Source organism: Oryctolagus cuniculus, chromosome 5 (assembly GCF_051225735.1).
Source record: "Oryctolagus cuniculus isolate XC-2025 breed Fujian yellow rabbit chromosome 5, ASM5122573v1, whole genome shotgun sequence".
NCBI classification, from domain to species: Eukaryota; Metazoa; Chordata; class Mammalia; order Lagomorpha; family Leporidae; genus Oryctolagus; species Oryctolagus cuniculus.
Genome location: NC_142871.1, coordinates 116276385 through 116420563, shown reverse-complemented (window position 1 = coordinate 116420563; position 144179 = coordinate 116276385). Strand labels below are relative to the sequence as shown.

Genomic DNA, 144179 nt, shown 5'->3' with positions numbered 1-144179 from the left:
AATTTAGAGGAGCAGCAGAAAGGGGGAGAAGATTTACTGTGTGGAACCAGCTGTAGGGTGAGCACCACGACTTAAAACAATTTGCAGTGTTTGTAGAAAAGGTTTGTTGATCTGAGTGGCAAGTTTCTTAGGAAATGGGATCTGTAGCAAGGGCTCCTTTTGCATCAAGGGCACAGAAAATGGAATTGGTGTGGATACACAATCCAATGCCTCGGCAAATTTCTGTTCTACTTATTCCTCCCAGAGCAACTGACACCACAGAACGACCAAGAGATGGAACGAGAGGAAGGCTGTCCACGAGGACTCGGGCTGCTTCCTTGTCCTTCACCTTTGTGTAGAGCAACAAGAAGGCAGAGCTGCCACTAACACGCTGTGCAATTGAGACTTCGTTTCCTGCCACTAAGCTCTCCTAGTATCTGTTCTTCAGTGTCCTCAATTCTCCCTACCTTTGCAGAGCTGACTCCCATTTTAGGATTGTGCCAGGATTTAAGCTGGGAATGTCAGCTTGCAGAGGGCAAAGCAGTGAAGCTAATAAGCTCGCCAATTCTGCTCCTCGCAGACAGCCTCGCTTGTGAAGGAGAAGGCATTATTTTTAGAATTCCTTACTGGCTCTTGCCCTGTACCCTGCGGGATTAACTCCTTGTGTCTCGCTTGTGCTTCACCCGTATTCCTCCTGCAGTCACTCCTGAGAAGTGCACGCTTGCCACCTAGACCCACATCAGGTATTTGAAAAATGTCCCCAAATCTGCCTCTGCCTCTGCCTCGGCTCTTGCCTTCCACTCTGCTTTAAATTCATCCACAGTCAGTTTCCAGGCTAGTTAGGAGGGGAGAGCATCATGCAATAAGCCTTGAATAATCTTTTTTTTTTTTTAAGATTTATTTGTTTGAAAGGCAGAGTTACAGAAAGACAGAGGCAGAGGCAGAGAAAGGTCTTTTGTCTGATGGTTCACTCCTCAAATGGCTGCAATGGCCAGAGCTGGGCTTGATCCTTTTCTTATGTCACAAATTACAGAGGCTGGGGTAAAAGGATGAGGGAAGTGCACAGGTCAGCTTTGGGGGCATTTAAGGCCTTTGTGGTCTTTAATGGAATGGGCAGAGGGCGTCACTGCTAACTTACAAATCTACAAAATAGAGATGTAGCTTCATCCCGTGATTCCTTATGTGAAATTACCCTAGACTAATCTTAAAAAAATAAAATTCCAGGGGCATAGAGGGAGGTTAGATAAAGTATATCAAAATACAATCACAGGGACTGGTGTCATGTGTAGTGTGTTAAGCTACCACCTGTGATAATGGCATCCCCTATAAGCACCAGTGTGGGTTCCAGCTACTCCATTTCTTTTCTTTTTTCTTTTTTAATTTATTTGAAAAACAAGAGTTACAGAGAGGTAGATACAGAGAAAGAGGTCTTTCATCGGCTGGTTCACTCCCCAGATGGCTGCAATGGCCAGAGCTGCACCAATCCAAAGCCAGGAGCCAGGAGCTTCTTCCAGGTCTCCCACATGGTGCAGGGGCCCAAGGACTTAGGCCATCTTCCACTGCTTTTCCAGGCCATAGCAGAGAGCTGGATCAGAAGAGGAGCAGCTGGGTCTTGAACTGCTGCCCATATTGGATGCTGGTGCTGCAGGCCAGGCCTTTAACCCTCAGCTGCTCCATTTCTGATCCAGCTCCCTGCTAACATGCCTGAGAAGACAACAGATGATGGCCCCAGTACTTGGGTCCCTGCCAACTCATGTAGGAGACCTAGATGGAGTTCCAGGATTCTGGCTTTTGGCCTAGCTCAGTCCCAGCAGTTCTGGCAATTTGGGACGTGAACCAGTGATTGGAAGATCTCTCTTTCAAATAAATAAATAAATAGTTTTTTTTTTTTAAATACAGTTGCATAGGAGGAACAGATTCTAATGTTTATTGAACAGTAGGGTGACTATAACAACCATTTGACATATTTCATAAAGATATATTTCATAAAAGAGAAGGGCTTTGAGCTTCTCAACACAAATAAATAACTGTTTAAGAAGATGGAAATGCTAATTACCTTGATTTGATCGTTATACATTGTATATTTATATTGTATTTTTTGGAAAGCTTTTATTTAATAAATATAAATTTCATAGGTACAGCTTTTGGAATTACTTGTATTATGCTACCCCATAAATACGTACAATTATGTGAATTTTTAAGTAAAAAAGAATCACAGAAAAATATAATTTTTTTCAATGAGTTCATAACCTCTGAACATCTTCCAGATAAATATTTTAAAACATAACCAGCACAGAAATAGATTTATTTGGGGCATTTTTGTGCCTAAAACAATAGAAATATTTTATGGGGGTTGTGGAGAATTCCTCATGTTGATTTATCTGATAAAATGTATTATTTGTTTTAAAAAATGTTGAATATGGGGTGGGCATTTGTCTCAGGAGCATGAGTCGCCACTTGGAGTTCCTGCATCCCATCTTGGAGAGCCTCATTCTAGTCCCAGCTACTCTGCTTCTGATCCAGCTTCTTGCTAATGTGCATCCGCAATGCAGCAAATAATGGCTCAAGTAATTGGGTCTTTGCCACCTACATGGAAGACCCACACTGAGTTCCTGGCTCTAGGCTTCAGCCTGGCCTGGCCCTGGGTGTAGCAGACATTAGAGGAATAAACCTGAATATGGATGATCTCTCTCTTTCTGATTCTCTGCCTTTAAAATAAGATGTAAATCAGTTTTTTAAAAAAAACACACATAGATGTGAATATAGGGATGGGTAAAGGAGCCATAAAAGAAGTTTGATGCTTAAGAAGGGGCCTAAATTGTGGTGTGGCAGGTTAAGCCACTGCATGGGATGCTGGCATCCCATGTGGGTGCCAGTTCAAGTCTTGGCTGCTCCACTTCCAATCTGGTTCCCTGCATTTGTGCCTGGGAAGGTGGTGGAAGATGGTCCAAGTACTTGGGCCACTGCCGTCCAATTAGGAGACCCAGATGGAGTTGCAGGCTCCTGGCTTTGGCCTAGCCCAGCCCTGACTGTTGCAGCCATTTGTGGAGTGAACCAATGGAATGAAGATCTTTCTGACTGTCTCTCCCTCTCTCTGTAACCCTGCTTTCCAAATAAATAAATCTTACCCCCAAAAATCTTAAATGTGTCTGAATTTTTAATGAAAAATGGATATATTTGGTGAAACCATCTTAATTGTGTGGTATATATTTTAACGTATTGAGTCTGGTCAAGGCAATTCATGAGATGATAGTAATTAAAATTTTAAATGAGCATATCTTATCCTTTAGTTCCATAAAGCTGGTTTTAAAATTTTATTTAGTTTAAATGAAAGGGGGGGGGGGGTCTCCCATGTGCTGGTTCATTCCTCCGATGTCCACAGCAGCCAAGGCTGGATCAACATGAAACCAGGATCCACGGACTCAGTGTGGGTCTTCCATGTGGGTGGCAGGGACGTAACCACTCAAGCCATCACTTGCTGCTTCCTAGGGTGTGCATCAGTTGGAATCTGCAACTGGAAGTGGAGCTGGGACTTGAAAACAGGCACTCTAATACGTGTTGTGGGCACCCCAGGTGACATCTTTAGTGCTGTGCCAAACACCTGCCACGTGATGCAGGTTTTAAATAAAATCTGCATCTGACAAAGAATCTTTACTATTCATTCTCTTCAAAGTTCCAAGTATTTAGCCACAGAAGGAATTTCTCAGTTTCTCTTGTATGGCTCATGCAAATAAATATTGGCATCTAAAAGCTAAAGAACCCAGTTGCAAACTCTGAAATACAAATGACTTCATGTAAAGGCACAAATGCCTGGGAAGAGGGAAGCAAAGAGTGTCAATTATTTCCTGTGGTCAGCAAAAAGTTGCCTTGTGTACTGTTTTAAGGGCACATGTTGACATGGCAGTTGTCAAGACCTTCATGAGAAAAAGTTTAAAGAAGCCAATGTGAAATACTCCAATGAAACATCAGTGTGAGACCTGGAGACAGATTAAAATGGCAATCCACGTTTGCCATCTCTTTTATTTGCTGTCTTCCCTACCCAGCACTTCTGCTCAGATGTAGAGAAGGAAATACTCATTGAGAATCCTAGTGTGCTATGTGAGTGAATAGGCTGTTGCAATAGTGCATGATAGCATGCACTGGTTCTTTAGTCTTAAATACTTTCCACAGTCCTTTACCAAGCTTAAGGCCTGTCCAAACAAGATTAAATGTGCACACACACACACAGAAATATGAGCCTCCTCACTCCTCCTCCAGTGAGCTCCAAATAAATCCCCTCTGCTTGAAATTATTCCTTTGGTGGCTCCCACGGCCCTCAAGATTTAGTCTGATCTCCAGGCAAACAGGCACAGCCTTCTGTGAGCTGGTCCTCCACCCTCTGCTCCCATCCAACTCCTCACTCCACCCCCACCCTCTGTCATGTTAAGTCTGAAGTCCTTGACTGTGCCTCTTTCCAAACCTTCATTTTTCCTGATCCATGTCTGCCTAACTCTACCCTTCCCTATACTTTGTTCAGAACCTACCTCCTCCTGAAAAGATTCTGGCATTATCTCCTTATGCCAGTTAAGATTGGTACCTCACCAGGTGCAGCTCATGCTCCTGGCAGTGTGTGACACCCAGTGGAAACCTTTCATCTTTTCCTAGTTACTCTTTCTTTTATTGAAGCACAAAACCTGCCACATAGCAAGTGTTCAATGTATCTTGCGTGAATGGATTGTTAATCAGAGTTTGTTTCTAACCTTGCTTCTTGCGCACGTTAGCTTACTCACTTATGGGCCAGAGTGGGTGAGGACAAATAAATCTTAAACAGTTTGGTTGACCAAGCATATTTTCCTGGTAGTGATTTGGCAACCTGAAAATTGAAGCAATGGTTACTGAACAGACTGCCAATTTGGATTCTGATGATCTGCTGTGGATCATTTACTTAAACCTATGAACACTTTAAATTATTTTTCTGGGTATAACAGCAAAGCAGTTAACCCAAAATAGTGAAAATCACATTTATTGTGGATATATGCTAACTATCCTTTATTTTTCGGTTTCAAGTGCTAAAATTGCAACCCCCAAATTTACCTACTTTCCCTTTCACACACACACACACACACACACACACACCCCTCACCAGATTTAGTCTTTATTAGAGTCTTTCATATAAATTTAATCATTTATGATATTTCCAAAGTTGCAATGAGTCTTGGCAGGGAAAGCTATGGAAAATGGTGACAGAGACCCACTTAGTCAGCATCTGCGGCTCCTTCTGACCTCTGCAGCACAAACTTAGAAACTAAGAGTGAAAATCACCCAAGAAGCAAGACTGCTGGGAAATTCCCATTGCGCGAGTCATGCGGGTCTGCGTCAGGTAAGGTTAGTCCTGTGAGTCAGCGGGAGAGAGAAGAGAGTTATTTTAGAAAGGGCCTCTCAGGAAGCTTATTATACTCCCTTGGAAGGAATGAGTTCAGTGCACTCTTGTCCTGGAAATTAGGAGTCCCTAATTTCTGTTGACACAGGAAAAAATTTACTCTGATAATTTCTTATGTAATTTATTGGAGGGTGACAAAAGTGGTTGAAATATTAACTGGAATGCTGGCCTGTTTTGGTAAACACCCAATAAATTGTAAGGGTGGAGCTTAAAAGTCTAATTAGACAATCTTACAAATAAATAGCTCAATATTAAACATAACTGGTAATTTCAGATGAACATGAGGAACTTTAGACCATTTTACCTAAAGCAATTCTGTGATCCAGAAAAATAATTCTTAGGTTTGGCATAGAATCTGTTCCCACAATGTGTAATGAGAAAGAGTATTGAAGCAAGAACTTTTTTTTTTTAATTTCTTTTTTTAACTTTTATTTAATGAATATAAATTTCCAAAGTACAGAATATCGATTACAATGGCTTCCCCCCCATAACGTCCCTCCAACCTGCAACCCTTCCCTTATCCACTCCCTCTCCCCTTCCATTCACATCAAGATTCACTTTCGATTCTCTTTATATACAGAAGATCAGTTTAGCATACATTAAGTAAAGATTTCAACAGTTTGTGAAGCAAGAACTTGAAGACTCAGTTTGAGTCTCAGTTTTGTCTTTGTGACCATACCTAAGTCACTTCAACGTGAACTTGATTTTCCACACCTACAAAATTAACTGGGTTGAATTTTAAGTGCCCTATTGCTCTTACTCTCCATATTGAATTACTCCATGCCCAGATAAAGGAAGCTGAATATATTTGGTGACACAAACTATCATTGAAACAAAGAGCCTTCCCTCATCTAATATGGAGGAGGAGTTTTTTCATATCTGCTGCTGCTTTCCACCTTGGGAAGTGCAGATGAATTTCAATCAGAGCCACCAGCTGATTGATCACCTACAGCCTGCTCTGGGTTTGTTGACTGGGAGGCTTTTGGAGGCAGCTGGGTCCTTTCATCTTGACTGGTAAAATGGAAGAGCAGTCAGATGTGACAACACTTACATAACCCAACCTCAGCAAGCAAAGTAGGGTGAGTGGACAGTGCTTCTAGGGAAAGACTCATTGCCCAGGACAAAGGGAGGTTCTTTCTGTGCGGAGAGCCCAAGGCCTCTCACCGGGTCTCCACCTACCTTCCCGACTCTTTTGCTTTTTCCCACACCTTCTCCCAGTCTGTATTTCCTTTCAAACTTGTATAGCTGACCCCTTAATGGCCACTGGGGTGGGGAACCTCCAGTCCATGGGCTACATAAGGCCCAGAAAATCATGTGGTCTGGTCCTGCCAGGGCAACCACAGGCAGGACTCAAAATTCAGTAAATCTATAGCAGGTTAATGTTTAAGTTGAACATTTTGTATGGCCTGCAAATGGTGTTATAAATAAACAAATAACCCTTGGCAGAAAAAAAGGCCCCCCACTCCTGGAAGATAGAAGATAATGTACCTAAATCATCCACTACCGCCAGTCCCCTTCTGTATACATGCCCTTGTTGCCAGAACACAGATTTTGGTCCAAGGGTGCCCCCAGTGCTGTGTAACTGAGAGGAAGTTTCCTAAGTCTCAGCCCCAGGAGGAAACCCTGAGAATTCTAACCATCACTGTGCTCCTATTCTCCCATTCACTCATCAGTGACTGCTTTACATGTGGCCATGGACTGCAATTCCATCCCATAAGGTACAGTCAGTTGAGAGGCTTCGGGATAGCACACGATCATGCCTGAAAGAGAGGCCTGGAAAGCTGCAACCACCTTTGAAGATGAGATCAGTTGACAGGCTGAGTGAGCTCAGCTGAGCAGAGAAAGCGAATCACCTGGGTCTTTGGGGCTGTCTCTGGGCTGCTTAATTCATCAGCACTGAAACCTCCCCATCTTTGAGTTTTGCTATGTGAGATTATGGTAGTTTTCTTATTGTTTGAATGAGGAGCCCAAATCGTCCTAATATAACTCATGCTGGCACACAGCAGCGGCAATGAGGACGCCTCATTGAGAACTGCATGGACCTGGTATCAAATCTCAGTTCCTCCACTAAGAAGTCATTGCTGAGGGATAAATAACATCAGCATTGAATGTTTAAAACACAGGAGTTGGAGCCGGTGTTGTGGTCCAGTGAGCTAAGCTGCAGCCTGCAATGCCAGCATCCTATATCAGAGCACAGGTTCTAGTCCTGGCTGTTCCACTTCTGATCTGGCTCCCTGCTAAGGTGCCTGGGAAAGCAACAGAGGATGGCACAAGTATGTGGGAGCCCATGTGGGAGACCAGGTAGAGTTCTAGGATCCTGGCTTTGGCCTGGACCAGCACACAGCCATTGTGGCCATCCAGAAAGTGAACCAGCAAATGAAAGATTCTCTCTCTCTTTCTCTCTCTCTTTCATCACTACTCCCTTCAAGTAAATAAATATTTAAAACATACACACACACACACACACACACACAGTAATTTCCTCCTGATCTATCAGGGACACACCAAGATTCCCAGTGGATAGCTGAAACCAAGAATTGTATGGAACCATGTATATACTATGGTTTTCCTTGAGAATATATACTTATGATGTTTAATCTGTAAATTAGGCATAGTAAATGATTAACAACACCTAATAATAAATTACAACAATTATAATAATATACAGGTCATAATAAGTTAAAATGTGAGTTGCTTATTTCTTGAACTTTCCATGTAATATTTTGGACCATGGTTACTTGTGGTTAACTGAAACTGTAGAAAGAAAAACCATGGATAAAGGGTCAGTACTGTAAGCATGCGCATGTATTATATTTCCATTTCTGTGGGTTACAAAATTGGTAGTGGCTTGGATGGGCAGTTCTGGCTTAGACTCTCTCCTCTCACGAGTTTGCAGGCAGGTGTCTGCTGTCATCCCAAGGCTTTATGAGGACTGGTGGATCCGATCCAAGATGGCTCATTCACATGGCTGACAAATTGGTGCTGGCTGCGCTGGGAGGTTTCAGGTCCTCTCTCCACATGGGCTTCTCCACAGGGCTTCATGAGCATCCTCTGTCTTAAAATATAGGTTTTGTTATTATTACTTAGGTATGGTAAGGCCAACAGATTAGGAGATGACTGCCAATGAAAAGAGTTTATTATATTCACATTCCCAAGAGGAAGGGGCATGGCACATCCCAGGGGACCCAGGAGGGAGCAACAGGGTGTGTCAGGAGGCAGAGGGGTAGGGGGAAATGTGGGTAAGAGCTTTTATTGTGGTTTCTATGGGAAGGAATGAGTAAGGGAGGTGGTAACCAGGCTTGCCATTGGCTGGTTTGAACGATCTCAACAGGCTCTGGGCAATGGGCTGGCCCCAGTTGTCTAGTACTTGGCCCCAGGGTGACTAGAGCAGAAGGTAGATGGTGGTGGTGAGGGAGGTGGCCTCTGGATTGGTTGGTTTGCAGCTGGAAAGGGCCCTCACAGAACGATTGCTCACTATCTCTAGGGATTGACTAGCCCTAAGAGGAGCAGTCCCTCCAGGGTTAGCAAGGTCTCAGTTGTAAAAGCACCAGAATAAAAAATAAAAGACATGATTAATACGTCCTCATGATATAGTTCTGACTTTGCCCAGAGTAAAAAATCCAAGAAAGCAGTAAAGAAGCAGCAATTACGATCTGGATTTAGAAGTCACATACCGGGGCTGGCACCATGGCGCAGTAGGTTAATCCTCTGCCTGCACTTCCGCCACATGGGCGCTGGTTCTAGCCCCGGCTGCTCCTCTTCCAATCCAGCTCTCTGCTATGCCCTGGGAAAGCAGTGGAAGATGACCCTACGTCCTTGAGCTCCTGTACCTGCATAGGAGACCGGGAAAAAGCACCTGGCTCCTGGCTTCGGATGGGCACAGTTCTGGCTGTTGCGTCTATTTGGAGAGTGAACCAACAGAAGGAAGACCTATCTCTCTGTCTCTCTCTGACTGTAACTCTACCTCTCAAATAAGTAAATAAATAAAAAAAAAAGTTACATACCATCCCTTCTGGCAGTACTCTACACAGACTACATAAGGGTGTGGAAACTAAGAGGTGAGGCTCACTGGGGACCATCTTGGAGGCTGGGAAGTTCCATTTGGTGGATTTCTTAACCTCTGTGTATCAGTTTCTTTACCTGAAAAACATGGCAATACTATTGGGTTAGTCAGACACAATGTTCTGTTGCAACCAACAGAAAATGACTCTGGCTTGCCTGGGTAAACAGCAGCTTCTGGAAGAATTTTAGGCAATTCACACAATAAAGAGGAAGGCTGTCTAAATCAGGTGCAGAGGCCGCGCAGAAACCAAGGGAAGCCAGGGAGCAAGAAAAATCACGCAAGGTGAAAGCTGCAGGATTGTTCTGGTAAGGAAATTGATGTTGACTTTACCTCCACTGGACAGCAGGTGTTGTTGCAGAGCTAAACTCTCAGCACCACCTCTGCTGCTGAGTTACCGACACGTGCCTCTGGGCCCTGAAGCCTCCACAGAACCCAGGAATAGGAAGAGGATCAGGTACCTTATGCTTCCAAGAGTCTAACAAATGTCCACTACATATAGTGGCCTTCTAGGACTCTCATGAGGATTTAACAAAAGTGTGTGAGCACCCTCTTTGGAAAATGAATGCGTATTAACCATTGGCTATTTCAGAGAAAACAGTCACCTAGGGATGGAATAGTTTGGAGATCACATGTTGGGAATGGGATCCTCGTACATCCTGAAGCATTCTCATAACATTGCCAGACACCATGGTCATTTAAAACTACAACCTCCCCAATCTTTTTTTTTTTAAAGATTTATTTATTTACTTGAGAGAGAGGGAGAGTTACAGAGAGAGAGAGAGAGACAGAGAGACAGAGAGAGAGAGAGAGACAGAGAGACAGAGAGACAGAGAGACAGAGAGAGAAGTCTTCCATTCACTGGTTCAAATGGCCGCAATGGCTGGAGCTGAGCAGATCCAAAGCCATGAACCAGGAGCTTCTTCCCTGTCTTCTACTTGGGTGCAGAAGCCCAAACACTTGGACCATCTTCCATTGCTTTCCCAGGCCATCAGCAGGGAGCTGAATCATAAATGGAGCAGCTGGGATTCGAACCAGCGCCTATATGAAATGCCAGAGCCACAGGCAGATGCTTAACCTACTATGCCACACTATTGGCCCCATCCCCAGTCTTGTAAATGCATGTGCAAACTCTTAGATTGCAGAGATATAAACAAGTCTTATTTATACTCTGGTTTAGTTGCTTTATGACCAGAGTTGGAGGCAACTCACAGGGAAGTATCTCAGAAAAACTAAAGGGAAACCTTCCCATAAAAATTGCAATGTCCCTTGGTACTCTACATGAACCAGGATCAACCACACCCTTTGAGTGCTGGCAGCTCCCACTTGCATCTTTACTATCTTCACTTCTATATCTGTGAGACTTTGAAGACACAGCAGGACACTTCCTCCCACAGAAACCATGCTTTGTTAGCTGTGGATATGGGCCTTGTTGCCCAAACTCAACTATTTGTTTTTTAATATATTTAAATTTTTTTTCCATTCTTATTTGAGAGGGAGGCAGACAGAAAGAGGGAAGAAGAGAGCTTTTCCATCTATTGGTTCACTCTCCAAATGCCTGCATTGCCAGGGCTGGGCCAGGCTAAAGCCAGGAACCTGGAACTTGGGTTTGAAACCTATTTATTTGTTTATTTGAGAGGCAGAAAGACAGAGAGCTCCCCTCTGCTAGTTCACTCCTCAGAATGGCCAAGACTGGGCCAGAGCCAAAGCTGAGAGCCAGAAACTCAACTCAAGTCTCCAGTGTAGATGGCACAAACCCAATAACCCAATAACTTGAGCCTTTCCCAAGTGCTCATTAGTAGGAAGCTGGAATCAGGAACTGGAGACAGGAATTGAACTCAGGCACTCCAATATATGTTGCAGGTATCATAACCAGTATCTTAACTGCTAGGCTAAGTGCCCACCCCTGCCTTGGGTTTAAATTCACTGAAGGTTGACAGGTGTGACCTAGGTCAAACATTCAGAAACTCAAGTGTATTCAAGGACCACCAGGAGGACTTGCTGAAACACGTCACTGGGCCTGACCTCTGGAGTCCATATTCAGTAAAGTTTGTGATGAAGCCTCAGGATGTGCACTTCTAGTAAGTTCCTTGGTGGTATGGAGACTTCTGGTCTGGGGGCTACACTTTGAGATCCATTGAATTTGGTGACTTGGCAAAAACTTGGCCACAGGAACTTAACTGCAGGGCAGTTTGTTTCTCACATGCTCTGAAAGAGCCTAGAGGCTGCCTCAAGAATGGCAAATGACTTCCTGTCATCAGGTGCCTACGCTCTTGCAAACTAGTGCCCTGCCTTTCTTGGTAAATGGCCTTTGCCCTCATGGTCACAAGATGGCTGCTGGACCTCCACATGGGGCCTCTGCACTGTGGGCAGGAAGAAGAAAGATGAAGAAACGCATGTGTGAACTTTTCTGAGAGCGTCTCCGCAGACTTCTGTTCCCATCTCATTGGCCAGAATCATGTCACACGACCACACCTAACTTCAAAGGAGTCTGAGAAATTGAGTACATTTAGCTTTGCACTCACTGACTCAACTAAAGTGGGTTCTGCTAATGAGGAAGCAAGAGAGAACGGCTGATAACCGATGGCTCTGTGCCGGCACTCACCTGCTCAACTCCCAGAGGATCCCACACTGCACGATCAGGTCAAGTGCACTCACAGTGCTAAGCAAACCACACAGAAAAGAAAAGACATGGAAGGACTGTCCACACCAGCCTTTCTTGCTGCGTGTATATGGGTGTTACATGAAAAGGGCAAACTCTGGCTTAGTACGTGTTTCTCTATTACAGAATTCCCAAGAAGTTTTATTAAGCTTGGGTGTACAACTTCCCAAGGCAGGGATAACCATGCTGCATTCCCCAAGCTTATCTGAGCACAGAAGCCGATTAAACATGTTCCTGGAGTTTGTCACTGAACTAAGTTCTCCAGGACTTTCTGCAGGAAGCCTCAGCATATAATATGTCAACTCTAGGAATGTCTCAGAGCTCCAAAACAAAGAAAAAAAAACAAGTTGTTCTACTTTTTAATTTTGGTTCTGAAGGGGAAGGAAGTGATAAATAGAGCACATGGTGGTCAAGGCCTACATGTGGTACTCGTCTTTTGTCTTCCATCTAGTAACTGTGTGAACTTGACAAGCCCATTGGCCTCTCTGGAGTGTCCTGTTCTTATTTATAAAATGTGATCTATAAGCAGTCACAAGGCACATGCTAACAAATAGCTCCTGGAAAAGTCAAGCAGGGATATCTGGAAAGATCTTTGCTAATGGAAGATAAGGGAAATGAAACATTTAAGATGAAATCAAGAATACTTTCTAGAGGAGAAAAAGACACATTCATGAATATGAAGAATGGAAAAATATGGATTTCATTCATTTCTTCTGTGCAGTAATAAATGACCACAAACTTGGTGGTTTAAAAAGACAATGACAGGCCGGTGTCGTGGCTCACTAGGCTAATCCTCCGCCTGTTTTGCCAGCACCCCGGATTCTAGTCCTGGTCAGGGTGCCGGTTCTATCCCGGTTGCCCCTCTTCCAGTCCAGCTCTCTGCTGTGGCCCAGGAAGGCAGTGGAGGATGGCCCAAGTGCTTGGGCCCTGCACCCACATGGGAGACCAGGAGGTAGCACCTGGCTTCTGGCTTTGGATCGGCGCAGCATGCCTGCCTTAGTGACCATTTCAGGGGTGAACCAACCTTTCTCTTCTCTCTCTCTCTCTCACTGTCTAAACTCTGCCTGTCCAAAAAAAGAATAAAAAAGACAATGACAGATGTGTTATCTTAAGAACTCTGGAAGTCAGAAGTCCAACTGGAGTCTCATTGGTCTCAAACCATTGCAATGTCTCAAACCTGAGTCTCATTGATCTCAAATTCATTGGCTGCACTCTGTTCTGGGGACCCCAGGGGAGAATCTCCAGCTCTTTCCAGTTTCTAGAGGCAGCCCACATTCCTTGGCTACTGGACCCCTTCCTGCATCTTCACAGCCAACAATAGTTGTTTGTCTGCAACCTGTCTTCCATGGTCACATCCAGCTCTGACACATCTGGGAAAGGGTCTCTTCCCACCCTTTAAAAAAAGATTTCTATTAGAAATGCAGAGTAATTAGAGAGAGAGAGGGAGATGCACACACACACACACACACACAGAGACAGAGACAGAGACAGAGAATCTTTCTTCTGCTGGTTCATTCTCCAGATGGCCACAACAGCCAGCACTGGGCCAGGCTGAAGACAGGAGCCAGGGGCTTCATCCAGGTCTCCCATGTGTGTGGCAGGGGCCCAAGTACTTTGGGTCCTCTTCCACTGCTTTCCCAGGCTATTAGCAGGGAGCCGGATCAGAAGTGGAGCAGCTGGGACATGAACCAGTGCCCATATGGGATGCCCGCATTGCAGGAGGTAGCTTAATGCACTATGCCACAATGCCAACCCCAAGGTTCTCCCTTTGTAAAGACCCATGGGGTTACATTGGGTTCCCCTGCATAATCCGGGATACTCTCCCTGTCTTGTCACATCTACACAGTCCTCTCCACTATGCAAGGAATTGTATTTACAAATTTTGGGAACGGAGGTGGAGGCGACAGCAAAGCGAGAGGCGGTGTCGATGCTGGGGGGGGGGTGGGAGGAGAGGAGGGAGTGTGAGAGTGAGTGAGTGGCTGAGTGGGTTTACCCCACGAGGCAGTGAGAGGCCCGGGGCCTACTTCAAAGGAGTGGGGTTACAGCACCTGCCACCAACAGTCTCCTCCCAGTCCCTGGGCCAGGCCCTGCAGCCGTGGTGGCGGCAGCTCAGTTGTAAGGAGGTCAGGAAGTGAGTGTCCGGCCCCACCATGGAGGTCATGGACGTGGACCTGGACCTCGAGCTGATGCCCAGCTGGCTGGGCAACACCAACAGGGACTGTTCATCTCCGAGTTCCAGAGGCTGCGGCTTCTTCCTGGAAATGACCACCTGGAACCTGCAAGCAGCAATTGAAGCCTATTATGACTTTGAAAGCCCAAGTATCAGTGTGCCCTCCATGTCCTTTGTCGAAGATGTCACCATAGGAGCAGGGGAGTCAATTCCTCCTGATACTCAGTTTATAAAAACAGGGGAATCCAGAATCCTGGGGCAGAGGCCTGGCCTCCCGGGGTTTATCTCAAGTATGTGGGGGGAGACCAATCTGGACACGTGAACATGGTGACAGTGAGATCGCTAGAGCGCCAAGAGACTGCAGATGTCAGCGGCCAGGTGTGCAGCCCCAAGCAGACAGGAATGTATCAGGGAGAGTGGGGACAAGCACTGCTACAGGGCTCTACTATGGCGATGTCATCTGGGTGATACTCAGGGTGGAGGTGGGTGGACTTTTAGGAGTAACACAGCAGCTGTCATCTTTTGAAACAGAGTTCAACACACAGCCGCATTGCAAGGTAGAAGGAAGCTCCAACCCATTTGCCTCTCCCCAAAGGAGCCAACAAATCAAATGAGAACAACTTAAAAGACCCTGGGTGTTCCGAGTTCGACTCGATCAGCAAAAACACTTGACCAAACCGAGCAAAATCAGAATAGACTCTGTAAATCTCTCCCCCAGCAGTCACGCGAACAACTTAATAGTAGTGACTTACAGTCAGGGGCCCCACGGGCCTTCCCCCTTCAGCCAGTCTTAAACGGGCATCAGCAAGAAGAAAAAATAACAAAAGACAGAAGGCCTGACTTTGGAGGATTGCAGACCATGTAGCACAGATCCCTGGCTGTGCCCCTCATCCTGGAAGAAGAGGAGGAAGCAGAACAGACCAATTTTGAGTAAACGCAGTATGCATGTGTGAGTGAAACCATGCAGCCACTTTGAGTTTTGTTCATTAGGTGTCAGCCCAACAAGTCATTAGGTCACCCAGGAAGGAGAAAAGTGTTTAAAGGGGGGGTGTGTGTGCCATCTTTCTAAACAAAAATTATTTTGCCTACAGAGAGGTTGTAGTTTTGAGCACCTGTTAATTTTTCCCCTTTCCCACTTTTATTTTTTAAATAAGGGATAACGTACTCTTCATAGAATAGTGCTTGCTCTGGATATGTGCAGGGTGAAAACCGTGTCGCATGTTTGGGACTGCAGAGTCGATCCCGATTGAGCGTGGCTGCCATGCCGCGTGGCTCCGGAAGTCTGACCCCTTCTGTTTCTCATGGCATCCGCCAATGAGTTATCACCCTTCCTCCTCCTTCTCTTTAAACTTCTGTAATTTACACCTTTGACATTTGTATTCAGCAACCCTGAGGCGTGTTAGCATCAGAACCTCTCTGAAGCCCAGACTCCCCTGTGTGGCCAGCAGAGGAAGCCTCAAGGACAGCTCTTGGGTGGCGTGGGGTTGCTGAGGCTGAGAGGCGTCCTTCTGCACACACTTGCAACAGTTCAGATGGATTTCTTTCCATGTTTCTCTTGGCAGAGCTGTGCTGCCCTGCCTACTGCTCTTCTGGGCTCTTCACACAGTGGCTCCCCACTCACTCTGGGAAGAGGGCCCCTGTGCTGTCCATGCGCGGGCTACGTGCACGCACTTGGTGTCGGTGCAGCTCACCAGCAGGTGTCCCGTGGTTCTCTGTTGTCACACAACTCCTTTCCCTGTGTCCCCTCCAGTTAGCCTGTTAGTGAAGGCTGAGCTGATAGAAGCACGGAAACACAGCCCCAGGTGGGGACTATGTCACAGATGGGCCTCAGTCACTGCCTACTTGATCTTGGAAACCACATTTAGGTGGAAATTAGAGGACCTCCCTGCCCCTGCAGCCCACCCCTGCAGGATGCTCAGTTGTTGGAGAGGAGCTGGGCATGGGCAGCCCCTCTGGAGCCGAGGCTGCTGTGGCTGCTGCTCTCTCCGGGGCTGGCGGCCTCACTGACCCCTGTGGCTTCCAAGCGGGTTGAGCTGTGGCTCTCTCCAGGAAGCTTGAGCCAGGCTAGAACAGCTGTCTGCCAAAGATACAAGAATATGCAAAGTCCCTCACCCCCTCCTTTGAGTCTTGGTTTGAGAGTTGGAAACGTATTTAGGGTGTATCTGCAGGTCACCTGCTTATTACCACACCCCCATCCAGACCGAGGGGTGTGAGACTAGCAGGGAGATCAGGTAATGATGGCTGCAAGGGGTCGTAGAGCCTGGGTGTGGACGAGGGTCTGCTTGCTTGCCTGTCTCTGGGTGTCCGAGTTCCAAAAAATGTGTGGTGTTTGCTCCTCCTCATTCTCTTCTGAGACTATTTTTTAAAGATTTATTTATTTATTTATTTGAAAGTCAGAGTTACACAGAGAGGAGAGCAGAGAGAAAGGTCTTCCATCCGATGGTTCACTCCTCAATTGGCCGTAATGGCTGGAGCTGCGCCAATCGGAAGCCAGGAGCCAGGAGCCAGTGTCGCTCCCCGTCTTCGTGGAAGAACGACACAGGACCCTGCGCTGTTCTTTCGTCTGCTCGGCCCTCCCCGGGTTTGCTGCTGGTTCTTCCCGGGTTGGCTCCCGACACTTCCACCTCCGTGGAAGGGCGGTTCCCCCTGCCACATTCCCCACTTCCGCAGGGGAGCGGCACACCGCCGGCCGGCTCTCTCGGGGGTTGCACAGGTGTTCCTTCAGATAGATGTTCCTGGTGCATGTTGTCGCTCTCCTCCTTTATAGTCCTCTTCCACCAATCCCAACTCTGCTACCCACACGCCGAGTACACTGCTCTCCTCCAATCAGGAGCAGGTCCCACAGTTTATTGGTTGAACTGGAGGCAGCTGTGTAGAAGCTGTTTCCCTTCTCAGCGCCATATTGTGGGAAAGCAGATGCATAGAATAAGTCTTAATTCCAGTAACTTAGTCTAGTCCGAGTTGCTCCCAGTTGCTCCCCACAGCCAGGAGCTTCTTCTGGGTCTCCCACGCAGGTGCAGGGGTCCAGGGACTTGGGCCATCTTCTACTGCTTTCCCAGGCCATAGCAGAAAGCTGGATTGGAAGAAGAGCAGCCGGGACTAGAACCGATGCCCATATGGGATGCTGGCACTGCAGGCCAGGGCTTTAACCTGCTGTGCCACAGCGCCAACCCCAAGACTGTTTTTTTTTTTTAAAGTTTAATTGTGGAAGAAAAAGCTTGTATGAATCTCCCCCTTCATCTTCATACATCTGTCAGAAAGGCAAAGAGGGAATATCCACCCACGAGGGCAGTACAGCTGGGTCTGGGGCTAGAGGAGGGCTTCCCTGGAGCACCTGCTTTCTATGTACTCGTGAGGGCCCCCTCCCTAGCAGAGCAGAGGGAGCCCCTGTTGGTGCTCATGCCCTGGGGCTCAGCATGGCTTTTTGTCTGAGAGCCCTCTTAGGCCCAGCCGCTGCTGCTGCTGGTGCCAATCTTCTGAGACATTGCCACTCGGGAGCCCACGCGTGCCCAGCCATCCTTCCCTCTTGATAACCTTGAAGCAGCACATCATTTAGCTGCCCCTGGCAGGATCGTGGGGGGTTTCACAGCCCCTGCTTTCCTGGGTTCCCATCTGACCCACACAAGGTGCCCCTCGATTTGCCACCAGGACCTTCGTTGTCCACCTGCCAGAGTGGGGTCCTGCTGCTCCTCCTGCTTGTAGGCTACCTCACCTGGTAAGTTAAGTGTCCCACATTCCTTGGCTTCCTTCCCAAGGTCAAGCCGTTTTTGTGTACATCCTTGGAAAAGTGGGTTCTGCAGAGAGCCAGAGCAAGTGCAAGCCGTGGCGTGGGGCAGAAGAGGGTACGTGACTTCCCCAGGCCCAGGAAGGCCTCAATACCGGTCATTGTCTTCCCCTCACTGGTGTGGGTTCTGAGCAATGCCTAGGGCCCCTCTCCTCCCCTGCCTGGAGGGTCGGTAGAGGCTGCCTCTCAGCCGCAGTAGTCCTGCTCCTCTTAGAGTCTTTCCCAAGTGGCGGCCACCTCTGGACAGGAGCACGATGTGTGGCGTCCAGGAAGTGAGGCAGGCCCATCCTTAGGTCATCAGGTCTGAGGCCAGATGGGGAGGCGGAGGGACTCTGGCTTGGGAGGAACCCGGCTGTGTGCATGGAGTGAGCTGTTTGTGCTGTGTGGGTTGTGTGCACAGGTGCATGCCTTTTTTTTTCTTTTTCCCACAGGAACAATTGAATTTGGGGCATTTTTCTACCAGAAACAGCCAGCCTTCTCCCACTGGCTGTCACCTAAAGCCCATCAAAGTCACATCCAGCCTAGAGAGAACCTTAGTCACCAACTCCATTGGTGTGGCCTGAAGATGGCCCAGGTGGGAAGTGGGCGTGAGAACAAAGAGATCCCCGAATTCACGGTGAGCCCCAGCAGGAGAGCATGGTAGGGCGGTGAGGGCTCGGACACACACACTGGCTCCCCTCCCTGCCCTGCGTTTCCCGTCCCTCGTTTCCTGGATGAATGGGGAGCAGCAGTGGTTGCCCCTTCCAGGACAGTGGTGTGTGGAGCACACAAGCTGGGTGGGTGTTTGTGGCAGGGCCTCATGGTGCCTCGGATGAGAAGATGAGGAGGTTTTTCCTTACTGTATAAATGAATATTTGTGTGATTGAATTAACATACACACACATTTCTGGGAATGAGGACGTGGAGGTTTTGGGATGGATGGCATTGTTCTGTTTACCCTATGGATAAAGTCTAAAGAACTATTGATGGTGTTGAGAAACCAGAAGATGTCACAAAAGTTGAAATAATTAGGCTTCAGATGGGAAGCAAGATGCACAAAGAGATAGAAGGGTTGACTTTTTAATTTTTTTAATTTTTTTTCAAGTATCACAATGTTTATTGATAGATACAAGTATATAAAATCAGGGCATGAACATGACTTGTTAAATTAAGTAGACTTATTTTCAATACTATAATAAGAGGGACCAATTGAAATTCTCACCATTTGTTTCACACCCACAAAAACCACTTCAAGGGCATTAACGATCTCTCAAAACTGATCAGTTTTGTGCAAGTAAACCATGTTTCTTTTAAAAAGACTTGTGCACTTGCCCAGGCTCAAGGATATTAAAATCCAGCACATAAAGCCTATGACTAGAGGTAGAAATACAGGCAATATACTATTACGGCAACAACCATCAATTACAGTTAAGAATTTTTCTGTAACAACCAAATGGATAATCAAATATTGCAACAACTCAAGTATTACTGAGCAAAGTGCATTTCTACAGTATTCAGTGTTGCTATTCAGGTTTTTTAGCTAACTTAAAACAGCCTATGGTAACTGGCAGCAAAGAAGAGAACAGATACATTACAAGAACAAAAATAGGACACCACTAGTCAACAGCGTTAGGAACATCTTAATCTTTAGTGAAAGGGAGCAAAGAGCAAATGTTTAGTTTGGGGATGTCTTTTTCTGTTTCATAACAAACAAAACAGAACTCAGCGCCTAAAACCGCACACTTTGAAAGGTAAGAATGTATTACCATGAACTACATTGGCCCTTCGGGGCCTCACTTGACTTTCAGGGATAGGAGGTACAAGGCAAAGCCACAGGAATGGCCTGAGGTCATCTCAGAACCCAGACAATGTTTTAAAGAACTTAATGTGAACTTGGAGACTTAAAGAACTTATTGTGAACTCAGAGAGGCGAGGGCAGCCTCATCTATGTTCAGCGGCTTCAGGGATGTGGAGCAAAAAGGAACATGACATCTACAGCTAGGATAAGAGTAGATTCAATATTAGAGATGGGGACGCATCAACCCCAAGCATCAATAAAAAGTGAGAGCCAGATCCAGGAACAGGGATGCAAGTGAAGGGCTTGCAGCAGGGATCTCTCCGTTTGGGCTCTGTTGGCATCTGGACGAGAGGATTCTCTGTTGTGTGGGTCCGTCCTGTGCAATGGAGGAAGGCTAGCAGCATCCTTGGACTGCACCCATCAGATGTCAATAGCTACCCTTTCCCAGTTAGTTACAACCAAAAATGTCCCCAGGCATTGTCAAATAGCCAGGGCTGGGGAGAGAGTTGAGAACCACTGGTATAAGACTGAAAGGAGCAGGCAAGGGGAAGCAGCAAACCAGAAGGTGGAGCCCACGAGCCTGGAGAGATTCTCGGACAACAAGGATGCAAGGAGTTTTCCATGGTCTTTTGCTGGAGCTGGCCAGCTGGCAGGGAGCCACCAAGAGTGTTCCAACTGGTTTGCATGTTGGTCTCTAACTTGGCCAAGACAGGCTCTCGGTCAGGAGAACTCAAGTAAAATTTGTTCAGGGACTGCTCTCTGGCTGCTATCCATTTGTTATGAAAGCATTGTTTTTTTTTTTTTTTTTTTTTTTTTTTTTTTTTACAGGCAGAGTGGACAGTGAGAGAGAGAGAGACAGAGAGAAAGGTCTTCCTTTGCCGTTGGTTCACCCTCCAATGGCTGCTGCGGCCAGCGCGCTGCAGCCGGCACACCGCGCTGATCCGATGGTAGGAGCCAGGTACTTATCCTGGTCTCCCATGGGGTGCAGGGCCCAAGGACTTGGGCCATCCTCCACTGCACTCCCTGGCCACAGCAGAGAGCTGGCCTGGAAGAGGGGCAACCAGGACAGAATCCGGCGCCCCGACCGGGACTAGAACCCGGTGTGCCGGCGCCACAAGGCGGAGGATTAGCCTAGTGAGCCACGGCGCTGGCCGAAAACATTGGTCTTAAATGGCGATTCATCGAGCATTTGCAGTATATCTTACATGGTCATTCCGGGTCATCTAGGTTAACTGCCTGTCCTCTTGACCTCTGATTAGTGAGGAGGGAGCAAAGGAGGACACTGGCGCGACTTGGATGTAAGCAGGGCCCCTTCCAGCCAACACAGATGCTTTTTTGTGAATTAGAAAAGACGCGCCCTTGGGTGGATGAATGAGGAAAGAACATCTCCCTAGGGGCGAGTCATGAACAGAGCTAGAACTGATGATGCTTTATGTTCATGCCTGGCGGGGAACACAGTACCACAGGTCAGTCCCACATAACACAGGGAGCCCCTGCAGAGTCCCTGTGGGGCCTTGTCCACATACTGCAGAGGTGTATAAACCTTGGGAAGCAAATGTGGGACATGGGAGCCCCTGGCTGTGACAGCTTCCAAAGTTTGTCTTAAGAAAAAAAATATTTATTTATGTTTGAAAGGCAGAGCGACAGAAAGAGGGAGCGACAGAGACGAACAGAGATCTTCCATCTGCTGGTCCAAAGCCAGGAGCCTGAAATTTGATTTGGGTCTCCCACATGGGTGGCAAGGACTCAAATTTTTTGTTTTTAAGTTTTAAGCTTTTTATTCAGTGAGAGAAATGCATAGGAGGGTGAGGGCTCCATCTAAAAGAGAGAGGGAAATCTAGATTCATACTGAGCACCAGGAGCCAGCCAAGTGGAGGAACATACAGGCCAGAAAGCATGGGGCCGGTGGCCTGAAGGCCACACACCCTGGAAGTGCAGGGCATCAAGTGGATCCAGGGCAAAAGGAAAAAGGCCAGGCCCACTGTGTTCCAGGCCTTTAATCCACTTCCAAAGGGGAGTGGTTAATTGGTCTGATTGGCAGGTTGCGGCACAGATGTGGTCCGGTAGGGGAATGAGGTCACACAGTGGGCATGGTGAAGGCGTGGTGTTCCACTTGATCAATTTTATCCTGCATGCTTTCGACAACATTCCCCTTTCAGAGACTCCATTCCCTTAGTCCCAAGGGCTGTTGAAGGGCATAGAATCATCTTACCTCCTATAGCTGCTTCCTGCTTATAAGGGGCGAGTGCAGGCCCTGCCTGTCCTGGGTCTGGAAGTCTCATCTAACAAATTCGCTTTGTGAGCTGGAGCGGTCTTGATCACTCCAGCTGTGTGTCTGTGTCCCTTGCACAGGGACTCAAGTATTTTAGCCATCATCATCATCACCTGCTGCCTCCCAGGGTGTGCTTAGCAAAAAGCTGGAATTAGATTCAAACCCTGGCACTCCAAACAGCATCTTAACCACTGCACCAAATGCCTGCCTCTGGTGCTAACCTTTCTTACCAGCCAAGTTACAATTTTAATACTTGAGCAACACATGGTAAAAAGAAAAAAAAAAGACAAGCAATTCCAAAGGAATGAGTGGAAAGTGATTTAAGAATATGCTATGTGAAGAAAAAGCCAGTGGACAAATCAGGAGAGGCGGGCCCAGTTAGCTCTGTGCATTCGGCTGGACAAGCCTATTCGTTATACATGTAGGACCCAGGCAGTGAAAGTGGGGTGCAGCAATAAGCAAGAGCTCTGTGCATTTGCAAGTGAGGGCCCACCCCTAAAATCCTTCTTAAGTTTCAAACTCTGATGACTCCAGGCTGCTAAGTGCCCTGATTCAGGCGATGCCATTCCCTAAAGTAAACCATGACCGCCTATGTGAATTCCTCTGCCCTGGCTGTTGCAGAAAGAACTTCTTTGATGACTAGAAATGTTAACCTTTTCCCTAGATGGGCCAGATATCACCCTGCCAAGGGAAAAAGGAGGAGACCTAAATCAGGAAAACGTTCATTAAGTGCAGGTGTCTCTGCATGCTGTAGACGTAGACCTTGAATCACACTCAGACCAGCCCATACATGTGCAGAGCCTGGGATGGGAGAGGCGGCATGGAGGCCTGGGCACCCAGTGTACAATGTTTGAGCTTTGCTCCTTCCTTGTCCTTTGGAAAATAAGTTTTCACTTATTTTGAAAGTGGGGGGAAAATGAAATGTTTTGTTGTTGTTGTTGTTGTTGTTGTTGTTTTTAAGATTTGAAAGGCAAAGTTAGAGAGGCAAAGGCTGAGAGAGGTCTTCCATCCACTGATTCACTCCCTAGGTGGCCACAACAGCTGGAGCTGCGTCGATCCAAAGCCAGGAGCCAGGAGCTTCCTCCAGGTATGCCACATAGGTGCAGGGGTTCAAGGACTTGGGCCATCTTCCACTGCTTTCCCAGGCCATAGCAGAGAGCTGGATCGGAGGTGGAGCAGCTGGGACTCAAACTGGTGCCCACATGGGATGCTGGCACTGCAGGCAGCAGCTTTACCCATTACGCTGCAGTGCCAGCCCCTGTGTTTTTCCAATTTGAATGACAGTTGGCAAACATAAAAAGAAATGACTGGACTTCATTATTACTGCACATCTCTGAATGTCCTGCTGGTAGGCTGACACATTTGAATAAGTAATAAAATGAAGGTATACACAACACATGTATTATATATTTATCCATACATAAGTACTTCCGGTTTTCATTTCAGAAAAATCACTAATTCTATTGTTATAAACACTATTTTCACATACTTCATGTTTTATTGACAGTAATGTCAGCAATCTAATTGATTATCTTCCTTGAATCTTAGTTTTGTTTTCTTTTTTAAAGATTTATTTTTTATTTGAAAGTCAGAGTTACACAGAGAGAGGAGAGGCAGAGAGAGAGAGGTCTTCTATCTGATGGTTCACTCCCTGATTGGCTGCAGTGGCCAGAGTTGCAGCGATCCGAAGCCAGGAACCAGGAGCTTCTTCCAAGTCTCCCATGAGGGTGCAGGGGCCCAAGGACTTGGGCCATCTTCTACTGCTTTCCCAGGCCACAGCAGAGAGCCGATGGGAAGTGGAACAGCTGGGTCTCAAACTGGTGCCCACATGGGATGCCAGCCTCAGGCCAGGGCGTTAACCCGCTGCACCACAGCACCGGCCCCAGTTTTGTTTTCTAAAATTTCCATTTAAAGAAGCAAACATTTGGCACAGCAGTTAAGATGACTTTTGGGACACCCACATTCCCATAATTGAGTGCCTGGGTTCATGTCCTGTCTCTGCCCTGGATTGCAGCTTCTTGCTAATAAGGCAGCAACTGATGAGTCAAGTACTTGCATTCCTGCCACCACATGGGAGAGCTGGATTTAATTCAGGCTCCTGGATCCTGGCTTCAGCCTGACCCAGTGCCTGTGATTGGAGGCATTTGGGGAGTGAACAAGTGCATCAGATGCTAGAGAGGCAAGAAAGAAATGAGAGCTTCTGAAGGACCACGGTTCCTGCCAACACCAGATTTCCTGCCTTCCAGAACTGTGACAGAATAGATTTGTTGCATTAAGTTTGTAGTAATTTGTTGTGGCAGTCCTGGGAAACCAGGGCTAATTACAGACAATTATTACTAATGGTGAACAGTTCCTAGGCTTGATTCTATGCCAGGTGTTCTGGTAAGTCCCTTTTCAAGCATTATCTCATTTAAATCTCACAACCATCTCATGAAACAGGAGCTATCATTAATTCCAATTTACAAGTGCAGAAACCACGCACACTAGTCAGGCTTCCTTCACTAGACGCTGCTTATGAAGGAAAAAAGTTCTGCTGTGACTCTCAGTGTCGGAAGTTCGCAGCCTAAAATCAGGTGGTCCGATCTGTTGGACATGTGATGAGGGTGGTGAATGACAATGGCAGAGCAGGTACACAGGAGGAATCACATGGTGAGCCAGGAAACAGGGGGAGAGGCTGGGCCCCACTCAGGCTGACATAACCAACCCCTCTGTGAGACGTATTTTCTGAGGGCACACCTGCAGAGACCTAAGGACCTCCCACTAGGCCCACCTACTAGGTACCATAATTGAGTCAAGTGTCTTCCCTCTCAGTATCATTAATTTATGATTTAAGGATTCAGTGTCTGCAAGAGCCAAATCATAGTCAAACTGCTGCATTTATGTTCAAGCAGATCAAATAGCTTGTCCAAGGTCACATGGTTAGCAAATGTGGAAGCCAGGCCATCGTTGTGGCACAGCAGGTAAAGCTGCCGCCAGTGATGCTGGCATCCTTTACGGGCTGGTTCATGTCTTGGCTACTCCAGTTTAGATCCAGATCCCTGCCAATGGCCTGGGGAAAGCAGTAGAAGATGGCCCAAGTACTTGGACCCCTGCCACTCATGTTGGAGACCTGGAAAAAGCTCCTGGCTCTGGGGAGTGGAACAGTGGATAAAAGATCTCTCTCTCTGTCTCTCTCTCTCTCTGTCTCTCTCTTCCTCCCTGCTTCTCTCTCTCTATGCAACTCTTTCAAATAAATGAATAAAATGTCCATTCTGGAATTGGAACCCAGGTCTAGTTCACTCCAAAGATTACTTTCTTTTTTTATTTTTAAAGGAGTTTTTTTTTTTTTTTAATTTGCAAGGTAGAGTTACAGAGAGAGAGAGAGAGAGGGAAAGATGGAAAGAGATAGAGAGATCTTCCATCCACCGGCTCACTCCCCCAGGTGGCCACAATAGCTGGGACTGGGTCAGACCAAAGCCAGGAGCCAGGAGCTTCTTCTGGGTCTTCCACATGGGTGCAGGGCCCAAGGACTTGGGCCATTTTACTCTGCTGCTTTCCCAGGAGCATTAGCAGGGAGTTGAATCGGAAGTGGAGCAGCTGGGATATGAACCAGTGCTCATATAGAACATTAGTGCTGCAGGCAGAAGCTTAATGCATTGCGCCACAGCACCAGGCCCACAAAATCCACTTTCTTTTTTTTTATTTTTTAAATTTTTATTTATTTTTTTCAACACACACTGCAGCCTCCCTGCCTTGTCACAGATCCCACTGTCACAGGCAAAAACCCTCCATGTTGTGGTTTCTAACTCTCTGGTACATGTTCCTTGTCTCTCTGCTTCAAGAGGTGTCAGTTCTTTAATCACATTCTCTCCAACCCTCAGCTCCTTACCACCACCTTAGAGGTGAGACGTGGATCAGAATCAACCACTCTTCTAGCTCAGGAGATTAGGAGAAAACTGCCCACTATGAAGAAACATTTTGGTTCAATGTGGTCACGCACAGGTCTTCGCATTTATCCAGTCCTCTGGGCCACTCCGGTTTATTTGCAGATCTACCAAGATGAATCAGAAATCTGGGGAAACTGTGTGTCCTTGGAGAAGGACAACTGTCAGGATGGATTTTTTTTTTTGTTAGTTTCTTTTCTCCAATTTTGAATTCGTGTGAAGACTATCTCATTGTCCCAGGAGAAACAAAAGTTGTTTTCTTAAGACCTGAAATATGTTCTCTGAGCTCCTTAAACTATCAGAACTTCAACCCTGGCTCTGGGGACAGCACGCTTTAGGGAGTAACATTTCTTTCCTTCTCTAGTTCAGGAGTCTTTCGGATGCTGGAAGGAATTGTTCTTCATCTGCTAGCAGGTCCAAAGGTAGTGTGTGCTTGTGTGTGTGTGTATGTGTGTGTGCAAGGCACACTAGGGTCTAGATCAGGTGAATGCTTTCATCTTTTTAATACTTTTTTTTTTTCCAACAAAGCCTATATCCCATTTTACAGGTGGAAACATTGAGTCTTAGTGAATCTTAATGATTTTTTTTCCAAGATAATTCAACTAGACTAATTACCAATGCCATGCTAGTCGTCTCAAGAAACATTCCATTTAGTGGAAACGAGAGCTGTTATACAATGAATTTGGAGGCTAATTTTAAAGCAAGTCATGATCCCTCCTGCTGCTCTGACCCAAATACATATGAGACAGACTCAAAGTTGTACACACAAAATAGCAAAATCAGTCGAGGGACTCTATGAGGATGGCTTGGTTGATTACGGGAATGTAAGCCTCATTTTCTAGTCACTGCAAGGCTTCATCAGCAGGGATGCACGTAGTGACCAGTTAGCCACTGCCCGGGAGGCTGGAAGGAAGGGAGCCTGAGTCCAGAGCCAGCCTGGGTCTGACCGTGGGTCAGCTGCTCTCCCTGTATCCAGGTGTCCAGAGCAGCAGAGATACTAATCCAACTGCTCTCCCCAAGATGCTTTCGTGCGGTGCTCACAAACCACTGCTGATGGAGGTTTGATGCCGTGACCCAGAGTGCTCTGATGGGAGGGGACACACACCAGGTTGCTGATCGGAGGAGTGTTAGTGCTGAGAGACATCACCAGCCTGCACAAAAGGAAACTTCACTCCCGGTTTCACTTTTCTGAACCCCCTTCATTCTGTTTGGGGTGACTTCACCATCACTGGGGCTGGGCTTGGGGAGCTTTCCTCCTCTCTCATTTCTCCCAACCCAAAACTGCTCCCAAGAAATCATTAGACAAGTTCATTTGCATCATGGAGAACAGATGAGGAGGTATAGCCGCATTCAGCAAGCATTTGCATGTGAAGCCTGGAAGCTAAGGTTCTGGGTCGCTGAGCCAGTTCCGGAGTCAGGGATAGTGGGTAAGAGAGGTGGGCACTTCCCCCCGCAGGACAGGCATCTTCCAGAAAGGAAGGCAGAAGTCATTACAGTAAGGGACCCAGGGAGCCATGAAAAAGGCAATAGAAACCAAGGAGGTGGAGAGCAGAGCATTGTGGCTGAAAAGCTCATTGGAAGTTAGTGACTTTGTCTCTCCTGTAAGACAGTCAAGAAATTAAGTGGGGACTGGCGCTGCGGTGCAGCAGAATACGCTGCCACTTGCGACACTGGCATCCTCTATCAGAACACCAATTTGAATTCCAGCTGCTCTGTTTCCCCTCTAGCTCCCTGCTAAAACACCCGGAAAAGCAGCAAATGACAGTCCAAGTGTTTGGGTCCCTGTCATCCACAAGGGAGATCTGGCTGGAGTTCCAGGCTTCTGGCTTCAGTCTGGCCCAGTTCTGGCTGTTGCAGCCAGTTGAGGAATGAACCACAGTCGGAAGGTCTCTTTTTCCCCCTCTCTCTGTGTCACTCTGCCTTTCAAATAAATAAACATGAATCTTAAAAAAAGTAAGTGTGGTGGGCCGGTGCTGTGGCATAGTAGGTTAACCCTTTGCCTGTAGCACTGGCATCCCAAATGGGCACTGGTTTGTGTCCCAGCTGTTCCTCTTCTGATCCAGCTCCTTGCTATGGCCTGGGAAATCAGTGAAAGATGACCCAAGTGCTTGGGTCCCTGCACCCACATGGGAGACCCAGAAGAAGCTCCAGGCTCCTGGCTTTGGATCAGCTCAGTTCCAGCCACTGTGGCCATTTGGGGAGCAAACCAAAAGACAGAAGACCTTTCTTTCATATCTCCCTCTCTCTGTCTGTAACTCTGTCTCACAAATAAAGAAATAATTTTTTTAAAAAGTGCTTCATATAAAAAAGGTAAGTGTGTATACACATGCATTTATACTTGTATTCATTCATATGAAAATATAATTACTAAAGTTTCAGGTTTCAAAGGCATAGCTGGGAACAAGATAGAAATGGAACTTTCAGACTAGTGGGTGAGGCTAACAATGAGAAAATAATTTCATGTGGCTATTAAGTCCTTTAAAGAACAAAACAAGGAGAAAAGAGTGATTGAGCTGCATGCCGTGGTTAGAGGCTTCCTACATGGGGGCAACAGATTAAAAAAATACAAGTATAAGGCACACCTACATTTGCATTTTACATATGAGTGCTTTTTTAGCATATGTGTGTCCCATGCAATATTTGGGACACACAAGTACTAAATGATTCTTCGTTGATCTGACATTCAACAATATCTGGATGCTCTGAATTCTCTCTTGTAACTAAGGGTGTATTCCAGGAGACAGAATGGGAAGTGCCACGATTCCCAGCTTTCCCACGAGCCTGGCTGGTTCAGGAAGAAGCCTCACATGGCTGGCATCAAGAGGGCAGGAGGGACAGGGGTGGAGATGGCAGGGGAGGTGGGTGGGGCCAGATCATGCAGGGTGCCAGGCCAGTGTGAAGAGTTTGCACCTTATTCTGATCTTTGGAGACCTCAGCATTGCAGATTATATTTCTATGAATATTGCACTTCTGTGTTGTATTTTCCAAAGAGGCTCCACTGACGTTGCTTTAAGATCAAACATTAGGATGGGAGAGAGTGGTGTACCCTGCACTGAAGAAAATGGGTGGCATCTCCCCTAATGCACCTGACCTCTCTCCTCTCCTTCCACTCCATTTACTATGGTCTTCAGCTTTCCTAATATCATTTCAGCAGACCACAGACAGGAATGTAAACTTTTACTGGGAGAAGAAACCTATAGCATTAAGCTCTTACTAGTGTGTTAATGACTAGTAGAGCAAGGGGAGAGCATGTAGTACAGGGCAAAGCAGGATAAGAATTAAACAGGGAAATGTCAGGGCCGGCGCTGTGGTGCAGCAGGTAAAGCTGCCACCTGCAGTGCCGGCATCCCATATGGGGGCCAGTTTGAGACCCGGCTGCTCCTCTTCCGATCCAGCTCTCTGCTATGGCCCTGGAAAGCAGTAGAAGATGGCCCAAATCCTTGGGCCCCTGCACCCGCATGGGAGACTGGGAAAAAGCTCCTGCTCCTGGCTTTGGATCGGCACAGCTTGAGCTGTTGCGGCCAACTGGGGTGTGAACCAGCAGATGGAAGACCCCTCTCTTCCTCTCTTTTCTCTCTCTGTGTGTAACTCTGACTTTCAAATAAATAAATAAATCTTAAAAAAAAAAAAAAGAAAAAAACAGAGAAATGTGACAGTGCTAACGTTAAGCACGGACAGCTTGGCCAGTTTTCCTACCTGGGACCCCAAGGCTGATAGTGCTTGCAGAGTGGAACTGAAATCCAGTTCTTTATGTCAAGACGGCCATAAAGCTCTCCTGGGACCAGGCTGGCTGGGAACTGAGGCTGCCAGATGGCGGAGACGTCCAGACACTGAGCCGTGAGGCCCACACTGTGCTGTGGAGGAGTCTGAGCTTGCATCCGGGCCACAGACCTCGGGGGCTCCCATTTCCTGCTTCCTCCGTCCTCTGCCTCAGGCGGCACGAGTGACTCACTGCTCGTGTCCAGCAGTTTGCTCCTTGCAGGGATTTGTCTTTTGAACCAGTCTCCTCTGGGGGCTTTCTAGTACAAGATAATGTGTCAAAAAAAAAAAAAAAAAAAAAAAAAAAAAAAAAAAAAAAGTCTTGTCTGCATTTCTGTGCGAATGGCCCAAACTTACTTTCCTTGCAATGTGGGAGTTTTCAGACCCAACAGTCACCTTGTCAGGTAAACAGAAGGTGGCCACTGCTCTCCCATTTTAGATGAAGCCACTGAGAACTGACTTGGCAGAGGCTGTGAGGACAGTAAGAGGCAGTGCATGAACTTGACCTCTGGATTGAGTCTTCTTTAACACATTGGGGTTGTCAATTCAGTGGAGACATATTTAACAATCTGTTCAGGATTATATAGTTATGTGCCTCCCTCTAAAATCAAAATTTTTTAATATAAAGCCAGGATTTTGAAAACAAGAGCAGTATCTACAAGAGGAAAGAGCTTTTCTTCCATTTTTAAAAAAGATTTATTTTATTTATTTGAAAGGTAGAGTAACAGTGAGAGGGAGGGAAGGAGGGAGAGAGGTCTTCCATCTGCTGTTTGACGCCCCAAATGGCCACAATGACCGGGGTTGAGCCAGGCCAAAGCCAGGAGCCAGGAACTTCATCAGGATCTTCCACGTGCGTGCAGGGGCCCAAGCACTTGAGCCAACCTCCGCTGCTTTCCCAGGCACATTAGCAAGTAGCTGGATCACAAGTGGAGAAGCCAGGACTTGAACTGGCACCCATATGGGATGCTGTTTCTGCAGGCCAGGGCTTTAACCCTCTGTGCCACAGTGTCAGCCCCCAGCTCCCTGTTAATATTCCAGAGAAAGCAGAGGATAAATCCACAGGGAAGATCAATGGAGTTATGGGCTCTTGGCTACTACCTGGTCCAGCACTAACCATTGTGGGCATTTAGGGAATGAATCAAAAGACAGAAGATCTCTTTCTCTCTTTGTCTTTCCTCTCTGTGTAATGCTGCCTTTCAAAAAAAAAAAACTTAAAAAAAGAGAAATATTGAAGAGATTAGAAAAACAACAAAGGGATAATAAGGATCACCTATCACCTTCCCACCCAGATACAGTTGCTGTGATACTTGATACGCATTCTTCTTTGTCATACACTGATTTAGATACTGCAAAAATACATGAAAAACGGAATTAAAAAGCTATGTTTGTTTACTTTGATGCAAGAAATTTTTGAAATCCATGCACACTTGTATTATTAGCTTTATTTTTTACTTATTAAAGATTTATTTGAAAGGCAGAGCATCAGAGAGAAAGGAACACTCACCCACAGTACACAAATTTTTGCATCACAGCAGTTTGATTAGCAATAGGCAAAATGTGGAAAGAATTCAATTGCTTGTCAGTAGATGAATTTAAATAAATTATGATCTATCCATTCAAAGGAATACTACTCAGCCATAAAACTATTAATATACACAACATAGATGAATGTCAAAATCATTACAGTGAGTGAAAGAAGTCTAAAAAAAGAGTTCATCTTATATGATTCTATTTGTGTAAAGTTCTAGAAAATGCAAACTAAGCTTTATCAATAGGAAGTAGATCAGTGGCTACCTGGGGACGGGAATATGGAATGGTAGGATGGAGTAAGTCCTAGGGGAATTACAAGAGAGAATCAGGAAACTTTTAGGGGGCTGGCTTTATTATCTTTATTTTTAGAAAAAGATTTTGTTTATTTGAAAGGTGGAGTTACAGGGAGAGAGAGAGAGAGAGAGAGAGAGAGAGAGAGAGCGCGAGAGAGAATCTTCCATCTGCTGGTTTACTTCCCAGATGGTCACAACATCTAGCACTGGGCCAGGCAGAAGCCAGGAGCCAGGAGTTTCACCTGGGTCTACCATGTTGGTGGCAGGAACTCAAACACTCGGGCCATCTTCTGAGGCTTTCCCCAGGCCATTAGCAGGGAGCTGGATCGTAAGTGGAGCAGCCAGCACATGAATCGGTGCCCACGTGAGATTTCTGTATCACAAGTGGTAGCTTTACCCCTTACACCACTGGCCCCTAGCCTCATCAGTTTTAAAATTAGAAAAGGGGCTGGTGTTGTGGCATAGCAGTTAAAGCTGCCGCCTGCAATGCCAGCGTCACTATGGGCGCTGTTGTGTGTCCCTGCTACTCAACTTCTGATCCAGCTCCCTGCTAATGGCCTGTGAAAAGTGGGAGACCTGGACGAAGTGGCAATCTGGGGAGTGAACCAGTGGATGGAAGATCTCTCTCTGTCTCTTCTTTTCTCCCTGTAACTCTTTTAAATAAATAAATGAAACTTTAAAAAAAGTTAGAAAAAATATAGTACAAACTGGTTGACAAAACTTGGCTTTTCATTGAATAGTTCCAGAACCACTTTCTCCCAACATTAAATTTCCAACATAGCATGTGTGATCATAGTATGATGTCTAACGTATGAAGGATGCATCTGTTTACAAAACCTATTGATATTCTGAAGTTATGACTATTTTTATTTACTTTTATTTTTATTTTTTTATTTTTTGACAGGCAGAGTGGACAGTGAGAGAGAGAGACAGAGAGAAAGGTCTTCCTTTGCCGTTGGTTCACCCTCCAATGGCCGCCGCGGCCGGCACACTGCACTGATCTGATGGCAGGAGCCGGGTACTTATCCTGGTCTCCCATGGGGTGCAGGGCCCAAGGACTTGGGCCATCCTCCACTGCACTCCCTGGCCACAGCAGAGAGCTGGCCTGGAAGAGGGGCAACCGGGACAGAATCCGGCGCCCTGACTGGGACCCGGTGTGCCGGCGCCGCAAGGCAGAGGATTAGCCTAGTGAGCCGAGGTGCTGGCCGTTATGACTATTTTTTAAAAAACGGTAAATGATGCTACAATGAGCATGCATGGTCTTATAAAAATTTAGTGATGTTTTTACCCAGAGATTTGTTGAGATCTTGAGAAAAAACTGAAGATGGAGAAAAGGCAGAGAAAGTTGATAGTGATGAGCTCAATGTTTATCTGCCGTTTGGAGAAGGAAGAGAGGCAGGGCCACCAATTTCAAATGTCTCCTCTGTAAAGGTCATTTCCTCCCTCTGTGCTCTTAGTTCTATTCATTCCTCATCCCCTCTGCATCTCCTTCTCTCTACAACCCACCTCCACTGCCCCTTCAGCAACAATTCTCTGCCCTCTTCATCACCTTGCAACCCAACTTCCTTGTCTCACCAGCTGCTGAAGAATGTTTTTTGTGTCTCTACTTAGCACCTGGAACATTATTTCTAAGGTCACCAAATGAGGGATCCTCATCACAGTAGCTGAGATTCTGTCCATGAAATGCTGTGACAAATCACTGCACTGTTTTGCCGGCCCATGTGTGTAGTGCAGCTACAGATGAGAAGTGGTCATGGGAGCGGGCGCTGTGACATAGCAGGTAAAGCTGCTACCTGCAGTTGCCAGCATTCATATGGGCACTGGTTCAAGACCCGGCTGCTCCACTTCCAATCCAGCTTTCTGCTATGGTCTGGGAAAGCAGTAGAAGATGGCCCCTGCACCTGCACGGGAGACTTGGAAGAAGCTCCGGGCTCCTGGCTTAGGATCCACACAGCTCCAGCCTTTGCAGCCATCTGGGGAGTGAACCACCAGATGGAAGACCTCTCCACTCACCCCCACCTCTTTGCCTCTGCCTATCTGTAACTCTGCCTTTCATATAAATAAATAAATCTTTAAAAAAAAATAACGCACCTCTCAGCACTTAAAAAAAAAGTGGTCACGAACTTGATCACTAACAGTGATCTGACATGAGTGTCCCCCCACTCTTATCACATGCTGTTTGTTAGTTCTGGAAACAGATAAAGACGAGTCAACACATCAAAGAAGGCTGAACACTCTGCCTTTGGGGAATAAATGTCTCATTTGTTGCAGTGTTCTAAAAATAGTTGCCAACATTGGCCTTCACCTTCACAATTATTTTTGTCTTCAGTCTAAAACTGAATGGCACAGAGCAGCAGAATTTATGCGAGTTCACTGGAGAACAGAAGGCTCATTAATTCTGAGCACTGGTAGGATCTGGCTTTCTTCATCATATGCTCCATTCTGACACACACTGGGGCCCGCTTTTCTAAGACGATTAAGATGTCGTATTGACAAGCCAGGGCTGTTAAAGACACAGAGCCCTTCACACGTGAGACAAGGTCACAGCTTCCACAAGGGAGCATGGGGGTGACACTCACCCTAATCATATCAGGTTCATTCATTCACAAATTCATTTATTCGAATATTTAAGATTCTCCTTCTGTGCCCGGCAAGAGACAAGGCCCTTGCCTTCCAGGAGGGTGGCAAATAAATAAATATATAACACAATGAAAATGTTGCAAAGAAAAATAAAGCTAAGTAAGAGATCAGTGAGTGTGTGGTTAGGGGTGGGTAGGGTCTGATGCTTTACATTTGGTACTTAGACAAGGCCTCTGGGCAGGTGTAACTTAAGGGCAGCAACAGGCCATGCAAATATTGGAAGAAGGATGACTAAGGTCTTAAGACGGAAGCAGTACAGGGTGAGTAGGGGTGAATGTGGTGAGAGAGGGCCAGGAAAGCGTTGAGTGTGGCCAAGGTCAGCTCCAGGAGAGCTTGCAAGGTGAGGAGTGAGGCTGAGGATTTTATTCCGTGAAGCAACTGTCTGGAGGTGGTCCTGAGGCACAGGGGGCCTTAGTCCTGCTCTACCATGCCCTACCCAGACAGCTAATCCAATACAGACTCCCACTGCCCTGAGCCCTGCAGCCACCACTTTGGTTTCCCAGTAAGTTGGAAACAAAGTTAGGGATTCTGGGAAGAACCACTGGGTTCCATAACATGGCCCCTGAGGACGCCAGGCCCAGCGTCCTGAAGGTCCCATAGTTCCAGCAAGTTGTTCTGATGGCCTGCATCTAGCAAAAGCAGTTGAGGCTTATTCCTGCTGTGTCCCCAGCAGGGTTTCACGACCGAATGTAGCCATTAACTCGCACGTGGAGCATCACTCCTCCTGGGCTCTCCTGCAGATCGTGGTATTTAACTATATTTTTTCCAATCCAACAGAACTGTGCTGACGTTTAGGTTAGGCTTCTTGACAAGGTCATGAGGTTGAGGGTGGGACTCAAACTCAAGATCTAGTTGGCTGAAAATTCTGTTTTTCCCACTGAGCACCACACTAACATTCCTCAAATTTAGACAGCCCTCTGTATCAACAGGGTCTGTATCTGTGGGTTACGAATTCAGGCATGGGCTGGCAATATTTGAAAAAATTTGCCTCTGTACCGAACATGTGTAGACTGTTTTGTCTTTCCTAAACAATATAGTTTGCCAAAGATTTTCATAGCATTTACATTGTACTTGGTACTATAAGTGATCTAAAGAAATTTAAAGTGTATGGAGGTTGTGTGTAGGTTACATGCAAATCTATGTAATTTTATATAAATGGCTTGAGCACTGGTGAATTTTTGCATCTGCAGGGGTCCTAGAACCAATTCTCCATGGATACTGAGGGAACACCTATATTTCCATTCATCAAAAACATGTATTGAACCTCTGCTATGTTTGGTGCTGGCACATTACCAGAGATGCAGAGACAAATCAAAGACAGTTCCAGCTCTCAAGTGTCTAGGAATCAAGTGGCCATCTAGACTCTATATGATAGTTCCCAGCATAGAGTGAGATTATAAGGTGCAGGCTCCCCTACTCTCCCCCCAACCCACATACTATTTTAGGCTTTTTGAAATGGAAGTTTGCTTTTTTTGTCATTAAGCAATTTTGCCAGGCGCCTGGCAGGACACGATGTGACTGTTATCGTCTGTGCACCTGTGATAGCCATACATGAAACTCACCTGTTGATCCATCTGTCTCCAACTGACACTGGTACTTAAAGATAGATCCTTAATTGTCACTTCAAAAAAATCTTCAAAGGGGGCCAGTGTTGTGGCCCAGCATGTTTTTTTAATAGAAAGCTTTTATTTAATAAATTTCATAAGTACAACTTTTGAATTATAGACGTTCTTCCTCCCATAACATCCCCAAACCATCTCACCTCCTACTCTTTCTCCCATCCCATTCTTCATTAAGGTTCATTTTTAATTATCTTTATATACAGAAGATCAACTCTATACTAAGTGAAGACTTTAACAGTTTGTACCCACACAGACATACAAAGTATAAAGTACTGTTTGAAGACTAGTTTTACTGTTAATTCTCATAGTACAACTCATTAAGGACAGAGGACCTGCATGGGGAACAAGTGCACACAGTGACTCCTGTTGATTAACAATTAACACTCTTATTTATGACGTCAGTGATCACCCAAGGCTCTTGTCATGAGCTGCCAAGGCTATGGAAGCCTCTTGAGTCCACAACTCTGACATTATTTAGACAAGGTGTCCCAGCATATTAATCTATGTCCTGCAACACTAGCATCTCATATGGGCACTGGTTTGAGTCCTGGCTTCTGTACTTCCCATCAAATCCTGTTAATGTGCCTTGGAAAGCAGAAGATGGCCCTGAAAGTCCTTGGGCCCCTGCACCCAAATGGGAGACCCCGATGGAGTTCCAGGCACCTGGCTTTAGCCTGGCTCAGTTCCAGTCATTGCAGCCATTTGGGAAGCAAACCAGTAGATGGAAGATTGCTCTCTCTCTCCCTCTCTCTGTAACTTTGCCTTTAAAACAAATAATAGTTAAATATTTTTTAAAAAAATCTTCAATGTATGACACTATGCTGCAGGACTAAAATGGAAAGTTGTCATGTGGAAGATGGCCCACCACATGGGAGCAATGCAACTGAGAACTGTCAGAGTGCTGGGCATGGCTGACTCATGCGTGAAGGACTATTATTCAGGTGGAGAGAAGACAGCTCTATCAGAAGCTTCCAGATGGCTTTCTAGACTTGTGAAACCTCCAATGAAATAAACTACTGATTTATAAATACATAGTTTATGTATTTGTTTATATGTAACTACCTATATATCTATATGTGTACATACTTATATTAAATATATCAAAAATAAGTATATTTACACACTACCTATAATTTATAAATATGATAAGCTTCCAATTTAACTACATATATTAAAAACTCCAATATTTTTTGAAATGCTTTAAAATTATCTAACAACTTTTTTGAGAGGCAGAGAGGTAGGAGAGTGATAGAGGTCAAGAAAGAAAGAACTGCTAACCACTGTTTGATTTCCCAGAGGTCCACAACAGTGGGGACTAGGCCAGGGGGCCAATGCCTGGAGCTAAGAAGACAACCCAAGTCTCCCATGTGGGTTGAACCCTACCAGGGTCTGCACTGGCAGGGAGCAGGAGTCAGGAGCTGGAGCTTAGAATTGAACCCAGGTACTCCCATAGGAGACACAGGGATCTTAACTGCTACTGTAAACACCAGATCCTTGAAAATGACCTATCCAAGTGCCTAAGAGTATTCTCAGCATCAGTACCCTGTTTCTTTCAGAACAGTTTCCATAATTAGAAATTATTTTGTTTGCCTGTCTTTCCCAAGAATGAGATTATCTTTTCATCCTGTCTGTCTTTCCCAAGAATGAGATTATCTTTTCATTGACGTTTTCCCAGCCACTGGCAAGACACCCGGAGCAGGGTGGGCACTCAGTGAGCACTGCTATAAAACTGCAAGAGGTGGGTGGGGGCTGCAGGTTTCTGAGAAACTGCAGACTCACCCAGGGCCAAACTGACTTCCAAGTTCCAACCGTCTTTAGTGATGGGTGGAGATTAGACTCGAAATTTTTACTGTAGTGTTAAAGTAAGCACTAAGTAGTTGTACAAATAAATCTATGCCACTATTAACTAGTCTTTTAAAAAGAGAATCATGAAGATAGGATCTTTTTTCTGGAAAACAGATGTAGAGAGAGACACTAGGTGCTAACTTTTATGACCTGGCAGTTTATTTACCCAACAGCATCAGAGTGAAGTAAACAGTAAAATAAACGTGAAAGTCCTTAACTATTTTTTTTTTTTTTTGACAGGCAGAGTGGACAGTAAGAGAGAGAGACAGAGAGAAAGGTCTTCCTTTGCCATTGGTTCACCCTCCAATGGCCGCCACGGCCGGCGCACTGCGCTGATCCGATGGCAGGAGCCAGGTACTTATCCTGGTCTCCCATGGGGTGCAGGGCCCAAGCACCTGGGCCATCCTCCACTGCACTCCTGGGCCATCCTCCACTGCACTCCCGGGCCACAGCAGAGAGCTGGCCTGGAAGAGGGGCAACCGGGACAGACTCCGGCGCCCCAACCGGGACTAGAACCCAGTGTGCCGGCACCGCAAGGCGGAGGATTAGCCTAGTGAGCCGCGGCACCAGCCAGTTCTTAACTATTTCAAAGCCCAGTGAAATCAGATAGTTCACCATTGGGGGATTCCTTTGAATGAAGGAAATGAAATGAAAATCCTTGCTGGAAAATGTGGACTTTCCCAATGATGTAAAAACCACAGTGATGTCACTTGTAGGCTATCGTCCTGCTTAGAAGAGAAGCCTCGGCACGATGCGTGTACATGCGGCTGGAACCGCACAGGGAGGATTCCGGCTGAGGGTGCTGCTTTCCCTGCACCATGAACTTGAAGGGCCAGCATGAGCTCTGGAGTGGGAGAGCCCATTGGAACTCTGGTGTCACACTTACCTTGGGCAGTCCTTTATCCTCTCTGGGCTGTGTCTTGCATGCAGCAGGTGCCCGGCACAAGGTGCTCCTACACCAGCTCCCTTCTAGAACACCTTCAGAACCCTTGGTGATGCAGTCCACGACACAGACGGCTGCGGACAGCACCACTCTACTTATTAGGGATCCCGAGTAAAAGTCCTGTCTCTCTGGAGCTGTGCTCCTTCTGTGGGGCTTTTATCGTCGACATTTCCCTCTTGCCCCTTTTGTGATCCAGACTTGGTGCTTTCTTCTCTCCTACTGCTCCCCGTGCATCTTCAGAATCCTCACTTACAAGTCTCCCCCACGTCCTCGCTTGCATCCTGGGCCAGTGCAGACACTGGAGAGGCTGTTCAACCCTTCAGCCTCATTTCATATAGGATAACATGTGAATCACCTCCAGTCAACTCTGCCTTGCGCTGGGGTACACAGGCTTTCTGTGTTCAGGATTCTTCGCATTGCCCATGGTGATTAAAGTCTAACCTGCGAGGGGTAGTGCATCAGGGTAAGTCACCACCTGTGATGCAGACATCCCATAATCATAGCTTTGGTTTGAGTACCAGGGGCTCCTCTTCCAATCCAGCTCTCTGCTATGGCCTGGGAAAGCAGTAGAAGATGGCCCAAGTCCTTGGGCCCCTGAACCCGTGCGGGAGACCTGGAGAAAACTCCTGGCTCCTGGCTTTGGATCAGCGGATCAGCGCAGCTCTGGCTGTTACAGCCATTTGGAGAGTGAACCAGAGGATGGAAGTCCTTTCTCTCTATCCTACTCCCCTCTCCCCTCTCCCTCTCCCCCTCCCTGGAACCCAGAAAAAGCTCTTGGCTCCTGGCTTCAGATCGGTGCAGCTGTGGCTGTTGCGGCCATTTGGGGATTGAACTGGAAGTGTACTGACTTCTTCAGTATAGACTGGAGACCCAGAGAATCACATGAATGTACCACAATTACATGGCAGTTGGTGCTGACACAGAAAATTTTTGGGTTACCACTTCTGATTAGGCAATTCTCATATTAAAATCATTGCGAGTCAATGAAATTTAAGCCATCTAGTTCACCCACTTTTTGAGAAATATGGGTTCCCTTATTAAAAGCTAACATGAACAGAGCCTCAACCAGGATAATTTGATGAAAATAATGTGTTGAGCAACAGAAGTTGAAATCTGATGCAAAATTAACACATGCCTTCTTCCTTCTTCCCTCACTGATAACAAACCACTACTGGTCATAAAGGCCTGATTATTGTAAAGCTGTGCTAAAAGCTTAGCACTTTGTGTCCATACTTGACCTCAACCAAACGAAGCATCTAGGTATCTCTTCTACAGTTCAGGAAAGTGAGTCTCAGAAAAGCTTGTAAGGTCGCACAGTGGTAAAGAGCAAAGCCTTAGCCAACAGGTACACTGTGCGTCCACCAAGCATGCACAGATGGACCTCCTGCGGCGTGGAGAGGCATGCTCTATGTGCCCCACAGAATGCATCCTTTAGCACCCACTCCTAAAGTAAAGTAACTTACGGTTTACCTTGGAACCATCACCGTTTCCCTCTTCCACTGCCCTTGAGAAAGCAGCTCTGCTTGCTTAGCTTTGATTTCCAACCGTTTCCTTGTGAAGACAGGGTATGACTTTTGGCCTTAGTTGAAGTACACATAACCCAGTATTCCTAGAGCAGGGGGCCCTCTGCTTCATATGAATGGAGGCATAGGGAGCAGTCAGGTGGGGCTTGGTGAACCCTTGGCTATGCAGCCTTCCTTAAGGATGGAGAGAAACACGATTCACAAGGAAGCAGGGGAGTACATAAGGTTGCTGGGACCCGCTGCTGAGGCTTCGCCACAGACACCCATTCAACTGGGAACACCTGTCAAGCAGAAGACACAGAACCTGCTGCAAACTACTAGCTTGGTTTAAACATCACCAAACCCATCCATCAAAGGCAATCCGCATCTAAGCTCATTACGTGAACAAAGAATCCAGAATTATTTCTTAACATCATCACAGAAGAATGTTTGCTGTAGCAGCCAACTTCCATGTTCCACCTACAATCCATTCCTTCAGGTTCCTGTTTCCGGGCTTCAAATGTCATTGCTCTAGCTAGCAGAACGTTCTTGGCAAAGGGCTGTCTCCTTTGAATCTGCCCTATCTGGCAGAATGAGTCCCAATTCTTGTTACCACCACCTTCCTAGGCCTCACTAGGCCTGCTGGTGAGAGGAGCGTGGGGAGGGCATGAGGGCAGCCTGGCAAGCTCCAGTAGGCAAAGCTCAGTGATTCCTGCCTGGCGTAATTACTACTTTCTCCTGCAGCTCTGAGCAAGCTTCTACACATCTCCTCAATGAGAACATCCAGACAAATTCCACCCTCTTCCCACTTTACCTCTATTTTAAAAACAAGCAGTTTCACCCACACACTCATTAATTCAGTGAGAGGTGTTGTGTCTGTCTCATCCCTCTACACATTTGCTTGTGCTGTTAATGTGCGCTGGGCAGGGAGTTAGTGGGGGACATAGGAGCTGAGAGGTTTCCAGCAGTCTCTGAGCTGTAGCCTGCACCCTAACTCCACCCCTTACATGTCAATTAACCCATTTTCCTGTGAGGCACCTGAGTCTCCTCCACCATGGAGAACATGTATACACTGAGCTCCACGTGGCGATGCCATGAGACCTTCCATAGATCATCACGTACACTGGACCCCACCCAAACTCCAAACCATTTGTGTATTCAATCAGGGTACCACCCCCTAACCAATAAAGGGGGTGAGGGGGTGAATGAACTAGGGTGCAATCGACTCTTCTCATGGCCTGTATCTCTCCTAATGGGGCTGCCTGCATGCACCTCTGAATGTAGTAGTCTATCTCCTTAAAGAAATCCTGCTCCCAGTCTTGCACTTTGTCTACGTCTCTGCTTTGAATTCTTCTGTCACATGGAGACAAGAACCTGGAATAAACACAGCTGGAGACCCTTCCCTTCAATGCTGGTTCCCAGACTGAAATGCTCTCAGCCCACCTCCAGCCTCTGCTTACTGAAACACAGATAATCTTCGGAGCCTCAGATCAAAAGCCCATTCTTTCACAGAGTTCCTCCCAATCCCCCAAGCCAGAGTTCTCTCTCCTGGGACTCTCAAAGTAGTCGGTTTATGGTACTCCCAAGGCACTTGCCAGAAACTACCCGGTGAAGACACCTGCATGTCTGCTTGATCCCAGCCCAGCAAAGGCTCCTTGGGACCAAAGTCATTCCTCACAGATCCCCCTTGCTTCACACACCTAGCTCAGTCTTCTGTATTCTCTCATGTACACTCTCCTAACACATTCTGCAAAGATCTGGTTATCAACACCGCTACATAAATGAGCAACAGAAGGGACAGTTTGGGGAGAGCTCAGATTATCTGAGAACGGGATAATCACTGACAACCAGAGGACTGGACCTCTGCCACTGGGCTGTTATCATTTCACTGGATCTCACATCGCTTGTGCCTACAACTTGCACCCTGGAAGTCTTCCATGACCTTAGATCAAGAGCCAAGTCCACACATTCTATGCAAAGTATTTCAGCAGTATTTCTTGACATAACCGCTTACGAATTTTTTTTGCAAGCCAAATTCCATGTTCCACCCATTACCCATTTCCTTTAGGTTCTTGTTTTCAAAATTGGCCCAGGAACTTTGTCCCTTCAGATAAATGTCATAAACACACTGGAGAGAGATATTCATAAAGATGTCAAGGATGGCAAAAGTGGGTTCTCAGCGTATGTCTAGAGCAGGGATGAGGAGCCAATGGTGCAATGCTAACAAGCAGACAGCAAGCTATGGCAGCCACTATTCCACTCCTGTCTTCTCCACTGCTGCCAGTAACCTCAAGAGGAAGTGTAGAGGAAAATCTGATTAGGATTTTAAGTCACAGATGGATAAAGGGACAGTAAACCCGTGCCCGTGATTACAGAACTGCTGTCAGAACTTGGGAGAAATCATGGACAAAAGGCCAGAATCTGAACATCACTGCTCTATTTTCCAACAAGGAAATAAGTAGATTCTAGAAGCTCCAAAATGGTGAACTTAATGTAAAACCCTGGCAAACTGGGAAACATACGAAAGCGGTTCACAAAAATTCTTAGAAAAAATTGAATTAGGGGCCGGCGCTGTGGTGCAGTGGGTTAACACCCTGGCCTGAAGTGCCGGCATCCCATATGGGCGCCGGTTCTAGTCCTGGCTGCTCCTCTTCCAATCCAACTCTCTGCTATGGCCTGGGATAGCAATGGAAGACGGCCCAAGTCCTTGGGCCCCTGCATCCATGTGGGAGACCTGGAAGAAGATCCTGGCTTCTGGCTTCGGATTGGCGTAGCTCTGGCCGTTGCGGCCACCTGGGGAGTGAACCAGCGGATGGAAGACCTCTCTCTCTGTCTCTGCCTCTCTCTGTAACTCTGCCTGTCAAATAAATAAAATAAATATTTTAAAAAAAGAAAAAATTAATTAAAAGATGTTTATTTTTGGTGCAAAACTTTGAGATCCACACAGCATGTTTTCACATCATACACTTTCCACAAACTTTTTGAAGTATACGTATATAGATGACAAACTTTTTGCCTCCTGAGATCACTAATTTCAACTCTGAGTCAAGAACATGTCATGCCTACTTCCTTCCCTTTTTTTATATGATTACTGAACAGCCAACCATGAATACCAAAACCACAGCTTATAATTAAAAAGCAACAGTGGGATGCATTGAGATCACTTATTTAGTTTACTTCGTGCTAGTTGTGGTTCTAAGGGATTTGTCTATACAAGAATGTATTTAATCCTAGTAAGGACCCTCTAATATAGGAACTAACATTATTCCCATTTGTGAGATGAGAACACTGAGGCAAAGTTAAAGCAATCTGCCTAACGGTCATACAGGTAGGAATTCAGCCCAGGCAATGATGACCCACCCCCAAGTCTAGCTTCTTACATTAGGCCACACGCCTGTCCTGAAGAATACCAAGGCTGATAAAAATGGGAACTGAGAATCTTTCTTTCCATTAGTGAAAGCATCCTTGGAAAAGCACAGGAACACACCCAGCCTCGCCCTCTGCTCTCACCCACTCATTCCTCTGAGGGGAGGAGAGAGATTTTGCTGAAATTGGGAGATTCAACTGGGCTTACTTGCTTGGCCTGGGAAGGTCACCGTGGTAGAATGTGCTTCTGCAAGGAAAACCTGTACTTTAAGGTGTGTGAACCCCAGGGCTCACATTAAAAATGATATATTAACCAGTTCATTGCCAGGCCAGCAAGCAGAACACCACTGATGTGCTGGGGCCATCCTTGCTGGGCTGAGGCCGGCAGGAGGATTAGCTGGGGTCATTAGAGCCAGACTGTGATCTTGGTTTCACTGATTCATTCTTTTCAGTAGGAGATGTGCTATTTTGATTTTCATCGCTCTTATTATAATGATCTTATTTTTTTTCAATGTGGTCTAGACTTGAGGGGAAATGGCAGGGAAGTTATTGTTATCACTGACCCTCCAACAATCCTCTTACACTTCTGGCATGATACCACAAATACTCAAAGCAGCTGCAGGTGTCATTTTTAAGGTAACACTGGCAAACTTAATGGCACCTGCAAGCCAGAGTCAAACCTATAATGGAGGTTGTGCAGAAGGAAGAGAATGGAGGGAAGCTGGGCACATTCATGTCGTCCTTCCCATGTGGACACGGACAGACTTGTGAAGTCAACCAGACGAGTAGGCTGGGAGGGGGCCATGGTCTGGGACTTGAAATTATCTTTGACAATGAAAGCAATAGAGCTTTGGGGCTTAGGAGGGACCTCATTATTCCAGAAGAAATCAGCAAACTATGGTCACACCAATCTTTTGTTTCCATAAATAAAGCTTTGTTAGAACACAACTATGACCATTTGCTTACCCATGGTCCACGGATGCTTCTGCAAGCCACCATGTGAGTGGCTGTGACAGGGACCGTATGGTCGGCAAAGCCTGAAATATTTTCTACTTGGCTATTTTCAGGAAAAAAAAAATGCAGGGAAGTAACTCTTAACAGCCCAGGGGTTAGGAGAGAGGGTGGGGTCAATGGAAGGAAGGACGGACAAAGGTGTGCTTAGGGCCAGGACCTCTGGTGACAGCTGGAGAGGACCAAGAGGAAAGAATGAGGGTGGAACTACCACCAGGACTTAGCATGCCAGGTTCTCTGTCGAGCCAACTGAGCAACAACTGAAGTGCGTTATTTCCATCTCTCTGGGTAAGCTGAGAAAAGCGGATTTTTGCCCCCAGTCTTTCAGAACTGGCAGCACATAAGAAATGTAAAACACAAGCACAGGTAATCAAAAATGTTTTAATGATTAATGTTTAGACATTATTTAACAGTGTGGGTATATCCAGATGAGCTAAGCACACTTTGACAGCACACTATTGAATGTTACAGTTTCTGTATTGAAATATGTAAAGACATCTGCAAACTAGTACCTAGGAATGGAGACACACATTTACAAATATACACGTTCTAGATTTGATAAGGTAAATGTAAACAGATGCTGAGACTCTGTCCAAACAGAAAATCCACAAGACTAATAAGAGAGCCAATTGGCTCCCTAAAATATGAATGTGCAAAATTAAAGCATGGTAAACTGATATTTACATAAATATCAAACCAACAATTAGTTTATACATTGTCAATGACCTTCTAGGATATGTCATGAGTGGTTCAATGAATGTTTCTGTTTTCAATGGAGAAGGTGGTATTCAGAGGTTAAATTTCAACACTTTAAAATGACACATATAATAGTCCTTATCTGTTTGACCACTGCCTCAAATGTGTGAGACATGATTTTACAATAAGCAGTATATTATTTTTAAACAAGCAGTTCTAACAAATTTTTAGATTCTAAGCAGAAAAAAAATTATAAAGGCTATTAGATTTACATTAAACAAGTTATCTGTATCCAATTTCCCAGGTCTCTTATGCTGTAGCTATCTGTTTAATTTTATATTATATTAAATTTCTTTAAGGTTCTTTCTTCCTGTTGTGTGAATTTTGGTAAACTAGGCACATTTTAAAAGGAAGTTCATGTCAAAACAGGTAACAGTACAGAAATCAACCCAAGTCTGGACCCTGGCAACCAGTTCCCTACTGCACATCTATGGGACTCTGTCAAAGAGCAAATATTCAGGCATCTCTCTTGAAAAGTACACATCCTCTCGCACACAGGTGGAAAGCACAATGGACTCTGTTTCCTGTATAAAAACACCCAGTACTTCAGAAATTAACAATGGCCTACTCGCCCTACACACATCCTAAAATCTTGAGGATAAAGAATATATATTTTAAGTTTCATCAAGACTACTTTAGAGTCGCCGGCCCCCCCTTTTTTGTACATAGTGGCACTCAAACTAAAAAAATAAGATCTGTTAAAAAGTTAAACTGACGGTTTGTTCCACTAGATTTGAGCCTGCCTGATTCAAAGCCAATACTACAAAACTGAAGGTGCCATTTCTGACTTCACATCTCTAAGTCACTTGGAATTATAGGTCACACACTGGTTTAATAAATCACGGTCTTTGATTTTTTTTTTCCTAAACAGAACTATTACAAATGAATACAAACTTGAAACATCCCCTAATTTAAACTAATAAGCTTTGGGCCCTGCTTTTTAAATTTTAAGGCATGTGTGTTTTTCTACTGTAACAACATTGTACAAATTTACATTTACAATCACATGCATGATCTACAGTTAAAAAAAAAAGTTTGGATTACAGTGTTTTTAAATTGTGAATCACAATTCAGCACCTATCATGTTATAACTAATAAGGCAACAGCAGTGTCATATACTACAATAATACTCCCTTTCCACAGTCTAGCGCGGGGGTCAATGAGAGCCCAGAAATGTTAAGAAATCTTAAACCTACTTGGATAATTTGTCTAGGTTGTCTAGGGGTTTTGAACTGATGAAGGAAGTCCTACACGAATCACGCTATTGTAGGCCGGACTAGTTACAGCAGCTGTTAACAGCGTCGGCACACAACTCACACTGTGCTTACAATCGGGTGACGTGGCCTGCAGGTCCTCGGCTCCTCCACTTCAATCCTTCCGTTGCTTCCGTGGCTTCACATTGTTCTCCAGGGCGGAAAAGCTGTTGGTGTGTCCATTCACAGCAGTCACGGACCCGTTCTGGTGGTCCTTGAGGTGGTCTTTCCTTCGGGAGGCCCCCTTCTTGTTGTAGGTCTGAAACGCAGTAAGAGTGGACGGCTAGCCAGGTGAGCACAGGGCCTGTATGGACAACCTCACTGGGAACTGAATTCCTAACACAGGCCTGGTTTCCTTTTATGACCAAATGTTGTTAAGAAGTAATTCCTGGGTAAAGGAACTGTGACTACATTTTTTTTTTTTTTTTTTTTTTTTTGCCACTGGTTTCAATTACTCTTCCCTTTCTTTCCCAAAAGAAGTATTATTCAAACATTACACAAGGAAAGGCATTTGGTGCAGTGACTGAGGAGGAATGGCTTGAGATGTCCTCATCCCGAACTGGAGTGCCTGAATTCCAGTGCTGGGCTCTGGTCCACTCCAGCTTTCTGCTAACGTGCACCCTGGGAGGCAGCAGGTGGTTAGGTCCCTGCCACCCACCATGGGAGACCTGGATTGAGTTCTTGGTTCGTGGCTTTGACCTGGCCCAGCCTTGGCTGTTGAGGGCATTTGGGGAGTGAACTAGTGGTTGGAAGATCTCTTTCTCTCCCTCTTTAAATAAACAATTTAAAAATATTACACAGAAAAAAAGCAGTTATACTTTACTCTGCTTAGCCTTTTCAGTGCCTGGATGGCAAAGGACAGGAGTTACGTGGCCAAACTGGTTTCTCCCACCCAGTAAATAGCTCTCTTGACATCCATATCCCTTGGCCATCTTCAAAATTTTCTCCTTTCTTCAGCATCTATTTCAGGCCTCAGAGACACAGCCCTATGCTGCCACAAGCAGCTAGGAGAAGTGTGAGTTCATCTTCTTTGTGTCTCTTCCTATCAACCCCTGTACCTGGTGCATGTTCCAAAGTCGAGTCAAACTGCTGAGCTCGCCAGGGCATAGAGTCAACTCAAACTCACTATGCCACACATAGTTGTGCAGCTGCTCCACACTACTGGGCTTTCCCTGCCTCAGGACCCCCAGCCTCTGATTTACTCCTGAACTCCTGTGTCGTCCTCACATCAGTGGCAGCACGCCTGCCAGGCACTGGCCACAAAAGCAGGAACACACATGGTCCAACAAGTGGCAGGGGAATCAGCAGAGGCTGCCAAGTAGTCAGAGATGATCTGCCCTAAATAGACTCTCCGGGGAGAAAAACCCACATCACCACGTCATGTGCTTGGGGACGCCCTGACCCCCAGACCAACAGTGGATGGATAAGGATAGCGGACAGAAGGGCAGACTTCATCGTCTTTTTAAATTTTCATTTTGAACTTCAAAGGTGGAGAGACAGAGAGAGATCATCTGTCCACCGATTTACTCCCCAAATGCCTGCAGCAGCCAGGGCTGGGCCAGGCTGAACAGGCTGAAGCCAGGAGCCCCGGACTCAATTCAGGTATCCTTTATGGATGGCAGGGACTCAAGCACTTGAGCCATCCTTTGTGCCTCCTGGGGTGTGCATTAGTAGGAAGCTGGATCAGAAGGGGAGCCAGAACTGAACCAGGCATTCCGATATGGAATGAGGGCATCTCAGGTGGAGTCTTAACCACTAAGTCAAACACCCGCCCCCAAGGGCAAAGTTTCCTTCTGTATTTGAGGACTGTGATGAAGACATTTCTTTCGAAATTTTATTTGGCTGTGATGTTTAGGGTGGCAAGGCTGAGAAAGTTCTGACTGGAACTTCCTGCGCCCTGGCATGGGTCAGTGGGAAGCAACACAGCCTGCTGAACAGCCCTCTATCTCCCATGTGTTTCCCCACACACCCTCACCCAGAACCCAGAACTGATCTAGCACCTTCTAGTTAGCACAGCGCCTGGCACCCAGAGGAATTCCACACATCCTTGGAAAACAAAGGACGAGAGTCTTTGTCAGAATAGGTAAGAGAAGGGTGAGGCTTACCTGAATGTAGAAATTTGTGAAGAGGGTGATCAGGGAAATCATGTATCCGATCTGGAAATACAACCAGCCGAGAGGGAATGTGCATGGCCATATGACCCCACAGCTGGTCTGGATGATTGTCAGCACAAACTGAAGCTGCAGGTGAGAAAGGACACAAGCCAGTGGTGACAATGGATGCACGAGGCCCCTCGCCAGACTGCTTGGCCTGCACCCCCGAGCTCCTGAATTCACACCCACCAGCCTTTCCACAGGTAATGGCAGTCATTTCATTTTTTTTTAATTTTTTTAAATTTTTTTTATTTTTGACAGGCAGAGTGAACAGTGTGAGAGAGAGAGAGACAGAGAGAAAGGTCTTCCTTTTGCCGTTGGTTCACCCTCCAATGGCCGCCGCAGCCGGCGCATCGCGCTGATCCAAAGCCAAGAGCCAGGTGCTTTTCCTGGTCTCCCATGCAGGTGCAGGGCCCAAGCACTTGGGCCATCCTCCACTGCACTCCCTGGCCACAGCAGAGAGCTGGCCTGGAAGAGGGGCAACCGGGACAGAATCCGGTGCCCCGACTGGGACTAGAACCTGGTGTGCCGGCACTGCAAGGCAGAGGATTAGCCTATTGAGCCACGGCGCCGGCCTGGCAGTCATTTCACAAACACGATGTATGCATGGCACTCATCCTAACTCTGTGTGTATCTCACACACTTGTATATTCTCTCCCCCCTTCAAGCTACTAAAACCACCTTCACCAAAATCCAAGGATACAACAGGCAGGCACAAGGGTTTGCCTGAAAAATGTGTTAAGGAGAGAAAGGCAGGGTGAGGGGATTTGGTTTAATGGAGCTGTTGACATCCCTGCAGGATGGACAACCGCCTGGACACTCTTCCTCGTCCTCAGCGGTGTACCCTCTGGTTTGGGGAAGGCTGAAGGGATTTAACTCCTCCTGGCAAACAATGCCAGGTCAATGAATGATTCCTGGTGTGAGCCTTGAACAACATGTGACTGCGTGGAACACAGTGAAAGGCTGTTAGAACAAGGCGTGGCTACGGGGGCGCATCCTTCCGAAGAGTGACGGAGGAGTGAATGCCACTCACTGCCTGTCTGGCAGCTTCCAACGTTCCACACAGAGAAGATGGCTTTTCTTTCCCCCTCCTTTTTATTCAAGGTGAACACCCTAGGCTGAAAGAGTTGTGCACCCAAAAAATTTAGACAAACTGGTACAATCTTCCACCTCAAAGCACAGATCCTAATGGATAATCAACTTTCCCTGTCTGTTCTTTTAAACCCTCCTTCTGCAGGAGCCACACCGCATGGTTATCAACTGATCCTCAAGTGTAACAAGGAAGCTAAAGAACAATTATCCTTCCTCACAGGGGGCCGAGAGAAACACAACCAGGACTGCACAGCAGCTGGCAGAGGTGATAATGAAACATCAAACACGTAAGTAGCTCAGAAAAGTCTCTTGGGGTTTTTTTTGCCCTAGGTTGTTATTTTTAAATAATGGGGGGAAAATCACAATTCACTTGCAGGGATCTGAATCAGCTTGCTTTGCTTAGAAAACATGCTAATAAGGCTACGGGTTTAATATCTATTACTTCTCAGCCAGCTAGCTTTGGCCCAACACCTTAATGTCCTCATCTACCAAGTGGGGACAATAATATGAAATCAGGCTGCTGGAACATTCCATGTAAAGTCACTTACGTAGCATGAGGACCTGACATGTGGTAAACATTTAACAAAAGTCAGTGTTTAACACTGTTGGTATTAATAAATAATAATTTTTTTGAGAGCAAGACACAATGAGTTTTAATAAACGTTTACCAGAGGACACACTCATGGTTGCATTTCTGATCATGTGTTGGTAACATTGCAGGAGTCTGTGGTTCTGAACTCTTTGATTCTTGTCTCAGACCATGGAGAATGAAGATCATGGACAAGGAAGGGCAGGCACAGAAGCAAAGTTTATTGAAGAAAGAGAAAGCCCTTGGGCCAGCACCGCGGCTCACTAGGCTAATCCTCTGCCTGTGGCGCCAGCACCCCGGGTTCTAGTCCTGGTCAGGGCGCCGGATTCTGTCCCTGTTGTTCTTCTTCCAGTCCAGCTCTCTGCTGTGGCCCGGGAAGGCAGTGGAGGATGGCCCAAGTGCTTGGGCCCTGCACCCACATGGGAGACCAGGAGGAAGCACCCGGCTCCCGGCTTCGGATCGGCACAATGCGCCGGCTGTAGTGGCCACTTGGCGGGGTGAACCAACAGAAAGGAAGACCTTTCTCTCTGTCTCTCTCTCTCTCACTGTCTAAATCTGCCTGTCAAAAAAAAAAAAAAAAAAAAAAAAAAAAAAAAAAAAAAGGAGAACGTCTTCACGTGAGGAACGGGTCTCCAATGGAGTGAGGGAAGCTGGCTCAGGGTTTAAATCCTTTGGGCTATGAGGAAGCTTGTACAGGGTCTTGTAAACTTGTCATTTAGCCATAGGTGACTTTCTCATTGCTGGGGAGTTGATATCTGGAGCTATACAAGTCCAGCTGTAACCACGTCTTGCTTTGTTTTCAGTTTCTCTGTCTTGATTTTGAGTAGTGAGGTATTAATAATTAGTTCATGAAAGAATTCATGAGCGAGGAGTGGGGTCTATAATATACCGACAACTGGGAAAGGCTTAAGAAAGAATGGTGAGCACCAAGTGCTAACAGTTGTCTTGGCCCTTGCAGGGTGGGCTTGGGGATAAGGGTTGTCAGCAGAGGCAGAGCAAGTGCCACGCCGACAGGTGCCCCACTGCACAGGGGCTGCATGGCCACCCTGCACCTGCCTTAGCAAATACCCTTGCTGCCTAATCAGCGGCAAGTGTCCGATTCCTGCTACTCCACAGCTCCTTCTAAATCCTGGTTTGGGACTACAATTAGAACACACACACACACACACACACACACTCACAGAGGAATGAAGTGAACTTGCAGGTGGGAAGTTAGTTACAGTCCTCATTCTACAACTCAACTAGCTGTACACCATGAGTACAGTTTCTCCATCAATTAAAAATGAGGAAAGTCACTTATCTGCCTCTTTCAAGCACTTACTTGGATCAAATGAGGCAAGGGAGGGGAAGGGTCTTAGGGACTCCTACTAAAGCCAGGAAGCGGTCTGTGTCCACCCAGGATGGAGTCACTCACCAGCTGCCCCTGAGTGATGTACTTCTTCCACCAGAGGTACGGACGCATGGATGGCACGGAGGACAGACCATAGTATGAGTACATGAGGACGTGGATGAAGCTGTTAAGTGTGGCACCAAAATAAGCTGCAGGAACACATGGAATTTGGGGAAGAAGATGCAACAGTATTTTATATATAACAGACAAAAAGGGCAAGATTCTTGTTTTAAGAAATTTATGTGGCTGACATTGTGGCACAGCAGGTTAAGCCACTTGTGATGCTGGTATCCCATATCAGAGTGCTGGTTTGAGTCCAGGCTGCTCTATTTCCAATTCTGCTTCCTGGTTTTTTTTTTTATTTTTTTATTATTATTATTTTTTAATTTTTTGACAGGCAGAGTGGACAGTGAGAAGAGAGACAGAGAGAAAGGTCTTCCTTTTTGCCGTTGGTTCACCCTCCAATGGCTGCCGTGGCCGGCGCGCTGCAGCCAGCGTACCGCACTGATCCTATGGCAGGAGCCAGGTACTTCTCCTGGTCTCCCATGGGGTGCAGGGCCCAAGTACTTGGGCCATCCTCCACTGCACTCCCAGGGCACAGCAGAGAGCTGGCCTGGAAGAGGGCAACCGGGACAGAATCTGGTGCCCCGACCGGGACTAGAACCCGGTGTGCTGGTGCCGCAAGGTGGAGGATTAGCTTAGTGAGCCGGGGCGCTGGCCTCTGCTTCCTGTTAATGTGCCTGGGAAGGCAGTGGATGATGGTTCAAGTACTTGGGTCTTGCCACCCATGTGGAAGACCTGGATGGAGTCCCAGTATTCTGGCTTCAGCCTGTTCCAGCCCAGGCCATTGTGGCCATGTGGGGAATGAACCAGCAGGTGGAAGATGTCTTTCTGTCTCTCTTGCTCTTTCAAATAAATAAACAAATTTTCTAAGATTACTTATTTATTTATTTTTAATTACAGAGACAGAGACATTTTTCCATCTGCTGGTTCACTCACCAAATACTCATAACAGCCAGGGCTGAACCAAGCTGAAGTCAGGAGGCTGAAACCCAATCCAGGTCTCCCATGTGGGTGGCAGGGACCCAAGTACTAAGGCCATTACCTGCTGCCTCCCAGGGTGCACATTAGCAGGATGCCAGAACTGGAAGCAGAGCCACGACTCAAATCCAGGCAACTCTGATATGGGATACAGGTGTCCCACACAGTATCTTAATCACTATGCCAAACAGCAGCTCCCAACATTCTCTTTGAATAGGATGTTTTTGAACGGGGGCTGACAAACACTGCCGCCCCAAGCACTGCATAGGTGTGTAATGAGAAGTCAACTTCCACTTTGGCCAGCAGCCATCAATCAGGATGCTCTTTTAGCTCAGAGGTCAGCTGGAGCTGCCAGGTGGGCATCTGACACAGCAGCCATGGTACCACCTGCCCTCTCTGGCACCTGCAGGCTTTGCTGTCAGAGTTTGAGCAACTTCCAGAGGCAGCTGCTTCTCTTTCCACACTCAACTGCCTCAGCTGTGCTACTCTGCAGGCTGGGGAAGGCAGCCAACGGGCAGCGTGCTCAAAGCTGGCTGTTTGCACACATTTGCTGAGGCTGGGAGAGGCCTCTGAAGTCACCTCCTGTTATTCTCCTGGACTGCAGTGCTGAGGTCATACAGTTTTATTAATAGAGCCCAGTCCCTCAGGGATAAAAGATCTCTCTTGTCACATGATTTTCAATTTCTAGTAGAACCACAAATTCTTTTTTTAGATTCTCTGCCCTCCTCCCTGACAGTAAGCAACCAAACAAAGCTATCCTGCTTTTCCCTCTGCAGTTGGAGGTGCACAGATCAGTGTCAGGGAACAAGCTTCCACTCCGAGCTATGGCAGCACCTTGGCCCTGTGCCCTTGGATGAGCGGGGTCCATTCTCTGGTTCAGATTCTTATGGGCCTGGTGGGACTAGTTACAATCTGTCATCCTGCAAGTTCTCTACAAACTTAAAGCACTCCTTGAATGTGAGGAGGCGCTGTTTCTACTGAATGTTGGTTGGGTTAGCTCAGCCACAGTCATGAAGTGTAATGAAAGGGAAAAACCACTAGGGGTGGGACCTGGAGCCCAAGCTCTACCAACCCTTCCAGGGTCTCAGCTTCCTCCCAAGCCCAGAGGAGCTGTATGGGGAAAGTCCTGACAATTTAGCCTTTGAAAACCAAGGCTTAAGACAATAAGCTTCAAGACTCTTAACAGAAGTGTTCCAGAAACCATATGGAACCTTACAGAATTTACAACAAACTTTAGTGCTTGTCACATATAGACACCCTGACAACTAGACTTCATTAGACTAAATGGAAATGTCCTGGTATATGACTTGGCAAAAGTATTTGACAGTCAGTTTCTTTTCCTGGCAATCGCTCCAAGGTGTGATTCCTCCTTCCTGGTCTGCAGCACTTTGACACCATAAAGACAGGAGGATTTAGAAAGAACCTGGAACAGCTGCCCTCTATGACGAAAATGCTGTGTCTATTTCTCAGTATTCCCCTGGCTGGTTATCTCTCTTATCTCGTCCTTCAGGCAAAGGATGTTTACGCAACCAGCAAAAGGTCTTCCGAGCGCGAGCCACACAAACTCTCATTAAAAGCAATCTGGACACAGAGTTCAAATTCCTGACTTAGAAATCAACAAAGAAGCACCTTTCCTGAAAGCCCTGGTTGGAACTCAGCACATCTGCTCACCCCTGTTCCCCAAGCCCCCTTGTCTCCAGTACTCACAGTGGCCGCAGGGGACCCAGTTCATCACAAACCACCAGATGTTCAGCATGGAGGCGTGGTGGTAGACATGCAGCACGGTGATCTGATGGTTGTTCTTGCGCAGGATGAAGAAGAAGGTGTCCATGAACTCTATCAGTTTGGAGAAATAGTACCACCACAGGACACGGATAATCTAAGAGGAAAGGGTCAAAGGTTGAAGGCTCATCCTCCATGCTGCTCTGGGACATCTCAGAGCTGTTTCGCTAACATCCCAAGATCCAATGCCAACTGGGAGCAGCCCAAGCACCCTACTGCCTTCTAATGTTCTTGAGCAGTGGGGAGCTCCTGGCACTCAAAGTGCCTTTTAAAATATACCATGAGGTGGGTGAGGGCAGCTGAAATGACAACCTGGGAAGTTTTAAAAGGCCCCCTGACACCCTTAAAGACTAAAAAAACAGGAAGCTCAGGGTTTAAAACCTTGATGTTGGTGTATTCCCTCTGGAAATAGTCTGCAGAGCTACTGTTACAGAAAAACTACCTGAAAGATGCATCTGATGCCAGGGACTTTGCATAGAGCAGGTGACAGGAAGCACAGAAGAAAAGAATCAGACCTGCAGGGTCAGGACCCTGCCCAGTTAAATATGCCAAACAGGTGCTCTAAGAAAATGACTGCCCATGCCGAGTTGACAGACTTCATTAAAAATTTTTTTTGAGTGAAGTTGGATTCCATGTTTAACATCACTGCTCAGAGAGTATTTATAAGAATGATTAAAATATTTTAAGAGATTATTCTCATGAGTCCATTTATATAACTTGAACACAAATAACGATAAATGCATATTTTTCCCTTCAACCATTAACAGGAGTTATTTTTCCAAAGGGGAAAGCTTTAGTTTTCATTTTGTACCTTTCACATTATTCAAATTTTCATATTGCTTTTTTCCTATTCTTTTACAAAGTGTCAACAGGAATTACCTGGGCAGTGAGGCTCTGATCCATGTTGTCTTTTGTACAATTTCTTTATTTTAAAAGCCACGCAACCACATACAAATCACAAATACTCTTCAACAAGAGACAGCCAGTACCTTCATGTCCGATTCGCCCGCGCTGCGTGTGCCCTGACAGAAGAAGTTGTATCTGCCTTCCCATACTCCAGTAACTAACTGAAAAAGAGGGAAAAGCGTCAGCAACCACAGACAGCCCAACTGCATTCAATGCCATTTGTTTCAGGGTCTGTGACAATGCACTCAGGGCTCTGCTTTAAGGGAGAATGTACTTAGGGACATGTGACCAAAGGGGAAGTCTGCATGAGTGCAGCCTCACTTCCACAGGGGTGGGCATGTCCACACACTGAGTGGGGACCTGGGAGGCACTCCCAGCCTGCTCTCTTCACAGGCTCTCCTTTCTCACACCGCCACTGCAGTGTCCCGAGTTCATCACCCCTTGAACCAATGCAGTGTCAGGTCCCCCAGCAGCCTGGAGCCACTTTCCCTGTCAGTGCTCCTCAAACTCCAGAGGGCAGTATCGGACCCCCTTGCAGGGCAAGTAACAGCCCAGCCCATGGGGGTGGGGGACTGGATCGGGTTGCAGCAGGTTCCCTGGTGATGCCTGTGCTGCTGGTCCGGGGGCTGTACTCTGAGAAGCCATGCTGTGGGCTGAGGGGATCATGGGCCCCACTTCATCTTCCTAAGTTCCTGTGGCTGGGGCATTCTCTAGACCCGTGAATTTGGCTTCTGCACACTCAGGAAATCATGCCTTTGCCTCAGAATTCACCTGCAGGCTCTGGTGTCACACAAAGGGCCAGGACTGGGCTGAAAGGTCTGTATTGCAGCCCTGCAGGCATCACTGGCTCATGGGGGCGCCTCAGTCTCATCAGCACACAAGGAGAACAAACGCCCCAGAAGAGACTTCTGGACCTTGTAGAAGGAGCCCTTCTCTGGATGCAAAGTCTTCCTGGACCACCCTGTACATCTCCACATTGTCCATCCAGTGTTCTGGACAAACATCTATGAGATGCTACCTCTCTCTGCAAAAACTGTGCCTCACTGTGCCCCTTCCACTTTCTCCTGAAGCCTAGGGCACCAGCAGGGGATAAATTGGACCTGGCACAGGAAACTGGCCACTGGTTCTCAGAGCCTGTTCCTATCCCCGGCAGCATCGGCATTACACAAGAACTTAGAAGATATGCAACTTCTACAGCCCACCCCAAACCTTCAGAATCTAAATCTTGGCTGGGTTACCCAGGTAGGGCCTCACTAGATCACATACCCCTTTGAGAATCTACTTCCGCAGTTTCAAAGTGTGGTCTCCAAGCAGCAATACCGAGGGACACCAACCAGGACCTGGGTAAAACTTCAGTGTCTTGGGCCCCACCCCAGGTCTTCTGATTCAGAGGTTTCTGGGTATGAAGCCCAGCAGTGTGTTTTTCCAGGTGACTGATGAAGCCCAAGCTTGGAAATCACCAGCGTAACGCCGTGGCTCCCTAACGAAATCACCTGGGGAATTTTAAGAAGTCACCAACGCCTGGTCGCACCCCAGGCCCCTACACCAGATTCTTGAAGAGTCTTTCCTAAAGGTCTTAATGCAAGTACAACATACAACTAGAATTTGCTTCATGCAACTGAACTTTCCCTAAGAAATGATTCACCTCCCATAGCTTTTTGGGAAGGTGTAACTGAGAACTCAGGCCTCCAGAGACGCTGGCTTAGCTCCCCAGCGCCCTTGAACACACGCGTTTAGCTTGCTGAGCAACACGAATTCCCTCCAGGGAACAGCAGGTTCAGACAAGGCTCTGAAGACATCCTGCTGCATTTCCATCCAGCCTGACCTCAAAAGTAAACGCCAGCAGTGGGTGTAGCCACTGCCCTCACACTAAACACCTGGCTTAGCATCTGAATTTTCTTCCATTAGCTTCCTTTTTATTGTTTTCCTTCTGTCTAGTCACCCTCTAACCATAAAAGAGCTGTTAAGAGTTAACAGGGTTTTCATGGGCAAAGAATAGCACAAGGATTTAGTGTACTGTGATACAGAGTAGGGGACGCGTCACTGCAGGATGGAAAGAGCCGTGGATTAGGAAGATCTGAGTGAGAGACCTCGTAGCTGCTGTCTTTGCTGTTTTAACTGTGAAGACGTGAGGGTGGACTACAGGATTGCCAATGGTCTGTTCTGATTTTCTAAGTTAACATTTTACAAAACAGGTCACCAACTATTCTATATCATCTCTGAAAGGCTGGCAGTCACACGACAATTTATTAAGAGTTACTTTATCTTCTCAGTCTTACGCCATTCTCTAAAGTCATGGCCAGTTAACTAGGTCATATGCACACCTATCAGAAGTTCTAAGAATCAAACGACAAAGTCTGAGCCCAAAGTGCAGCGGGAGGCAGGCAGTGGTGTCCTCAAGAGACCTGGGGTGGAGAGGGGGCAGTGCTGTCTTGGCACAGTGTTCTGTTACGCTTCCTTCCACCCCTGGAGGAAATCGATGAACTGTCTTCCACGGCTTGAGGATAGAGAAGGGAACTAATGATTCTTGCTGAGTTTTACATGGCCTATCACAAATGAGAAAAAAATAAGGACAATGCAGTGAAGTTTCAAAAAGATAAAACTGTGCAATATAAAAGATACACATTTTATTTAAAATAATAGGCTTATTTGGGAAAGTTAAAAATTTACTAACGTATGATTATCTTTATTAAATATATATTTTAAATTTTACTATGTCTTACATTCTAGGAATTATTATCATCATTTTTCCAGCTACTATTTTGGTTGATGATATCCTGAGATATCCTGGGTTGTTTTTCCTTTTGCCAATTTAAAAATAGGATGTTGGTGTACTTGTGCATGTATAAAGGGTCTTTAAAATATTCATGGAAAATAAGTATTTTATATATATAGACATATTTATATACATAAATAGATCACATGAAATTAAAAATATTTTTTGCACCAAAATGCCTCATACTAACTCGCTATAACATTTCTGAACAGGATCTACTTCGAGGCACTAAGAAGAAAAAGATACCTGTTTAAAAAGAGTCCTTGTTGGAATACTATGAATTCTGTTCAAAAAGAAGAACAAACATCAAATTTGTGGGTGGAAGAACCGTGAAATTACTCACGCTTTATGAGAACTCTACGGTGATAATGCAGGGACAAGACAATATTGAAGATGAAGCCTGCAGGAGTAGGCTATCCACATCAATTTGTGAGAAAAAAAAAATCTGGCTTGTTCACGCCCTAATTGAAGAACACTTGTGATTAACAGCACTAACAGCCTACACGTAGACATCTGAATTGATTCAGCTTACACGATTCTGACTGAAAAGTTATATTGGACAAATAAGCTGACAGCGGTTGACAAAGGCAGAGCTTCAGCAGAAATTTTAAACAAGCGAGATCAAGTTCGTGAAGGGTTTCTTCCCACACTGCTTTACCAGTATGATCCTGAAGACAATGCACATTCAAAGCAGTGGCTACCACACCGCGGAAGTGTTCAGTCAAAGCAAAAGCAGATCAGTCATGAGCAGAGGTCACGGCAATAGCTTTTGGGGACGCTCAAAAAGACTTTTTGCTTATTGATTTTCTGAAGAGCCAAAGGATGACACCTTCTGCTTATTCGGAGAGAGTGCTGAGAAAGTTAGCCAAGTCTTAGTGGGAATACGCCCTGGGAAGCTTCACCAGGGTCCTCCCAAGCACAGCAATGCTCCCGTCCATTCCGTTCATCCAACAAGGGCAACGTGGCAAGAGTTCTGATGGGAGAGCATGAGGCCGCCACCTTATAGTCGGATTTGGCTCCATCTATTTCTTTTTGTTTCCTTAAGTATTTAAAGAGCGTCCATTTTTTGTTCAGGTAACGTAAAAAAGCCTACATTGACATGGTTAAATTCCCGGGATCCTAAGTTCTTTAGGGATGGACTAACTGCCTGGTATCACCACTTAGAAAAGTGTCCTGAAATTGATGGAGCCTATGTTGAGAAATAAAGTTTGTACTTTTATCTTTTAATTCAATTTTTCATGAATTTTTTTTGAAGTCTCATACATACATATGTGCATGTATGAGGAGGTGCAGATGACTGCATTCATGAATACCTACAGTGGCAAGGACTGGGAAAATCAAGGGAGCTCCTGGGGAAGAAAAAGACACATCCTCCTTTGTAGCCCTATGGGGGCCTCAATTCCAGGAGTAGGCACAGCGAGCGATCATGTTGACTGAAGGCTTCTCCTGACATGTGCTTCCTTTTGCTTTCCAGAAGGAATCCAGGTAGGATTACCTTGAGTCTATAAGCTAATTAACTTAAAATTCCACTTTCTCTTCCCTCTATAAATGAGAAAAAAATTCCTATATAAAATACCCACTGTTGGGGTGAGTGTTGTGGCACAGTGGGTTAAGCAGCCTCTCAAGATGCCGTATCCACATCAGAGTCCTGCTTTGTGTCCCAAGTCCTCTGCTTCCAAATGCAGCTTCCTACTGATGCACATCCTGGGAGGCAGGCGATGACTCAAGTGCTTGAGTCCCTGCCACCCACATGGGAGACCTGGAAGGAGTTCCTGACCCTTGGCTTGGGCTTGGCCCAGACTTAGCTGCTGCAGGCATTTCGGCAATGAACCAGCGGATGGAAAATACCTCTGTGTGTATTTGTCTCTCTCTCTCTGTGTGTTGCTCTGCTTTTCAAGTAAATGAAAATAAAGTTAACGTTAAACACACACACACACACACACACACACACAGTCTTTGGAAGCAGCTCAGGCACTGGGTGATGAACTTCTTTACTACAGAAGCATAAATCAGGCACACACTAGAAGTGTCTCATTTGGTGGCACTGCATTTGATCCGAGCCCACTGTTCCTCTTCCCTGGAGGCAAAGCTTCACTGCAGCACTCCCTCCACTGCCACTGCCACTGCCACTGCCACTCCACTGGTCCTGAAGCCGCTGAGCCTCACAGGCCACTGAATTCCATGTTTAAAACCCTTCAGACTCATCACTGCCTTGAGAATGAAACGCCAAATCCTAGGCACAGCGTACCCGTGTTCTTTCACAATGCCTCCCCAAAGCTTATCTTTTACTCCTCCCTTACTTTACAGTCAGACCAGACCTTTCCCATTCTCCACACATGGCTTTCCATAACCACTACACAGTGGACGAAGGGACAGAATACATGTTGGGCTATGGCTCATTAAATCCTAGCTTCTCCACGTTTAGTTGGGTGACCTAGGGCAAGGTATTCCAACCTCTAAGGCTCAGTTCCCTCACTCCTCGAATGGAATGGGATAAACAAAACCTTCTCACCTCTGAGGGTGTCCTGAGAAGTCAGTGAGATGAAATACATACTGCTTTCCTCATCTAACACAGTGCATAGGTTAAGTAAAATAAATGTTAGCAATTCTTGTTATTTTCCTCTTTCCAACTATCTGTACCCATGTACTCCCATGGCCAGATCTCAAAATTCTATCTATCTTTCAAAGTTCTGTTACTTTCACGTTTTCTCCCCTGAGCACTGCACCCTGAAGCTTGCTCTTCCTCCAAGTTCACCCTGCCATGACTTGTAGTTATTTGCCCATAAATTGCCTTTCAGCCTTGTGAATAGGTCTGTTTTATGCCCATTTGTCAGCTCTTGGAGAGTGGTGGCTATGGCTGCACAGACAGAATCCAGCATAAGGACTTGGAAACCAAAGGTGCTGAACAAATATTTGCTAAACTAATGATGAAGAGTTTATAGTGTTATGTTTCCTTTCCCCAAATCTAGGCCTAATGTTTCATTTCAAGCAGAAGAACACCCACTTCATTTCATTTCTGCTTTGCAAATGGAGAAATTAAAATATCAGAAAGCATTTTCATAAAATTTGAATATGATGATAGTCATCTGAATTGTGTTTACAAGATGAAAACCATTCTTCATCAAACTTCATACTGGGGACAGAAATTCTCAAATATCCTGGCTTCTAAAGGAGTAAAATATTCAAGCACATGAGGACCAAGGACCTGAATTCAAGTTCCTTCCCCTAAGACCTTCATCACGCCTCCACAAAATGAGCCAGTTTTAGAGCACTCTGCTCCTTCCATCCCCATCAGAGAAACACAGTACATCCATGGGTAGTGGACTCCAGAGACTCTCAACGCAAACTAGCCCCAACAGGAACACACCAGAGAACAGGCTCTACTCTAAGTCATGTTAGTGACTGTGTCCCTTTAGAGCTTTGGCTTGACTTCTCTCCAAAAAGCTGCTTTGGTCAACCCCCCAGAAATCCATCAAGCCGTATGGAAGCAGATACCATGGGCTGACGGAGCACAGGAGGCTGGACAAGGCAAGGCACTCAACATAAGGGCAGGTGACTACCCTGGGCTTCTGTGAATTAGCTCAAAAGAAGGCATGACTGAATGTACTACAAGGAAAAAAAGAGGCCACAAAAAACAGCTTGCCACTACCCACACAGCTCCCCATACCACCCTACTACAAAAGAACAAACGAGGGAGCACTATTTATGTTGCTTTTTCCAAGAAATCAAGATACAAGTAGTACCACTGCAAAACCATATGTGCTTTCTCCTTCCTTGGAGTAAAGCAAATCTTAATTAGGCCAGGGGTGTGTGAAGAGCTATAATTAAAACATAGCTGGAAGCTTTCTTCCCTCCTTAGGAGACAAATTCAATAACCAATGGTGGTTTCATGCATCTTTTCATTGAAAGAAGAAAATATGGGCGAGCCTCACAGCTGGGTCTGGATGACGCAATTCATGGAATGAATCATTTTAATGGCGAGAGTTGCCTTTTCCCATCTAACAACCCACTTAACCACAAATGAGATGTAACCTTTAGCATGATAAGCCTCTCCATGGTACTTTCCAGACTGCTACCAAGCATCTCAGGAAGCGAGTTCATTTATGAAACACATAAAAACATTGCCCTGGTAGCCTTTATCAGCTTTCTACCCCAAGATGTCAGAGCAACAGGATAAGGCCTTTCTGAAGGGGCTGACTGCTTTTTGTGATAAGAGCTTAGTGAGCTGTATGCTTATTACTCCCCATAAGCAGAGATGGAATGAAAGGTAATGAAAATAAAGCCTATCTACACTTGAACTCAACTGGATCACAGGACCCAAGACATTTTAAAAATAAATTTGAAAAGAGCCACACACACACACACACACACACACACACACACATCTTCTATCCACTAGTTCACTCTCCAAATCGCCACAACAGCAGGGTTTGGGACTTGGGCCAGGAGCCAGGAACTCCATCTAGGTTTCCCATGTGGACAGGAAGAACGCAAGTATGTGAGCCATCATCCGCTGCTTCCCTGGTACATTAGCAAAAAACTGGGTAGGAAGCAGAGTAGCTGCAACTTGAAGTGACTTTCCAATGTGGGACCCAGGTGTCACAAGTGATAGGCTTAAGAAGTACCTTCCCAAGGCACTTCCCTAAGTAACACCACCAAGAGGGTACAGGGTTGACATCTTTCACAGCTTTGACTGTATTTATGAGAATCCCTAAATGTGCTAAATTTGTTTTAGACTTGGTAGAAGTACATGTTTTTATTTTATTACCAACAGACATAAGAGAAGCAAAGGGAGAGAAAGAGCGAGCAAGTGAGCAAGCTGCCCTGTATCCAGTTCAATCCCCAAGGCCTGCAATGGTTGGGTCAAGCCAGGAGTCAAAAACTCAATCCAGTTTCCCCCATGAGTGTCAGGAATCCTAGTACTCGAGCTATGATCGCTGCCTCCCAGGGTCTACATTTTTAGGAAGCTAGCTGGAGTTAGGAGCTGGAGCCTGGTATCTAACCCGGTTACTAAAATGAGATACAGGCACCTTAATGGCTAAGTCAAATGCCTACTCTTATGTTTCTGTTTTCAATGAGAAAACAGAGCCTGAGAAGTGACATGGGAGGCCTGAGGCCACAGTTTCTTGGTGGTGTCACTGAGACTAGCACTCAGAAATCCTGACGTGATCCACATGAACCTAAAGCAGTAGTTCCAAGCTCCTCTGACCTTCCTAGGCTGTTTTTCAATCCTTGCTGATAGTACAATGGGGATATTCTGCACATTAAGAATTCTGTGGAAAAGTGTGGACCTTTAGCTGTATCTTTAACTTCAGCAGATGTTTGGTTTAAAATTAACTATCACTACTCCAAAATTATAGCACTTACTTCCTGTAGGATTTAGCTGGGCAATTTTGGCAGTGCCACTCTGGAACCAAGTCAAGTCAAAGCATGTGATTTTGAATTTCAAATCTTTCATGGCCAGAGCATAACGATGTCCATTAAGTAATTTCACATCCATGACCTCCGAAAGTGTTTCCTTCCCCTCCTTATGACCAGGAACACCCTTGGGTTATAGCTCAAGTCATAAGGACAGGTACTGTACACTTGAGAAGTCTTGAGAACAAAACACAAAGAAACAGCTTGTCCTCAGTCCAACCTGAAACAGGTATGTTTTGCACTTTCTCTGAACTCCAGACCCCGCCCTCCATGCTACCAGTCCTTTTCTCTCCCTGCTCAGGCCTCCCAGAACTTTCCCTTTGCCGAAAGGGATGCTAATAAGGCAATGCATATTGGTGAGTTCACCTAGAACCTGGCGTAAGATAGGTGCTGTGAGTCTTGCTGTGATTTTAGCCAAACATTTGTTTGCTATTTCTGCTTCCAATGCTTCCAGGCTGGTCACTAGGGCTGAAGTGGTGTCTGCCCAGCAGCCTTTGTATAATTTATTTTTTATTTTTTTCCAAGATTTATTTATTTATTTTTAATTTTTTGACAGGCAGAGTGGACAGTGAGAGAGAGAGACAGAGAGAAAGGTCTTCCTTTTGCCGTTGGTTCACCCTCCAATGGCCGCCGCGGCCGGAGCGCTGCGGCTGGCGCACCGCGCCGATCCGATGGCAGGAGCCAGGTACTTCTCCTGGTCTCCCATGGGGTGCAGAACCCAAGTACTTGGGCCATCCTCTGCTGCACTCCCTGGCCACAGCAGAGAGCTGGCCTGGAAGAGGGGCAACCGGGACAGAATCCGGCGCTCCGACCGGGACTAGAACCCGGTGTGCCGGTGCCACAGGGCGGAGGATTAGCCTAGTGAGCCATGGCGCCGGCCCAAGATTTATTTATTTGAAGTACAGAATTACAGAAAGAGGCAGAGATAGATAGATAGAGAGAGGTCTTCCATCCACTAGTTCATTCCTCAAATGGCCAAAACAGCCAGAGCTAAGCCTATCCAAAGCAAGGAGCCAGGAGCTTCTTCCGGGTCTCCCACGCAGGTACAGGGGCGCAAGGAGTTGGGCCATCTTCTACTGCTTTCCCAGGCCATAGCAGAGAGCTGGATCGTTAGTGGAGCAGCCAGGACTCAAACTGGCACCCATGTGGGATGTGGGTGCTTCAGGCTGAGGCTTTACCCCACTGTGCCACAGTGCCAGCTCCAGCCTTTGCATAATTTAAACAAAGGTCTCCAGCCTACTGGTGGCCCTAGCCTTGCAGAGAACTGCAGTTCAGCTGGGGATGCGTAGAGTGCCGTGCCCTCTGTTGTACCAGTTGCAAAGTCAAGTGACCAAAGGTTTACAGAGCTAGTTTACAGCAGTGAGGCTTGGCTTTGGACCAAGCCCAAACCCTCCTCTCCCTTGCCCTGGATGTGGGTGAGCAGGAGGGGAGGAGTGTCTCAGTTGCATCCTTCTCTCTCTCCTCAATTTGAGTCATAGGTACACTAGGGGGCAGGCAAGTAACCCTTCCTTCTCTGAGAGCAGCCTCCTTGTAGGTCAGAAATTGCATTCGTAAGGGAACTAAGAAGTGTTTTATGCAACAGATTGGCCTTTCTTTTATTTATGAATCTCACACCAGCTATTTCAACTTCTCTGTACCTCTGCTAAATGGGAAAGGGAAGATTAAATGGGAAAAAGAACAAGCATCTTTTTCACAGGATTTTGGTAAACAAAGTAATTTTGAAAATAAAATTCAATAATTGGTTGCTAGAGAGCTTAAGTGTTTTCTGAATCCTATTTTCCCACAATGACATATCTATTTTGGGAAAGCTTGAAGGGAAAGAAAAACAAGGAGGCAGTGTAGAATGCAGTGTTTCCAAAGCAACTGCTCTTGTGACTCCGTCAGAGGACCTGCAAAGCCAGGGCCCGGGAGGGGCGCAGCAGGTGCCGGGGCACGGGCTCCCACAGCCCCACAGTTATGAAGAGGTTAGAAAGCACAGGCACAACAGCCAACCCATCAAGTGCTTGCTTCCCTTCATTTTTCCAATAATGAAACATCAGAAACCTTCAAAAGAGGATTCAAAGTAAAAAACAAACTGATTTCTGGTCCTGGTCATGAGGCAAACTGAACAAAAGCAAAACCAGTCTCCGACCATCAACACAGAAATGCTACATAAAACATACCAGACAATGCCAACACCATCGAGGACAACTTAGGTGAGGCTTTTCTGCCTTCCCTAGAAGTATTCTTCAGAAAAGAAGAAACCAGTTTGCATTCAAATCCTTTCAAAATCTTCTTTTTATTTGGGGAAGAGTCATTTACCTGAGATGATTCGAGCAATACTAGTTCGGGATGCATACATAGAATACTCAACAAACCTCCGTTTTTATGTTAAAGAAATTTAAATTTAGAATTAATTATTTCATAGGCATGACCTCCCAGATAGAGAAGCAAGTACATTTTTAAAAGTAATTCTGCAAATGTTTGAGATTGTCCAGTGTTTCCATATTATGGAATTAAAAAAAGTGAGAAACCCTCCGGAATAAAAGATATGCTGTTATTTATACTAAATCTTCAACATCTGTGTGAAACAGCACACACTACACAAAACTAAAGCATCTATCAGTGGATTAGAAGAATGCAATCATTGTCAAGTATTTGGAAAGAAAAAGATTACCTACAAATGAACAAAAGTAAGACTGCTACAGATTTCTCTGGGATAAATCTTCAAAGTGCTAAGAAAAAAAAAAAAACAACCCTGTCAATCTAGAATTGTATGCCCTGCTAAAATATTTTTCAAGTGGAAAGGCGAATAAAATGGTGCCCAAACAAGGACTAAGTGTTTGCCTCTCAGAGAAAGAACCGCTTTTCAGAGGAAGAAAACAACTGAAACTCAAAGTAAAGAATGGATTTCACAGAACAGCAGTGAGTGAAGAAAATCAGTTATGCAACTGACTACAGCAATGACAATTGTTTAGGACCTTGAAAAAAAAGGTGGAATTAAACTCCTGATAATAGTAACACAGAAGATGGGGGAACGGAACTGAAAATTTCTAATCTTCTCAATCTTCTTCCTTGTATTGTTGAACAGAAATACTCGCTGACCTTGGACTTTTAGTCATGGATGCATGTTAAAGGTAAATGGGTAGGGGCCAGCGCTGTGGTATAGCGGGTAAAGCCGCCACCTGCAATGTCAGCATCCCATATGGCACCAGTTTGAGTCCTGGCTGCGCCGCTTCTGATTCAGCTCTCTGCTATGGCCTGGGAAAGCAGTAGAAGATGGCCCAACTCCTTGGGCTTCGTACCCGTGTGGGAGACTCGGAAGAAGCTCCTGGCTCCTGGCTTCGGATCAGCACAACTCTGGCCGTTGCAGCCATTTGGGGAGGGAACCAGCGGATGGAAGACCTCTCTCTCTCTCTTTCTCTCTCTGCTTCTGCATCTCTGTAACTCTGCCTTTCAAATAATAAATAAATAAATCTTAAAAAAAAAAAAAAGGCAAATGGGTAACCACTCAAATTGACTCAAGTTGTAACTTTCAAATCAATAAAAGGAAGAAAGAAATAATGAACATAAAAATTCCACAGAAAGCAGCAAAGGAAGAGAAAAGGACAAAGAAAAAACATATACACAAAAAATGAATTTATGCTAATCAGATTCATCTATCAACCTAATTTTTCCCCAAAATTACATTTTGCATGTTTTGAATATTAGAAAGATAATTTTCTTACACTATTCACAACATACAGTTCTAACTGCAAGGTAAGAAAATACAGACATTAAAAAAAATCATCTCATTAGTAACTATGACTTATCTCTGACTGCTAAATAACAGACAATCACGGCTCTGGCATTTGCTTTCTATACTGATGCTCAGGATACATCTGGTGGAGCAATCAGCCAGGGTGACAATGATGTGGAAGAGACTGCGTCATTACAGGCATCTTGACCTGGAGTCGGGTGGGGTAAGGGACACAGTGTAGTGCTACGGAGCACATTCCAGGGGCATTGTCAGTGAACGGAATGTGTTCCTCGGGTACCACGGGGAGGTCAAGGAGAGCTAAAGAAAAAAAAAATCATGGTCCTAGCACAGACAGCTTCACAGGGTCACTGCCTCCTCCGCGGAGATCTCTTAGATGGGATGGTGACTGCCAGAGGAGAGCTCATGTCTGCAAGGAAGAGGCCCAGAAGAAAGAAGCCTGGAGCAGGTGGGGTGCAGGGAGAGCTAGGCAGAATGATCGGGCTAAGCAAGCCCAGAGTGGCTCTGCTAGAGAAAGGAGCCAGCAGTCCTTTCAATGCAGTGTTCCTGGGAGGGTTCAAAGGCACATGCACCGTGCAACACTGACCCTGCTCAGCCTCCAGCTGCTGCTGAGTCCACGCATCAGCCTGCGAGGCACAGGCTGATCAGCAGGGATGTTCCCTTTTGGACTGTAACAAACGACCCAATTAGTCCTGCCTAGGGTCTGAGAGGTCAGAAGCAGAGGGAGGGAGAGAGCAAAGGCACCAAAGTGGCTTCACATCAGGACACAGCAGCCGCCTGCAGGGAGGGACACTGTATAATTCTCTAATAGCCCTTAGAAGTGGCTCTGACAGCTCGCTGGGCCGGCCTGGAGAAACCCGGGTCTGACCCAGTATGTAGACACCACAGGAAGAGGGAAGGCAAGTTTGGCACCAGGCCAGCATGGGCTCTCACTTTGGGACCTTGGGACTAAGGGGTAACATGAAAAAAATGGATGAGCTTCCATTCAGATGAAATATGCCTTAAATCTCAGGGGTGGGAGGAAGGCACGCCAGACTGTCACGCTTGCTACGATGGCGCAGTTTTACAAGGCTGCAGGACTACTGTGAACTAAGTGGCTCCTCCTTCAGGACTTGGAATTTTACTTCTGAAGCTTTGTTTTGGATTGCGATGTTAGACAACATCTCACGTAAAAAGCAAAAGCAAAGAGGCCAGCTGTCAAGTTCTATACTTTCAAATGAAACATACCACTGTTCAAATAAATTAATGAAATATCAGAAGCAACATCTCTTCTCTCCGTTTAGTTTTTTTTCCCCCCACCAAATGTAAAGACCGAATAGGTCTATATTCTTTTTGTATTTTAAACTTAGCTTCACAGTTTTAAAACGGGAATTATTTTCCTTCCAGTAATCTTAAAGTTTCCGTGACTCCTCTTTCATTTCCTCTTTACCTCTCTTCTTTCAAGACTTCTTGTTTCCTTTAAGCTACAGATAATTTTACATTTATGAACCCAGAACTTGCCAAGGCAGCTGGGAATTCATGCCACAGAACTGAATAAACAAATACTAATGACTGCTTATTTACTTTAAAAAGGCTTTGCAGATGCAAATATGTAGATAAGTGAGATGGTAAAGAAAGGCTGTGTGACCTCAGAGAAACTGCTCCAACTCTTAGAACATTTTTCTGAAAGGAGGGCCCAACTGGGCTTCCAAATCTCTCCAGTCCTTTCTGCTGTGAAACTCCACGGCTGCCCTTCTGCTCCTTACTGTTTTCATAGGGGAGAAACGCTAAGTAGGAAGAGAAAAACCTGTAGGTAAAATGAAACCCAAAACTTGACAAAGGATACATTACAATGGTATTGCGGATGGGATTAGGTAAGTATGGGAAAAGGACAGACAAAAGTTAAGTGTAAAGATTATCAACTTCAAATCTAGGGCTTATTTTCAATTCAAGCATATCTTATGTAGATATATTTTTATAAATCTGATTTAATTTAAGGAACTACTGCCCAGTATCTCTTGCCCCTCTATGAATTCTAAATTGTGAGTTTTAAATGTGTTATTGTCCTCCTCTGTATCTCTATATCCATGCTTAGACTTGTTCAAATTCTTCGATTGTGTCAGAGGAAAATCTATACTTTCTATCACAGTGTGTTCAGAATCCCAAATTCTACTTGGACACACACAGCAACAGTTTCTACAGCAATTTTCTTCCCAGGGAAGCACCCAATGAAGACAGGTTAAATTATGAAGTCACATCATGACCTCTAGGGCTGGACAAACACATAAAGTAGATGCTTGAGTTCACAAAGATTTAATCATCTTATTTTTTTTCTCTAAAATACTGCTATGTGAAACAATAAACGCTACAAAAGCTATCTTAAAGTAAAGGCTCTATCATTTATCAATTATGGTAGAGTAAACAGTTCGTTCTGAAAAAACTGACAACTTGCTGTGGTTTTGTCCCTTGAGCACTGAGAGCTGTACCCAGGAGCCACTCCTACGTACTTCCCCTGCCTCCAGTCCTGCAATCTCCATCCTGGAGTCTAATTAAACTGCCTTCATTCTAGAATAGGACAGAAAAAAAGCAAAAAAAAGGAGTTGTAAGCATTTCCTGGAGTGTCAAGCATAACAGCAACACTAGCAGTATCTATGATCTAGTCACAAAATCCGTACCTTGCTTATGAACGACACATCGAAGAATCGATTGATGATCAGATACAGCACTTCCACAGCCCATGTATGACCACACGTAGGCTGAGGCTGATGGAGAACTCATTTCTAACTCTAAACACTAATTTCAAGATTTACATTGCCTCCCCGGGATCCCAACCCTCTTCTTTCCTACTGCTTGGAGAATGAAAGCCATAATAAAAGGTTAAAAACCTAGGAATGCTTGAACATGTCTGTTTTATGTATGCTTAATCCTCTCCCCCTTCCCCACCCCAGAGATTTAGCATCAGGTCTGTGTCGTAAGCTGGAAAAGCATACAGTCCTTCCACCAAAAATGTGCACAAACTGTACTTAACGCTGGAGAGCACAGCCCTCCCCACTCTTAACTTTCAGGGCTATATTATAACTCCCTGCAAAACAGAGAGAACCCAGGTGTTGATTCCAGTTTGTCTTTCATTTCTCAAGCTATGACATTTGCCCCAAGGATCACCAATCTCACTTTCACATTCCATTCACGTAGAAGAAATGGTTAAGGCCTAAACTCACACAGACCACTCTAAACCTAACAGGGTTCTCAATGCCCACTCACTTTTCTTAGTTTTTAAAAAATAAACTTGTGAGGTACAATAAGTTTCCAGATCAGGACAGAAACTGACTTGCCACAAAATGTACCAAACACAAGTACCCTCCTCCTTCCACTCCAAACAAAAAGAAAGCATTAATTAAATGCTTAATGACAAAATACTGGCACATCTGTTTTCCCCACTCATTTTCCATTCTGCATTCTGCATGCATGACAGAGAATTCTGGGAAGATTTATTTTAATTGTGAACATCATCTATTTTTTTTTTTTTTTTTTTTTTTTTTTTTGACAGGCAGAGTGGACAGTGAGAGAGAGACAGAGAGAGAAAGGTCTTCCTTTTGCCGTTGGTTCACCCTCCAATGGCCGCCGCTGCAGCCGGCGCACCGCGCTGATCCTGGCAGGAGCCAGGAGCCAGGTGCTTTTCCTGGTCTCCCATGGGGTGCAGGGCCCAAGCACCTGGGCCATCCTCCACTGCACTCCCTGGCCATAGCAGAGAGCTGGCCTGGAAGAGGGGCAACCGGGACAGAATCCAGCGCCCCAACCGGGACTAGAACCCGGTGTGCCGGCGCCGCAAGGCGGAGGATTAGCCTATTGAGCCACGGCGCCGGCTCTGTGAACATCATCTATAACATAATAACTGAAGAATCCACAGCAGAGGCTGTGTTTCAGATATTCTAGAAGACGTGTACAGACCACCGTGGCATTTCAAACATCAGTCTGGAAAAGCTCTCAAAATGCATTCACATATTTGCTCACACAACTGTCCCCTCAGCCCAAGCAGCTGCCTTTCCTTATTTAGAAATACAAAGCAGGAAAGTGCTATGAGTACATCCAAGTGCAGCCACTGACCTACCTCACAGAACATATACAGAGACAGCAATGTGAGTCCAAGGTTATACACCACTAAAATGCCCCGGCAAGAGAATGGCTGTCTGTTCTTCATGTATTTGGGTCCCAGCCATACAATTAGTAAATATATGATAGAGCAGACCAACGTGGGTATGTAATTGTCCAGAAGGAACCATCCTTTTACTCTAGTATCTGAAAAATAGTACAAGAAAAAGTCATAGTGATTAACAACGTAGATACAACAATAACCACAACCACAATGTGTCAAGCATTTTAAACATTTCTCTAACCAATATTGTATAAAAAGTCACCTAACATTAATGTCCCAACAAAGCAACAAGAGGCAGCACGCATTTTTAATAAACATCAAACAAGGTGAAGCCCCTTGTCATGTGATCTGAATAGAAATGTATATTCTTTAATGTCTTTTTTAAAAGATTTATTTATTTATTTGAAAGTCAGAGCCACACAGAGAGAGAAGGAGAGACAAAGAAAGAGAGAGAGAGGTCTTCCAACAGCCGGTTAACTCCCTAGTGGGCTGCAATGGCCGGAACTGCACCGGTCTGAAGCCAGGAGCTTCTTCCGGGTCTCCCATGCGGGTGCAGAGGCCAAAGGACTTGGAGCATCCTCCACTGCTTTTCCAGGCCATAGCAGAGAGCTGGATTGGAAGTGGAGTAGCTGGGACTGGAACCAGTGCCTATATGGGATGCTGGCATTGCAGGCAGCGGCTCTACCCTCTATGCCACAGCACCTGCCCCTCTTCATGATTTTTGCTAAGCAAAATAATTATAATGAAAATATCATTTCCAAAGAATTTAAAAGAAAACCAGAAAGCAAAATTTCCCATTCACTGGCTTTATTATTAACCAGATGTATTGAGTTCTGCACACAGTATTGAAACCCAAAGAATGCCAGCTGTCAACTCGGATGTCCATGGCCTCAGTGGCCCATCAATATGTCTGCCTAGCATGTGCAGATGCCAAGAAAATGTGTTGCTGAACCAGGTCAATGACAGTGACCCTCACTAGAAAGGTAGCATCGGCTGGTGCCGCGGCTCAATAGGCTAATCTTCCACCTGTGGCGCCGGCATCCTGGGTTCTATTCCCGGTCAGGGCTCCAGATTCTGTCCTGGTTGCTCCTCTTCCAGTCCAGTTCTCTGCTGTGGCCCAGGAGTGCAGTGGAGGATGGCCTAAGTCCTTGGGCCCTGCACCCGCATGGGAGACCAAGAGAAGCACCTGGCTCCTGACTTCGGATCAGCGCGGTGCGCTGGCCGCAGCACGCTGGCTGCAGTGGCCATTGAGGGGTGAACCAATGGAAAAAGGAAGACCTTTCTCTCTGTCTCTCTCACTATCCACTCTGAGAAAGAAAGAGAGAGAGAGAGAGAGAGAGAGAGAGAGAGAAAGAGAAAGAAAAAAAGAAAGAGAGAGAGAAAGGTAGCATCTGCTGTGTTCTAATGGTCAACATTAGAGGTTCTAATGGCCTCTAATGGAGGGGACAAGGATTAAAAAAATCACAAAGGTGAAGGGCCAGCACCGTGGTGTAGTGGATAAAGCCACCGCTTGCAATGCTGGCATCCCATATGGGCGCTGGTTTGAGTCCCAGCTGCTCCACTTCTGATCCAGCTCTCTGCTATGGCCTGAGAAAGCAGAAGATGGACCAAGTGCTTGGGTCCCTGCACCTGTGTGGGAGATCGGAAGAAGTTCCTGGCTCCTGGCATCAGATTGGTGAAGCTCTGGCCATTGCAGCCAATTGGGGAGTGAACCAGCGGATGAAAGACCTCTCTTTCTCTCTCTCTTTCTGCCTCTCCTTTTCTCTCTGTGCAACTCTGATTTTCAAATAAAATAAAATAAATCTTTAAAAAAAATGTTCTATCAGAAAGGACTGTTTAAAACTACGTAACAAGAAACAGTTTTAAACAGTCCCTTGTGAAAGAAGACGTCCCTTGATTCAAGAGACCACAGGTGTAACAGATTCTCTCCATCCCTGCCCTGCCCTGCCCTGCCCTGCCTTCAGTTCCTTTCCCAGAGTGGCAGGGATGAAAAGGGAAAGGAAGCCCAGGCTCCACTAGCTGCCAGCAGACAGCCGGCCCTCTCCCTGGATGGTAATCAGCTCAGCCAGATTCCCAGATGGTGTGTGTCTCTGGAGAGATTCAACTTCATCCTCTGGCCTGACCCAGAGCCGCCTCTGCAGCACATGCCCCTTTGCGTTCTGCTGTGAAGACTTCCCCAAGCCTGCAGCTCCTACATTTCCTCCTGGCCAAGGCCTCCTACCCTGGAGTGCAAAGGCACCTACAGGACCTCCCTCCTGCATCTTTGAAGGAGTAGCAACAGCTAATAGGAAGCGTTCTGTCCTTTTTTGACCCCCTAGCTGGATCATCTTGCTATTGTTCTAGCACTTTTCCTCCCAATCTCAGTGTGTCCTCATGGGCAACTGACTTCCTTCCCCCTCTCATGGCTTGCTTTCTTTGGCTTCAGAGGGAGATGCGCCCCCCACCCTATACTCTCCCCATTAGGAGTGTTAGTAGGGTAGAAGGTGTTATTGTCAGGTCTGTGGAACTGGGGACTCACATGAGCCCTTTAGGCAAGTGGCTGGGCCCCCTTGTGGATTCTTTTAATTTGAGAAGCTAAGAGATAGAGAGAGAAAGAGACAGACAGAGACAAATGCAGAGAGCGAATGATTTACTTCCCCAAATGCCCACAACGGCCTGGAGCAGGTCAGGCCAAAGCTAGGAGCCAGGAACTCAATCCAGGTCTCCCACTTGAGTGGTAGCGACTTTTGAACCACAACCTGCTGCCTCGCAGTGTCTGTACTGGCAGGAAGCTGAAATCAGGAGGTGAAGCTGAGAATCAAACCCAGGTGAAGATGGGAACTGTCCATCTCAACCACTGGGCCAAACGCTTACCCCTGCTGGGTACTCTCAATACCTTTTGTTCTCAGCTCTTGGCCTTGGGCTGTTGATTTTGATAAAACAAGTTTACTGTTTTACCATTTACAGTTGAATCCTGTCCCTTACATCTGAAGTTAGATATCCTTTCTCAACACAAGCTCACCTAGATGGATCTAACTCATTCTTTTCAACTAGCTGTGCCCTCATCACTTAACCTGTGCCGTATCAACGGGCGTTAGATGATTTCCAGCCCCGTAACAATGCTGCACTGACCATCTTGGTATGCTGCTTTACATAATGCATCAAGGTTCTTGGTAGAATAGTCTTTGCAGCACAACAGCTGGGCCAAAGGGCATGCACATTTTAATGCCAACAGAACGCTCCACAGAAGGCTCTAGAGAGCCTGGACCAATTTAGACTCTATTACCATAGACAGCATCAAATACTATTTCATCTCAGCTACACTAACAGATGAAGTTTACTTTTAAATATATTTTTTTTAAAACGGGTGAAACATCTTTTCAACTGTTTTAAAAGTCATTTGTAGCTTTTCTGTGAACCTATTTCTTTACAGAAAAGAAATTATGGATGACATTAAAGAAGCAATATGGAGCTGATTTACTTACTAAAAGATAACAAAAGATACAGAGACAGGACAATTGAGTTCAGATGCATACATTTCCCCAGTGACATGACCCAAAGTGAAAGGCCATTTTAAAAGTCTTAACAATTGTAGTAAGGGAGAGGCTTAAACTCCTAGAGCAGCAGTGCATTTTGGAAGCCAATTTTGCTCAGAGAGTCACAAGAATAGAGAAAAGCATTCCGATGATAATGGCGAGATCTGCGTCATGTCATAACTGGATCTCCAGCGGAAGTCAGCAGAGGGCCACCACAGCAGCTGGGTCTCTGTCCCAGGAGCCCAGGGACACTCACAACTTCAGCAACTGTCAGGACTGTGTCATGGCCCTTGCTATCTGGGACAAAGTTTTTCTCTTACCACAGAAAATGCTAACCTTTTCTAGAACCTCCTCATGTAATATTTATAAATGGCTATAATGAGGACGGGGCAGGAGGGCTGCAGAAGGTAATCAAAACCAAAACCACCTTACCTCGGGGACCTAGCAATGCCTTGAAATAGGTACTAAGTGATGCATCAAAATGTTCCATTTTAAAACCTATTAGAAAAAAAAAAGACATTGATTAGTGCTTACTCAAATGGCTTTTCAAAAGTATTTTTTCATCAAAGAATAAATTCTTTTCAAAGAATATGCTACAAACAAGGTAAAAGTTCTTCATGTTAAAATAAACAAAGTTAACTCTCAAAAGTAACTTCTGTGCTAGTTCTAACTTGAAAATCAAAAGGAAAGGCACAGTCCCATGGATTCACTTTATGAATGAAGTGCCAGTTTTCTGAACTTCTATTCTTGGTTCCATAAAAATTCTCTGGGTGAAGCTGAAATCTCAGTGGAGAGAAGAGTGGAATTGGACTGAAAAGTGGCAGACAGAAGACAGCCCCAGCTGGGCAAGAACTGAGACTTGTAAGACAACAAGACAGGAAGAGCCAGAACACGGAATGGAATGCCACAGTGAAAAGACAATTTCCTCTGCATGTTACTTTTATTACTGTGTTGAAATACTTGATGTACACAAATTTTCAAATATTAAAAATACCAAAAAAAAAAGAGGCAGAAATCTTATCACTTCCATCCATCCATAATCCATCAACTCCGCAGTCAGAAGGAACACAATGGTAATAGTTTTTGGGTGTGTTTCCAAATATGTTTCCTCTTTTGGGCACAAAAGAGGTTATACTAAATGCTTCTTACAACTGTCAGCTGAAACCCATTAACAGATGATCAAGCCAACTTAGCATACAGAATCATAGTGCTTTGTGCTTAGTATGAATGAATAAATACTGTTATCAAACTTTGGTTTTCTTGCACAACTGAAGCTGGCACATGATCAAGTAGCTCCATGGTGGACTCTGTAAGACAACTAGGCTTTGAAACCCATTTTTTCCCACTTACTAGCAATGTGACCTTGAAGAAGTTATTTAACCTCCTATCTATAAAATGGGGAAAACAGCAAAGTAACTGCGCCTCTATGTTTAGGAAGATAAATTATATTAGACAATTAAGGCCGTTAGAGCAGTACCTGGCATATAGCAAACTCTCAATGACTTTTTAGTACTGTCTGCAGGCGCAGGACCAATGCCATGAATGCTGTCAACCTTCCCTGGCTGTTCCCCAGTCCCTGTCCACTAAATGCCTTCAGTGAGACCCCAATCATTATCACAACTCAAGGGGTCCTCTGTCAAGTCCTAGCACACCTCTAGGGGGAGAAAACAAAAGGTGAGGAGGAGTTTATAACATCTCAAGAGAGGGATCTGTCAGCAAGAGACATTATTTCAACAGGAAAGGCCAAATGAATTTACTTATTAAATATGCAAACATCAAATACTTACTATATACAAAGGGTTGCTAAATAGGGAGGGTCAATCAAAGAAGCATACCTGGCAACCTGTAACAGGTGAGACATTCATAATAGAGATGAAGACAGATGCAATAAACCCAAAGCAAAATCCAGGTTGAAGAGGCTGGCATTGTGGCGTGTGGCGTGTTAAGCCACAACCTACAGCACTGGCATCCCATATGGCCGCCAGTTTCTGTCCCGGCTGCTCCACTTCTGATCCAGTTCCCTGCTAATGGCTTGGGAAAGCAGAGCAAGATGGCCCAAGTTCCTGGGCCCCTGCCACCCACATGGGAGATCCAGATGAAGCACCTGGCAAATGACCTTGGCCTAGCTGTGTCCTGGACATTGCAGCCACCTAGGGAGTGAACCAGCAGGTGGAAGATCTCTCTCTCTCTCTCTGTCTCTCTCTAATTCTGACTTTTAAATAAATATATAAAAATATGCACATTAAAATCCAGGTTGAAAATGAGCAGATAAATAACACAAGCTGCATTTACACACTTAATACCATGCTGTAAAAATGAAATTTAAATAACAGGATTCTGGGATTTAACTCAAAAATAAGCAAAAACAGTAAGGGAATCGATCATTCCAGTCTTTTTTTTCCCCCAAAGAGACCTTTTTAATTTCACCCTTTAAGAGGCCTTTCAGATGGCTGCAATCAGTTTTTGATTTCTATGTAAGGAAAAGCTGCAAATAGGAGTGAAGAAACATTTCAAAATGCAGAATATCAATGGGTGGGGTGGGGGTGGAGGACAGGATGGTAGAATATTAGTGGACCCGGGGAAAAAAATAAAAAGATGTTCAGGAACTGTTATAAACAACCTATTATTACAAGGACACCAGCTTAGGACAGAGTCCAATTTGGGAATCTAGGTTAAAGCAGCTTGATCAAACATAAGGTAAAATTCCAGTCCAAGAGCAGCGAACCCAGCAGCAGGCGACCCCAAGTCACTGTGGGATTTCATGTTGGGCGATGTTGGAGAATCCTGTTACACGCCATCTGTCCTCAACAATCTGGGTCTGAACCCAGCCTGAGGAGAGGCCCGAGGAAGCTGGCAGGCAGGCGCAGCCTCTCGTCTTTGTAAAACGGAACCACTTCTCTGCAGAAGCACACTCAAGAGGTGACTGTCAAAACACAGTGCATCTGTTCTCGGGAGGCATTTTCTTCTCGGCTTGAGAATTCTTCTCTTAGGTTTGGTGGAACTTTTCACAATCAAACTCTGGAACACACTGAACTCAAAAGATTCTCTAAAAGAATAGATTCAGGAAACAGTGACAATGACATTTCAAAGAGCTGCTTGTTGTTCCTCAACTATCCAAGAGAGAAAAGGGTTGGCAGAGGCCCCTCATCAGTGAGTCCTGATCCGTGGATCACAGGCCAATTCTGGGCTGGACACAGATGTGTTAAATACTTCCCTACACTCCACCACACCCACAACTAGACACCCGCTACCATCTTCCAAGACAAAGGTGTTTGTTTCCACTCATGTTACCAAGAGACACCCTCGCTAGAAGTTTCCTTTCATCATTTACTCGGGAAAATATCCTGTTTCTGTTGAGCCAGCCACATACAGAGTAACCCTCAATGCCGTGTGCACTCTCGCCACACACAGAACAAGTGTCTACTGTGTGCCAGGCCCTGAGAAACATGCAGGGAATGATTCAGTACGCCAGACTATACTCACAGACAAGAGGACTTCAAATAGTTTACACTCAAACAGAATGAAAAGATAATCTCATTTGGTACCCAAAAAGCACTGAAATTGGCATTCCTCTAGGGTACCCCCTCCTCACCCAGTTTCACTTTCTGCAGTGTTAGTGACCGTCAACTACAATCCAAAAATATTAAATGGAAAATTTCAGAAATCAGCTCAGCTCATGTTACAAACTGCATGCCCTTCTCATTATCTTGATGAAATTTCACACCTTCCCACTTCCCAGGATATACACTGTGCCTTTGTCCAGTGTATCCATGCTGTATGTGCTACCCGCCCATTAGTGGCTTGGTAGCCATCTCAGCTATCAGACTGATTGATTGTCACAGTACTACAGTGTTTGTGCTCAAATAACCCTTATCTTATTTCATCATGGCCACAATGTAAAAGAGTAGTGATGCTGGCAATTGAGATACACCAAAGAGAAGCCGTAAAGAGATTCTTTAAGTGAAAGTAACAGGTATGTGTGAGGGTACTTCACAAAGTTCATGGAAAATGAAATTAGAAGTTTTTAAAACTTTTATTGATTTTCAAGTTATCTGACAGGCAAGGAAACAGGGAGAAGGGCTATCTATCTGTAGGCCCTCTTCCCAAATGCCAGTAACAACCAGGGCTGGGCCAGGCTGAAGCCAGGAGACCAGAACTCAATCTGAGTCTCCAACATGGATGGCAGAGACCCAAGCACTTGAGCCATTGTTTGTTGCCTCCCAGGGTGCACCTTGGCAGGAAGTCAGATCACAAGCAGAGTAGCCAGGACTCAAGTCAGTCAATCTGATATGAGACGTGAGCATCTCAAGCAGTAACTGAACTGCTGCCCCTGGAAAATAAAGTAAAAGAAGTTTTGTTGCATAAATATTTTGAAATCCATGCATACAAGGGGTCTTCAAAAAGTTAATGGAAGTGTTGGGCACGGAACCCAGTGGTTAAGATGCCCATGGCCGTATCAGTGCCTGGATTCAAAACTCAGCTCTGTTCCTGATTTGGTTTTCTGCTACTATGCACTCAGGGAGGCAGCAGGCAACAGCTCAAGAGACTGTGTGTACTGTCCACGTAGAAGACTGGGATCAAGTTCCGGGTTCCTGGCTGTAGGCTTCTGGCCCAGGGCCATTCAGGCATCTGGGGAGTACACACTAGCAGATGGAAATTTTCTTTCTCTGCCTCTCAAATAAGTAATTTTTAAAAAATTATGGGAAAAACTATATATAGATATCAACTACTTTTGCACCAAAAAAAAACCCTTTTATTTCCATTTTCCACAACCTTTTTGAAGTACTTAACATATGCATAGAAAAAAAAAACAGTATAAATAGGGTTTGGTGTTATCTGTGAGTTCATATCCCCCTGGGGCTCATGGATAGAGGGAGATTACTATAATAATTCCATACAGAGGGGCTGTTGCTGTGGCATAGCAGGTAAGGCCAATGTCTGTGGTGCCGGCATACAATATGGGCGCCGATTTGAGACCCAGCTGCTCCACTTCCGATCCAGCTCTCTGCTGTGGCCTGGAAAAGCAGTGGAAGATGGCCCAAGTCCTTGGGCCCTGCACCTGCATGGGACACCTGGAAGAAGCTCCTGGCTCCTGATCGTTGTGGCCATCTGGGGAATGAACAGAGTGTGCCTCTGCCTCTCTGTAGCTCTGCCTTTCAAATAAATAAATAAATATTTTAAAAAATAATAATGCCAGGGCTGGCGCTGTGGCACACTAGGTTAATATTCTGCCTGCAGCACCGGCATCCCACATGGGCACTGGTTTTAGTCCCGGTTGCTCCTCTTCCAATTCAGCTCTCTGCTGTGGCCTGGGAAAGCAGTAGAAGATGGCCCAAGTCCTTGGGCCCCTGCACCTGCATGGGAGACTAGGAAGAAGCACCTGGCTCCTGGCTTCGGATCAGCACAGCTCCGGCCACTGCGGCCATTTGGGGAGTGAACCAATGGAAGGAAGACCTTTCTCTCTGCCTCTCTCTCTCACTGTAATTCTACTCGCCAAATAAATAAATAAAATCTTTTAAAAAATAATAATTCCATACAGAACCACATATATTTAATATATAAAATAACTATTAGCAAGAAAACAAAGCAGGGAAAAGGGGGAAGAATCATGGAGTGGAGGCTTGTTTTAGAAAAGGTAATCAGAGGTGGTAGTCCCGAGAAGGTAGCAACAGAGACCAGGTGTGAACGGCAAGAGCAAACTACACGCCCATCAAGAGAAAGAGCATTCCACACAGGGACAGGTGAGCATCATGGCCCCGAGGCCAGGGAGCACTTGGCCAGGCCAGGTGGGTAGAGAGCAATGCAGGGAGCCTTTTCTCCCCACTCTTGGCCCGGCGCTCAGTGGTGGACAGAGGTCAATCGCATCATAGTGCACCTTGCAGAGAGCATGTGGCCAATGAGCTGGGCACAGCAGAGGGTGCCAGTTCTTAACTGCTCACACGGCAGGCCTCCCTCGCCCTCCTGGCGACAGCCTGCCTTGCCAGCAGCATGCCCTTTTCATTTCCATCTCCCTTGCAGTGTCTCATCTGCTGTGCCACATGAACTGCACAAAAGATCTCAGCCAATGATCTCTTCATTGCCAAGCTGGGCCAGCCTGCTCCGCTGGGTAGGCTGGGCACTTGCTGAGTAGCCTGTGGGCTGAGCTATATTTTTTTGTACTTTTCTAAAGTAATGGGAGGCACAGGGCTCTGCAAAAAGCCTGACACTCTGCCTGGTGATCTGGAATTATGGGAATGGAATGACCTACTTTGCACAAGATACCCGGTTGCTCTGTCATGACTGCTGCAGTTCCCCATTTTCCAAGCTGTGTGGGCCAGTGACATCACTTCTCAATAACCCGAGCCACCCTGCAGGCAGCCTGGGCGAGCTGGGCCAAGTGGAAACACAGCTTCTCTGTACAACTGTACTAGCACGGACCAAGCCCAGGCACTGGGCCCCGCGCAAGACAGTACAGACCAAGCCCAGGCACTAGGCCCCGTGCAAGAAAAGCCTTGGTCCTACATGCAGCATGAGAACAGCTATTCTTTGATCTTGCTGGTTTCCCATATACACTGTCAGGAAAAGGGACATGGCTAGAAGTGGCCAGCACCTCGCAGGAACCTAAGCATGCTGACATTAAGGCAAAACACCAGTTCCCATCCTCTGTGACTCAGAATTACTAACCTCTGGTCAATCTAGGTGGCTACTCCTACAACACCTACAACTGCAACGGTATCCCAAAGCTTTTCCCTAGTTCAAGAGCCACAGACAGAAAATGATGACAAATGGAGTAAGTGCAAGTAAATTAGAATAGTTAAAAGAATCCCTGTTTTTATACATATTTCCCCAAAGATAATCTTGGTTGAAGTCACTTCCCACTATATAATTCTGGAATGTTTTTGGTAGCCGTGCAACTATATTATAATGGTACCTCATTTCAAGTATTTCAGTGTGAAAAACTGACTGGGGCTTGTCATTCTCTTTACAATGTGGCTCTGATTTAAATAGACAGCTGAAAGGGACATGCAAATATGAGAAAGGCTAGGTGTTCTGAATCACCCCACCAGACATTAGCTCTGAGACCCCAATCAAGTTCCTGCCACAAGTGCTAAGTGTTGCAAATTTTAGGATCCTTAGGCCTGAATTCAAAAAATCAGAACTGACATAGCATGAAACACAGGATCCTGGAAACACCAACAGGAATAGAACCTAAAAGGGCAGAAATCAAATCCCCCAAAGACAACCCTGCTCATGTGGAAAATCTGTCTGTGTACTCGCTGGCTACCCCGCAGGGGCAGTGTATGCCCAGGTGAATTATGTGTGGGAAGTTCAACAAACATTGGTGCTCCCTCTGAACTAATACCAAACTGTTGTGAGAAGCAGTCCCGAGAAGCCTGTCTGAAAGAAGACAAGACTGAGAGCCGATGGGGCAACAGTCCCTTCCTCCTCCTTTCCACTTGGCTTCTATAAGGCACAAGGCAGAACACCAGGGACAGGGTGGGCTTGGCAACCGTGGAAGGAGGTTGCTGTGCCTCAGGGCGAGTAAAAATAAATGCTAAGGAATCTTCTTGGCTATTTCTGAGGCAGGAGACAGCAGAAAGCTGCCCAGCAAATGAAGCACACTGGATCTTAGGGCAAATTTATAAGTTTTTTGTTTTTTGTCTGTTTGTTTTTACAGTTTGTTTATTTACTTGAAAGGCAGAGCTATAGAGAGAGAGAATGAATCTTTCAACTATTGGTTCACTTCCCAAATGGCCACAATGGCAGCTGGGGCTTGGTCAAGCAGAAGCCAGGAACCAATAACTCCATCCGGGTCTCCATGTAGGTGGCAGGGGCCCAAGCACATGCGCCATTATCTGCTGCTTTCCCAGGCGCATTAGCAGGGAGCTGGATCAGAAGTGGCTTATGCTGTGCCACCTACGTATGTCGGCATCATAGGCAAGCCTATTTGGATGCTGATTTAAGCTCGGGCTACTTCACTTCTAATCCAGCTCCCTGCTAATGCCCTGGGAAAGGCATCAGAAGATGGTCCTGTTGCAGCCATTTGGAGAATGAATCAATGGATGGAAGAAGTCTCCCTTTTTGTCTCTCTCCTCCTCTAACTCTTTCACATAAAAAAATAAATCATAAACAAATAAAAAATAGAAAACTGAAGAACACCAAGACTTAAAAACCACATTTCTTTTTTTTTGTTACATTAACTTCTTTTTTTTGTTTTTTATTTATTTATTTTTATTTAATAAATATAAATTTACATTTTTGCATTGTTGTGGCTTTTTTCCCAAAACCTCCCTCCTACCCACAACCATCCCATCTCCTGCTTCCTCTCCCATCCCATTCTTCATCAAGACTCACTTTCAATTATCTTTATATACAGATGATCAACTTAGTATATACTAAGTAAAGATTTCAACAGACTGCACCCACACAGCCATACAAGATATAGAGTGCTGTTTGACTAGTAGTTTTATCGTTAATTCTCATAGTACTCACATTAAGGACAGAGATCCTACATGGGGAGCAGGTGCACAGTGACTCCCATTGTTGATTGAACAACTGACACTCATTTATGACGTCAGTAATCATCCAAGGCTATTGTCATGAGCTGTCAAGCTATGGAAGCCTCTTGAGTTCACCAACTCCGATCTTATTTAGACAAGGCCATATCACAGTGGAGGTTCCTTCCTCCCTGCAGAGAAAGGTACTTCCTTCTTTGATGGCCCTTTCTTTCTGCTGGGATCTCATTCACCGAGATCTTTCATTCAGGTCGTAAAAACCACATTTCAAAGAGAGCTGTCTGAGACCAGAGCTAGGCTGCTGGCTGACTCTGAAGTGTCAAGATCTCTGGTCCAGCCTTGGGTGTGCTGGCTGCTAAGGGGATGCTGGCAGGTAGCAGTCAGCTTGCTTTGAAAGCTCCCTTTCCCATGAAATCAGTCAAGCTGCATTCCTTTGATATAAAAAGTTATTGCTGAAGTTCAACTGATGCCTGGCACAACTTCTTCATAATACCTTTCATTTTTTTTTTTGAATTGTCAGAGTTCACTTAAAAATGAATTAAATGAGTTGAGCTTACAAGTACATGAGAGGCAAAGGGTCAAGCTGAGAACTGCCTGCTTCTCCCTCTTCTCATACCCACCCTCCCTTTTAACACTCAACTTGGGTCAAGCAGGCATGGGAACACTCTGTGAGTTGGCTGCCAGTTACCCCAGATCACAACACGATTCAATGGTGCTTTGATTTGGTAGTCACAACACTATTTCTTGAGTTTAATAAGCTTCTTCTAGGCTGCGAAGATTGGCTCCCGAATGGAAGGAAGAAACACACCTTGCTCAGAGATGTTAATATACAAAACACCACAAAGGCAAGAACACAGACCTCGATGACAAAAATTAAGTAAGTTACATAAATTTAAATAAATGACAACTCTGGATTAAATCTTGGCCTCAGACAAGCACATCTGCCACATCAACAGTGACCCCTCTGATTGCATGTGGTCGTCCTAGTAGGTGAATCTATGCTTCCTCTCCAACCTCCGTTCTAAGGATGTAGCAATCCCTTAACACGCTGATAAAGTAATTTTTTCCTTCCTTACATTATATAGGGAGGAAAGGAACACAACCCTATTCGAGGTCTCAGGTGAGTAACTGCAAAACCAGGCACTGGTATGTTCCAGAAGGCACTGCTCCAGGTTAGCTCCACAGTTAGGGAAGGCAGAATTACCCCATTCTGGAACAGTGGACAATTTGAGAAGGGTAGGGAGGCTATCAACTGCTACAGCACTCAGCGTTCCCCTGTACAAAAATAAGCGCAGCCAGGTCAAAAGGGAAGCGTCCCTCTCCGGCTCTTCCGTTGCCCCCAGTTAATTAAAAAGCAATGTGCTAACTGCTGCTGAAGGACATTCCTGTAAGGCAGTGGACAGTCGCCCTCGGCTCCCTTCTGCAATGAATCACCCGAGGTCCTCCCTCCCTGTTCTCCCTGTGTTCTATCCTTTCTCCATGGCCCAGAACAGGCCTTAAAAAGCCAGTCCCTGACACTTCCACCCACTCCCAGTCCCGTCAGGGCCTCCAGCAATCTTGCTGTCTGGATCACTCAGAATACAGCAGCTTCCACTTCCACAGGACTTGAATGCTTACATGTTCAGGAATTATGGCAAGAGTTGCAACTCAAACTCTCCTAGGACAGGTACTTCAATGTGTTCTATGAGGACAATAATTATCTCCTAGTGATACTGTAAATGAGGCGCTACACCTGCTAGTACAGAATGAAAAGGAAGGAAGACCACAGCTTCCTAAAACCGGGACTATATCCTAGTCACTAAGGCCACTGCCCCAGGGAAAACCGCCTCAATGCTGGTGATCTGGAACCTAATATATGTACTCTATCCTTACCTAGTACTGGATCTGAAAGGCATTTTAAGGCATGAAACAATAACAAATGAAATACACACACATATACCCCTTACACATTCAAGGGAATTTCTTTCCTACTCAGAGACAGATGTATTTTTCTAGCCTTGGAAGGCAACACATAAATACACTTGATCTAGAAAAAACTTAGAGACTTTTTTTAGCAGTGGAAAGCGGACGAAGACATCATTTTAGAATTTTAGTCTAGCAAGACTACCATTCACAGCTAAAGAACAGAGTGTACTGTCAGGTCCAAAGTTCCCCCAGCTCTCCACAGGGATTAGCTGTTAGGACAAGGACCCCACTCACCAATCCACTTAACAAACAAGCACTGGGAGAAGGGCTCCCCAGCATAGGAAATCACCCGGTGCCGGCTTACAGACTTAAAGGCCCAACTTCATTTTTATTTGAAACCAGAAGAACAAGACCTGGGGACAGTGTTTGCTCGGGTAAAGCACACTGTGTTGTTTGGAAAAACAACAACTCATAATAAACGAAACTCCTTGCTGGTAGGTGAAAGCCAGGGTGCTGCACATGGACTTAGAACTGCACTCTCACAGAGACCTTTGCTGACAGGGAGCAATGAAGGCCCACAGGGCCGCCGTGAAGCAAGGTAAATGATCCACTGAATGTGGGGATGGGTCACCTTGTGACTGGTTTTGTTTTTGTGCTCCCAATGATTCTCAAAATGACTGCTCTTCACGCTACCGCCCCTCTGAAAAGCAGTTGACTCCATGAGTTCACAACTTCCTGTGTACCAAACAGAATACTGCTTGTTAAGAAAAGGACAGTGACAGACACACATGCACATGGTTTCTGTCCCCTTGAAACAAAATAGTAAGCAGCAGGCAAGGACACTTTGGGGGTCACCCTGTCTTAGGCTGCAGTGTGGAGGAGAACACGCTCAGGAACTAGCCTGCCCGCCTACATTCAAATCCCTGCTCCACCACTTACTGTTGTGTAACCTTGGGTAAGTTACTCACCCTTTCTGTGCCTTAGTTTCCTAGTTTGTAAAATGAGGGTAAGTACCTTCCCCATATAATTATGTTAATACAGGTAAAATGCTTCGGACAGTACATGGTACACAGCCTAGTACTGCAAAGATGTTTGTATTATCATGCCCCTACTGCAGACTCTCAACACTGATCAAAGTCACAGCCTATGCTTAAGACAGTTGTGCTACGCTGTAAGCTGGAGTTCTGTGCAAGGAGCACGAGCAGTCATGCTTGCCCACAACAGTATCTCACAGCTCTGTGATTCTCTGTTTCAGACGGAATCACATGCCAAAGTGGATTTGTAAGAGATTCTAGACAAATTCCTTTGCTGGAAGAGCAGATCAGTGTCAATCCCATCGTTAATACAGAGCCCGAGGAACCAGTACCTCATCTGCCTCTTTTGTACTCCCAGCAACCAGCATATGGTACATGCTCAATAAATTCGTTTGCTGAACAGAAGGCTAGGTGTACAAAGATCACACAGCTGGGGTGCAGCCAAAATTTGGACACGAGTTTCCTACTCGATGGCCAAGCATCTTATAATACCCCAGGCAGCCTTTCAAGGTAGCATCTCCATGTATTTATTGCTAAGAAGATGATGACAATACATACCAGAATTGGTTGAACTCATACAGCTTTATCTATTAGAATATGACAAAGATTAATGTAATTTTATTACTTTAAAAGATTTATTTATTTATTTGAAAGAGTTACACAGAGAGAGAAGGAAAGTGAGAGAGAGAGAGAGAGTGAGGTCTTCCATCCGCTGGTTTACTCCCCAGTTGGCCGCAACGGCTGAAGCTGTGCTGATCCGAAGCCAGGAGCCAGGAGCCTCCTCCAGGTCTCCCACATGGGCACAGAGGCCCAAGGACTTGGGCCATCCTCCTCTGCTCTCCCAGGCCATAGCAGAGAGCTGGATCAGAAGTGTAGCAGCCGGGTCTTGAACCAGTGCCTATATGGGATGCTGGTACTGCAGGCAGCGGCTTTACCAGCTACGCCACAGCACTGGCCCTGATAAATGTAATTTTAGATAACAGTGTCCAAGAAAAAAAAAAAAAAAACACAAAACACAACCCACCTGTCCATCTAAGAATGTTTGGTAACAGAAGCCCTAGAAATCTCTGTACTCAAGGCCTAGATGGGAAGAAAAAGGAGCCTCATTTTCAAGCTCTCATCATCACTTCCACTATATCTCAATCAGTGATAAAATGATAGACTTTCTAAAGTGCTGTGATTATCAGTTATACTGTAATTATCTGTACATGTGTCACAATCCTCACCAGGTCCTAAGCTCTTCAAGGGCAGAACCTCTGGTGTCCTAATTTGCATCTCTAGAGAGCCTGGAGCTGAGACTGACAGACTGCTCATTGCTAGAGGAAACCAAGAATGAATGAATGAATGAATGAATGCCTTTCCAGAGTTCTGAGGCAGTGGGTTCTCAAATCTGGCTACAACTCAGAAATCCTTGGGAGCTTTAAAAAGCACAGATGTCTGGGATCCACCCCTAGAAATTCTGATCCCAGGGTCTAGGGGCTGAGAAAATTGTCTTTAAAAAGTGCCTTGGATAATTCTGAGGAGCAGCCTGCTCTGGGAATCGTTGTATGCAACAAACTGGGCTCCTAGACTAACAAAACCCTCTGTTAGTTCAATGGCCTAGACGCTATCCATGTATTATATTACACTGCCAGGGCCTACACCAGCAGGATGGTCTCAAGGACAAGCTGTTTTTTATTCCAACAAATTATGTTACAATTCTCTGTCTGCCCTAACTCCACTAGCCAGGGAAGAAAAGTCATTTCCTTCCCAATCACCTCTCAGATGAAATAACACCCACCAAGACAGAGATCAGCTCTCTACTTCTCAAACACTAGGTCACAAAGCACAGACCGCATATGATTAACAAGCATTAAACAGTACAAGTTTTTTCCTCATTTTGGAATGTTTTGGTAAAAATTCCACTGTCGGTGCAGGAGACCCTAACACCTGCCACCACATCCTGAGACAGGAGTCAGGGTGACCCAGTCTGTAAGGTCCACTGAAGCAGGGAACCCATTTATCTTGCACCCTTTGATCCTGAGCAGCTGTTCTTAGCACACAAAAATATTAGGTCATTACTTTCTTACTCATATTCAAGTGGGGGCAGCTTAGGGTACCAATGAGTGGCTGCTGCCGCCACCAAATCATGCATATACTTGGCCACAGCCAACTACGTACATTCTTTGGGAAGAGGCAAGATATGGACAGGAAAACGTGACACTGGCTGGGAGATGCAGGCATCAGCTCTAAACGGAGTCACTTCCTATTATACAAGCTTCATTAGCTGGGCTAGATGATCTCAAGCTCTCTTCCAGTGAACCTGGTATTCACGGAAGGCAAACTCTTGAGATGGATCCAAGGATCCCCTTCTCCTGATACCCACACCCTGATGCAGGGCCCTCCTGCATGGAGCCAGGGTTATGTGGGAACAACAGAACACACATAGGGACGGTCTGTCCCTCCTAAGATTAGGCGACAGGCAATACATGGCCTCTGTCTGGGTCAGTGGCCTGTTTCTGTTTCTCAGAACACTGGCTCTGGGGGACACCAGTTGGCAGGTTGTGAGCAGTCCTGCCAGGAGGTGAACGTGGCAATAAAACAAGGCCCTCTGAGAAAGGGCACGTCAGGGGCTCAGCAGATCCTCTGGCCCCACTCCTTTCCAATGATAAAGACCCTGAGCCAGAACCACCCAGCTAAGCCTCCCAGGATTCCTGATCCTCAGAAACTGTGACATAAGAAAGGTTTGCCTGACCATTACTTTAGGCAATCTGGCTTACGCTTCAGGCCAACTTTTACAGCAAATACTTCTATCCATGGACATTCTGTCTAAGGTAGTTAGGGACAACCGACAGGCCTTGGAATATATACTGATAGAACAAGGAGGACCGTGTGCATTAGTGGAATCTGCCACCTCTAACAAGTAGTATGTTTACTGAAAGAGACACTAAAAAGTTCTATGCTCGGGCTAACTGGTTTTACAACCTGCACAAGGACAGCCTATCCCCACCCACTATCTGAGAATCAACAGAATATTTTCTTTCCATCCTAAAGGCACTCCACTTGCAATTTGCTTTATTCCAGTTTTGCTCATATTGACTTATAAACCTGTGTTTCAGAATTTAGCAACTTCTGAGAGTAATCATAACCATGTGAGGAACACAGCCATTGGTGTGACTGAAAATACTTCAGCTCATGAAACATATTCATTAGATGAGATAGGACAAGATTTCCGGACCCACAACAGGCAGGGCCCGCATTCAGATCAGCAGCAAGTAGATACAGAAGATATGATGAGTCTATGCCCTTCAGCATCTCCTTAAGATTAAGGGTCAGAAATCTCAGAGGGGGAAATGAAGAGGGAAATGTCAGGGAAATAGATTAAGTTCATGAGCTAGAGGCCATACCTGCCCCACCCCAATGCAATCTTATCATCAATTAGATGACTCCTCACCAAAATGCACCTCCCCTTACCTGGGACCTGGGGGCAGCACTATGTAACCACTTCCCTCTTCGAAGCTATTAAGAGCCCAGTGACAGGGAGGGCCTTATTTTCTGTCTCCTCACCTCATGGACCCAAGATGAGCAGAGCAGGGAATGGAATTCCCCCCGTCACCTTTCCTGGCCCACTCTCCATAAATGAAGCCCTCACATCCCTGTGTATTCTCACTTTCTAAATAAACATTACCATGCTGCAAAAATAAATAAATAAAAAGAAAGGCTTGCATTTTATGCTGCTAAATTTCAGCATAATTTGCTACTCAGAAATAGAGAAAAGGCTTAGAAATTAATGAAGTCAGTGTTGTCAGACTCAAGCAGGCGGCAGGGAACCTTTTTTCTACCAAGGACCTTTTGGATATGTATAACAGCATTCATGGGCCACACAGAATTATTAACTTAAAAATTAGCCTACTATAGATTTACTGAATTTTGAGTCCCGCCTGCAGTTGCCTTGGCAAAACCAGATCAAAGCATTGTGCAGGCCCTTTCCAGTCCATGGGCCAGACGTTCCGCATCCCTGTGAGGAAGAGGTTCTGAAAAGTCAACCCTCCTTTCTCCCTTGCCAGCCTGCCTTTCGGTTCCTACAATGCAGGCACCGATTCTAAGCTTGGCTTAATGAAGCAGAAAAGCTCCCCCTTGATCTAACTTAAACTTGGAAGAGAAAGGAAAGACTTGTTATTTTTAGTGTAGAATTTGGTTATTTAAACAATACACTTTATTACTCGTGCAAGACAAGGGATCTAACACACCAACATCTATTGTGTACCTAGCTTTTCAAAGACTCAATAAGGAATTAGCTCCATTTTCTAGAAGAGGAAGCTGAAGTTCAGAGATTTTAAATAATCCTATCAAACAAAAAACATAGACACTTTATTAACTCCAGGTTAATGTGCTGTCTTCTATTTTTGTTTTTTGGTCCTGAAACCAAACTGCAACTTTCAATGCTAACATCAGGAAATTTCTGGGCACACCAGGAAGAGTTGGCCACCTTACTTCCTATTAAGTATCTCATAATGTTAAGCGACTTTGGAGTTGGTTGCAACTCACCACACAGTTGATTTCTAATGTTTATCTTTAAGCAATCATTTGGCAGCTTATGATCTGCAACGAATTTTGAAATGTCACCTATTAAAAAGAAAACCACGAACCTCTCCAGTTTTTAATCTCATAGCACCCAGGAAAGGCTGTTGTGGCTTTTTTTCCCCCCCTGGGAAAGAGTAAAACAACTGCTGCTTTTGTGAAACATACTAGTAGCGTGGAAAAATTCCAGCTGAAGAAATTCTGCAAATTTCCATTCAAATAGCAGTTGAGTCCACACAGCACACTGGCCATGACCCCTGGGTCTCACCAGCTCCCGCGGTGTGGCTCAAAGAGCTGACAGACGATCCCAGATGACCACAGAACTACACACCAAGTCCCATGCTCTGGCAGCAGTGAGTAAGGCACACACTTTTCTCTTCTACAGACGCTCAAAGACAGTCAACTGGCACTATGGGAATTCAACCCAAACCATGCTACTGGAAGGGCAGAGAGGTAGGGTTGCCCAAAAAAGACCCACTAGGATAGTTATATCATAAAGACTATATCATAAAGACAGACAGTAACAAATGCTGCCAAGGATATTGTACATCTGCTGCTGACAATAATTTGGCAGATCCTCAAAAGTCAAACACAGAGCAACAGTATGAGCCAACAACTCCATTCCTGCATAGATGCCCTGGAAGAAGCTCCTGGCTCCTGGCTTTGGATTGGCCCAGCTCCAACCGTTGCGGCCAATTGGGGAGTGAACCAGCGCACTGAAGATTTCTCTCTCTCTCTCTCTCTCTCTCTCTCTCTCTCTCTCTCTGCCTCTGAAATAAACACATTAAAAAATAATTAAAAAAAAAAAAAAGTTATGGGCTCCTGGCTTCAGGCCCCAGCCATCGCAGCCATTTAAAGTGAACCTGTGGGTGGAAGATCAAGCGCACTCGCTCTCCTCTCTCTCTGTAACTCTGCCTTTCAAATAAATAAATATTAAAAAAGAAATTAAAAAAAATGTTCTCTGGCCAGTGCCGCGGCTCAACAGGCTAATCCTCCGCCTGTGGCGCTGGCACCCTGGGTTCTAGTCCTGGTTGGGCGCTGGATTCTGTCCCGGTTGCTCCTCTTCCAGTCCAGCTCTCTGCTGTGGCCCGGGAAGGCAGTGGAGGATGGCCCAAGTCCTTGGGCCCTGCACCCGCATGGGAGACCAAGAGAAGCACCTGGCTCCTGGCTTCGGATCAGTGCGGTGCACCGGCCGCAGCAGCCATTGAGGGGTGAACCAATGGCAAAGGAAGACCTTTTTCTGTGTCTCTCTCACTGTCCACTCTGCCTGTCCAAAAAAAAAAAAAAAAAAAATTCTGAGTTGTTTTGTTGTTGTTGTTTTTGTGCAAATTGTTGACTCTTTACTTAGTAGAGGGTTGGTCTTCTGTGTATAGTTAATCGAAAATGGATCTTAGTGGAGAATGGACTGGAAATGGGAAAGGGAGGAGGAAGAAGGGTGGGAGAAGGGGTGGGAGGGCGGGTATGGTGGGAAGAATCATGATGTTCCTAAAGTTGTACTTCTGAAATGCAATAAAGTTTATATTCCTGAAATAAAAGGTTTCTTTGGGGGGTGGGGGGTGGGTGGACATTGGAATCAAATAGAAAAAAAAAAAAAAAAAAGAATGTTCTGTATCTGGGCTACATTAATGTCAGCATCCTGGTTCTGATACTATGCTATGGTTCTGTATGACAAGAATATTCAGGATCTCTGTATTCTTTAAAATAATTTTAACTATTTGAAAGGCAGAGAGAGACACACAGACACACAACCACACAGAGAGACAGATGAAGAGAGCAAGCACCCTGCTATCTGTTGGTTCATTCACCAAATGCTCATGATAGTCAGGACTGGGCCAAGATGAAACTGGGAGCCGAAAATTCAGTCAGGTCTCCCAAGTGGGTGGCAGGAATGGCAGGTACCCAATTACTCAAGCCACCACTGCAGCCTCCCAAGTCCACGTTAGCTGGGAGCTGGAGGCAGGGACTGAATTTAGACACTCTATATGTGATACAGGCATCCAAACTGTTGTCTTAACTACTATACTGAATGCCCACCTCTGTATTCTCTTAAAACTTCAAGTAAATCTACAATTATCTCGGCCTAGTTTTTAAAATTTTTTTTGTAAATCCACAACAGGTAGGAAAACAAACCAACAAGCCAGTCTAAGCATTTTTTTTTTAAGAAACCAACCTCTCCAACCCAATGGTAACTTTTTGGGTATCTATGACTGCAGTGGGTTGTGTTGGAAAGGGATAGTCTCCATTCACTACAGTTAGGGCCTTTCCTTAAATGCTGGTATTTTAACTATTCATCATCAGTCTCCTAGCAGTCTGACTTAGCTTCCCAGGAGCATTTACTTACCTAGACTACTCTGGCATTAGGGATGGTATTTCGATGAGCCTAGTGTTCTGATTCACTGCAAGGATCACACATTTCACACAGAGGTTAGTGTTTGAAGAGTAAAATCATGAAATACTAAACACAACCCTCCTGAATAAAACAGACTGGATGATTCGAGGCATATTTTTGATCACCAAACACTTCAGAGTGAGAATTGGAAATGCCATATCTCAACTTTACAGCGTGCATATGAGTAGGCATGGATAATCGGGATAAATCTGTTAGGACTCTGCAGCTTCACATAAGAAGTTCCTAAAAACAGTTTGCTTCCATAACCATCTTCCTTTCTCATAGACTTAATGTTACAACATCATCAATAATTTCAGATTGTCAGATTCTGTAAGTTTTTGATGATTAAAAAAACAGTAAGAGCTTACTTATAAAAATGAAAACTGCTTTCTTCTATTGTTTGGATCATTTTGTCAACCCACTGAAACACACAAAGGGGTTAAGAAGCACTTTTACCACGTTGGGGAATCTTGTCACTGAGAATGCAGTGTACAGGGTGCGCCAGGCATTTTGCTGAGGGACAACCAGGAAGGAGCCATTCAACGCCCACAGCCCTCCAGAGCACAGCCCTGCGGAGCACAGTGGATGAGTTCCAGAACTGGATGAGATGATTTCTATAACCCTCTCTGGAAAGTCTCCAGCAAGATTAGAACCCCTCCTGGCAACTGGCAATGCCTCTCCCCTTTTCACCAAGTGCTACTTTCCACAAATGTGTCACTGTGTTTAAAACTCCCTTGACAACCATTGAAGGTGACAGACTGAGAATTAGGCCCCAAGGTAACTACATTCTAGTGGAACTACAAGGATTTCATCTTGTCATACTAATGTAACTGAATATTCTGACTGGCTTATAAGATTTTTCCTCCATTTCACTTCTCCCCAAATAGCAATACTCAACTCTAAGCTGTCATAAAAGCCATTTTGCTGTAACAAAATGAAGGAAAGCTAGTGATCAAATTAGCATGAAGTCAGTTAGGTGCCCAAATACCACCAGTATACCAAGGGAATGACACCAACTGGTCCCAATGTGAAAATTAAAGACACAGCTAAGGAAAGAGAAAATACCTGTTTAGGTAAGGAAGCTATAAAAATCCCTTCCCAAAAGAGTAATCAGGCAAAAAATTTAGAGAAAGACTTTAGATGATAAAGTGGCACAAATCATTGTTACTGAGCCCCAAACATGTGTAAGTCACTATGGTAGGTGGCAGGTACAGAGAACACGGTCTGTCTCCTGAAGCTCAGAATCCAGCTGTCATCCTATGGAGACACATATTTTCAGTTCATTTCAAAACAAAGAAATTCAGCACAATTAACAACAGCACATCACAATCACACAGAAACAGACACACACACACATTCACACACACACACCCCCCTCTGAAAGGTAAGAACATGTGGCGGCATGCAGGAAAGAATTTAACATGGTATATAGTATCTACTTCAATTTAGAAAAGCTATCACATTTTTCCCACACAGAATCAAATGAAAACAATTATGTAAGGAACACGAATATGACTACAGAAGTAATGGCATATTTAAAGTGTATTACTATTTTCTCCAACAATTTTTTTTTCATATATGTGAACAATTCCACATAGACCACCAAGTTGGAAAAGGGAAGGAAGAATGTCTCAGTCAGCTTTCTTCATTATGACAAAATTTCACTGACTTGGTGGCTTAAGCAATAGGCATTTATTTCCTCCAGCTCCTAAGGCTGGGAAAATCAAGATTAAGGTGACAGCAAATTTAGTTCCTGATGAAAACCTTCTGTGTAGCCTGCAGATCGCTGAATTTGGGAGGGAGAGGAGGCAGTCTCTCTTCCTGTTCTTATAAACATAATGAACTAGACCTAATCACCTCCCCAAAGCCTCACCTTCCCATTGGGGTTTAGAAGGCTTCCAGACTTGAATTTGGGACTGGGAGCACATATTCAGTCCACAACAGAGAGGCCGTTTTCTATTTGAGAGTAAAGGGAATGACTACAGAGTCTAAAGAAAATTACCACTTTTTAAAGAACGGGGTCATCAAAGAAGGAGGTACCTTTCTCTGAAGGGAGGAGAGAACTTCCACTTTGACTATGACCCTGTCGGAATAAGATCGAAGTTCGGGAACTCAAAAGGCTTCCATAGCCTTGGCAACTCATGACTAGAGCCTAGGGAGATTACTAACACCATAAACAAGAGTGTCAAATTGTTAAGTCAACAACAGGAGTCACTGTGTACTTACTTCTCATGTGGGATCTGTCCTTAATGTGCTGTCCAATGTGAAGTAATGCTATAACTAGTACAGAAACAGTATTTTATACTTTGTGTTTCTGTGTGGGTGCAAACTGATGAAATCTTTACTTAATATATACTAAATTGATCTTCTGTATATAAAGATAATTGAAAATGAATCTTGATGTGAATGGAATGGGAGAGGGAGCGGGAGATGGGAGGGGTGCAAGTGGGAGGGAAATTATGGGGGGGGGAGCCATTGTAATCCATAAACTGTACTTTGGAAATTTATATTTACTAAATAAAAAATAATAAATTCTTCAAGAAAAAGAAAATTACCACTTTTTAAAAACCTAGTCTCCAGGGTGAATCATTTTCACTCATTTCATTCAATCAGCCAAGTTATCAAAACACACAATCTCCACTGTGTTCCAGCTGTTCACTTGCACATCAGTCACTTGCCCTTTGGAAAACAATTTTCTATAGGAATAAAATTATATTAGTGAGTCTGAACCTTTTGGGAATCCCAAACCAATTGTGAAAATATGATTAAAGCAATGCGACCTCCTCCCTTTCACCAAAAGACAGAGTTTGGATAAAATCTACTGACAAGTCCCCAGCAAAAGTTAAGAACTCTTGCTGCCAGTGGTTGACGAATCTCCAGACTTAACTAATAGACTCATAATGAAGTGACACCAATAGGCCTACATCAGAATTCCTACTGTGTCTATGAGCAAATGTAAACAGTAATACATCTAGCTTGTGTTACAGTTCACTGAGCTCTGATATTGTAATGACCTCGGGCAAGCTGTTAACCCTACTTCTTGATCTATGGACAGGAGCATAATAATGCTTAAACTGCACAGGACTGCTGTGAAGATTAAATGAGGTTATATGGAGCACTTCAACAATGCATACGCATCTCAACTCACAGCAGCTATTTTTATTACCATCAGCAAACATTCATCAAACATACATACATACATACGTATATATTTAACACATTGGCATAGGCACAGGAGACTCAAATCCATCTGCAAGATGATAAATCTGCCTCTCCAGGGAGATTAGGGGGAGCATGAATTATGACATATACTTTCTTGGTTTTCAGCCACCATTCATGGCTCATAACCCTTTTTTTTTCTTTTAAAGATTTATTTATTTATTTGAAAGTCAGAGTTACACAGAGAAGGAGAGGCAGAGAGCGAAAGAGAGGTCTTCCATCCACTGGTTCACTCCCCAAATGGCTGCAATGGCCGCAGCTGCGCCTATCCAAAGCCAGGAGCCAGGAGCTTCCTCCGAGTCTTCCTGCATTGCTGCAGGAGCCCAAGAATTTAGGCCATCTTCTACTGCTTTCCTAGGCCATAGCAGAGAGCTGGATCGGAAATGGAGCATCTGGGACTTGAACTGGTGCCCATACGGGATGCCGGCACTGCAGGCAGCAGCTTTACCCACTACACTACAGCGCTGGCCCCGGCTCATTAACTCTTGTTACTTCCTAAATGGCTAGAACATGTTTGGCTTTCTGTCCTTGGTTCCTACAACAGCTTCAGAACACCATCAGCATAATTAAGATGAAAGACTTTTCTTGTGTTGGAGCACTTTGGGCTTCAGAAGCACACCTCAAAAGCAAAATCCCCCTCTCTCTGACCTTCTCCTGCCCTTAGTCACCTCCTCCTTCTTTTACCCAAGGAAAGCCATGGAAACTAATTATCTAATCTTCTCCCACCTTTCTGTCTTAGAGCTGACCATAAAGAAATTCTCCAACCTACCTGGTCTGATGCTAAATTTTAGGGCCCCAATTTCAGAAGGGGCCCTGCTCCATACCTGGGAGCAAGGAATGCTGCACAGACTGGCATCACTGGGTTCCCACATCCAGTCTATTGCATCAGAGCATAGCTCTGTTGTCCAATCACATTTCTACATAGTTGTTTAGGCTTCAATCGTGCCCATGCAATGAAGTCTCTGTAAAGACCCAAAGCTCAGGGTTCAAGAAGACTCTGGACAGCTGAACACATGGAGGCTTACATGAAGATGCACAGGAACTCGTCCATGTGCTGGGTGTGTCACATCCCAACTCCACTGGGACCCTCCCAGATCCGGATCCAGCCCCTTCATCTGACTGCTTATATATGCTTTAAAATTCCTTTATAAGGAATCAGGAACTCAGAAGTGTGTCCCTGAGTTCTGTGAGCTCAGGTAGAAAGTGTCGGAATTCAACTGAATGAGAGGGTACCCTGCTGGTGTCTCTGTAGAGCTGACTGCTTGCTGGTAGGGAAAATGCCCACATGCTGCAATCACAGAAGTGGTCTGTATCAAGAGCAAATAGAAAAACCGTGTTTGTTTCTCATAATATCCTCAGAGACACAGAGAAACAGTAACTCACTGTAATGAAGAGATGGAGGTGCCATTATCAAGTACATGGAGGGGAAACAAGGTGCATAAAAAGAGAGCAGTCAATTCCAGGTGGGGACCAGCAGGTCAGAGGAGGCTTTGCAGAGTAAAGGCTTGCCTGTCAGGGATTAGACATGTGTACGTGTGTATGTGAGAAAAAAACCATTTTGAAGAGGTAAGGGCCCTTTTCTGATTTTCAACTGGGGATCAGATTGGGTGGGAGTTGGGGCAGGCAAAAAGCTGGCGAGAAGGTGAGATCAGCATGAGGTCAGTTAGCAAACTACTGCAACAGTATACACGACAGAGATGCAGCCCATCCTAAGCAAGGCAGGTGGGAGAGGGAGCAGTCAGAGGTCTGGCTTCTCACTCTGCACCCCACACGGGATGCCAGCAATGGTTCAAGAAGCACAGGGGCAGGCGGGCCCAAGCAAGGGAATATGGAAAGCACTGCTCATAGAAATGTGCTGCTCCACTGATTTTATTCATCATAAGTCAGCTACACAGTTTCATGTGTTATGTTCTATACACGTTGAGTTAGGAAGCATGCCACATATTTTGAATTAGTGGAGTACAAATCAGTGAAAAACGTGTACTGACATGTTCTCTAATGGAGAAAATTTTAGCAGATGAACTGCACACTGAGTTTATAACATTCAGTTTAGTAACTTCAAACTTAAACTAGAATCTAAACTACCCATCTGTCTAAGGATGTATGTACAGAGGTCCCTTGGTTAAACATGGGGGATCAATTCCAGGACTCCCCTTAGAAAACAAAATTCATGCATCCTGAACTCTCTCACATAAAACGGCATTGTATTTGCACATAACCTACACACATGATTCTGAATACTTCAACTCATCTCCAGATGACCTATAATGCCTAATACAATGTAAATGCTATGCAGATAGCTGTCATACAATACAAAGTACAGTAAGGAAAAAGTCTGTGCATGTTCAATATAGACAATTTTTTTCCAAATAATTTTGATCCATGGATGTGGAGGTCCAGTTGTACCTTTGTCCCAAGAAAACATTAAGCCAGCTATGTTTCACTGTGAATTACACACTTCAGCGGGTTGAATTATTTAGCAAATTGCTATTTCCTTCACTAAATGGTCTGCTAATGACTGCTCACAAGGAAGCTTTCCAAACCAAAGTGCTATTTCCCAAGGCATTGAATCTATCCAGAAGCTGATAATCATTTAGAACCTACCCGGGCCCACCACTTCAAATGATGCTTTCTCTTTTATATTTAATCCTCATCCTAGCTTCTCACATATCCCCTTTCCATAGATGAGTATACTGAGACAGATATCAATTAAGTCATTTATCCAAGGACACATGGATAGCAGGTTGATTGACTCCACAGCCTGTTCCTTCAACCACTACATCTACTGACTCCCTCTGTTAATTATAGAAATTTTTTATAAAAAGGAAAAGTAGAGAAAAAAATGTTAAAGAAAAGACAAAGAAAGCAACCAACAGTGTAGCAAAAACTGTTGTAGTAAAAAGTGTTAAAAGTATAGTAAAAGGACTCTTTTACTATGAGGGGATTTCAGAAAGATCATAGAAAAATATTATGAAAAGAAATTTATTTTGGTGCAAAATATCTTGAGATGCATGCATACAAGAGGCCTTCAAAGAATTGAAGAATGAATGTTACAAAATATTATTATTCATGGATTTCAAAACTTTATTTGAGGCAAAATCAACTTATCTGTCAATCTCACTTTTCCATGAACTTTCTGAAGAACTAGAATATTTACAAATAGAGTGATCTTGAGCGAATTAACCTCTGATAACCTCTGTTTCCTCACCTGGATTATTTCTGTTAAATGAGAAGAATAGTATTGTCCTAATCAGATAAGATAGCTCAGGTGGAGCATTTAGCATGAAGCTGTGCTATTATCACATAATAAATATAAATAAAATGTAATTGTATTTCTTTTCTAAGAAAGTGCATACTTATAAATCTCAAATTTGAAATTAAAATAATCATTTTGAGTTTTTAAGTAATATTTATATAAATACTTTGTTATCGTGTAATATTTCCAAGTTTTTGTTATTCTTAAATAATACTGCCACAAATATCTTTACACACAAAATTTTAGCTGTGTATTAAATAATTTCCATTGGTGAGACTCCCAGAAATTACCCAATTAAGTCAAAGAATCTTAATATATATTGCAAAACTCTTCTCCAAATCATCTGTACCACTATAAACAGTCCCACCAGCAGATCCAAAATAAAGTAGTCTATAGAACTGCACCATGGACACAACTGGGTAATCTCATAGAGGGGAATTTGTTTTACACTAATTCAGTATAATATGAAATTACAGGTATGTCCAAAGTATCAATCAAAATCCCAATGGCTGAAACACTGCATACACTGGGGCCCTCATTGTGGCATAGTGGGTAAAGCCAACGCATGTGTTGTCAGCATCCCATATGGGTACTGGTTCATGTCTCAGCTATTGTACTTTTTTTTTTTTGACAGGCAGAGTGGACAGTGAGAGAGAGACAGAGAGAAAGGTCTTCCTTTGCCGATGGTTCACCCTCCAATGGCCGCCGCGGCCGGAGCGCTGCGGCAGGCGCATCACGCTGATCCGAAGGCAGGAGCCAGGTGCTTCTCCTGGTCTCCCACGCGGGTACAGGGCTCAAGTACTTGGGCCATCCTCCACTGCCTTCCCGGGCCACAGCAGAGAGCTGGCCTGGAAGAGGGGCAACCGGGAGGGAATCCGGCGCCCCGACCGGGACTAGAACCTGGTGTGCCGGCGCTGCAAGGCGGAGGATTAGCCTAGTGAGCCGCGGCGCCGGCCAACCATTGTACTTTCAATCCAGCTCCCTGCTAATGGCCTGGGAAAAGCAGCGTAAGACAGACTAAGTGATTGGGCCCTGTCACCCACGTGAGAGACCTGAAGGAAATTCCTGGCTCAGCTTGGGCACTGCAGCCACTTGGGGAGTGAGTGAACCAGCAAACAGCGTATCTCTTTTTCCCCTCCCACTCCCCATCTGTAAATCTGACTTTTGAATAAATAAACCAATCTTCTAAAAACAAAAATAGAGGGGCCAGAGCTGTAGCGTAGAGGGTAAAGTCTCCACCTGTGATGCCAGCATCCCATGTGGTTTGAGACCTTGCTGCTCCACTTCCCATCCATCACCCTGCTAATCCACCTGGGAAAGCAGCAGAAGATGGCCCAAGTGCTTGGGTCCCTGCACCCACATGGGAGACCTGGAAGTAGCTCCTGGCTCCTGGCTTCAGATGGGCCCAGCTCTGGCCATTGTGGCCATTCGGGAAGTAAACCAGTGGACAGAAGACCTTTCTCTCTCTCTGCCTCTCTCTCCCTCATAACACTGCCTTACAAACAAATAATTAAAGTAGATACACTGAAAACTTGTGAAAACAGTCATTTCAGGCTGGCAGTCATAATAAAATATGAATAACAACTTCTGTGTGTCTCTGCTTTCCGAAAGATTAATTTGTGAATATCATCTGGTATTTGTTAATTGGTTACTTATGCTAAGAGCCTTTCATTCTCTAGGGTTATTAGTAAATAGTAAATGGAATTGTCTGCATTCCACGAGGAGCTAAGTCTAGTTATTTTTAAAACCTATAAGAAGTATCACACCCCACATAAACAACAAGGATCCTTGAGAACAGTCTGGATTTAAAAAACACAGTTCAAGTATTTCCTAAGTATCTGTTCTGTATAGGGCTGTGGCCTGTTATTTTTTAAAAACTAAATCTACAATCCCAAGTAGAAAGGAGCCCTGCACCACACAGCAAACAGAGATGTTTATAAAACTATCTTTAAAAAGCCCAATGCGTGAAGAATTTGAGGGAGGATGACTTTTCCAGCTGACTTTTTAACTGTGTACATAACATTTTGCAGAAGACACGGCATTTTCATTAATCAGCAGCTGCGTCAGCCAAGTTCAGTTTAGGTCATTATTATTGTTGTCAATAAAGCAGCATAAAACAGCTTGATCTTTTTCCCAATCCCACGTAGAGACACAAAGGGAGCCGTTGGGAAAACATTCTGACTTGCTCACAGATAAATTTCACACACGTGTCGCAAGACACAAATGAGAAACTCCAGTGAATTCTGCCTGTACTTCTGGGCTCAGCCATCACATCCAGAGTAAATAAGCAGTGCGGGACACAAGCATTTGCACTTTAGAGTCAACCCTCTCCTACCTGGGTCATGACGGTAAGTGGCCCACCATCTGGAATGCAGTCCCACTGAAAGGACAACTTCATGAGCAAACTGTCTGGCAGTCACTGAGATGAGCTATCAAAGGTTTAATAGGGTGAGGTGGCATCCCCCTGCCTCATTTGTTCCAGCATCAGACAATTCTTGCATCATTAGGGACTAAAATGCTTAACAAGTTAAGATTTCATTCAAAAGCCCTAACACTCTTCCATCAGCAAGTCCTTGGTTTCAGTAACATGGAAAACAAAACACACACCCGTGATAATAATCGTAATAGCCACTTACACTGATCATGTTTTACATGCATCACACCATGCATTTCACACATACTACTGAATTTCATTCTCAGTGACCCTGGAAAGGATTAGTTCTCTCATTTACAGGGGAAATGGAGGCTCACAGAAGTTAGGGAACCTGTACTTGGTTGGAAATGGGATTCAAACCCTGGCTGTTTGCTCCACACCCTGAGCTCTCAATTGAATTCTTATCTGCTAGGAAAACACAACAGTGCATCAAGCCAGCAACCTGTCGAAACCCATGACACAGTACTGGGTCCCAAGTAGTAATCCAAAATGTGAGAAACACCACCAGAGCCACCTGACACCAAGATGATGGTGAACAAAATAGAATGTCAACAAGCTACTGTGTCCAACTAGTTACAATGCTTCTGCGACATAACCCTTGATTTGGTTTCTCTTCCCCCATTCAAATGATTCATCAGCTAGACTCTGGTCTCCTGGAGACAGCACACCTGAGTATTAATTCTCAGGCAGAAATGACATACAAGCAAGTATAATGATAACCTGACTTCAGGGAGACTGTAACTGAAAAAGTCTCAAATAGAAACTTTTTGCCCTGGAGGGTAACACAACTTGGAATAAGAAGTGTATTTAAATGTGTTTATGTGTTCAGCACTGGTCATTTCTGTAGGGCCAGAAAGGGAGCAGGTTTTTCTCATGATTCCCTTGAAGCATGAGTATGCAGCAAGTAAAAAAATCAGTGACAGATTGATCTCTGATCTATGGATATTAATTTTTAAAACCATGGATTAGATAGAGTTAAAAGAATTATTGGGACAAAAAATCAGGGCATGGCAATGAGCTTGCAACAACTAGAGAGTCCTAGATTGAGACTAAAAAGCAGAGGAATGAGCTGGCATAAAAAAAGGAAAAGTCAGGACTTTATCACTTCATCTGCAAAATGAATCAATAGGAGACAAGGCTATCCCTAGGTGTGGTGTTAGGAAGAACTTCCAGAGCCAGAGGCAAACCACTAGAGTTTGCCTGTGCTGGGGCAATGTAGAGGAGCCCCGCCTCTCCTTCCCGGGCTGGAAGCGAGGGTTAACCTGAGGCAAAGGAGGGTCTGGTGACACGGATAACACTATTCCAGGTAGAGTGCACCTAGGTAGAAAGGTACTGTGTTAAAGGTCATCTGGCCCCTCTGCCCTACCCTCAGTCCCACTCTCTAACTTGCACAGCCTACCCTTCTTGGTAATGTCCTTTCAGAAAGATCAGTTCTCAGACAACTCTCCAGATTGCTCTAAACTTCTCACTTTATCTACTACTGACCAACTTCATATATGTTTAGATGGCCTAACCAAGGACCAGACAATTTATTAAAAAAAAAAAAAAAAGCAAAGGAAATAATTTGGGTATCATCCTTTAGACCAAAACACAAAATCTTGCCTAAGATTTCCATTATTGTAACTTAAGCCAAATGTTTGCTTACATCCAAATATCATTTCTTAAAAAGTACCCGCATCGGGGCCAGCACTGCTGTGCAGTGGGTTAAGCTGCTGCCTGTGATGCCAGCATCCCACATGGATGCTGGATTGTATTCCAGCTGCTCCACTTCCAACCCAGTTCCCTGGTTATGACCTGGGAAAAGCAGAGGAAGATAGACCAAGTGCTTGGGCCTCTGGCACCCACAGGGAGACCTGGATGAATCTCTTGGCTTCTGGCTTCACCACGGGCCAGCCCAGGGCCACTGTAGCCATCTGGGGTGTGAATCAGCATATAGAAGATCAGTCTCTTTCTCTCCATCTCTCCCTCTCTCTCTTTAAGTCTTGCAAATAAATATTCTTTCTAAAAAAGTACTCACATCACATCTGTCACTTATGGGAAATGGTGAAGGTGATGTGCTATCTGCAGATACTGTACAAGCATGCTTCTGCATGGAGTGAGCCTTAGAGTTTACAGCTCTCCAACACGACTGGAATCACACACACTTGCAGTATTAACGACCACACCAGCACCCAGTACAGGCCAAAGGGGGCAGGGCTATGGCAAGCAGGGAGAGCCAGGGTATTCCTGCTTAAAAGCTGGAGAGTGGGGGCCAGCGCTGTGGCGTAGCGGGTAAAGCCACTGCCTGCAGTGCCGGTATCCCATATGGGTGCCAGTTAGAATCCCGGCTCCATTTTCGATCCAGCTCTCTGCTATGGGCTGGAAAAGCAACAGAAGATGGTCCAAGTCCTTGGGCCCCTGCACCTGCATGGAAGACCAGGGAAGAAGCTCTTGGCTTCTGGCTTCAGATAGGCACAGCTCTGGCGGTTGCGGTCATCTGGAGAGTGAACCAGTGGATGGAAGACACCACCCCCACCCCCCACCCCCGCCTCTGCCTCTCTGTAACTCTGCCTTTCAAATAAATAAATAAATCTTAAAAAAAATCTAGAGAGTGGGCATAGGTCAAGGAATGGGGAAAAGAAAATGCTCCCCCAGAGCAGAGTTGGAAGCGAGCTGTACACACACTCCAGAGGGGCGGAGATGTTGAGTGGGCCTGAGGAATGGCTCACGTCCTACTTTCCAATTTCATTAAGCAGCCATGTAATTGGCTGGCATGTGTTAACACTCTGCCGCACCAGAAAACCAGGTCGGCAATGAGCTCAAAAGCACATTAAAAAGCACATGTGGACCCTCTGTAGATATCTGTTCAATGAACTGATTCTAAGCAAGGCATCAGGGAAGATGTCACACAAGTGGCATCTGGCCAAGCTGTTAAGGATCTGACCTGGGGGAAAGCCTGGCAGGAAGAATGTTGATGGGACTCTCAAGAGCTAAAGGCACAGTGCGAGAAGAGACATGCAAGCATGACAGGATGCAGTGGAAAGAAGGCAGGGTACCACAGCACACAGCTACTTTGTGGATCCACCTCTTCCCTTGTGGACCACCATCCCAGACCAAGGGCTGTCTGTGGACTCCAGCTGCCTTTCAGGCATCCACACTGGTCCCCTCCAACCCACCCCCACCCTGGAGAGTTTCCTTTAAGCCTCCCAAACTGATGGCACCTGAAGCCTTGTACCCCTTTCTCTTCGGACACAATCCACAATCCCTCCCCTGCTGAGAGGCCCCTCTAAGCCCTGGTCCACATTTGCTTCCCCAGCCCTACTTCCACCCTCCCTCCTGCTCACTGTCCTCATTGTCCCCTACAACTACTTCCACCTTCTCCAGTGTGCCCTGATCTGCATATCCTGCTCCCCGCTCACTTTTCTCCTGCCTGTGTGGGAGACCCACACTCAAAGAGGGCATGCTCCAGGGACATCTTCCCTGACTCCTCCCCAAAAGCCCAGGGCTGGATCAGGTCCCTCCACCCAGGCTCTCACTCTGGTTCCCAAATACTCGCTCTTCATCACATGATTAACATCTAAGTCCTTGAGGGCACAAGCTAGGCCTTTCTGGGGCTCATTACTTACTTGTGGGGTGAACAGTCTGCCAGGTCCTGTGGCTGGAAAGCAGCAGGGGATAAAACAGGGAGGCCGTGGAAAGCTAGAAGTGCCCTCACCTTTACCCTGCAGGTGCCGGAGAGAAGACAGCAGCACCCTGCCTGTGGTGGCTGTCCCATAGGTACCAGCAAGAATGGCTGACTCAGCTTTCGCAGCCTTCGTCAGAGGCAGTAGACAGAAACTCAAGGTCAGCTTTCCACTATCCTGAGTGGAAACCTTCAGAGCAGGAGTGCTGCACCATTTCCCAGCAGCAAAAGCTACGCAGCTGCAACATCATTTGGTTCCTTAGAAGCTCAGTCTGTCCAGCCGCTCACCGCACCTGCCCACTTCAAGGATGGGTTCGTTTCCCATTCCCCCTTTTACTTTCAACTGCTTCTCTCCACAGGATCCCCTTTTCTGCTGACAAATCACCTCCAGCCTCCCCAACCTAAAAATCCTTCTCTGAACCCTGTTCTCAAATCTCATCTAATCTCAAGATCTCACAAAAAAGCAGCAAATATCAACAGCCCCCCTTTTTCACCTTCTAGTTCCACTTCCAGGATTAAGGCAAAATGAGTCAAATTTACCTGCTATGACACATCTGAGACTGAGAGACAAGATATTAAAACAACACTCTTGCTAAAATGAATGGATGAGCCTGCAAGAAACTCTGAGGTCAGGAATGTGCCAGGAATGAGTCATTAAAAAGAAGCTGCCAAAGACAATCAGCAAATATTTGCAATCTACTCATCCAACAAGGGATTAATAGCAAGAATATGTAAGGAACACGAATAGTTCAACAGCAAAAAACAAGTAATCTGATGAAAAAAAAAAGAGCAGAGGATCTGAACAGACGTTTCTCAAAGAAGACAAGTGCAGAACAAGTATATAAAAACCCGCTCAACATCATGAACCACCAGGGAAAGGCAGATCAGAACCATAGTGAGGTATCATCTCATTCCAGTTAAAATAGGTATTACCAAAAAGGCAAAAAATAACAAATGCTGGAGAGGTTGGGGAGAAAGAGATGTTTTTATACACTATTGGAGGGAATGTAAACTAGTGTTCCACTATGGAACACAGTATGGAGATTCCTCAAAAACAAAACAAAACAAAAACAAAAGCTAGAAATAGAACTGCAATCCAGATAGGATCCAGAGGGATTCAAATCAGTCTGTAGAAGAGATATCTTCACACCCCTGTTTACTGTAGCCAAAATAAAGAACAAACCAAGGTGCCCACCAACAGATGAATGGGTTAAAAAATATTTATACATACACAATGGTATATTATTCAGTCATAAAAAAGAATGAAATCATCATCTGCAGCAACACAGGACAGGATGCTGTGTCGAGTGAAATAAGCCTGACACAGAACACAGACACTGCATGTTCTCCCGCATCCATGGGAAGCCAAAGAAACTGATCTCATAGAAATAGCAGGATAGTGGTCACTGAAGACTGAAAGGGGTAGGGGGTGGGGATAGAAGGAAGATGGATAAAGAGGTACCAGAATATAGGGAGAAGAATGAGTTATATTGTTCTATGGCATAGTAGAGTGACTAATTTGCAACAATTTAGTAATATATCACAAAACAACTTAAAGAGTTTAAAGGTTTTCCGATCCAACATGGGAAGCAAGATACACAGCAGACTTATAGAATGGTGGATGTCCTAAACAGCACTCTGGCCTCAGAATCAGCCCTTGGGGCATTTGGATCTGGCTAAAAAGCCCATGAGAGTATTTCAGGCATGGAAAGCCAAGACACTCTGACAAAAAAAAAAAAAAAAAAAAAATGACCTAAATGAAAGATCTCTGCGAGTGAGATCCTAGTGGAAAGAACAGGTCATCAAAGAAGGAGGTACCTTTCTCCTGAAGGGAGGAGAGAACTTCCACTTTGACTACGACCTTGTCTAAATATGATCAGAGTCGGAGAACTCAAAAGGCTTCCATAGCCTTGGCAACTCCTGACAAGAGCCTAGGGTGATTACTGATGCCATAAACAAGAGTGTTAATTTGTTAAGTCAACAACAGGAGTCACTGTGCACTTACTCCTCATACAGGATCTCTGTCCTCAATGTGTTGTACATTGTGATTTAATGCTATAACTAGTACTCAAACAGTATTTTTCTTTGTGTTTCTATGTGGGTGCAAACTGTTGAAATCTTTACTTAATATATGCTAAACTGATCTTCTGTATATAAAGAGAATTGAAAATGAATCTTGATATGAATGGAAGGGGAGAAGGAGCGGGAGAGGGGAGGGTTGCAGGTGGGCGGGGAGTTACGGGGGGGGGAAGACACTGTAATCCATAAGCTGTACTTTGGAAATTTATATTCATTAAATAAAAGTTAAAAAAAAAAGAGTTTAAAAGTTCTCAATTTAAAGAAATGCTAATTACCCTTAGTTGATCATCCCACACTGGACACATCCATCAGATTATCACATTGTACTGCGTAAGTATATGCAACTATTATGTGTCAAAATTTTTTTCAAAAAAGGAAGATGCCACACACTCTTGACACTATACTGTCCAATACAACAGACACAGGCCACGTGTAATTATTTAAATTCATTAAATCAGTTGCATTAACCATTTTTTAAGTATTCAATAGCTACATGTAGCTAGTATCTACTATCTCAGTGGCAGAAAAACATCAGTATCTTAAAATGTAGTAGCTTGACTGTACCAGCACCTGATTCAGGTAGCACAGAACCTGAGGTTATAAATATCCTGAGAGAATTCCCTAGAACAAAATAAAGGGGCGACCAATGCTATTAACTTTTACTCAGAGTAGACTTGACCTGATCCAAAACTTAACAAAAACAGTCAGAGGGATCCTTCTGTAATACACGGGATTAAAGTTAAGTGGTTACATGGAACAGGATGAAGATGTAGGACATGACACCCCAAGTTTTTGTTTAAACAAGGCTATGTCCAAAATAAAGAATAAGAATAATAAAGATGTCAAGCAACACTGAACAAAAAATAATTTTTAAAATTTCTTACTTATTTGAGAGGCAAAATGACAGAATTCTCATCTTTTGGTTCATACCCCAAATTTCTGTAACCAGGGTTGGGATTAGGCCAGCAAAAGCTGCAGATCCTTCCCATGGGTGGCAGGCAGGAGACCAATTCCTTGAGACTTCACTGTTGTCTTCCCAGGTCTTCATTACACACCTTAATCTATTCATTTACTCTTTTCCACTTTGGACTTCTGTCTGTAAAATTAACCACTACAGTCCCACCCAAGCAACCAGTATTATGAGGCATGAATTTACTTTCAAGTATTATTCTTCCTAAATGGGTACCCCAGAAATATTTCACTTGCTAAAAAGACCAAAGTCAGTCCACCCAATGAAGTTCAAATGTTAATGTGACATACATGTATCTTGCAGCATAAATCAAGAAATTTACTCAGAAGGAAACAGGAGGCAATGGCCACTGAAGGAAGAAAGGTAAAAGAAAAAGACACCCTAATAGCTAGGTAGAAGTTTAACCATTCTTTAAAAACACAATAAAAAGGATCTATTCATATAGAGAATTTCAGAGTACAGTCCAGTCACCCCAAGGTTCCTGGACCCTGTCAGGAGTTCTGTGAGATCAAAGTTATCTTATAATCCTCTTAAGGTACTTTTTCCTTCTCCTCTCTCTCATTATTGTCAAGTTTTCCAGAGTCTACATGCTATATGATATTTCAACAGAATGACTACAGAGACAGGTAAAAAGATCCAGCTGTTTTTCACTAAGCCAGAGACCTAAAATACTAGCAAATGTCAAGCACTGTCTGTCATCACTAAATCACTATGTTTTGGTAAGCATATATCTCATAAACAAATGAGCTATTTAAACAATCCTGTAATGCATTTATTATTTTAAATATTAATAATTATTTAGAAATTCTTTTAAAATAATTTAAAATGAAATTCTAGTAAGGTAAATATCATCCAGCATCTCTGAGGTTCTCACTAACTTTTTAGTTTGAGACCAAACAGTTTGAGAGCTGTTGCACTAAGAACTCTATAAGGTTTTATCTTTAAAAAGACATTATACACTGAGCTTCTCAGCTTAAAGGCAAATATACCACATTAAAGTACTGCAAGAAGTTCATGGAATATAAAATTAAAAATTAAGTTTATTTTGGTGCAAAAAAATTTGAAGCTCCCATGCATATGAGGAATCTTTGCGAAAAGTTCATGTAAAATGCATACCACAAAAAAAGCTACGTATGTATTTCAAACTTTTTTCCTTATATTTTAATTTTAATTTTCCCACAAACCTTTGAAGTATCATATACCTGGAAAAAAAAAAAGGAATGTTTAGGGGCCTATGCTGTGTGTGGCACAGCAGGTTAAGCCGCTGCCTGCAGTGCCAGCATACCACATGGCCACTGGTTTGAGTCCTGGCTGCTCCTCTTCCAATCTGGCTCTCTGCTATGGCCTAGGAAGTCTGTGGAGGACAGCCCAAGTCTTTGGGCCCCTGTGCCTGCATGGGAGGCCCGGTAGAGGCTCCTGGCTCCCAGCTTTGGGTTGGCCCAGCTCTGGCTGTGGCAGCCTTTTAAGGGGTGAGCCAGCAGATAGATGACTTCTCTCTCTCTCGGCCTCTGCCTCTCTGTAATTTCTTTCAAATAAATAAATAAATCTTAAAAAAAAAAAAAAGGAATGTTTATACTCAACATTAGCAGTTAAACCTGGAGTACACAATTTTAAACAATGAACAGATATTCCAAAGCCTCAGTTAGTTAAAATGGGCTTTTCTGAAACTGCTAACAAAAATGAATAAAATAAAAAAAATAATAATTATCATTAGAAGTAACCTATGAAGTAATTAAGTTCGTTCTGGCTCCCTACTAACTCATTAAATCATATATAGTGTGGCAGTAAGAGAAATTCAACACAACCAGCCAAACAGGGGTGAGCTGATTTTCACATTACAGTGTGGGCATCAAGCTGAGTATCCTATAGCCCTAGAATGACACTAACCTTCAGTTCAAATGAGGATACTACTCCTGGAAACTTACTCACCACAGACTCAAATTCGAAATCATAAATAACAAGAGAAGCCAGTTTCCTGTGACTAAGTCACATTAGACACTACCGAATGTAAATGCCATGCATTCAATTATTAACCTCTCCCTAAATGCGTGAGTGTTTGTATGCACACATCTGTACACGGGGGGGCTGGGGAAGGATGAGGAAATGAATGAATGGACGAATGAGAAAAGGAAGAAAATGACAGCACCTGCCTTCAAAGTAGGAATCAGAGTGACCTTCCACTTGTCCACGCATGCCTTCCTTTCCCAGTTTGGAAGCACATTCCTTTGCCAATAGAACAGTGCCAATGACAGAGGAGATCCGTGTGCACCCTCCTGCACCTGCGGTAAGGGGACACTGAAGACACCCAAAGCTTTTACAGCAGAATTCAGAGCAATTACAACATCACTATCCCAACAGTGGACATCTTCACGCTTCTCCCTACCAAATGTTTCCCGTTTGCTTTCTTAGTTTGGAAAATATTACAGAGGAAAGTCTGAAAGACAGGTAGATTGTCTCACAAGGGAAAACAACTTGACGAGAAGGAAGAAAACCTGACTACAGGAGAGCACACAGCTCCAAAGTTAACCACGGGCACGGAAGAACGAGACGGTCACCATTTCCTCCTGCGTCGGACAGCTCAGTTGTGCTGCACTCAGCTTATGCTTTCAGGATACTAACGGGCTCTGTCTTACACCAATAACAACATGGCGATTTAACAGATACATCTTATTTCAGCCAATCAGAGAGCCAAGGGAAGGGAGAACAGAAAGTCAACACAGAATAAATGGGATCTCTTGCTTCCATCTTACTTCCCCTTTCAGAGAATGAAATGTAAGTAACAATAGTTATAATTAAACAGGCTTTCATTTGTGGCTTGTTGAAGTCATTACTTTATTAGTCATACTTCATAACTTTATAAAGATTTCCAATGTTTAAATTATATTCAAGGGCCAGCACTGTGGCACAGTGGATTAATGCCTGCAATACCAGCATCCTATATGGGTTCCAGTTCCAGTCCCAGCTGCTCCACTTCCGATCCAGCTCCCTGCACCTGGGAAAGGATAGGAAGATGGCCCAAATGCTTGGGCTTCTGCCATCCATGTGCAAGACCCAAATGGACCCCTGGTTCCTGGTTTTTACCTGGCCCAGCTCTGGCAGTTGTAGCAATTTGGACAGTGACCCAGCAGATGGGAGCTCTTAGTTTCTCTCTCTCTCTCTCTCTCTCTGTCCGCCCCCCCCCAGTAAATCTGCCTTTCAAATAAATACTTTTTAAAAATAAATTATATTCAGTACAGTATTCATTGAAAAATTGCTTTTTTCATCTGCAATCTCAAATTCCATGGTACAGAAGTGATCAGGTAGGACAGTCACCAAACAGAGATAAAATGCCAACAGACAGGTGCAGAGGCCTTGTGGTGCCACAGGCGAAAAAATCTCTAATACCAAAATATTCTCCACAGTTGCTCTAACATGGCCTCGCTCCCATTTCTCAGGAAATGAGCTGTACTTTCAATCACTACAGACAAGTTAATTACCAACTATAAAGAACTTCAGAAACCGAGAACTTTCATAGTCTTTTGTTGGGATGCTGGAGCACTGCACTCAGAGGCAGGCCTCAGAAAGCAGAGTCCCTCTGGCCATCTCTCGCCCTCCTTCCACCTGCTCCCTTCTCTCTCCTAGGGAGGTCACAGAAATTTCAATTTCTATTTTGCAACGCAGGTCATAAAAACTAAAAATAACCCTTAATCTTCTCCTGCCGCTCTGTCTCGGAGTTGGTCATGAAGCAATTCTCCGACAGTAGGTCTTAAGACTCCCATTTCAGAAGGGGCCTTGCCCCATACCCAGGAGGAGGCGAGAAGAATCTGAACCGACAGGCCTTGCTGGGTTCCCCTCCCAGTCTACTCCCTGTAGACCATCGTGCCCAATCACATTTCTCCATGGCTGTTCATGCTTCAATAAGTCTCCACAAAACCCCGAAAGAACAGGGCTCAGAGAGCCTGTGGACACCTGAACACGCTGAGGCTTATAGGAAGGTGAACAGGCAGCTGACCCCAGCTCCGTGACCCCCTCCCAGCCCTCGCCCCACTTATCTCTTCATCTGTTCATTGTGTTCTTCAAAACCTCCTTTACAATAAAGCAGTAAACGTAGGTGCAGCGTTTCCCTGTGTTCTGTGAGCCACTCTGGCAAACTGAACCCAAGGAGACTGTGAGAACGCCCACTGGTGGCCTGTCAGCCAGGAAGGAGTTCCAGAGGTGTGCATCTGAGCCTGGTGTCTGCAGTGGGGGCACACCACGGGACCTGCCGTTCCCTCCAGGCAGACTGTGCTGGCACTGAGCTGATCTATGGGACACCCTGTGAGCACCTGCTGCAGAAGGGGCTCCCACCTCACATGCCCAGTGCCCAGCGTCTGAAGTAGTTTGTGTGATGAGACTGAATTTCAGTGGATTTTGTTGAGGTATACAGGGTTTCTCACTGGAGAAATCTAAAGAAAGGGCATAACTATTCGTGACCAATGTCACCCATCCAGCATGCCAATCCCAGCCTCAAGGGCCTGTATCTATCTACGTGCCCTCCCTCTCCCCCTACACAGGATACTTCTGAACCAGAAACTCAACAAGCCAACCACTGAATTCATCACTTTTCCCTCCTAACTGGCTGTTCCTCTGACTCCATTATTTCTGTTACTAGCCCCATCACTTCCCCAGGAATCCAGCCCTGGAAGCAGGCTAGACTTTTCCCCCTACACTGGACAGCAGGCCCGTTAGCTTTCAGGTCTGTTCTTGGCTCTGCAATTTTGGTCACCCATCCCCAACACATCATCCTCTTCGGTCTTGGCCCTCTGCCCTCCCACCAGACACATTACTACTTAACACTGATGCTCCAGTCGGTCTGAGATGTCCTTTCTGTCTGCTCCCACTGCAATCTACACCTCCCTAGGCCTCATCGCTGCATTGCTAAGGTCTGTTCATGTTGGCAGTGTCCTCCACCAGACTCCAAGTTGCAGCAGTTCCAGTGGGGACCATCAATCTTGTTCACCAGCTGTGGTACAGACTGCTGGTTGCTGCTCAGACTCCTGACATAGTAGCATGGCTTTTAGCTGCACACAGCTTTTGAAAATCAAGATAAGGAGTCACAGTGAGGTGCAGTGGGTTAAGCTGCCACCTGCAGCACTGGGATCCCATATGGGCACCAGTTGGAGTTCTGGTTCCTGCACTTTTGATCCAGCTCCCTGCTAATGCACCCGGAAAAGCAGCAGAAGATGGCCCAAGTGCTTGAGCCCTTGCCACCCGCATGGGAATTCCACCCACCTGGATCGGAGTTCCAGGTTCCTGCCTTGGGCCTGGCTCAGCCATGGTGGTTGTGGCCATTTGGGGAGTGAAGCAGCAGACAGAAGGTCTCTCTCTAACTCTGCCTTTCAAATAAGTAAAATGAATCTTTTAAAAGAGAGATGAGATTTCCCAGCCTCTTGGAGCTTTATTTAAAAATTTTTTTAATTTTTTTTTTTTATTTGACAGATAGAGTTAGACAGTGAGAGAGAGACAGGGAGAAAGGTCTTCCTTCTGTTGGTTCACCCCCCAAATCATTGCCACAGCCGGTGCTGTGCTGATCTGAAGCCAGGATGTGTGGCCTCTTGGAGCCACACATTTAAGTTCTGACCAAAAAGATGCAAATAAAACTGTGCAGGGAAAATTTCTATGAATGCCCCTAAGATAACACACCATTTATGCTTCTGCTTTGTCTCTTCCATCCTCCTGCCTAGAAGATGGGGGGGGGGGGGGAATCACACTCTTAGGTCTTATGTACAGTGAGTTAGAAGGAGCTTGGCGGGGTTCCATCAGCTCTGGATGACCTTTCACGAGAGATGCATTTCTCCTTTGTTTTGAAATCCCAAAATTGGAGCCATTATAATTTTGGGATCCCATGCAGCTGAATCTAATAGCAACATATATAACCATATTGGCAGTATCAATAATTATCTGTTGGCTCAAGTACACACCTCATCTTCCTTATTGGATTATAATCTTTATCTTGCTAATTGGACCAGTACATGTCTCCATAGGATCTACCTTTCTCAGCAGAGAATAGCACACAGAAATGCTCAACAGTATGAGTATGAGTGACCAATGAAGTAATGGTCATGTGGCTACTAAAACAGATACACCCTGTCCAAACTTTAAGATCTATTTTAGCCTGGGCACCATGTTGCTGCCAACCAAAATCAAGTTTAAAAATATTTAAGGGGCCATAGCTGTGGCATAGTAGGTTAAGCCTCCGCCTGCGGCACCAGTATCCCATATGGCCACCAGTTCATGTCCCGGCTACTCCTCTTCCGATCCAGCTCTCTGCTTATGGCCTGGGAAAGCAGTAGAAGATGGTCTAAGTGTTTGGGCCCCTGTACCCACGTGGGAGACCTGGAAGAAGCTCCTGGCTCCTGGCTTCCATCTGGCCCAGCTCAGGCCATTGCAGTCATCTGGAGAGTGAACCAGCAGATAGAAGATCTCTCTCTCTCTCTCTTTTTCTCTCTCTCTCTCTCCCTCCCTCCCTCTCAATTCTGCATTTCAAATAAATAAAAATTTAAATATTATCATGAAATAGCTGGGTTCCTATACACCAGAGTCTATTTCTTCTGGGCACAGGCATCGTCTTCCAGAAAGCTTAACAAGGTATATGCAAATAAGAAAGGCCCTTAAAAAAAAAAAAAAAACAGCACGTGTAACCTCCACTCTGAACAGGTAGGAGGTCTAACCATTTGCATGGTCTGAAAGTTGTTGCTGTTTTACTCCCCTGGCCTGGGAAACCTGCCTGCTGGAGTCCCCTTGCCCAGGTAGGCTCCTCATTGCTGAAGTGTTCCCAGGCCAGGGAGGCATGCTCAGTTTCATACAATCACTAGCACAGGTTACAGAACTGAATTCTATGTGAAAGGTACTTATGCATTTATGTTATATTCATGCAAATAACAGCTAGATACACTGCGTGCCAGACAGTAAGTAAGCATGCTCCAGACACTTTGCAAAGCACTATACAGGAAGAACCTCCTTTAATGCTTAGGAATCAAGAAAAGGAAAGCATGGGTCATCCTGATTTAAGAGTGAGGAAACTGAGGTATCTACAGGTTAGGTGTGAGGACCAAGGCCAAACAGCCAGCAAGCGGTGGGAACGTCCAGTTCACATGGAGAGGACCAAAGGTAGGGTGTGAGGGTTTGAGTTTGAGGAAGAGAGCCTCCTCAGTGAGGATTTTGTTTTGCTTTTGTGTTGCTGTGGTGTTGCTGAGGGACAAGTGATGAGGAAGCCACTGAAACTCGAGCCCCGCAGAGCATGGATGGAAGCTGGCAAGGCACACTCGCGTAATGCCAGCCTGGTGTGTTCAGGGTGAAAGGTGCTTGCGTGCCCCTTGCCTGCCTCATGGCACTGGATCATGGGAATAAATGAAGCTTTCAAAGTAGCTGCAATGATCCTATAAACATTCCAGAACACCACTCTACTCTGTCAATAGAGTAGGGACCAGAACACAGAGAGGACAGAAAGGCATAGGGAGAAACTGTAGTAATCCAGGATGTATGGCAGTATTTTGTGGAAAACAGAAATTAAAAGTTTATTTTGGAAAAAAAAAAAAAAAACCTGAAATCCTTGAATATTTTTCTCCTAAGATGCATTTCCATTAACTTTCTTAAGTCTTCTTATATGTATGAAATTCAGAACTTTTTGCACCTTATAATGATCTTTTATTGTAATTTGAAATTTCTATTTATTTTATTTCAAAGGTAGAGAAACAGAGAGAGAAGACAGAGATCCTTCATCTACTAGTTCACTCTCTAAATGTTCACAACAGCCCAGGCTGAAGACAGGTGCCTAAAACTTAATCCACATCTCCCATGTGGGTGGCAGGGATCTGACTACTTAAGCCATCACTTGCTGCCTCCCAGGGTGTACACTAGCAAGAATCAAGAGGAGAGTGGAGATTCACACCCAAGTATTCTGATATGCAATATGAGCATCCCAAAGAGTGGCTTAATCCACTATGCCACAATGCCCACCCCAAACATCTTTTAAATTCCATTTTTCCAAAATTTTTTTGACGCAACAACATACTGGAAGGACTGGAACCATGGGGTTAGGGTGCCTAGGAAGGAGTGGCTCAGAGGGACTGAAAGGAACCTGAACAAGTAATACATGATGACTAACAGCTGGAGGGAGTAGTGTAGAAGGCAGATGATGAGAAAAGGACCCAAGCACTGCTTCCATCCAGCTTGACAGCTTGGACAAACTGGTGGACACTAGTACACCTGACCATGCTGGCCAATAGAAGAGGTTTGTTGGAGGCATCCATACCAACTAAGCTGATGAGAAGTTATGAAGTTATGCCTCTGGAGTGCAGAAGAAAGGGGTGGTTAGACATAATATCTGAGATGGACAATGGATAGACCAGTGGATACTGAAGTCCATGGGCAAGTAACCCTCCAGTGAGATTTGGTCTTCTAACAGTAATTCACAAGGATGATCTAAATCTTGAACTTTGAAAGGCCTTTTCAAATATGCCAGTCCCTTTTCTCAAACAGATGATGAATTTTATACCACTGCTCAATGCAAAACACCTATCGTGCTGTCAGTGAGGTCATGGCCAACCTCCTTTAGGGTTACTGAGCCCATTCCAAACCCTGTCACTCCTTGCAAAGTGAGCTGGTATGAAAATAAAACCACTACCGTATTTACAGCATTTTCCTAGGGACAAGGAAACCCTGAGATATTGTTGTCTTTTGGGGGCTTTTGGGAGAAGCTCCATCTATTTCACAGAGCAACTACCTTCTTGGGTGAAGCATACTTGCAGAGAAAACAGACAAGGGCCAAGGCAGATAATGCACATCAAGATACTACGCATGCCTTTCACTGTTCCCTTTGAGATTTAATTTAAAGAGGCTGGGCACTACTTCAATCATATTTTAAACACATAAAGCAACAGACTGCAATTACAAATAGCTGGAAGACACATATTCACGAGACTCCTAAGCAACATTTTCTTCTATGGGCAGTCAATTATAATTCTTATTTGATTGCAGTCACTTAACTGATGTGATTACTTGAATATTCAAAATAAATTATCATGTTCTCCAAACTAATTTATGCAAAACTTACAAAGGCAGTGCTACAGCCCGAGTTGAGCACAGAGAAACAACTGATATAGTTAGCAACCCCCAAAGAGAAAATGTCTTCAAAGATTTTAATTCAAACTTGTGTACCATAAATAAGGCATGGAACATGAAAACATATCTTTTATTAAGCTCAATCTAAACACCCACATTTTGTAACTGTTGTTTGGGTGTGGGAGTGAATGAAGAGAGGGAGAAGGCAGTGTTGAACTGTGTAAAAGAGAGGAGAAAAGCCTGTTATAATGTGGCATTCTTTTTCAAAAAGCAAATACAGGTAATCATGTATTCATCTCTTCTATATATAAGACTGTGTCTAAAGCAAACAGTTGTTTCATCACCTGGTCAGGCTCCATGTTAATGTATAAGCCATCCTGTGAATTCTGATTCTCTTGTTTAGGAATTATGGTACTCCTAGCCATCAGACCTAGGGACCCACACCCAGAAAGAAAACTCAGTTCTGAAAGAGTCTAAGAACCCCCATAACTGAAGGTGATGGGCAATATCTGTACAGCCTACAGATACAGACAGCAGCCCCACACGATGGGGCTTGTATAAGAATAATCTACAGGGCTGGCACATAGGGTAGCAGGTAAAAGCTGCCGCCTGTAGTGCTGGCATCCCACATGGGCGCTGGTTCAAGTCCCGGCTGTTCCACTTCCAATCCAGCTCTCTGCTATGGCCTGGGAAAGCAGTAGAAGATGGCTCAAGTCCTTGAGCCCCTGCACCCGCGTGGGAGACCTGGAGAAAGCTCCTGGTTCCTGGCTTCGGATCGGTGCAGTTCTGGCCATTGCGGCCAATTGGGGAGTAAACCAGCACACGGAAGACCTCGCTCTCTGTGTGTGTGTGTGTAACTCTGACTTTCAAATAAATAAATAAAATCTATTTTAAAAAAAGAATCTACTTGGTATCTTCAAAATACACATGACTTCCATCTTCACCCAAGGTTCCAAAAGGCAATCTGGAGGAGGCAGCCCCCTAGAGGATTTAGGCACCCTTCCTTCCCAATCCACACCTCTTTGGTCTTACACAGCCTGTACACCTGGATGGGGCAGGGGCTGGCTAAGAACAGCAAGGCTAGGTTCTCTCAACCAGGCACATTACACCAATTAAGAGACTGAGCTTCTGCACACTGATTTCTCACCCCATTATCTATAGAGCTCTTCTGTTTACACTTCTGATGACTCCTCCAAAAGAAAAATCTTGAGTTCAGAATTTCTAAAAACAATTGGGACCAGTGCTGTAGCACAGCAGGTTAACACCCTGGCCTGAAGTGCTGGCATCCCATATGGGCGCCAGTTCAAGACCCAGCTGCTTCACTTCCAATCCAGCTCTCTGTTATGGCCTGGGAAAGCAGTGAAAGATGGCTCAAGTCCTTGAGCCCCTGCACCTGCGTGGGAGACCTGGAAAAAGCTCCTGGTTCCTGGCTTTGGATTGGTGCAGCTTTAGCCATTGTGGCCAACTGGGGAGTGAATCAGCAGATGGAAGACCTCTCTCTCTCTCTCTCTCCCTCTCTCCCTCTCTCCCTCTCCCTCTCTCTTCCTCTCTGTGTGTGTAACTCTGACTTTCAAATAAATAAATAAATCTTAAAAAAAAAAAGAATTTCTAAAAACAAATCTGCAGAGTATTCTACTGCTCGGATGTTGCAAAACTCAAGACATTTATCCCACTGACTCCCAATCTTCTGCTATTATAAAAAAATGCCTTAATAAACATCCTATCCAATGGATCTTTTACCATGTGAATCAAATTAAGTGATGGCTCTACTTACCTTTCACTTAAACCACTAGTGGTTCTAACATCCTGCAGTATTCACACAGGCACTTTCACTTCCAAGTTCTAGACAGGACCTGAAGTCTTGAGGATGCACCTGAGCCCAGACAGCCCAAAGTGACAGAGCTGGAACTCCACAGTGTGTTGTGGCTGCTAATCCAAAAGGCATCATCTTTAACCTACTTTCTACAGTTTCCTCACTAAAGGCAGCACAGTAGATGCCCTTTGATTTCATATCAGATGCATAACAAATATTCAGAAATTGTCAGAAGCAAACTCAAATTTTCACAGAGGTGCATTATCAGCTAACAAATACAGCAAACAGAGGTGTCAACAACTTCTGCAAATATGAATGTAATTTATTTCTTCTGCCAAAGACTGAAGCAGAGGGACCCTGAACACCGTCCCTGGGGACATATAACCCACTGCCAAACTCCCAGGGAAGCAAATGAACAATTATTGAATTTGGTATCATGAGAACTATCCTTTGGGGAAGGAGAAATTCACAACAGCTCACCTTGCTGTGGCTTTTGCCGTGCGTCAAGACACAGAGGGAACAAGTAACCTGGAGCTCAGGAACTCAGATAAAGCACATCAGCACCAGCACCTGGATGGTCAGTTCTCCAGTGTGGCTTTCATGAAGTCTGTTTAGTATTTAGTATGAGTTTATAAGAGATGGGCTCCGACAGGACCACACTGTGGACCCAGGCAACAGGGAGGGGACAAAGCGGAACATAATATCAATGAGACTCACAAGCACAGCAGGTGACAGCATTAGCAGGATAGTTCATGGAAAATGGAATTAAAAGATTAGTTTATTTGGTGCAAAAACCCCTGAAATTCATGCATAGTTTTCTCATAGTATACATTTCCATGAACTTGAACATCTGTTGCATAACTCTAAGATTTACAGCTAAAATATCACAAAATGATTACTATCCCAATCAGGGAAAGCATGACAGTCTCAGCACTAATGATTTTTTTTTTTTTGCCATTAAAAGAATTTTATTACTTACAGTTCAAAGAGGAAGGGCCACACCACACAGGCAAGGCCACACAGGGAAGTACTAGGGTCAGTTAGGGGCCAGAGGGAGTGAAGGAGTGAAACTGAGTCCCTAAACAGTGCCTTGAATGCAGGCACTAGAAACCATCAGGCTGCAGTCTGCTAGCCTCCCTCCCTTAGCTTGAAATCTAAAAGGCTGAAATAGAAACTTCCTGAGTCCTAGTCAGCATGAAGACAGCAAACAAAAAGTACAGAAGTCTAACTGAAGATATGTATGCTTGCAATCCCAAGCATACATCAGACAGAACTGGGCAGGGGAGGGGGAGAAGAGTGAGAATTTAGCCTTTCTAAAAACTCACCACGTATGAATATTTTAAATCCAGACCACACAATCTTAAAAGCCAATGCCCACAAGTCAACTAAAAATGTTCTCAGGGAAGAAGCATGGCAGCAGAGCCCCCAAGGGACCCAGAAAGTTTGGCAATGGTAACATTTATGGCTAGAAATCGGGGCTGGATGTTAGGCATTCCTATTACAGACACTCAACATTAGATCAGGTTGGTTTCTTGAACAATTCATTCTGCTAGGTCAGAACATCTTAAAGAGAAAAGCAGCAGCTGTTTGCTTTGGCAATTGTCAATTTCCAACACTAATTCTGACACAGACCTTTCTAGACCCAAATGATCTCAATTTTCATTCTCTGTTCCTGGCCAAACAGAAACAAAGGATTTGTTCTTGGCAAAGATGAAAAAAAATTTAATCTTCATTTAAAAAAAAAAAAAGAGATCAATGCCCAGGGTAGACTTTCTTATGCTTATTAGTAAGTTAGGCCAAGAAACCACAGTAGCCAGGTTCTTTTACAGGAATGGGGCACCTTCTGAAACAGTCATGCCTTCTAGTCTTCTCCCATTATTTGCATTTTAATAAACAGACAAATCTGCAAGTGCTTTATTCTAATCCTGTATCATGAGGCTATGTATATTTTAATAACTCTTACGTGAGCCAAGGTATACTGGCTAATGGAAAGATCCCAGGGGCTTTGGTTGTTACCCCTGGCTCTGCCAGCAGTTGGTTTCAGGAGCTTTTGCAATACTGGGGCTTTCCTTCTCTCACCAATGAAACTTCACTGAAAGGTGGGTATGCACATCCTGATTTCAGTAATACTAAAATGCAGAAAGGTGTCTAATTGTAAGTTGCGTGTCTTCCCAGATGTTAAAAATGTGATAAGCTGTCTGAGAATGGATAAGATGTTGTAGAAACATGGACTTGCAAAAGGGCAGCCAAAAAAGTGGCTAAGGGGCCAGTGCAGTGGTGCAGTGGGTTAGGCCACCACTTACAGCACACACAACCCATAGGGGCCCTGGGGTTCCAGTTTCAGCTGTTCCACTGCCAATCCAGCTCCTGGCTAATGTGCCTGGGAGGACAGCAGAGGATGGTCTAAGTTCTTGGGCCCCTGCACCCTCGTAGGAGACCCAGATGAAGCTCCTCTCTCCTGGCTTTAGCCTGGCCCAGCCATTGCTGTGACCATTTGGGGAGTGAACCAGGAAATGGAAGATACTTCTCTCTCTCTCTCTCTTTCTCTCTCTCCTTCCTTCACTTCCTTCCTCCCTTCCTCCAACTCTGCCTTTCAAATAAAATAAATCTTTAAAAACAAAAACAAAAAAGTGGCCAAGACAGAGTCTGACCATGAAGAGGAGAAATCTGAATTAGAGAGAAAGAGATGGCTTTTCTAGGTATCTGTCTGAGCTGTCAGGACAATTTCCATCTGCTTATAAAGCTTCCCCCTCTCCTTGCAACACCACGTTTCTTCTATACCCAGTCTTAGAGCATCCTTCCTTGTCAGCCCTGGAATCCACTGGTCTTCAGGTTCTATCCTGGACACAACCTCCTACATTTTGCTCTCTCTCCAGTCTGGGCTCATGGCTAGGTCTCTGGTCAGGCCTTACCACTGCCCCAGACACCTCTAATGGCCTCCCAGCCCCTCTCCACTCTCCTAGCCTCTGTCCACACCAATCCATCCTATATACTCTAATGAGACTCCTATTTCTGGAACGCAGCACTCATCATGCACCTGTTCTAGTTCAAAAGCTTAGTGCTATTCTGTTACCAAACACCTCAGGAGAGTGAGCAGGCTAGGGTTTCAAGACAATCTGGGCTGGGATGCTCTATGACCTTGGGCAAGTGTCTAAGCTTCTCAGAGTCTCCACTTCCTCACCTGTGAAGTACAAATGCTTCAGAACCAACTAATAACTGAGATGAATCCTCCCAGTGTTCAATTACACACTATATCAATAAAAGTTTGCTATTATTATTATAATAACTTCCACCCTATCAGCTTCAGCCAACTGGACTACTTTCTTTCTACCCAATAATTCTACACTTGCTTGCTCTTTAAATTCCCTCTGATTTAAAATGCATATGCTGCTTTCAATGTCAATTAAAATTCCTCTATGAAATAATAAGGCTGTGGCTCAGCAGGCTAAAGTCATGGCCCGTATCCAATGCGGCTACCAGTTGTTCCATTTCCAAGCTAGCTTCCTGCTAATACACCTGGGAAAGCAGTGGAGGATGATCCAGATGCTTGGGTCCCTGCACTTCCCTGGGAGACCTAGAAGAAGCTCCTAGCCCCTGGCTTCGGATTGGCCCAGTCCTGGCTGTTATGGCTACTTGAAGAGTCATCCAGCGGATGGAAGATATCTCTGTCTCTCCTTCTCTCTCTAACTCTGCCTTTCAAATAAATAAACACATATTTTTAAAAAGAGAGAGAGAAGGCTGAAGAAGCCAATGTTGATTCATTTATGTTGCATCTAGTCCAGTCATCTGTTCACAACGCTGACATTCTGGAGGTCCATATACTGGTCACTGTAGCTAACTTTCTCCTGTTCAAGCTTGCCTTCCCTGAAGGCGTTATAGCCAGTGTGACTGGGTAGGATTTAACTCCTCACTTTTCCAGCTTGAGGATAGTCCCAGGTTATCAACTTTCCACTGTTCCAGTTACTGCTTCAAGTAACCAAGGCTAAGTTAATAACTTCAAGACCAAGAAGACTCTTTGGAAGGTGGTAGAAAGGGAGGTTCCTATGTGTAATTATGTGCAGTAGAGGAGGGATGTTCAGACAATTCCTGGCAGTCATCTTGCAAAAATCAGCCTAAGGACAACTAACATCTGGGAGGACTTCTGAGAAATGGGACAAAAATCTTGCCCTGAGGACTGTACAGGACAGGTACACAACTAAGCCTATCTGAGTCAGATACTCTGTATCTGGCACCAAAAGCATTCTTACCCATTTATAAGGGCCAGGCACTCATATGTCCAACATGGAAAGCACTGCCATAAAGCTTTCCCAGAAGGAGGCTGCCAAGTGCCCCAGAAATCTGCTTCGGATTCCCTTTTGGTCCAAGATGCAGATTAATTTGGGAACTAAAAAGTTTAAAGAGGAAAATAAATCAGGAGGTCCTTTAGAATATCCAGAACTGTGTCATTTGTCTTTATACCTAACCTACCACCCACACACACTCATTAAATACATACTCAATAACTGAAAAGTCAATAAATTAATAACCATAATGAGTTCATATGGGCTAAAAAGAAGGGGAACAGACTTTAGGCGGACTTGAGATAACAAAATGATAATCTTGTATGGCTTATTAGGGCACAATGCTAGATTTCTAAGATATGGAGTAATAGGATTTGATCTATGGCACAAAGTACATTGGGCAAATGATCTAGCCCTGTGAGTATAGATGAATAAGCAGGAAACTTGCAGGAGACAAGAGCTATGTGGTATCTTCAACAAGTCTGTGGAAAACACATCATTAAAAGCTATGTACAGCACTCTGGCCTCAGAATCAGCCCTTAAGGCATTCATATCTGGCTAAAAAGCCCATGAGAGTTTCTCAGCCATGGAAAGCCAAGACACTGTGTCAAGAAAAATGACCTAAAATGAAAGATCTCTGTGAGTGAGATCCCAGCAGAAAGAACGGGCCATCAAAGAAGGGGGTATCTTTCTCTGAAGGGAGGAGAGAACTTCCACTTTGATTATGGCTTTATCTAAATAAGGTTGGAGTTTGTGAACTCAAGAGGCTTCCATAGCCTTGGCAGCTCATGACAAGAGCCTCGGGTGATAACTGACGTCATAAATAAGAGTGTCAATTGTTAAATCAACAACAGGAGTCAGTGTGCACTTGCTCCCCATGTAGGATCTCTGTCCTTAATGTGTTTGCTGTATGATGGGAATTAACGGTAAAACTAGTACTCAAACAGTACTTTATACTTTGTGTATCTGTGTGGGTGCAAACTGTTGAAATCTTTACTTAGTATAAACTAAGTTGATCTTCTGTATATAAAGATAATTGAAAATGAATCTTGATGAAGAATGGGATGGGAGGGAGTGGGAGATGGGATGGTTGAGGATGGGAGGGAAGTTATGGGGGGAAAAACCACTATAATCCAAAAGTTGTACTTTGGAAATTTATATTTATTAAATAAAAGTTTAAAAAAAAGCTATGTACAGATTTCAAAAATTTTTGGCACCAAAAAAAATCTTCTAATTCTGTTTTTTAATTAACTTTCTAAAGTACCCTCAAATGTGAATTTGGGCAAGTCACTTGGCATCTATAGCCCTCTGTTCTCAAAAAAAAAGGGGGGGGGGGGCCAGCGCCGTAGCTCACTTGGTTAATGTTCCGCCTGTGGTGCCACCATCCCACATGGGAGCCAGATTCTATCCCAGTTGCTCCTCTTCCAGTCCAGCTCTCTGGTGTGGCCTGGGAGGGCAGTGAAGGATGGCCCAAGTGCTTGGGCGCCTGCACTCACATGGGAAGCCAGGAAGAAGCATCTAGCTCCTGGCTTGGGATCGGCGCAGGGCAGGCCGTGTTGGTCATCTGGGGAGTGAACCAACGGAAGGAAGACCTTTCTCTCTGTCTCTCTCTTTCACTGTCTATAACTCTACCTGTCAAATAAATTTAAAAAAGATTAAAAAAAAAGACATAGGGGATAAAACTTCTCACAGGGATGTCATAAGGATCATATGCGGAAAGCAGTTGTCTGTATCTGCAGATTCTGCACCAAATGCTGCTGGCTGAAACATGTGAGCAACTTAGCGGTTACTCATTGATAGCTGAAGCATGGAAAGGCCAAGAGAAGTAACCAAAAAATTACAAAATTCCTCAGGGAAGGGCAAATAAGTCGACAAAGAAAAATGCAGAACTGTCTACTTAGGCACCAAAGTCACCCTCAAGGAAGGCAAACACAGTATGGCTCTGATTTTATGTAATTCAAGTTGGAAATAAGACATCCAAGGACAGGATAGTCACCTCTGGAAGCAGGAAGACAAGCAATAATTACAGAGACAGCAAAAGAACAGGTACTGAAAACAAGACACTTGTAAACATGAATCATCCAAAAATGAAGTCTCTAACCAAAAAGCAGCTCTGTTGATTGCCAAAAGAGAGAAGGAGACATTTATCAAGCCAACTTTTGGCAGACCCATGCTGGGCTCTTTCATTTCTATCATCTCTCAAAATTCATGGGGGCAGGGGTGTTCAGACAGTCATCTTGCAAAATCAGCCTAAGGACAACTAACATCTGAGAGGACTTCTGAGAAAGCAACAAGGAGCCCCCATTTATAGACAAGGAAATTGAGTTAGGGGGTGACAACACTGTCTGAAGCCAGGAAATACTTTTCTTGAAAAATGTGACCACTAAATTCGAATACGCTTTCTACTTTCCCTTCTCAGTAAAGTTCTAGCCTACACTTGGTAAAATCAGCCATCTGCAACCATCTACATTTTCCCTTTTGCCTTTGGTTAGAAACGAAAGAGAAATGAAAATGCAAAAAAAAGAGAAACAGTAGAGTAAAAGTTCCACGCAACGAGAAGTTATAATCTGGGCTAAGAATCTAAAAAGCGAAAATGAGCACCATTTCTCTTTCAAGAGCAGAGCTGTCCGGAAGAATTCCAGGCTGACTAGGAAAGTGATCCACTTGACTCCAACCACAGTTGCAAAGCTAAAGTGTTTGTCCACTGCCATCTAATGCAAAACCAGTTGGTTGCCTTTATCTATAGATGCTGCATCAAATGCTGCTTCCTGAGACGTGCAAGCAAAACAAGTGCACACCAACAGGTTACCTGCCAAGTGGTTAGGGGAATGAGTTTCAAAACCCAAGAAGCAACATTAGCTCTTCATACCACCCTATAGAGCACTTCCTGCCACGGTCCCGCTATTTAGAATAAAGAAATAAGGCTGCTCACTCCCCACAATTCCCCAGCAGCAGCTCTTGGCTCCCTAGTCCAGCTAATAAGTCATGCACAGGATTCGTCCAAGCTGGACCCGTCGCCTCCACCCCTCCTACCCTCTCCCCTCACCCTGGCCTTTTTGCAAAACCCAGCCAAATGTATTCTCCAAATTTGCAGTCCAGGAACCCGGCGGTGATCTTAACTCACAATCGTGAGAAGGGGAACTACCAAGTGCAGGAGCACGGAACGGTTGCAAGGCAGTTCGGAAAGAACAACTCGTGCTCTAGTCACTGCTGCCTGCGCCTCGAGGTTGGGGGAGGGCGGTCTCGCTAGCGTGCAAACACGAAAAAGGGCACTTTTTCTTAAAATTCGAAACACAACGCGCCCCACCGCTCGACCGGCCCAGGGCCGCTCCGGCGCTGCGCCTCCTAGCACGCCGGCCGCTCCCGCGCCCAGACTCCCTAAAAGGGCCGCCCGGTAGCCCTCCAGTCTCCGCCCTCTCTCGCCAGCCCACCGGCCATCCCTCCCCGAATACCGAGGGCTGCGGTTATCTGGTTTTAATAAAAACCGAAGAGGTCCGCGGCTAGCGGGCCTCCTCCGAGAGGCGGATGGAAGGTCCCGAAGGCTGACCGAGACGGGGAGAAGGGGGCAAGGCCGGAGCGACGGATGCCTAAGCCGACCCGCGACCCCGCACCAGGTCCCCAAACTCGCCTACGTCTCGTTTCCCCCACCCCCAAACAAGGAAGGGCGGAGGGCGCTCGCAGAACCTCTCACCCGCGAGTTCATCCCGACGGGGCGGGAGGACTCGGGCGCTCCGAGCCCCATCCGTCAGCTCCCGTCTGGGCACAGCGTCGAGTCCCCGCGGCGTCCGTCAGCCCGGCCAAGAGCCCGCGCGCGGCTGCCACCCGCCGAACAGGTGAGACAGCATCACGGCGGAGCTCCCGAGGCGCCCTCCTCGGCCTCGGAGCCGAGGGGCCGAGCCGTCCCCACGCCGGCCCGGCTGGCGGCCGCGGGGTGGAGCGCGGGCCACGCCGGCGGCTCTCGGTCCGCACCGCCGGGTCTGGGACCTAACGGCAGTTCGCCTCCCCGCTCCCCGGGCGCGCGAACGTGGTGTCATGGCGAGCGGCAGCCGCAGACGAAGTTTCCCGGAGCTGCCGGCTTACCTCCTGGCCCCAAGGGCAGCAGCAGCGACGCGGCGGCGGTAGCGGAGCGCCGGTGGCCAGCAGAGCCTGGGAGGATGTCGGAGGGAGGCGCCGCGAGCGAGGATCCGCCGCGATGGGAAGAGGAAGGCGCCGGGTATCTACAATCAGAACGTGGGCTGACCGTGACGTCACAATGGCGCGGCCGGCCAATCGGGGCGCGAAGGATTAATCAAGCGCTATGATGTCATGTGGCCCCGCAGCCAATCGTGGGGCGGTAGAACTTTCGTGATTGTAAATTCCAGGGTCCGATGCGGTGGGGAGCCGAGGCCGGGGTTGGTCCCCGCGGGTTCACGTGTCTCGGGGCGATTTTATCCCCCTTTCTTCCGAATAAGCCTGCGTGGAACCGAGAGCCTGCGCATTAGCGGCAGTGAAGTTCCCCTTGCTCTGAACTCTTTGATTCTTTTGATCCCAGCGGTGGCAGGAGTCGGTGACCGCATTTGGGCGGCGGCAGCCCGCCCTCCGAACGGCCTCCACGGTCCTGAAGGGGATGTAGGTCTTGGTTTTACCTGAAAGGGTTAAATGTCTGCGGGAGACTACTGGAGGGAAGCAACAGCAACACACACACACACACACACACACAAAACCACAAAACTTGCTGCAGCCTCAGCTCCCTTAGGACAGAGTTACCCTGTTGTTTTTCCTGGGCGTTTTTTTTTTTTTTCTTTATTTGTCACTACCAGCTCCATTTCCGCTCAAGAAGTTACTCCAAAGACTTGTAAAAGGAGGGAACGTGGTGGAGTGAGTGATGCTTTTTTCGAAGAGGCAAGTTCTGCATTTAAGACAAAAGAGGCGCAGGGCACAAGCAGAGGAGTCTTGCAGTTTTTCACCGATATTTGGACTTATCCAAATAAGGCCTTCATCCTATTTCAAGCGTCAGAAATTTAGCTTTCTCATGTCCTTCCTTCTGTATTTCTACTACACCGTGTTCATCCATCCGTCAGCCATTTAATGCAGGCAAATCTATTCTTTCACCTATTTACAGTCTAATGTTTATCATGTGCCAGTGTGTCCCAGGCACTGAGCTATTGCGTTGGATAATCTAAATGTCTTCGTCACAGATAATTGGTATTGTTGCCTATTTGCCCTTCAGCTCTGTAGACTGAATGTCTTCAGTTTACCAGACAATATATGCTAGGTGTTAGAAGTAAATAAAACGAAAATACTTCAAGGGCCCCCTCCACCTGTAAAATGACATACAGCTGGGAAAAATAATGCAGCCTGGTAAATGCTACAATAAAGTCCAAGAGTTACAGAACTTTGTTTCACTGGGCATGTGAAAAGCATAAGCTGGTGCCATAGAGATTTTGGTATCATATCTGCTTTGATCCCTCTTCCAACAGTTCAAAGCCAGGGCTGGTTCAGCTATCTGTTACCCTAAGTTCTGCCTTTCCGGGTTTAAAAGTTTCAGATTTTGTGTGGGATTCAAACAATCTCGAGTTTTATACCACAGTCAGTTGTTTGTATTGTATTCAATTGTCAGTTAAATGTTAAGCCCATGCTACTAAAATATCTGCATTTTTCTTTAATTATAGACATGTAACTTCAAGTTAATGTTAAATAGTAGATGACTTTTAATATAAAAATAAAGTTGTAATGTTTTCTTTCCATGGTGTCTTTTCCATACTCTGTGGCTAATGGCTCATAGTTGACTGATAGCATTGACCACTCTGCGTCATAGCTATCTACTGTTTTATCTCACTCAATCTCTTGGGTGCACGTACTCCATTGTTTTGGGTTGTAAATTCCGTTGGAGGTTTATCTGTAGATTTTAGTGTGGTTCCCTCGGTTATAATAGGAACTCAATAAATACATTTTGTATGAATGAATGAAGTCCCTCACCATCACCATCCTCACCCTGGTGCTTCCATTCTCAGCTCCACATTCCAACTCTCAATCGGGTGGTCAAGTCCTAGGATTATTAATTCCTCTCAAACATTAAGTTAACAAGATCATGTTCTCATTCTTCCCTCAGCCAGAGACTTAGGATTCCCAAGACATAAATATGTCATTTGGAAGGAACTCCCCACTCCCTAATAGCTAACCGTACACCCTGGTGTGTGAAGTAATATGACCGTGATAGAATCACTCCAGATTTCAACGTCATGGTATTCACGGGTAAAGCTGCAAGAAAAGTGGTCAAACTGACATAACTGTGAGCATTCTTTCCAAATAAACCCAAAGAACACCTAGGATTCCATACCAGGCATACTGAGTAATGGAATTCAAGAAAGGTTTTATGGAGCATCAGAACCAGACTCCAGGCCGGCCAAAATCTAAGGACTGTGCTGCAGCCGTCCTTGCCCCATTAACCCACCTTGCTGATAAGGAACACAGATAGGCTTGGTAACGAAACACTGTGGGAGTCCCCCAAGAAATGATATTTTGTTACCTTCGTTAGAGCTATTTTCTTCTTCTCTACCTCCTCCTTCTCTTTATTTATTCTTAAATTCTGCAGCATTCTAGCTGTTGCTGTTAGGTTTCATCAGTGGACCGAAATCTCCACACAATCTAAGTGTGTTAGAAGTTGGTATAGTATTGCTTTTGAGAAAAAAGTATGTAACATCCTGTGCATTTTATTGTTACAGCAGCTACAGTTGAATTCAAAAATACAATTGGAAGTTCCTTAGAATGCATTTCTAATTAATGAAACTGTTCTTTGATTAGGCAGTATTTGCATGACATTTGCCTTTGGATGTTTCAAAGTTGATTAAAATATAGGCCAAGTTATAAACTATTTTATGCAGATAATACACAGTCTCTGTTCCTTTTTTTTTTGTTTGTCCCTCTGTTGATACTTTTTTCCTTCTCTTCTAATTTTTATTTTCTGCTATCTTGCTGCCCTAAATTCCTATTGGCCTGCATTATCTTTACTGGAGGCAGAAGAGATTAAAGGCGGTGTCCTTTCCTCCTTAGATCTTGAGAGTCAGCTCCACACGTCCCTTGTTACTTTGCTGTTCCTCCTCTTGCTTCTACATGTTGGACAACATGTACCGTGGGTTATCTTGATTCTCATCCTTGAGTGTTCATCTTGATGACTATGTACTACCTGAAGGCATTGCCCAGGCCTGGCCTGCCATGTTGTTTTCTCAGTGCTGAGCAGAACTTCTAGAAATGGCAGATGCTCAAATATCTGCTGAAATAATGAACAATTTGCATTATTTCTGGATTATTTCAGTCTCTTCCTCTATACATACTTTTATACTCTTCAGTGTTCCATCTGGGAGTGAATGAAAGATGAACAAGCTCTTCATTCTCAATTTTCTCTATCTACATCTGCTTCTCCTTTCATGCCTTTGAACTTTGTGTATGCACTGCTGACTCCCAAATATATTTCTCCAGCCCATACTTTCCCCTTGGACTCTAAATGCCTTTTAATGACTTCCCCTCTTGAATGTCTAAAAGGCATCTCAAACTAAGGATAATCAAAAATCAACTGATTTGCTCCCAAACTTGATTTTCCCATGATCTTCCCCAGATAGGTAAATGACAACTCCACCAATCCAGATTCTCAGGCCAAATGTCTTAGAGATGGGTTTAACTTTTCTCTTTTTCCCACCTCCTACTTCCAAGACATCAGTAAAACCCTACTATTTGACCTTCAAAATGTACCCAGGATGTTTACTTTTCATCATCTCTACCATAGCCACCCACTTTGTTACTTGTAGTTGTCCAGAATTTTGCAATAGTCCATTTTCTGTTTCTATAATAAAATATCTGAGACTAATTGATCCATAAAGAATAGAGGTTTCTTTAGCTCACAGTTCTGGAGGCTAGAAGTCTAAGATTGGGCATCTTGTGACACAACCTTTTGTTGTATGCATCATAACTTGGCAGAAAAACAGCAGGGTTAGCAAATAGGTGTGGTAGAGGGGCCTCCTTTATAACAATCTACTCTTGCAAGAAAGGCATTGATCCCACTTAAGGATGTAATCAACTCTTAAAGGTCCCTCTGTCAACACCGCCAAGATGACAATCAAATTACACCATGAGTTTTGGAGGGGACAAATTTTCCAAAGATACCTTATGAAGTTAGTGAAAAGTAGAATCAAAAGATGTTTATTTTGATACAAAACATTTTTGAAAATCCATGCATAGACGTGTTCAAACCATAGCCCCTCCTAACTGAATGTGTCCTTCTACCTTTGCCTTCCACAGTCTAGGCCCACACCAGCAGTCAGAGTGATCCTTTTGCAAACCAAAGCCAAATTATGGCACATGTCTGTTTACCACCATCTATCAACTTCACATCCCATGGAGAGGAACAGTCAAATCTTTACAATGGTCTATAAGATCCTTCATGACTTAGCACCTTGCCATTTCTCTGGCCTTCTAAAGCTTCCCTGTTTTCCATCCACAATGACCTCTTTCTTATTCCTTGAACACCTGACTGCCTCAAGGACTATGCACTTACTAGTCCCTCAGGCCTTGAATGATCTAACCCAGAAACCTCCAAGATTAATATCTTTTGTTTCATTCTGTTCTCTGCATAAATGTCATCTCAGAGACTTTTCTGCTCTTCAGTTTTGCAACACCTCCCTCCCTGTCTCCCACATTGTAGAGATCTTTCACTCTGCTTAAGTTTTCTCCTTAGCATTTAATTCATATTATGGAAAAATCTATGTAAGGATTTAATGTTTTTGCACCAAAACACACATATTTTCATTACATTTTCCCTCAAATGTCAGAAATCCTCTTGTATTATAGATTTACTTGTTAATATTTATCATCTCCTCCTTCCCCTGCCCCAGTAAGCTGAGGGCACAAACTTTGCTTTGATCACTCTGTACGTCCAGACGTAGAGCACTGCCTGGCACCTAGTAAGAGCTAAATAAATATTGAATGGCTAGCAAATGAGTGAATAGAAAAGTTAAGTGCAAATCAGTAAAATACGTTTTTTAAGGTACCATTTGGTCAAAACTTGTCAAAGAGAAGAAAATACCAACTATAATAATTTGAAAAGTATTATCTATCGGTATCATGTTAATGAAAGTAAATTTCTCTTCCATCTTCCTGAAATATTAAAATCTGAAGAATTAACTTGTACCAAGAAAGTTAACCTTTCTAAAGTGCTGTGAATAAAGACTGTGACTACAGTTATGATGAAAAGGAAACATTAAGTTTTAAATTGCGTGGGTTTGAGCTATCTTATTCTCTCTATAAATGCACTAGTTATCTTGAATACCAAGGACTTTCTCTAGAAATACAAACTATGGTGATATTTATTTTGATGATAAATAAAATTTGGTACCAATTCTTTCCTTTTTGGTTACTTATAAGTTCCTAAAGTTTCATTTTATTCTTTCAACACCAAAATGAGATAAGAATATGGAGCTGAAGAAGAGTTAAGGGGTATACCTGAGACTATAAAGCCAATTAGTGCAGAATTAAGACTTGAACTAAAGTCTGTTCTCAACTACTTCAAATGCTAAGTTATGCTAAAGATAACATTTTAAACAAAGACAGACTCAACATTGCTGCTTGTCAGAACTTTTGTAACTTACTTATTCCATTCTATAGCATATTAATGAGCTAAATATTTCTAGGACATAGATAATTAAAATTTTAGCCAAAAGCCAGCCGTGCAGAGCTGGCAAAAAAGGAGCATGTTTGGATAAGGAGCATGTTTGGCTGAAGTAATATATTTTGAAAGTAGTTTATTAGATGTTGGAACTGATGATACAGTACAGAATATGCTTTGCCCTAATCCTATCATTTATAAAACTGGTTCTCAAAAAAAAATTAGTCATAATTGATTGCCATTTTAGAACATGTGATGTTTTAATTATCTGTATAAGGTACCACAAAAGACCTTGTTTTTGTGCACTTGCAGTATTAGGCATGCTGTTACATATCAAACTTTTTTTTAAAGATTTATTTATTTTAGCCGGCGCCGCGGCTCACTAGGCTAATCCTCCGCCTCGCGGTGCCGGCACACGGGGTTCTAGTCCCGGTCGGGGCGCCGGATTCTGTCCCGGTTGCCCCTCTTCCAGGCCAGCTCTCTGCTGTGGCCCGGGAGTGCAGTGGAGGATGGCCCAAGGACTTGGGCCCTGCACCCCATGGGAGACCAGGAGAAGCACCTGGCTCCTGCCTTCGGATCAGCACGGTGCGCCAGCCGCAGCGCGCCAGCCACAGCAGCTACTGGAGGGTGAACCAACGGCAAAGGAAGGCCTTTCTCTCTCTCTCTCTCTCACTGTCCACTCTGCCTGTCAAACAAACAAACAAAAAAAGAGATTTATTTATTTTTATTTGAAAGGCAGATTTACAGAGAAGCAGAGGCAGAGAGAGAGAGAGGTCTTCCATCCACTGGTTCACTCCTCAAATGGCTACAATGGCTGGAACTGAACTGATCCGAAGCCAGGAGCCAGAGCTTCCTCTGGGTCTCCCATGTGGGTACAGGGTCCCAAGGACTTGGGCCACCTTCTATTGCTTTCCCAGGCCATAGTGGAGAGCTGGATCGGAAGTGGAAGAGCCAATAGTCAAACCGGCACCCATATGGGATGCCAGCACTGCAGGTGGCAGATTTACCCACTATGCCACAGCACTGGCCCCAGTATCAGAAACTTTTAGTACAATTTCTTTTCACAATCTTAGGTTCACCTTTTGCTAAGAGTGACTGTGTCTTAAGGCTCCAATTCTACAAGTTTGTGTTTAGTTTAATTACTTTTGAAAATTATTGTTTGGCATTCGTATATGTCTTTATGTGGGGTTCATTCAGTTAATTCCCTTGGATTAAACAGCATTGCAGTGTTGACTTCTAATTTGAATGGCTAAATGATATGCTGCCCTGTATCAAATGTATTTCTATAGAATGCTTATAAAATTTAAAAGTTGTCAGATACCCTAGGAGCATAACATTGGGGCAGCTTTAGACTGACATCTAGAAAATGCAGAATACAATATGCCATTGCTTTTATTTCTTGTTGGTACATAAAATTAACTTCTGAGTCTTGATCTACATTTAACCATTTTTCTATTCACCTCCTCACACTTGTTACTTTCCAGAATGTGATCTAGAACAAAATGTTTCTTTCCTTCTCTCTCCCATGATCAGAGCACTCTGTGAAGGTTTTTATTTCACGTATAATTGATTGCTTTTTATTTCACTTATAATACTGATTGTTTATACCTATCTTCCCAAAATCAAAGGCATTCATATTTGTTATCTCTACGATGGTGCTGTGTTAGGGACATAGTGAACATTCAATAACTGTTTATTGAACTGGACTCTCAGAGGCTGTTTACGTTCTGTATGATAATGATAGCTAACAAAACACTGCAGGCTGTTTTCAGGATATGCCAGGACTTTTGAAGTCCCACATTCAGATCATCAGTGTATTGTGCTGTGATGATGTGGCAGGCGACTTCTGACACCTGATATCCATGCCCGTGGGCTGAACCTAGCAACCGGCTTGGAAACAAATGGAATGTCAGTTTCTAGACTAGGTTAGAAAAGAAGGTAATTTCTATCTAACTGGCATTCTCTTCATAGCTTCTTGCCTGGAAAAATGCCATATTGGAGATGTCCATATGGCTGGCAAGGAACTAAGGTTGGCCTCCTACTAACAGACAGACAACTAGGAAACTGAGGTCCTCAATCTAATATCCTATGAGGTCTGAATCCACACAAGTGAACGCGCAAATGAATCTTTCCCAGTAGACCCTTGTGATGATTACAACCCCTGTTGACACCTTGACAGTAGTCTGTGAGAACCAATTATTCACCTGCAGAAACTTTGAGATAAAAAGACATTTCAAGTCATTAATTTTATGGATAATTTATTATGTAGGAAAAGCTAACATTAAAACTTTAACTTTGGGGCTGGCAACTGGCCACTGCCTGCGATGCCATGATCACTGTTGGAGTCCCGGCCACCCCACTTCTGATCCAGCTCCCTGCTAATGTACCTGGGAAAGCAGAAGATGGTCCAAGTGCTTGGGCCCCTGCACCCATGGGCAAGACCCAGATGGAATTCTAAACTCCTTGCTTTCCACCTGGCCCAACCCTGACTGTTGTGACCATTTGGGGAATGAGCCAGTGGATGGAAGATCTCTCTCTGTCTCTCCCTCTCTCTGTAAATCTGAATTTCAAGTAAATAAATAATCTTTTTTTAAAAAACTTTATGAAATAGAACCAAAGACAGAAAAACTGAAATAAAAGTTTATTTACATTACTTGTCACAGCAATCAACAATATTGATAACTGTGTCAATATTCCAGTTACAAAAATTTGCCTTTCCCAAGTATATTTTTCTTATATCAGAGAAGATTGGCACACAGGTTGCCCTCTTTCATAAGAGGGATTGAGCAAGGCCAGCCACTTTGAAAACAAATTGAGCTCCTTCTTTATTGATCAAGGAAATTTATTGGGAAGGCACCTGCGTTTCCCAATCCATGTTCCCCAGCATTGGTAAACATTTCATCTATTACTTTGAATTAAGTCATTGCAGGTTACTATTATAACACATAAATACACACATGTCTTATGGGGAAGAATAATGCACCATGTTTGCATTCGCTAATGGGCAGGTGCAGTTTATTGGATCAGCCAACTCAGAAGCAACTAGGCCGAGCCAGCGTTGTGACGCAGTAGGTTAACCCTCCGCCTGCGGTGCTGGCATCCCATATGGGCTCAGGTTCTAGTTCTGGCTACTCTTCTTCCTATCCAGCTCTCTGCTGTAGCCTGGGAAAGCAGTAGAAGATGGCCCAAGTCCTTGGGCCCCTGTGCCCACTTGGGAGACCTGGAAGAAGCTCCTGGCTCCGGATCGGCCCAGCTCCCACCGTTGCGGCCATTTGAGAATGAACCAGTGGATGGAAGATCTCTCTCTCTGTTTCTCCCTCTCATTGTAACTCTACCTGTCAAATAGATAAACAAAATCTTGTGCTCGCTTTGGCAGCACATATACTAAAACTGGAACGATAAATGAATAAAATATTTTTTAGAAAGAAGTAACTATGCTTTGGAAGCCTGGAAAGCTGCCTTGAGGTTTAATAATCAAGAAAAATTCCCAAGGAGTAGGGACATAAGATGTATAGGGCAAGCACAAAAGGATCGAAGTAACTTTCAGGAAACATTCGGGAATGCAGTATTTCATTTCAAAATGATCCTCAGTACCTAGCGGAAATCTGGAAGTCAGTTGGATGCTAAGTACATGGTTACTGACTATGCTCAGGGGATCTGTTCTATGCCAGGAATTGAGACGATAAAATTATAATACATGGTAAAAAGTCGTGAGCCTTAGGAAGTGCAAAAAAAAGCTCTCTGGGAATTCAGACGTGGGAGAGATGAGGAAATGACTCTGAGGTGGCAGGGCCTTCGGCGGGGCTACAAGTCATCTTTGCCTGGGGGGTCTTTTCCTAGTCACACTGCCCCTTAGTCCCATTTCCTCAGCTCACAGCACTCCCCACAGCCGGTGCCCGCAGGGTACCAAACACAGACACGCACGTGAACCGCAGCTGCCCCTGGGACGAGCCCGGCCATCTCTGCGCCCCGCGCTTCCAGAGCCCGGGACGCAGCCACAGGGGCACGGGTTCCCTTAGGCCCCGGCCCCCGGGCGCGAGCGACTTCCCTGTGCACCTAGGTCCTCCGCCCCCAGTGCAAAGGCTGGGCCCCCGACCCACACACCACGTCAGCCTCGCACCCGCGCCCACCTACGCGGCCCTGCCCAGCCCTCCCCTCGCGGGGAACCCGGACCGTTAGCCGCCCGCGCCCGAGGGCGTTGCCGCCACCCGCGCGCCCTCCGCGGCCCCGCCCCGCCTCCTCGCTCACCCCTCCCCCTCCCCGCCGCGGTCACCCCATTCATCCCGCGGCCGCAGCCACCAATCACCGCGCACCATCGGCGCCGCATCTGGCGATGGGGCGGGGCTTCGCGAGGCGCGCGCTCGCTCCCTCCCCGCCCCGCCCGGCGCTCGCGGCCAGGCCGGGTCATTCCCGGGCAATGACCGGACCTCGTCCCCGCGCTGACCCTGCGAGCGACGTGGGGGTGGGAGCTGGGGCGAATGAACCAGGGGGAGCAGAGTTGTGTGGGATCCCAAGGCAGATGCCGGCCTGAGGGAAGAATGGAAAGCGGCCTTGACTCCCTCCCGGTGGTCCCACGCCAGTGAGACCCCAGAGTCCAGGCTGGAACGCGGGGCGCCCCGGGTCTGGAGACGCAACTCAGGGGAAGTCGGCGGGACGGCAGAAGAGGCAGTACGAAAATATGTCCCTGTGGGCAGCTCGGCCAAGGCCTGGTGCTCTGGAGGGCCACTGGAGAGAAGCCTCCAAGTCGTAACTCATCTTTATCATCCCGGCTGAGCCTTGCCAGATAAACTGGGCTAACCCTTGCGTGGCTGCCGCCCGGGGCGAGGGTGGAACAGTGACAGGCGGCTCCCGTTGAGGTTAAATATATATATACATACATACATATATATATATGATTTTTGTGCTCTCACAAATTTGTGACGTTGACACTCTTTCTCCTGGTGTACTTTACAAACGGGCTGATATTTTTTTTCTACTGAGCCATCTTCCATGAAGGCTGACTCACCAGAGAGGGTAAGAAAAGGAAACCTAGTGGTTTTTCTGTTGGCACCGAGGTCATACACTGCCTTCCCCCACCCACCCTGCAAGTTCCTTGTAAACCTTAGAGGCACCGAAAGCAGTTTCTTCACCCATGGCTGTTAGATTTTTCACTTCTGGTTCAATCCTCCCTACGTGTCTGGAGGGTCAGATGTAGAAACAGGCCCAGAGATTCTGGCCCAGGTCAGGCGTGTAAGGAACCAAGCCTGGGCCCTTTCCACACCTCTTTGCCCCAGATCATGAAGTTTCAATCCACAACCAATGGAAGGGGGCAAAGGAATCCCGTACTGTTTGCAGTCCCTAGCAGAGGGATGGTGCGTCTAGCCGAGAGCAAGCTCTTCTTGGAGACGGGTTTGCATTTCTTGACAACCACGTAAAGTACAGAGTTTGCATGTTAGGACATTTCCTTGAGGCCTCGACATGTGCCATATGGGTTGATGGCTTTGTAGCCCTAACCTGACCTAAAACAAAACCCCTTTCGGTGGTTGAGTTGCTGGAGGGCTGCCCAAGTCTTGTTCAGGCGCTTCAGCTTTTGAGGCAAGCAGAGAACAGAATAGCTTGATAAGGACAGTTAATTAGGTCACAAACTGTTTTGTAGTGAGACTGAGTAGCCAATTACAATGATACTTTTAATTCAATCTGATTTTTATTTTTTCAAAACTTTTTATTTATTTGAAAGGCAGAGAGAGAGAGAGAGAGAGAGAGAGAGAGAGAGAGAGCTTTCAAATGCTGGATCATTCCCCAAATGCCAGAGTTGGGCCAGTCATAAGCCAGGAGCCCAGAATCCAATCTGGGTCTCCCACTTGGATAGCAGGGACTCAACTACTTGAGCCATTAACTAATCCAGTTTAACAGATTGGCCAGGGCAGGCGCTGTGGCAGTGGGTTAACGCTGACCTGAGGCACTGGCATCCCAGATGGGTGCCAGTTCAAGACCTGGCTGCTCTGCTTCCGATCCAGTTCTCTGCTGTGGCCTGGGAAAGCAGTGGAAGATGGCCCAAGTCCTTGGGACCCTGCACCCACGTGGGAGACCCGGGAAGAGGCTCCTGGCTCCTGGCTTTGGATTGGTGCAGCTCTGGCTGTTGCGGCCAATTGGGAAGTGAACCAGCAGATGGAAGACCTCTCTCTCTCTGCCTCTCCTCTCTCTGTGCAACTCTGACTTTCAAATAAGTAAATAAATAAATAAATCTTTAAAAAGAAAAACCAGATTGGCCAAGTGTATCTGCTCCATTCTCCATGGTATAAGCACATGAAGGTGAAGGAGAAACCTTTGCTGACCTGTGGAAAAGATACCAGCACATAAAGTGACATACATTAGTACAAGGCCAGAGCGTCAGTGGAGTAAGGGAGGGCAAAATGTAGAAGAGAAGTGTTCCCCTGTAGGCCTACCTACCACCCGGCCCCTCTCTGTACTCCATCATGTGTCTCTTCTACGTTAGTTTCAGTTTCTACCCTGGGAACTTTCCCTTCTAGATAAGACATACTGTTATGTCTGACATTAGCCCCTTTACTTTTTTTCTCAGTGTGCTTACCAAAAGTTGTAAGGTATTGTTCTTTTGTGATTAATTATCTTGTTTAAATGTGCTTGTCGTATCTTCACACCGTGTTCCCTATTTGGACTCACAACATGTTATAATGAGGACTGTATTTATCTGTATGTCTGCGAGTTCCACTTGTTTTGGGGCTCCATGCAGACATGATTTTGTTTCCCACGATATCCAGTGCTTAGCAGCATAATGATTGACACATGGTCAGTGCTCAATACGTATTTGCCAAGTTCATATTCCAGATCACTTGGCTTAGGATATAGGCCTGAGAGTAGTAGGAAAGAGGCTAAGCACAGTAGGCTGGAGCCAGATTGTGAGGGGCCAGAGGAAGGCATTTCTGTCCCATTTGTTACACCTGTGCTGTCCCACCCAGCAGCTCCAAGCCAATGTGGCTATTGAGTACTTACAATGTGTCTAGAGTGACTAAAGAATTATATTTAAAATTTCTTTTAGTTTTAATTAATTTACATGTTCTAAAGTATATGTAGAACAACTTGGGTATATGAATCTATAAATTTCATGAAATCAAAATATAGATCAAATTATTTCTGATAAAAATATTTAGGATCTAAATTAATAAATACTACAACTATATAGGATTTTTGAGAATTTTTATCATGTAAAATATATTTTTTTCTTTTTAAGCAGTTATTTAAAGATAGACACACACACGCACACACACACATGTGCGCATGCACAGAGAGACAGGCAGAGAGAAAAAGAGAAAGACTTGATCTAATAATGGCATCTGAGAGGTAGGCCTGGTGGGAGGTGTTTAGGTCACTAGGGTCATGCCCTAAGAGGGTGTATTTCAAGAGTGTTTTGAGTACTCAAGTTCAAGTTCTACCTAGTTGTTCTCTCTTTGCTCCCTGGCTCACCATGTGATCATTGCTCCACAGACACTGGACTACTGGGCCACCTGATCCTTACCTGTAACCTGCAAGCTACGATCAACTTTCTGTTTCCCAAGAAGCTCTTTTCAGGTATTTTAGGTAAGGTAATGAAAGTGGACTAATACAGATGGAAACAACTGAATTATATCTACAGATAAATGGATAAACAAAATTTGGTCGGTCTGTCTATCTATCTATCTATCTATCTATCTATCTATCTACAATGGAATACTATGCAACCTCGAAAAAGAATAAAATTCTGATACATGCCACAGTGTAGATTAGCCTTGGAAACATTATGCTAAGTAAAATAGGCCAGAAGTAAAAGGACACATGTTGCATGATTCCACTTATTTGAGATACCTAGTATGAACAAATTTCATAGAAAAGAAAAGTAGAAAAAAGAAAAGAAAAGTGGAAGGGTAGGTGTGAGGTGCGATGGGTTCAGCTGCCACTTGGGACACCTACTTCCCATATCAGACAGCTTGCTCTGCTTCCAATTCTAGCTTCCTGCTAATGCTTACCCTGTGAGGTGGCAGAAGATGGCTCAAGTACTAGAGTCCCTGCCACCAATATGGGAGACTCAGATAGGGGTCCCTAGGTCCTACTTTCCATCTTGTCCAGCTCCAGCTGTTGTAGGCATTTTTGGAGTGAACCAGCAGATGGAAACTCTCTCTCTCTCTTTCTCTTTCTCTCTTTTCCCTTCTGCCTTTCAAATAAGTAAAAATAAATAAACTTTAAAGAAAAGGAAAGTCGAATGATAGTTACCAGGGGCTGGGGAAAGAAGAAATAGGAAGTAATTGCTTAATGGGTGTAGAATTTCAGTTTGAAATGGTGAGAAAAATTCTGTAATCAAATAGGGGCGAAAATTGCATAGTATTGTGCATATACTTAATGCTACTGAATTGTATATTTAATTTAATTTAATTTAATTTAATACTGAATTGTATATTTAAAAATGCTAAAAATGATAAATTTTATGTTATGTACATTTTTATGCAATAAAATTTTAATGAATTCCAATTATTTTTACTTTTTAAAAATGTGGCTACTACAGGGGATTCCAATTCAATTCCATCAAGATGGCATGTACCAATGCCATCTCACTAGTCAAAGTGATCAATTTCAGTTCACAATTGATCATACTGATAGGTCTAAGAGTCAAAGGGATCACATAAACAAGACTAGTGTCTGCTAATACTAACTGATAGAATATAAAAGGGAGAGAATGATCCAACATGGGAAGCAGGATACACAGCAGACTCATAGAATGGCAGAGGTCCTAAACAGCACTCTGGCCTCAGAATCAGCCCTTAAGGCATTCGGATCTGGCTGAAGAGCCCATGAGAGTATTTTAGGCATGGAAAGCCAAGACACTCTGGCAAAAACAAAACAAAACAAAACAAACAAACAAAAAAAAACACCAACAACAAAACACCTAAAAGAAAGATCTCTGCAAGTGAGATCCCAGTAGAAAGAACGGGCCATCAAAGAAGGAGGTACCTTTCTCTGAAGGGAGGAGTGAACCTCCACTTTGACTATGACCTTGTCTAAATAAGGTTGGACTTTGTGAACTCAAGAGGCTTCCATAGCCTTGGCAACCCATGACAAGAGCCTGGGGAGATTACTGGTGCCATAAACAAGAGTGTCAATTTGTTAAGTCAACAACAGGAGTCACTGTGCACTTACTCCTCATGTAGGATCTCTGTCCTTAATGTGTTTGTTGTTCAATGTGAATTAATGCTATAACTAGTACTGAAACAGTATTTTACACTTTGTGTTTCTATGTGGGTGCAAACTGTTGAAATATTTACTTAATATATACTAAATTGATCTTCTGTATATAAAGATAATTGAAAATGAATCTTGATGTGAATGGGATGGGAGAGGTAGCAGGAGATGGAAGGGTTGCGGGTGGGAGGGAAGCCATTGTAATCCATAAGCTGTATTTTGGAAATTTGTATTTGCTAAATAAAAGTTAAAAAAAAATGTGGCTACTAGAAAATCTTAACTGACAGGTGTGACTTTCAATCATGGGTCAGCAGAATGGCTCCTGCAAAAAGAAGGGCTGTTCTGCTGTCAGTGACAAGTCCTTCCACCTGATGGGTTTCAGGAAGCATGTCCCTGTGGCACTCATAGAGATTCTGAATTTTCCTCGAAGATGATGGGAACGCCAGGTATGTGCATCAGTATCAGGCTTAACAAAGCTATATGTCAAAGAAATGATGAATGTCCTATACCATATTCTTGTGTGGTTGTTTTAAAAAAATAAACTGTAATGAGAATGAAAAATCTCTAAACAAACTCAATATACTGGTTATCTAGGTACCTGACACCAATTTAAAAAATCTTTAGAGAGCCAATAAGGATGAGAACTAACCAATGATTGTTAAAGTTATAAAACCACTAAAACAAATAGCCCTCTCATTATATTTCTATTGGACAGGAGTGTGTTAGACAGTTGGGAACCCTGAGAGAGGATGAGTAAATTTCTGTGATGGGAACAGGTGTTGGGGTATTGTGTGTTTGTGTTCCAGCTACTCCATTTCCGATCCAGCTCCCTATTAATGTGCCTGGGAAAGTAGCAGCAGATGGCCCAAGTGCTTGGGCCCCTGCACCCACATGGGAGACCCAGAAGAAGTTCCTGGCTCCTGGCTTCAGCCTGGTCCAGCCCCTGCCATTGCAGTCATTTGGGGAGTGAACCAGTGGATCTCTCTTTCTCTATCTCTCCCTCTCTGTCTCTACGTTAACTCTGTCTTTCAAATAAATAAATAAATAAATCTTAAAAAAATTC

At 44.9% G+C, this 144179-nt stretch overlaps 1 protein-coding gene and 2 pseudogenes across 3 annotated transcripts; 2 read left to right on the top strand and 1 right to left on the bottom strand.

Moving 5' to 3' along the window:
• Positions 1-14270: 14270 nt before the first annotated feature.
• Positions 14271-15084, top strand: LOC100355456 (protein ILRUN pseudogene; annotated as a pseudogene).
• Positions 15085-44924: 29840 nt separating this feature from the next.
• ELOVL5 (ELOVL fatty acid elongase 5) lies at positions 44925-128463 on the bottom strand. 3 transcript variants are annotated; one of them, XM_002714509.6, is made up of 8 exons: positions 128353-128463; positions 75529-75594; positions 71537-71724; positions 55603-55680; positions 54539-54710; positions 51815-51939; positions 48672-48806; positions 44925-46825 (listed from the first exon to the last, which is right to left on the bottom strand). In XM_002714509.6, the coding sequence occupies exons 2-8, from the start codon at positions 75584-75586 to the stop codon at positions 46682-46684; spliced, it is 900 nt and encodes a 299-aa protein (XP_002714555.1). In that variant the 5' UTR covers positions 75587-75594; positions 128353-128463; the 3' UTR covers positions 44925-46681. The 3 variants fall into 3 exon arrangements, with proteins under 3 accessions (XP_002714555.1, XP_069930091.2, XP_089189273.1); XM_070073990.2 differs by lacking the exon at positions 128353-128463 and adding an exon at positions 127964-128232; XM_089333147.1 differs by lacking the exons at positions 71537-71724; positions 75529-75594; positions 128353-128463 and adding an exon at positions 56786-57931.
• Positions 128464-138242: 9779 nt separating this feature from the next.
• The window catches only part of LOC108177341 (large ribosomal subunit protein eL33 pseudogene), a 7288-nt pseudogene continuing 1351 nt past the window's right edge, over positions 138243-144179 (top strand).

Bases quoted from the DNA above. Each gene is read 5' to 3' on its own strand.
- ELOVL5 (XM_002714509.6), bottom strand. From the start codon at position 75,586: ATGGAACATTTTGATGCATCACTTAGTACCTATTTCAAGGCATTGCTA. The intron at 55,681-71,536 runs GTAGGTCAGTGG...CCTCTTTTTCAG, and splicing joins CTCTGTATATGTTCTGTGAG to TTAGTTACTGGAGTATGGGA. The intron at 48,807-51,814 runs GTGAGTGACTCC...TCTCACCTGCAG, and splicing joins ACATCACTCAGGGGCAGCTG to CTTCAGTTTGTGCTGACAAT.